This window comes from Orcinus orca, chromosome 21 (assembly GCF_937001465.1).
Source record: "Orcinus orca chromosome 21, mOrcOrc1.1, whole genome shotgun sequence".
Lineage (NCBI taxonomy): Eukaryota > Metazoa > Chordata > Mammalia > Artiodactyla > Delphinidae > Orcinus > Orcinus orca.
The window spans coordinates 31,261,640-31,405,818 of NC_064579.1; the positions used below are offsets into that span (position 1 = coordinate 31,261,640).

General features: G+C 36.3%; 1 long non-coding RNA gene across 2 annotated transcripts; it reads right to left on the bottom strand.

Annotated features, from left to right (window-relative positions):
* Positions 1-29,528: 29,528 nt before the first annotated feature.
* On the bottom strand, positions 29,529-65,959 carry LOC125962814 (uncharacterized). Of its 2 annotated transcripts, none has more exons than XR_007474564.1 (6): positions 65,786-65,959; positions 57,321-57,473; positions 45,017-45,124; positions 39,658-39,719; positions 39,237-39,349; positions 29,529-29,679 (listed from the first exon to the last, which is right to left on the bottom strand). It is a non-coding gene; the product is annotated as an uncharacterized LOC125962814 (long non-coding RNA). The 2 variants fall into 2 exon arrangements; XR_007474563.1 differs by having other exon boundaries at positions 57,321-57,490.
* Between the last annotated feature and the right edge of the window lie 78,220 nt (positions 65,960-144,179).

The window sequence follows — 144,179 nt, forward strand, 5'->3', positions numbered from 1 at the left end:
ACTTATCTGATAAAGAAATTGATTCCAGAATATATAAAGAATGCTCAAAACTCAGTAATAAAAAAAACTAATAGAAAGGTACACAAAATATGTGAAAGTCATTTCACCAAAAAAAATATGGATGGCAAAGAAACACAAGATACTCAACATAATTAGTCATTAGGCAAATTAAATCCAAATTCTATGCCACAGCTCACTTTCTAGATTTCCTAAGATTTTTTAAATTGAAATATAGTTGATTTACAATGTTATGTTAGTTTCAGATATACAGCAAAGTGTTTCAGTTACACATATATAAAAAAATATGTATTCTTTTTTCACATTTTCTTCCATCATAGGTTCCTACAGGATATTGAGTATAGTTCCCTGTGCTATACATTAGGTCCTTGTTGGTTATCTACTTGATATATAGTACTGTGTATATTTTAGTCCCAAACTCCTGATTTATCCCTCCCTCCCCTTTTCCCTTTTAGTAACAGTAAGTTTATTGTCTGTGACTCTATTTCTGTTTTGTAAATAAGTTCATTTGTATCGTTTTTATAGATTCCACAAATAAACACTATCATATACTGTTTGTCTTTGTCTGGCTTGATTCACTTAGTATAACGATCCCTATGTCCATCTGTGTTGGCATTACTTCAAATGGCATTATTTCATTCTTTTTTATGGCTGAGTAATATTCCATTGTATCTTGGCTACTGTAAATCGTGCTGCTATGAACATTGGGGTGCGTGTATCTTTTCAAATTATGGTTTTCTCCAGATATACGGTCAGGAGTAAAATTACAGGATCATATAGTAGCTCTATTTTTAGTTTTTTTAAGGAACCTCCATACTGTACTCAATAGTGCTGCACCAACTGACATTCCCACCAACAGTGTAGGGCATTCCTTTTTCTCCACATTCTCTCCAGCATTTAGTATTTGTAGACTTTTTGATAATGGTCATTCTGAATGGTGTGAGGTGATACTTCATTTAAGTTTTGATTTGCATTTCTCTAATAGTGATGTTGAGCATCTTTTCATGGGCCTATTGGCTATCTGTAGGTCTTCAAAGAAACGTCTCTTTAGAGCTTCTGCCCATTTTTTGATTGGGCTGTTTTTCTGATATTGAACTGTATGAGCCGTTCGTATATTTTGGAGATTAATCCCTCATCAGTTGCAACATTTGCAAATACTTTCTCCCATTCTGTAGGTTGTATTTGTTTTGTTTATGGTTTCTTTTGCCGTGCAAAAGCTTTTAAGTTTAATTTAATCATTTTGAGTTATATTTTTGCTTGGTATAAAATTCTATACTGGCATGTTTTCAGTAAATTAATGTCATTACCTTGTGCTTTTCCTTAGATAGTTTCTGACAAGCAGTCTGCTGTCACTCATCTTTGCTCCTCTGTATATACAGTAATGTACATTTTTCTACCTGCTTTAAAGAATGTATCTTTAGCACTTTCTTTGCCTTGAAGAGGTTCTCTATTATTTGGTATTGATTCAGTTTTGGGGTCTGTGGATTTATAAATAAATCCTCTTATTTAGTAGATTTTTAGCCATTAATTATTCTACTATTTTCTGTCTCCTCCTGTGCTCTGAGAAAATTCACACATTTTAGAAAATTGTTGCAATTTCCAAGTAAGAAATTATAGTACCTTGTAATAAGGTAGAAGCTGATGTGATGAAAAGTGATTTAACATTAAGAGTCTGGATTTCAGGGCAAGAGTTTGTCCTGGAGTTAAATATTTAGGGTCATCAGTTTAGCCTGTATGTAGTATAGAAAATGGGAATGATAAGATCACCTAGAAGAGTCTAGGTAAAGGTCAAGACAAGCATGGGGAAAGCCTTTTAAGTAAGGCAAAAGTTTGAGTTCAAGAAGAGGTAAAACTGGAAAGAGAACAGAGGTTTCTGAAAAAAAGTATGATGCCTTGGAAAATAAGTAGTATAATTTCAAAACGGAGGCAGCAGTCAGCTGTGTTACATGCTGGTGGAAAAATCAGGAAATTCATGGACTATGCCAAGACCAATGTATTTAACAAGATAAAGGTCACAGACATTGGCAGAGTGATTTTAACTGAGGTAGAAACATGGCCTTACAGGATAAGAAAATAAACATATGAAGTACAAACAACTTGTTCAAGTTTTGTTACTAAGGGGAACAGAAAGTTAATACTTAAGGGGAATGTAGTCAATTAATATGTGTAAGTAAATATATAAATTTGTTGATATGCTGTTTTATTTATATAATTATAATACCATAAACTGCATCTTGCTTTTACTCAGTATATTTTGTTCTACTTTGATAAAAGTAGATTTAATGAATTCTTTTAACTGAATAGTATTTTATGACTGTACGGCATACCTATTGTATTTTGCATAATCATTTAACAGTTTTCCACTTATTCATTACATACACTTGTAATGAACACCTTTCTACAACTTTTTATTGACAAGTTTTATGTACAGAAATGAAGTAGCTGAATCATGTGTTACATGTTTTTGACTAGATATTGCCAGCTTCCTCTAAAGCATCCATGATAATTTTCACCTCCACCAGTAATAGGACAGTAAATTTTCTCCCTTTATCCTTACTAACTGTTGTTATTGTCAGACTTGGAACTTTGCCAATACACTGTATTTTTACTGTTACATTTTTTTGAATTTCAGTTTCTAGATATGAAACAATCCTCAAGCACATATGAACTGGCCATTTTTATTTTCTTCGTGAATTCCTGTTCAGACCCTTTACCCACCTCTTAGACACGTTCTTACATTTCTTATACCTCCTCTTGGGCTGGAATGGGAAGCGCCCCAGCAGGAAGCCCCAGTCCCCCATGTGCTGAGCTTGGCAAAACCTGCCGCTTGGAGGAGCACCGTCCTGCCTCTGTGTTCAGGACTGCTCCCACTTTTTTTTTTTTTTTTTTTTGCGGTACGCAAGCCTCCCACTGTTGTGGCCTCTCCCGCTGCGGAGCACAGGCTCCGGACGTGCAGGCTCAGCGGCCATGGCTCACGGGCCTAGCCGCTCCGCGGCATGTGGGATCCTCCCCGACCGGGGCACGAACCCGTGTCCCCTGAATCGGCAGGCAGACTCCCAACCACTGCGCCACCAGGGAAGCCCTGCTCCCACTTTTGTTAGATGCCCCGTCTCACGCCCTGGCTCACAGGGAGGAAGGGAACACAAAAGGATCAAGCAGCCTGACCGGTTCCTCTGCAGTACCTGAATGCCTCTCCCTGCCAGGCGCTCCGACGCCTGGACCCCTGCCGGGGTCCACCACCTCTAGGCAGTGGAGTGTCCCCATCACTGTGAGCCTCTCCCCAGCAGATGCTCAATATTCCCATGTGCAGCCATTTCACTCTTCAGTATCATCTTCCCTACTTTAAGAGTTTCCCACAATTCCTGCTCCTCTGAGAAATCCTTTTATTCTTTTTGATCACACTGTATTTATGTGTTTTCTATCATTACATAGTTTATATTGTTTGAGGGAGGAGAAAGGACTGATGCTTACAACCACTGTCCCAGCTCTGACAATTTCAGAGCGTCCTGGGAGGAACAAAGAGCCTCAACAGTTTAACATTTTACCTTCAAAACTCTTAAGGCATCACACACACTATTCAGCCACTAAGAAATGAGCCTGACCCAGGATAAGACAACAAAGCTTTCCATGTACATCCCTTTATATCACTGAACTTTCAGGTTAGTAAAGCCCAAGCCACACACTAGAAAACGGATTACTGGCATTAATTCATTACATTTAACAAGTAATGATATTTATGTTAATAGATTACTGAATTTTTTTTTACAATAAATAAGGCTGTAAAATTTAAAAGGGAAAAAGTACTTTCAATTAAAGCAGGAAAACCTTTAATGGCCACACATCTGCAAAATGTATTTCGCATTACCTTTCCTTCTCAGCTGAGTTACAGTAATTTAAAATATTAAAGGTCTGTTAAAATATTTTTATATTTTAAAATATAAAATGTTGGAGACCAGTAAAAATAAGAGACATGTAACGAAGGAGGATTTCTCAGGATGCAGGATGGGATTCACAGAACTAAGACGCTCCTCCCAGGAAGAGCTGTTCACCTTGCACTCTCCCACCCACTCACTAATGGATCCCAGTTGTATTTTTTTTTTATGGGAAGATAAAATGGGTGGCGGGAGTCTTAGATGTTTTGACAATATTTAGTTTATAAAATCATCAGGCTGAGTCATTACTTATCTTTCATGGAGGAAATAAGGCCATGTTGAAACCTTCTAAGGCTCAGCCAACCAAAAGTTGTGTTTTTCTTTGTTTTTTTGCGGTACGCGGGCCTCCCACTGCTGTGGCCTCTCCCGCTGCGGAGCACAGGCTCCGGACGCGCAGGCTCAGCGGCCATGGCTCACGGGCCCAGCCACTCCGCGGCATGTGGGATCCTCCCGGACCGGGGCACGAACCCGTGTCCCCTGCATCGGCAGGCGGACGCTCAACCACTGTGCCACCAGGTAAGCCCTTTTTTTTTTTTTTTTTAAAAAAAACTAAGAGGGTGAGGTTGGTTCCCAGCAGTGTCACAGATCCCAGGAAGAGACGCAGGGGGGGCGGTCGCAGACCTGGCTGAACACTCCAAACACCGAGGCAGAAAGAGGCTTTAATAACCCATCAGGCCACACCCCAAGTCAATTAAGCCCATGTCTCTGGGGCTGGGATCTGGTGTCAGATACTGAAAGCCCCTCAGGTGATTCCTCTGAACCCTCAACCAGAGTTGAGAAACTATCACGGAGCTTCTGAGACAGTGACTTAAACCTTCGTAGTTTCGTCCATCCAGAGAGTAGTCCTTTCCATTGGATTTTACCCTGTTTTGCAAGGTTCTGACTCCTTATGCCCTCCCACTGGTATTTACCACGATTGAATCTTCTTCCAGAGAAAGTTACCAAATTCAGAGTACCCTGAAACAGGTATTTAAGAATTTCCATCTACATTCACTTGAAAACAAAGGGACATTTAGAGTGACTGCTTCCTCCACACTTCTTCTTACATTTAGAATCACAAGAAACTCAAAATAGATTTTTAAAATATAGCTTTTTTTTCTCTGTAACACATTCCTTTGTAATTATAGCCATTAAACAAGCATTTTTATTTTAATTGAATGTTTCATTATCTCTAAAGTGATTCAACCTGCAGTGCCCACCACACAATCATGTCTGAAGAAAAGAGCTCTCTCCCAGGAACTTTGCAAGGCAGCAAAATATATATATATCTACACACACACATATATATATACACACACAATCCACTGGACAGTTCTTCCAAAAAGGTAGTTGCTACTGTAAATAACTTTCACTTCCAAGAATGATGTGGAATGTTTTTATCTTAAATCGCACTTTTCTAAACAGAAACCATCCTACCTTCTCCTGAAGTCCGAAGTGACCTGAATGTATAAGTGTGCTCAGGAGACTGGAGAAAAGAGATGCATTCCCTTGCTCTCTATTTCTAACTGCGGTTAAACATACAGAACTTTCTGGTTATCCCATTAGCAGTGATGAGTTCGCCCTGGGTCATTCCTTGGCCAGCTCAGCAAAAGCCTTGTAACCAATAGCACATATTTCAAAAATGAATAGCTAGAGACAGCGTGGTTATTTGCCACGTTCAACAGCAGAGAAGAGAGACTCTCTCCCCCTCCCCGCTCCGAAGCTATGGGGTGGGAAGGTGGTGGGATGTAGGGGCCTTGACTCTCAGAGAAACCTAGGAACAAGGGGCCGTAAGCAGCCTCAGGGGAGTTGGACCAGGAACACGGTCTCAGAGTTGAGGTGACTCGAGTCCAGGGGCGTCTGCAGAGAGCATATGTGGAGCTTCTCATGGGTTACCCAACACGCCTGCATGAGTTTCCCACCGCTGCTGCAACAACTGCTGCAAACAGAGCGCCTTAACACAACAAAAGCATGTTCTTACCTTCAGACGTGTAAAACCAAGGTGTTGGGCAGGGCTGCTTTCCTCCCGGAGGCTCTAGGGAAGAATCCCGTGTCTCTTTCAGCGACTCGAGGGGGCCGTGTTCCTGAGCTCACGACCCCTTCTTCACATCACCCGCCATCTTGCTTCCAGCAGCACACCTCCAACTATGGCTGGGAGCTGCACGCCTCCCTCTTATAAGGTCAGGGTTACATTGACCACCTGGATAATCTAATCTCCCACCTGAAGACCCTTAACTAATCCTGCCATGCAAGGGAGTGTATTCACAGGTGCCAGGAATTAAGGTGTGCACGTCTCTGAGGGGGGAATTGACAGCCCACCGGGATTCCCATCATGAGGATACACTTCACGTGTGATTTTTCTCCTGAAAACAATTTAGGGATCATACAAGAAAGATGTGGCACAAAGACCTTTGGGTAACTCTTAACACCAGCTAAGATGAGAGGAGTGGAAGAGCCTATTTGAATTGTAAGTTTTCTCACAAAACGTAAATGAGAGAGAACAGTAATTAAGCAGAAGGGAACCGTGAAGCTTGGTTTCTATTACTGCAGCTTAGTAAGAGCTACTGTTAAAACATCAAGCTTCCTATGTGCCAGCCGCTGCAGCTGGTACTTGGTATGTGCGACCCCATTTAGTCCTGCATGGATATTTCTCATTCACCAATGAATAAACGGAACCAAACAGAATTTAAGTAATTTGGCCAAAGTCACACAGCTAGTAGGTGGCAAGACGAGGATTCTCGTCCTTGGCTCTGGGCACCAAAGCCCGTGGGTATTCCTGCTGCACGAGATGCCTTGACTGCTGAGGGTGCAGGAGGCACGGTGGACAGTGGCAGCAGCCCTGCAGCAGGACTCAGAAAGCTGCTTCCTGCTCCAGTCCAGCTGCTGTGCAGGCTGTGGGGAAACGCAGTCGCTTGGGAAAGGAAAGATCTCGTTCCACCTGTCTCTTCCTTCTTTATTTCTCTGAGTCTCAAATGAGAACCTTATTTGCTTCTTCCAGAAGACCTGAGGATAACAACCTTCCAGGTCAACGTCTCACACTCAGGTGCATCTCCTAAGAGAGGGTTTCCCTGAGGCACTGCGTAATCTTGCCTCCGACCCCTGATGACTTTGACCTTTCAGTTACCTTCACATCTTTCTCCAGGAAACCGACTTCTGCTTCCTCATGCCAATCTGACAGTTCTTCCTGTTGTTTGTTGGCTTTTCTTGTTTATTTTAACATACTTCGTTGACGTGTAATTTATATAAAGTGTACCCATTGAGATGCACATTTCAATGAGCCTTGATAAACGTACACACCCATGTCACCACCTCCCAAATCAAGATACAGGATGTTTCCGACACTTCAAAACTTCTTTCCTGCACCTTCTCACTCCGTCCTCTCTTCAGCTCTAGTCCTAGGCAGCCGTTCATCTGGTTTCTGTCACAGCAGATTATACTGGTCTTTCCTGGAGCTTAATGTGAATAGAATCATACAGTAATACTCTCTATGCCTGGCTTCCTTCACTCAGTGTGGTGTTTGTTGAGATCCCTGCTGTTGCACCATCAGTAACTAATTCATTGTATCCCTAGGTGTTATTCACCCAGAGCTGTATCTCTAAGAACTTAGAGCACAGTGATGTGAAGGGTGTATTGGACTTCACAGCACTGACTCTGAAGAGAAAAAAAAACTTGCTATAAAATTACAATATTTTACCCACAGAATCTAGCAAAATAATTGCCATGTTTACAATAAAGCATTTTATAATCCCTTTAATGATTTCATTAAAAATGCACAGTCAGTGACAGGTAATAAGTTAACAGAATTCCATACACTAGTATGACTCCTGTCATGCAAAGGCTACTTTCAACCATTGCTTAGCACAAGTTTCCTTTGCATTTGGTATTATTAAAATAAAAATGGTTTCTCGTGTGATATTTGCAGTGCCATTACAGCATACTCTAAATATAATTTAGGGATTATAAAACATGTAACATTTATCCAAAAGATCAGTTACAGAAATGCATATTCAGAGATTTAATCGTTTGCTTATACTGGAAATTACAATTTAATGGGTTGAGATGTGCCAGATGCTCCCTGTGAATACCCAGCGTATTTCACACCATTCTAAACTCTCTGCTGTATGCAGTCGTCAATCCTGAACACTTCGCTTGCAAGTATGTTTTGCCAGGGAGGTTATAGATAGACACTGCCAAGTCCGTGGCTTTAGGAAGGTGAAAGAGATTATCCTCAAGTGGCAACTGCAATTAGATGCATGGGTGTCTGCAACTTGCTGACGTGGGATGCCGCCTGTGGGCTTCGGACGCCCTATTGAGAATCATCTACTTTAGTACAATCACGGTTAAGGCTATTGGGAGTAGCTTCCCTACAATCCCTGAGCTTCCATATTTTTTCACTTCTCACACTTGCCAATGATTTTGTTAGCTTCTCATTTCATGTATTAAACGTATTACTGGTAGTAGAAAACAGCAAAGTCATACCATCTTAACATCTAAAGGGGGAAAAAAAAAGATAATCTGCAAAGGTTTAGTGTTCCTTTAACTCATCAGAGAGCTGAAGGTCATAATGCAACCAAGAAAACTGAATACCAAGGAGCGACAGGTCTCTAGAGAAGAGGCTGAAAAACAGTTTCCTACCTGTGGCCGAGCAGGAGAGGAAGAGATGGCTGCCATGGAGGCGGGTAAGAAGAAATCAGCCAAAATTTTAAGGCTGAGTGTCATTAGTGCATTAGTTTAGAAAATAACCGGGAGTCCTACGTGAAAGAAGGATTCCTCATGGTCCGGCATCATTTGTTGACTTAAGAGACTGGGGATAGGACAGAGGACCGGAGACAGCCCGATGCAATCAGCTGCCCCTGAGGAGAGGCATGAAGCCCGTCCCCAAGCCCATGTCTTATATGACTGGCCGAACCCCGATATAGGCTTCCTAACCCACAGAACTTACGGTTGTGATTTAAAGGTTCAGGGAAACCCAGTGGAACTTCCCCTGTCTGTCAAAAGTCAACTAAATTCAATACCACGTTTCTCAGGGAATTTCAAATTTAAAGTCATGTTCAAAGACACGAAAAAAACAGTGATGAGATCTATGATGCCTCTACTTAGTTTTCCTATTAGCCTTTGCATAAGGCAAATGTATCTTAAAGAATGGCAGTGCAATGTCATTACGTAACCAGGGAGCACTCCAATTGCACCTGTGTCTCATCTTTGCAGGTGCAAATTAACACCAACTCTGGCACCTGCAATAAAACTATTTATTTGAAAAACGCTTCATTATCTATACCAAGCAACAGAGATGCTAGATGTGGTTTTCCTTCCTTTGGTAGCAATATAAGTGTAATTTCTCAGTCTTACCTCAGAGTTGTGTCATCCCCATCACTGTCGAAGTCTAGTCTGAAAGTACCTTGATCACTTGATATCAGTTTGGACATGATACTATATTGCTGTATTGGTCACATGATGATCAGACTTATTGATCAGGAAGTAATGACTATTTTATACTATTTGGTAAGAAATGGTCTTATCACAGAGTGAAAAATCGAAAGAAGGCCAAGGGCCAATCTACTTATGGAAGGTCCTATGGATCTAGTTATCTGGAGTACGTTAAAATTGTCTCTCTAAAGATAAAAACAAACAATTTAAAAAGCGTTTTGCAATTTTCAACTTTTAATTCTACGAAAGAGACACAATTCTTTGTGTCTGTGCCGCAAATAACACAGTGGAATGGGAGGCCTCTGATTACAGTAGTAATGAATTAGAAATAAATGTTTATTCAAAACAAAAAAAGAAATAAATATTCAAAACTGAATAAAGAAATACATCTTTATTCAAAACAAAAAAATAAATTTGAATGCAGTAACTAAAATAGTTCCTAAAAAGGTCCAGGAGATTGGTTCAAGAGGGCCAAGTAGAAGGACATGCTCTCACTCCCTCTTTCGAGAACACTGGAATCACAACTAACTGCTGAACAATCGAGAGGAAGACACTGGAACTCACCAAAAAAGATACCCCACATGCAAAGACAAAGGAGAAGCTGCAATGAGATGGTAGGGGGGCGCTATCACAATAAAATCAAATCCCATAACTGCTGGGTGGGTGACTCACAGACTGGAGAACACTTACACCACAGAAGTCCACCCACTGGAGTGGAGGTTCTGAGCCCCACGTCAGGTTTCCCAACCTGGGGGTCCGGCAACAGGAGGTGGAATTCCTAGAGAATCAGACTTTGAAGGCTAGCAGTATTTGATTGCAGGACTTTGGCAGGACTGGGGGAAACAGAGACTCCACTCTTGGAGGGCACACACAAATTAGTGTGCACATGGGGACCCAGGGGAAGGAGCAGTGACCCCATAGGAGACTGAACTAGACCTACCTGCTAGTGTTGGAGGGTCTCCTGCAGAGGCAGGCTGTGGCTGTGGCTCACCAAGGGACAAGGACACTGGCAGCAGAAGTTCTGGGAAGTACTCCTTGGTGTGAGCCCTCCAGGAGTCTGCCATTAGCCCCACCAAAGAAACAGGTAGGCTCCAGTGTTGGGTCACCTCAGGCCAAACAACCAACAGGGAGGGAACCCAGCCCCACCCATCAGCAGGCAAGCAGATTAAAGTTTTACTGAGCTCTGCCCACCAGGGCAACAGCCAGCTCTATCCACCACCAGTCCCTCCCATCAGGAAACATCCACAAGCCTCTTAGAAAGCCTCATCCACCAGAGGGCAGACAGCAGAAGCAGGAAGAACTACAATCCTGCAGCCTGTGGAACAAAAACCACATTCACAGAAAGACAGACAAGATGAAAAGGCAGAGGGCTATGTACCAGATGAAGGAACAAGATAAAACCTCAGAAAAACAACTAAATGAAGTGGAGATAGGCAACCTTCCGGAAAATGAATTCAGAATAATGATAGTGAAGATGATCCACATCCTCAGAAAAAGAATGGAAGCAAAGATCATGAAGATGCAAGAAATGTTTAACAAAGATCTAGAAGAATTAAAGAACAAACAAACAGAGATGAACAATACAATAACTGAAAGGAAAATACACTAGAAGGAATCAATAGCAGAATAACTGAGGCAGAAGAATGGATAAGGGACCTGGAAGACAGAATGGTGGAATTCACTGCTGCAGCACAGAATAAAAAAAATGAAAAGAAATGAAGGCAGCCTAAGAGACCTCTGGGACAACATTAAATTCAACAACATTCGCATTATAGGGGTCCCAGAAGGAGAAGAGAGAGAGAAAGGACCTGAGAAAATATTTGAAGAGATTATAGTCAAAAACTTCCCTAACGTGGGAAAGGAAATAGCCACCCAAGTCCAGGAAGTGCAGAGAGTCCATACAGGATAAACCCAAGGAGAAACACACTGAGACATGTAGTAATCAAATTGGCAAAAATTAAAGACAAAGAAAAATTATTCAAAGCAGCAAGGGAAAAACAACTAATAACATACAAGGGAACTCCCATAAGGTTAACAGCTGATTTCTTAGCAGAAACTCTACAAGCCAGAAGAGAGTGGCATGGTATAGTTAAAGTGATGAAAGGGAAGAACCTAAAACCAAGAGTACTCTACCTGGCAAGGATCTCATTCAGATTTGATGGAGAAATCACAAGCTGTACAGACAAGCAAAAGCTAAGAGAATTCACCACCATCAAACCAGCTCTACAACAAATGCTAAAGGAACTTCTCTAAGTGGGAAATACAAGAAAAGGACCTACAAAAACAAACCCATAACAATTAAGAAAATGGTAATAGGAACATGCATATCAATAATTACCTTAAACATGAATGGATTAAATGCTCCAACCAAAAGACACAGGCTTGCTGAATGGATACAAAAGCAAGACCCATATATATACTGTCTACAAGAGACCCACTTCAGATATAGGGGCACACACACACTGAAAGTGAGGGGGTGGAAAAAGATATTCCATGCAAATGGAAATCAAAAGAAAGCTGGAGTAGCAATTCTCATATCACACAAAATAGACTTTAAAAGAAAGAATGTTACAAGAGACAAGGAAGGACACTACGTAATGATCAAGGGATCAATCCAAGAAGCAGATATAACAATTATAAATACATATGAACCCAACATAGGAGCACCTCAATACATAAGGCTCTGTGAACAGCTATAAAAGAGGAAATCGACAGTAACATAAAAATAGTGCAGGATTTTAACACCTCACTTACACCAATGGATAGATCACCCAAACAGAAAATTAATAAGGAAACACAAGCTTTAAATGACACAATAGACCAGATAGATTTAATTGATATTTATAGGACATTCCATCCAAAAACTGCAGATTACACTTTCTTCTCAAGTACACACGGAACATTCTCCAGAATAGATCATATCTTGGATCACAACTCAAGCCTCAGTAAATTTAAGAAAATGGAAATCATATCAAGTATCTTTTCTGACCACAATGCTCTGAGATTAGAAATCAATTACAGGGAAGAAAAAGTAAGAAACACAAACACATGGAGGCTAAAAAATACATTACTAAATAACCAAGAGATCACTGAAGGAATCAAAGAGGAAATCAGAAAATACCTAGAGACAAATGACAATGAAAACACGACAATCCAAAACCTATGGGATGCAGCAAAAGCAGTTCTAAGAGGGAAGTTTATAGCTATACAAGCTTACCTCAAGAAATAAGAAAAATCTCAAATAAATAATCTAACGTTACACCTAAAGGAACTAGAGAAAGAAGAACAAACAAAACCCTGTTAGCAGAAGAAAAGAAATCATAAATATCAGAGCAGAAATAAATGAAATAGAAACAAAGAACACAATAGCAAAGATCAATAATGAAATAAATGAAATAGAAACAAAGAACACAATAGCAAAGATCAATAAAACTAAAAGCTGATAAACAAAATTGATAAACCATTAGCCAGACTCATCAAGAAAAAAAGGGAGAGGACTCAAATCAATAAATTTAGAAATGAAAAAGGAGAAGTTACAACAGACATGGCAGAAATACAAAGCATCCTAAGAGACTACTACAAGGAACTCTATGCCAATAAAATGGACAACCTGGAAGAATGGACAAATGCTTAGAAAGGTATAACCTTCCAAGACTGAACCAGGAAGAAATAGAAAATATAAACAGATGAATCACAAGCACTGAAATTGAAAATGTGATTAAAAATCTTCCAACAAACAAAAGTCCAAGACCAGACGGCTTCACAGGTGAATTCTATCACACATTTAGAGAAGAGCTAACACCATCCTCCTCAAACTCTTCCAAAAAATTGCAGAGGAAGGAAAACTCCCAAACTCATTCTATGAGGCCACCATCACCCTGATAGCAAAAGCAGACAAAGATACTACAAGAAAAGAAAATTATAGACCAATATCACTGATGAATATAGATGCAAAAATCCTCAACAAAATACTAGCAAACAGGATCCAACAACACGTTAAAAGGATCATACACCATGATCAAGTGGGATTTATCCCAGAGATGCAAGCATTCTTCAATATACGCAAAACAATCAATGTCATACACCATATTAACAAATGGAATAAAAACCATATGATCATCTCAATAGATGCAGAAAACGCTTTTGACAAAATTCAATACCCATTAATGATAAAAACTCTCCAGAAAGTGGGCATAGAGGGAACCTACTTCAACATAATGAAGGCCATATACAACAAGCCCACAGCAAACATCATTCTCAATGGTGAAAAACTGAAAGCATTTCCTCTAAGATCAGTAACGAGACAAGGATGTCCACTCTCACCAGTATTATTCAACATAGTTTTGGAAGTCCTAGCCATGGCAATCAGAGAAGAAAAAGAAATAAAAGAATACAAATTGCAAAAGAAGAAGTAAAACTGTCACTGTTTGTAGACGACATGATACTCTACGTAGAGAATCCTAAAGATGCCACCAGAAAACTACTAGAGCTACTCAATGAATTTGGTAAAGTTGCAGGATACAAAATTAATGCACAGAAATCTCTTGCATTCCTATACACTAATGATGAAAAATCTGAAAGTGAAATTAAGGAAAGACTTCCATTTACCATTGCAACAAAAATAACAAAATGCCTAGGAATAAACCTACTGAGGGAGACAAAAGACCTGTATGCAGAAAATTAGAAGACACTGATGAAGGTAATTAAAGATGATACCAACAGATGGAAAGATATACCATGTTCTTGGATTGGAAGAATCAATGCTGTGAAAATGACTCTACTACCCAAAGCAATCTACAGATTCAATGCAATCCCTATCAAATTACCAATGGCATTTTTTTACAGAACTAGAAAAAATAATCTTAAAATTTGTATGGAGACACAAAAGACCCCGAATAGCCAAAGCAGTCTTGAGGGAAAAACACGGAGCTGAAGGAATCAGACTCTCTGACTTCAGACTATACTACAAAGCTACAGTAATCAAGAGAATATGGTATTGGCACAAAAACAGAAATATAGATCAATGGAACAGGATAGAAAGCCCAGAGATAAACCCATGCACTTATGGCCATCTAATGTATGATAAAAGAGGTGGGGATATACAATGGAGAAAAGACAGTCTCTTCAATAAGTGGTGCTGGGAAAACTGGACAGCTAAATGTAAAAGAATGAAATTAGAACACTCCCTAACACCATATACAAAAAGAAACTCAAAATTGATTAGAGACCTAAATGTAAGACCAGGCACTATAAAACTCTTAGAGGAAAACGTAGGAAGAACACTCTTTGACATAAATGACAGCAAGATATTTTTTGATCCACCTCCTAGAGTAATGGAAATAAAAACAAAAATAAACAAATGGGACCTAATGAAACTTAAAAGATTTTGCACAGCAAGGAAACCATAAAGAAGACGAAAAGACACCCTCAAAATGGGAGAAAATATTTGCAAATGAATCATCAGAGAAAGGATTAATCTCCAAAATATATAAACAGCTCATGAAGCTCAATATTAAAAAAACAAACAACCCAATCCAAAAATGGGCAGAAGACCTAAATAGACATTTCTCCAAAGAAGACATACAGATGGCCAGGAAAGCTGCTCAACATCACTAATTATTAGAGAAATGCAAATCAAAACTACAATGAGGTGTCACCTCACACCAGTTAGAATGGGCATCATCAGAAAATCTACAAACAACAAATGCTGGAGAAAGTGTGGAGAAAAGGGAACACTCTTGCACTGTTGGTGGGAATGTAAATTGATACAGCTACTATGGAGAACAGTATGGAGGTTCCTTAAAAACCAAAAATAGAATTACCATATGACTCAGCAATCCCACTACTGGGCATATACCCAGAGAAAACCATAATTCAAAATGACACATACACCCCAATATTCATTGCAGCACTATTTACAATAGCCAGGTCATGGAAGCAACCTAAATGCCCATCGACAGATGAATGGATAAAGAAGATGTGGTACATATTGTACAATGGAATATTACTCAACCATAAAAAGGAACGAAATTGGGTCATTTGTAGAGGCGTGGATGGATCTAGAGTCTGTCATACAAAGTGAAGTAAGTCAGAAAGAGAAAAACTAATATCGTATATTAACGCATATATGTGGAATCTAGAAAAATGGTAGAGAAGAACTGGTTTGCAGCGCAGAAGTTGAGACACAGATGTAGAGAACAAACGTATGGTCACCAAGGGGGGGAAAGCAGCGGGTGGTGGTGGTGGTGGTGTGATGAATTGGGCAATTGGGATTGACATGTATACACTGATGTGTATAAAACTGATGACTAATAAGAAAAATAAAAAATAATAAACATTAAAAAAAATTAAACAAAAATAAATAAATAAAATTGGTTCCTAAAAGAATCAACTAGGTAATAGTGTAATAAGAAATTACAAGGCTAAGGTATACACTGGAATACACTGGATGTCAGTGAGAAGGGCCCAGCATTTGGGATCATTCTGCCCCGTATTAAAACAAGACAAACAGCTGAGGGAATGAGCAGGAAACCTTCATCCTCGTGGAACTAGCAGGACGGGAGCTGGAATACAGAGCATGCTAACTCTGCAGCACTGTCAACCACCTTTATTTAAATTTGAGGATTTAATGTGCTGTATCCTAAGGGTAAATAGCAATGGAAGCAAACAAGCCCTTACATACACTATAGCACTCCTGTGCGTTATATCAGTGATCAAAAAAAAACCCCTCATACCCTGATACTGGGCTGGGTTAATCAGGTATTTCTAATGTCCTCAGGTACCTGAAAGAGGTTAACAGATTCTCTCTGGAAGAATATGACCTCATCCAATACTCTGACAATTATTTTTAAAAAATAATATTTCAACTAAAATGTTTAGCACACAATCAATGATGTCTAGGGACATAAGAAAACATGCCATCTAAATGGAGACCAATACACACAAAATATTAAGCAAAAACTGGTTCTCAGTAACTCCTGATAGTATAATCAATAGATATAGTTTATAAATAACTATGCTTACTATGGAGATAAAAGGAAAGCATTAGCATTTCAGCAAAGACACTGCTAATATATAGGTCTTAGATCCCAAATATGTTTCCACCAGGAATCACAACAATGGTCGCTCTGAATCACAAGTTGAGGCTGACACATTGTCACTTATGGCTCATCAATCAGCAACAAATGGGATCACAGTTGACTGATCCTGTTTATCAAGGGAGAAATGGAATTGCTACTCTAAAACTGGCTCAAGAAAAATGTCTGGAATTCAGGTAGTTCTCTGGTAGTACTGTTTAGTGATGTGCCTGTCCAGTACTACAAGTTAATGAAAGACCACAACACCACCAAATAAGTAAGATCACTAATGACTCAGAATTTTTCATAATGATTTGGTTCATTCTATAAAATTAAGAACCATGATTGGATAAGGCTCTAGCTGAGGGCAAAGAGAAGAAATTGGTATTAGAAAAAAGAAATTATAAATATCAACTACAGCCTTGTAACAATTAGCAGAAACTTTGGCAGAATCTCATCCCCATATACTAATATTGTATATAAGATGAGTTGGTGATGGTGGTCATTAAGTTATATGATATCTAAAGGGGATGATGATTGGTCTAGCAGATGAAAATACATCACAGAAAAACACAGAGACTTTTAAGAAGGTTTGGTCTCTTATTTTAGGGTTCATAATGGATACAGCTTCCTAGCACCATTTTTGTTTGGCAAAATATGATGCTACCACCAATGAGTGCAGAAGTTTAAATGAGTAGAAGATGTACATAAAGAAGATGTACATAATTGTCCAAGGGGGTGGATGTACTAGATACAGTTTGTTGATTTTCAGAAATATTCTCACTCTTCTAAGTGCTCACTGAATTTCTTGGATTCTTTTCACAACAGGGTTCAGTTGTATTCTTCCACGGAGAGGCACTGTGTACGATTTGGAAGGCAGAACCAAAGAGAGGTCATCCTGATTTGGTGGTGACCACTGGGGACAAGCACGTGGGCACCGTCTTGGCGGATGTGTGGTTTTGCTCATGACTCGGGGTCTTATCTTTTGACAAGTACTAACCACAGCACTACAGGCAAGTCGGATCATTCATGACTGAGACCAGCAGCCACGGAGTCAGGAACACCTTCCTGAACCCACTTTAGAAGGTTAGGATATTTGCGATCAAGTTTAGTTATTTGCTATCATGAGACTAGAATTTTCATATCCGTATCAAGTGTGGCTGACACTGGAAGTAGGAAATGACCTTTTAAAGGTATCAGAATTTAAATATCAAAAACAAATTACACATATATATGTGTGTGTGTGTACATTTTTTTTCTCTTAGATCCTCCTTTCTGAACAATTGCAAATATGGATAGCAGCATGTAGATTAAAGGAAGAGCAGTGTGTAGCAGAGTTGTTACCTGTGGAAAAGAAGCAGAAACGGTAAGAAGGAAGGACACCAGAGGAGGAGTCTTCTACATGTTGATATGGGTCCACTCTGTCACTGCTTTAAAAGGACCTGAGGACAGTGGTAAAGAGGAAATGACTCTACAACCTGGACTTCAGATGTACTCCTGGTCAGCTCTGTATGACAACAGGTCATTTCTAGTTAAGAATTTTACTTATGTGTTTTTCTGATCATTATGGGTTAAATTAGCAATGCAACATATGCAAGGATACTTAGGAATATGGAAAAACTATTTGCTGTTAAGTATAACAGGCAGGACACAAAATGTAATGTACCATTACAGTGTACGTTGTGTTTATGATTCTAATTTACATGTAAAAATACATATTTGATGGCTATTCATGATATGTTAACAATGGTTAATTCTGGTGTGGGAATCATGAAATCATGGTCGTTTTTCTCCCTGAAAAGTTTTCCAACATTTTCAATTAATATGTATTATCAAAAAATAATTACTCAAGGAAAGGAATTTTTATCTCAGTGCAGACTGTGCAGTTCTAGTTAGTGAATGCTTGTTTGAATAAGCTATTTTCCGTTTGTGCTACACATTATAATATGCCAAAATTAGTAATTTCAACAAATCACAAAATTCAGAGTTATACCTCAACTGTTTCAATTACACAGTACAACGCAGGATGAGAATTTGAACCATAGTAAATACTATAAATGCAGAGGGATACACAATTCACGCCTGACTTATACCAACATTTGCAGCGACATTATGAAGGGACAGTAAGGTGCAGGTTTGTAATCTGATCTTCAAATAATAGGAGAGTTCAGAGATCTCCTTATTTTAAATGGTCCTCATTTTTAGGTTCACTCCAAGAAAGAAAGCAGTTTGGGAAACTGGATGTGACACAATGAACTCTCAAAACAAAGCGGAGTTTTCACCTTACCATGTAAACCACACACAAAGATGCATGAAGAATTAATCTAACAAGTGTAGGAGTTTAAAATAGGGGCAAAAACTCACTGAGTTTCAGGAGTGAATTCCACCAAACATTTAAAGAATTAATGCCAATCCTTCCTAATTTCCAAAAAACTGAAGAGGAGAGAGCATTCCTACATTTATTTTACGAGGCCACTATAACCCTGATACCAAAGCTAGGTGAGGACACTGAAGAATAGAAAACTAAAGGTTAATATCCCTGATAACACAGATGCAAGAATTCTCAACACAATACTAACAAACAATTCAACAGAACAATAAAAGAATCATACATCATAATCAAGTGGAATTTGTACATGAGATAATGTACTATATTATCACTATATAAGATAATATATTTACGCACTATAAGATAATATATTTACTAGCAGGGAACCAAGAGTGAAAAACAAAATACTGAAAACATTTAACATAAAAATCTGTGCTAGACCTAAGTACAGAATTAGAGTTGAGAAGGGAATGTTTAAAACAAGTGTCAATCCCAAACTGGACACTTCTAAGAGTTGATGGGAGTTCAAAAACTAATTAACTCTATTCTATATACTTTTATGAAATATTTATTGAACAGAATGTTGGGTTTATTATACTATTTATTTAAAAATATTTCTATTCAAAATATCACTGAAAATAAATTCCTCCTATAAATTGACATCTATCTACATTTATTAAACTGAAATTGCATGAACATTTTATTGATTATATGAGCTTTAAAAACAGCATACATAAAATTATTATTCTGTATTATATTTCTATATTTTAAAATTTATATTATCTGATCTAATATTCAATATTCTGTAACTAGCATTTTTTGAAAAGTTTGTTTCTAAATCGTCTTATTATTCTTTTCTTATAAAGTTGCCAACAATAGTCTTCAAAGTTGCATTTTATGATTAACAAATTTTAAATATCTTACGCCTTTGTTTATTCTTTGTTGTAGACCATAATTTTTTAAATTTAGGAGATACTTTCTCTACAGCTTACCTGGTAAAGTCAGAGGGAATTTTTAATTATATGTATTTGGTTTTGAAATGTGTACATATTATCCTAAATATTTTCATAAGTATAATCTGTTTTGCCTTCATTAGATTACATTTTTTTACAAATAGTATTTAAATGAAAGAAACTTGCTAAATTGGATAACTCTTTATATGCTTTGTCAAATTTAGATGCTACAAAATGTTTAGGACTCAATGTAATTCCTTTATGCTATGAAATATAATTTTATTCAGTTACAAGTAGGAGCTCCTTTGAAAAAAAATATCTCCAATTATAACATTTAAAAATTGATTCTGGTACACAATTTAAAACCCACCATTTAATATTTTTACTTGTGTCCTTGACAGTAAAGTGATACATTTTAATGTTTTTTTCTATTCCAAATCTTTTTTTTCAATAATTGTATTTCAATGCAATCTTAAAAACTGAAAAATTTTGGAGGTATCATTATTAACTAATTAATTTAAAGAGCTTACAAAAGTTATAAGCAAAAAAGACAAAATCAGAGAAGTCATTAAAATAAAAATCAAAACATTTGTAAGACACTTAGATGGATTTATAAATTCTTATGTTTTAAAATTCCAACTGATAATAGGCAGGACAGAATAAAATATATGCTGAAGTATCTTCTTGTCTTCAGTAGCATCTTCCTTACTAAAATTAGTTACAGTAAACTATATAGAGAATATATTTATACATTTTGAAAACTGGCTTCTGATTCAATGACTAAATAGTATAGTTGATTTGGAAGTATTTGAGAAATATGTCTGCAACAGAATCGATTCCAAGTACATTTCATTTATAGGTTTTTTTCCTGTGCACCTTTGCAGAAAATCAATTAACCGTGTATATGTGAGTATCCTTGTACTTTGCAGCAGAGAGCTCTTGCATGTATTTTGTAGGATTTCCACCTATGTATTTAATTTTTGTGGTGTAGTTGTGAATGGTACTATTAAAATTCAACTTTCAAGTTTTCATTTCTAAAATATAGAAATAGTATTGCTTTTTGTATATTTAACTTGTGTTCTGGAGACCTTGTTAAACTCATTTATTTGTTGAGGTAGCTTCTTAACAGATTGTGTGCAGTTCTATATGTTGATAATTATGTCTGAGAACAGGGTTTTTAAATCTCTTCTTTTCCAGTCTTTTAATTTGACTTGTTTGCTTAACGAAGGTTTTTAATAATAAGATTTTAATAATTAAGTGAGAATCCTTTTTGCTATAATGCTATATGTATCATAGAAAATTGTCTTTGTGTTATCACCTCAAAATAAACAGTTTTATCATCATTATTTAATTTTTAACTGAATTTAAGTAGCATTCATAAAGTACCAGATCTTCCACCTTTAATTTCACCCTGTAAATTAGCTGTTCCTCCCAACCCCATCCCCATTCTGAGCTTCCTCTGGTCATGCCCCTCCCCACGGGACAAGGTGTCTACAGGGACAATTGGAAATAACCACACCAAATACCACTCCTCAGATACCGGAGGAGTATACACACAGAATCTTTACAGAATATATACAGAATCTTTTAAAGCTGTTCTTGTGATTATGTTGCATAGTTAGTGAAAAGTAATGAGAACATAATCACAAAACCAATTTCAAGAGATTCACATTATTGTTATTATATTTCTCTCAAGAAAGTTTATCATATTCAGTGTTTATAGTATTTTTTCTTTTGATGTATGTATATGTCTATCTTTTCTCAGTGGTTGACTGCAAACTCATTGAGAGGAGAATTGTGAATCACTCATCTAGGTATCATCTAAACCATACTGCAGGTTAAATGTTTATTGAATATATGTTTTTCCCATAAAAGCTAGGAAATGTGAAATTGAGATTTTCAAAAGCCAAAGAGCTACAATATATGTTATATGAAGTTGAGAGTTTCCTTTCATTTATCTTAAGACATATTCTTTAGTGATGCCAGATACTGGAAAGGCAAGCTACAGCCTCTCCACACCTGATTGTAGTTTTATTCATAACCAATATGAATTTAATCAGCATTCAGTAATTCCTTGTTTTAGAAATCCAGAACTTGTTAGCATGTTTTCTTGTGGTGAACTATTTCGTATTCTTTAAGCCTCCAAATTAAGTGCATTTTAAGATGTAGACAGTGACATGGAAATACACCTAAGACTATAATTGGTAGTAAAATAACACAGTTGTATCTGTTTGCATGTAAATTACTGCTATTATGAGTTATGGTGCTTCCTGAAATTGTAAAATAATAGTTGGGTTATAATTTTAGTAGACAGTAACTATTGCTGCCCCTGAGTATTCATTACAGATACCAACTACTTATTCGAAGGGTATGGCTTCTTACTTAAAAGTGTACCAACCTGACAAGCACATCTGACAGCATGTAAGTATTTATTAGAAAACTAGGCACCAGATCTACATGCTTCACTCTGTTAGGACAAATCTATAGCATTTCAGTTTGTTTAAAATTCATTTTAAAAGTGGCATAGACATTAAAAGTGTCTTTGGATCACCATACATAGCATAATGAGAATTATTAAATCAACCATCCCTGACCTTCTCCCTGAAAATAATATTGTATTTTTTGTATACCAATATTTTGAAAATGGTGAATTTTGTTTTATAGCAGTATCAATAGTACATCTTGGTTCCAAATATAATTAGGGTTATAAAAAGTGCTAATTGGCATATACTCACGCCAAGAAATCATCATTTGGGCTTGGTTATATTTGTTTTGAAGTTCTCATGCCTTGATGACCTCCAGGGCATTAAAACATCATTTCTGGTGCCTATTTAAAGAAATAATGATTTCAGTAATTTTTGTCATATTAATATGCAAATTAATCAAAAACATTGTAACGAAATCACTTAAGGTACTGTTAGTTTATTATTTCTTTGTGGAATTTCCATTTACATTTTGCCTTAAACTATAGAAAAATTATTATGACAAATAATGGTTTTAAATTTTATATCTTATTTGGTTTATATATAATATGCAGTGGAAGTACAGATTCTGTAATGGTCTTGCTTTCAGAAATGGATAAAGTTAACTATTTTAAGATTAAAGGATGGATAATTTAGAAGAGAAAAATAAGTGGTATAAAAAAACAGATTTGCTAAAAACTCTCCAGAAAAAGAATATTCTTCAAAAGTATGATTTTATTAAGGCTATCCTTCTAATCAAATAAGATGGAGACACATACTACGCCAAATAATGAAGCTGCTTAAGATTAAGTAGAAAGTTGCTCAGAAAAATCTCAAGGTGACACTCAGCTCTTATTTCTTTTCCAAGGACTGCCTGAGCGGGACCTGCAGCCCGTGCTGACTGCAATACAGGCCTCATGACCATGATTGATTGAAGGAGGAGGGTGCTCTTTATCCAAATGGGGCCAGTGGATGACTTTTTCAATGGAATTTTTAAATGGGGTCAGTTTATGACAAATATTAGATTATGGGGTGTTGACTTGAGGCAATGGGAGTCCTGTAGGAGCAGCTGTGATTATTCATGAATAACCAAAGCAGAGGAACTGCAGAGAAAGAGGGGAAGACTCCTGAAGATTCCTGAAATAAGAGGGTTGAGGTCCCAGATTGTGACAGTCCCAGGTGTGGTTCATTTAGACTTAAATTTTATGATACCTTTAAATATTCCTAAGAAGTATACTTTTTTTTCCCCCCAGTTTAAACTTGTTCAAGTGGCTTCTTTTCCTTGAAACCAAGGATTATTGATTAAGACTTTTCTTCACTCAGTTTAATCATCCTCCTACCATAGATTCAGCAAATATTTCATTTTGGCATATATCTTACAAATGCATTGTAATTGAGATAGTGTTGTAGTTGATAAGAAAATTAATACGTTACATAATATTAGAAATGCATCTATTCTAGGGCTTCCCTGGTGGCGCAGTGGTTGAGAGTCCGCCTGCCGATGTAGGGGACACGGGTTCGTGCCCCGGTCCGGGAAGATCCCACATGCCGCGGAGCGCCTGGGCCCGTGAGCCATGGCCGCTGAGCCTGCGCGTCCGGAGCCTGTGCTCCGCAACGGGAGAGGCCACAACAGTGAGAGGCCCGCGTACCGCAAAAAAAAAGAAAAAAGAAATGCATCTATTCTAGTAACTTAATTTTACAGATGAATATAAAAACAAAAAAATGTTTAAAACATTGTACCAAATCATACAGATGGGTGGCAAAAATAACTGGAATTAAACATGAAATGGTAGTGAGTATCAGGAAATCTGGGTTTAACTCCAAGCTTTACAGAAAGTTATTTAGAAAAATTTATTAACAGAATACTGATTTAGAAAATATAAACCCTTGTGAATATTCTTCAATTGTATTATTCTATGACTTAACGGGCAAGTGCTCTCAATCATGTAATTTTTTTTCGGTTGATACCTATGTAGTCTTATTGGTGGTGAACCAGTAAACGTACAAGAACTGGTTCTCTCTAAAAAAATGTGTGCATATACATACATATTTTTAGTGTAAATTGTATTAATATAAAGCTTTTTAATACATGATTCAAATAATATAATATGCAGTATTCTTTACTGCCATTTTCGTATAGCCAGCTGATTCTCACAGAATGCTCTTATTGATTTTGCTGAATTTTTGCATCACCAGCCCACCACCTATAGTTGCAATTGATGAAAAACTGTCATTCCAAAATGAAAGTTATTTGATACTTTCATTTAAATTAATGAGTGAGAAAAAAGAAACGACGAAGACGTTGAAAATACGAACTCAACAATGAAATGAATAGCTTCTTTTCTGATTTGGAAAACAAGTTTTCAGAAAATGAAGGAATATTTCCTCAAATTTTTAAACTGTTCTCCATGCAATGGCTACAGACGCAATACACTTTTACACCTAAATTGCCTTATTAATATTTTCTACATCACTTTCTGAAGTTTAGACAATTTCTGTTTTGTTTGGTTGAAACAATAACTCAAGGCCTGATCTGTAAAGCTTTCTGACTGCTGTGATATAAATATTTCCATTATCTGATTTCAAGCTGTGCAGCATTACTGAAGGCGACGTTTAGAAGAGATGCACGGTAGCATATTACACAGTATTCCCACACTAGACATAAATAACCTCATAACGTATACTAGCAAACTGATTATGAAATAGTGAGTTTTGAGTATTTATTACTTCTATTTTTAAGATAATAATTTTATATAATTTAACTTTCAAGTAATGTCAGTATTTAACAACTTTTTCACACAAATTCCTGAAGATTTAACAATGGGCTCCCATGAGCCATTAGGAACTCGCTCCAACACACCTCCAGGACTCATGTATGATAAATAATAACTGTAAGGTCAGACACAGATGTTCTAAGAAAGTTACATCTAATTTGATACGGATAGGATTGCCTATCAGAATATTTAACTGGTGTGTGTTTGGTACCAGCCTACATTCATGTAACAGCCCTGCTGTATAACCAGCCAGCTACCAGCTCTGGATAAGACTGTTCAAAGGAGGAGGAGATTATGCTGTATAATGAAGAGGACCTACAGCTTAGGAGCAACTTGAACATAAGTAAAAACTCAGAGGCAGGAATAAGAAGGTATCTTGAGCTGATATGAGTGGGAAGTATGCACTGGGGACTATGCCACAGAGGTCTGAGAACGTGGGTTCAGGCACTGCTTGGAAGGCGGTGCAGTCAGTGAAGATTTTAATCAGCTCATTTGAAGTACTCAGAGCTGAAGAAGCAAATGGGAATCAACAGTTCCTATGTCCTCAAAGAACTCAGAGCTTCAGTGAGCCAGGGGAACTCTCTGCCGCAGATCAAATCCAACACATCCTGGCTGAGGGCAGAAATGTCCATGAACGATGTACTATGGGAGGACGGGATGTCAGGTAATTAAATTTTCAGGGGGATTATGGAAGATATTGCCTGATGAACAGCTATCTAAATTGGGTGACAGATAAGTTTGATAAAAGAAGAGGGTTCAGTGTCATTAAAAGCAAAGTGCAAAAGAAGAAAATGTGCGAAGGGAGAGAGTTTCAAAGCAATTCAATGGGGCAGAAACGGAGAAGGGTTACAAGGTTAGTGGCTGGATATTTAGGTGGAAATGGGAGTCAAACTGTGAAAGGCTGAGGAGTTTGGATTTTATCCTGTGGGAAAGAGGATTTGAGCTTTTAAAAACTGAAGCAGTTTCGCTTCTTAAAATAGTAAATTTGATGGCTAGGTGTGGGAAGATCCTAATGTCGACGAGGCTATTGTAATAATGTAAATGAGATGCCGAGGTGCAGGACGCAGGCAGTAACAGGTGAGGAGGCGCCACTGGGGAGCGATGCTCTAAGGAACTGAACCTGAACTGATGGCTAACTTTTGCAGGGAATGAGAAAGAGTGACACTGAGCCTAGAATGGCTAGTTTTAAAGAGTAGGTAGATGGTCATGCCATTTAGAAAATACAGGAGGGCAGAGGGGGTTTGTGAGAGAGCAGTAATATTTTGTGCTTTCATTGGTGGAGCTCTAGGTGCTGGCTGGACAGAAGATGGACCTGTTCAGAGAGGTGCATTTCGGGTCCAGATGTGTGTAAATAGCTGAGGTGCTGGCACAGATGCGAGGGCCATTTCAGTTAAAGCCAAGAAGAAGATGTCGGATACAATGAACTGTGCCTTTCAACTTATCAACCAGATCCTAGATGACCACTGATGAGAGTCCCAAGAGCAGAGTGTGAAACTGGGGATTAATAATTTAAAATATGAGTGGGAGCTGAGGAAGTGGAAACACAGCCTCTTTCAAGCAGCTTGGTGGGGAAATAATGGAAGAAGACAGAGACAGCTTGAGGAAAAGAGCGCTGCATGGCTGGGTGAGGCCAATGTTTCTATGTCTTCGGGACTTGGTGGATCCACCTGTGACAATATTTTTGTACAGGAACTGTCACCTCAAGTTGTACTTTATGCGACAATTATGACAGCCCTTTGTAAGATGAACATGACAACTGTACATTAAAACAAATATATTCAGAGATGATAAAATGTTAACCTATGATTTCTTTTTAGCACCTTACTTCACTGATGGTGAAGTGTGGAGTGTTATTCTTTTCATTACGTAAGTCTATGCCAGTCCTGTAGGAGAGATCTATCAGTTAAGTGGGGGCAACTAAGAAGGACTCATCTGTAAGAAATCCCAGGTGAGGGAGAGAAAAGACATGAACTACTAACACCAAGGTTAAATGGTTCTAATCTAAACAATGACCCTTTCATCTGTGCAGCAGCATGGAAATCACAGAAAAACAAAGAGACACGGCTTCATCACCAAACCTCTCAGACTTAGCAGTTTGAGAAAAAGGCAGGCTCAGGATCCACCAGAACACATAAAATACATGTTGGAGGAACTAAAAATTTGCTAAATGATAGATTATAGTTTTAACTTTCTCTCTATATATACACAGACATATATATGTGTTTATGTGTATATATGTGTATATATATATATGTCTCTGTGTGTGTATATACACATATAAACACAATTTGAATGTTGGAAATATAACAAGAGTAAAGCATTCAGGCCAAATCCTTTGCATTTTTGACTATTACAAGAATGTATATTTGGCTTTAAGACTTTTGGTAGAGAACTAAACATACATAAACCTCCTGAATAATGCCATGCAAATTGCCTCACAGCTACCTTTAGAGACTTTTTTATTGCCGTTGTGTGTTCCTTTGTTGACCAGAGTCTTTTAAACTTCTAGTACTGTGGTGAGAACTGATTCAATTAACATTCAAAAGACGCTAAGGTTTTGTGAGGAAAGTACACTTCAAATATTTGCAGTTCTCCAAATTTTAAGTGTGGAAATAGTTATTTTATTTTACTTATTTTATTTCTAAATAATACCTCTATTGAGATCCATGTGTTTCCTCTGTACATCTTTATACAAAACCATGTCGGGGAATTCCCAGGTGGTCCAGTGGTTAGAACTCTGTGCTCTCACTGCTTCCTGAGGGCCCAGGTTTGATCCCTGGTCGGGAACTAAAATCCCACAAGCCAGGCAGTACAGCCAAAAGAAAAAAAAAAGACAAAAAAAAACCCGTGTCTCTTTGATGTCCATGTTTACCTGAAAATTAAATTTTCAACCAATTCATAAGAAGTATTTATGGTGACTAGAGAGCCCTGGAGGTTTGATAATATGATTTTCGCATGCCTATGAAAACACAGTGATCATATGGATATATAAGTAAGCAATTCTGGCCTTTAGTTTGGCCTATGATTTTTAAGATGCCAAATCATCAATTACATAATATCAAGAATGGTTATTACACTCTCACCAGCTCTATAACTTACAAACATACAATTTGTGCTTTGACAAAATTATAGCTTGTTAGTTGTCAAATAATTATTGAAACCACTTGGACAGGGGTGGGTGCTTCCCTGGTGGCGCAGTGGTTAAGAATCCGCCTGCCAGTGCAGGGGACACGGGTTCGAGCCCTGGTCCGGGAAGATCCCACATGCCGCGGAGCAACTAAGCCCGTGCACCACAACTACTGAGCCTGCGCTCTAGAGCCCGCGAACCACAACTACTGAGCCCGCGAGCCACAACTACTGAAGCCTGAGTGCCTAGAGCCCGTGCTCCGCAACAAGAGAAGCCACTGTAATGAGAAGCCCGTGCACTACAATGAAGGCCCAATGCAGCCAAAATAAATAGATAAATTAATTAATTTAGAAAAAAGAACAAACACTAGGGCTCTAATTGATACCCACAATTTTGTATTTCATCCACTATGGGGTCCCCTTATGAATTTTTCAGAACTGTGGTCAGCTAACATTAGTTCTTTAAAATTATGGTAGTAAAAGGAAAACAAACTGTTTCTATCATGTAGATAGCTATTTTTTTGTAGTCATTTATTGAAAACTAAATATTTTATCAAGTATTCCACCAACAGTAGGTTGTCAGACTCAAATCAAATACACGTACGTTTTATGCCAAAGTTTAAAACCTATGTAGCTTTGGCTAAAGCAAATGCTAAATGAGATAACAGGAAGATCAGAGTAAAGGGGGAATATGCTGTTCTAAAGTGAAGCTTGCCTTTATTGGGCTGATCATAGTTTAAGTTGCAATGTTCGACTGGAATAGAAAACCTAGTCTTACTTTAGTCTCTGTTCTCTAAAATATTCAGATGAGGATAAGCTGGAGGGGTCTCAGGAAAGGACTTTACAGAGATCTCAGTATATATTTGTGTAGTGTTGATGCCGGAAACTAAGACACCCACAAGGGAAAAGAATAGGACCAACCCTCCAGGGAGAGGGACGGCAATTGCCAGACAGGAAATCAGAACCTTAGCTAAACCTCCTGGATTTCAAGAGCAGGTTTCATTTTCACCAGAAGGACTGCAACTCACTTATACTATATATATGAGACTTAGGGCAGAGAGCCAATTTCAGATGAAATTTACTTTTGTAAATTTGGTTCCTGGTGTGTTGCCAGGCTAAACTAATTAGGCGAAGCTGAGCCCATAGAAAGCTGGAAGGACATACAATTGGGAGGAGGTGAAGAAGTCAAGGACAAACACAAAGCTAACTACCTAAACTGTGATAGAGTTTGGGCGCAGAAAACTGTAAGAAATTAATGAGCTTTTTACAGAGAGCGTTGAGGGATAAACAGGTATCAGACCATTTGTGACACCATGATTATAATTATTCCCAATTATTTACTACCCCATTCCCTGAAGAGGATTATTTATCAATTGCGTGGCCTGGATCAGCAGTGCCTTCCAGCAGGGGGTGGGAAGAGTGCATTTACTTAAGCCACGGACCTGGCCATGTGCTTTCTCTTGGTGAGTGATGTGACAGGATGTCAATTCCAAACAAAAGCATTGAGAGCCACTGTAGGTTTTATCCAACTCTGTTGTTTTGTTTTTTGTTTTTAATCTGCCACAAGGCAGCATGTCACAATATGGAGTAATTCCTTTTCATCCTGAAATGAAGAAAAAAGTGGAGTATAAGCAGATCTGTCAACAACTTCAGCCAACGTTAGAGGAATAAATATGTGCTGGTGTCAGTCACTGATACTTTGGGGTGGTTTATTAACACAGCAAGGCTGAGTAGTTCAGAAATTGTCCATGAAGTGAAGCACTGCTACGTAGAAAAAACAACGTATGTGCTATTGGCTCCGGGGCTGTGCTATGGGCATGAAGTAAACTATAATTGAAGGATGGAAAATGGCAACTCATTTTGTGTATTGATGAAATTTTATGTATTAATGAAATTGGTAACAGTGTTTTCTACAATAACATTTAAGCCATTTAAGGTACGTAATTAACTTGTGACTCTTGGCAAAAGGGATAAGACACAGAACTTTATGAAGAGTTCTTTTGTTATTGGCTGGATTTAAGAAAACAAAGATGAAAACAGAAGAGAACTCACTAGTTAGCAAGGAGTAAAAGAGGAATAAGACAATGTAGACAACTAAGGACTTGCAGGGTTGAAAAGCTCAACTGTTTCTAATAGGCTACCAATAAGTGATAAAACTTGGAAGTACTCTAACCAGTTAAGACTAATTAACCCAGAGCAAAGACCAAATTAAGACACAGATTCACCTTCCCATGGGAAAGTAGAGAGTTCCTATGAAAATTTTCATAAGCCAAAATAGTATAAAGTGAAGAAGCAATTACGTTAGAACACATGTTTGCTAATGGATGCACAGAATAAACTATGACAAAGCACAGATGCTCATGGACAGTTCAAGGCTCTGGCAGCTTGATGCTGAGATGCTAAGCGTGGTTCCCTGGGAAGAAGCTCGCCGGGGCCGTGCTGGCTGCTCTGGGTGTGCACTGTCTCTGGAACAGCTCACTGCAAAACACAGATGAAAAGCTGTTTTCCCTTTTCCCCTTTTTTTGTAAAAGCTAAAATCCTCTTCAGATTTTTCTGTTAGTGAAAACACGTACCAATATAAAAAAACAAGTCTTTTGTAAAAGCAAAGTGGCCTACGGCAAACTTTCCAGAAGCAGGGGATACCTATAATTGTCATCTTGCTCTTGTTTAAAAAGTCTGAATAGATTATGGTAGCTACAGATAAATCATTTCAGTTGAACAAAATATGTCTCAGAAAACATACCAAGGGTGGCTTCAGAGTGAAGTCTGATAAACTCAACGTGGCTTTAAGTAAAGACAAGGCAGAAGAAGAGCGTCAGGGGCTGCCTCAGAAAACACCGTGAACCTACACAGGAAATGATTGGAAAAAGAATGGATATTTGTATATGTATAACGGAATCACTTTGCTCAATACCTGCAACTAACACAACATTGTAAATCAACTATACTCCGATATAAAATAAAAATTAAATTAAAAAAAGGCACTGTGAGTATGCCGGTTTGCACATGGAAATGACTGGAATCAAACAGATGAAAAGTCAAGTTATAAAGAGGGATGCACTGTCAAAAGAACCGCCAACATGAATTAAACGAGACTGTGACCATTTGAGGTGTGTAACAGCTTTGTAGAGATGTGTAGCTTCCGAAAGTGGTAAGCGAGCTGTTCAAGCACAGACGAAGGTGTGCTCTTCAATGCCCTCTTCAGAGATAACCAAGTTTAATTGTATAATAAATAAAAATTGTCCAGGAAGTAGAGCTGAGAGCCACTGAGAAGAACAGATTGGAGGGCTTCCAGGAAGCAAGATTAGGTCATAATCAAGAAATATTTTATGTTCCTTGAAAAACCTGGCCAACAGAATTCCAGAATTACTATGGGCCACTGATCACCATATGCCACTCATTTGTCCCATTTCTGAGTAACACTGTTAATTGTGGGTATCTGACCCTTATTCCTCTATCATCATTGAGTAGATAGAAATCAGAATGCAGAGCGAGTATGTGTGTCTGTGTGTGCGCGCACGCGTGTGTGCGTGTGTGTGCGTGTGTTCACGTACCACCAAAATTTAACAAGCCAGGTTTGGACCTGCAATAGTGATTATCAACACGTTTTGAAATTTGAATCTGATTGTCATGACTGCATTGGATTTTGTCATATCTTCCTTGGGAAGGGGTTGGCAATATTTAGCACCTGGAAAAAAGAGAAGCGAATGTTTGTGACTAAGATGATAGACATTGATCTTTGCACTATTGTTTTCTTTGTTTTCCTCTTCCTTTTAAGTGGATAATGCATCACTGTGTTGTTCTACAACCACCATGCCTTCTGGGGGAAGGAATATACTTCTCTACCCGTGAACATGAACCTGGCCACTTGGCTTACTTGGCTCATAAATGTGTGAGCAGAACGACCAATACAGCAGTTCTTCAAGGAGCTTTAGCTTTAAGTCATGGTGTACTGGCTTCAGGATCTCTTGCTTTTTTTTCCTCTTCCAGCAGAAGACCATACCCCATATGGGGGGCAGCTTCTCCAGTCTAGATCATGAAATGAAAGAGAAATGGGGAACTACCACTGACTCAAAACTCGTATGGAATGACAGCAAGAAATAAACCTTTGAAGATATTCTGGTCATTTGTTACTGCAGCAAAAATGACAAATAAGACAGTATAATAAGATACATTGTTAGCTTTTGAGAACACTGTTGATTAAATGAGGTATAAAAGAATTTTCCAGGGGCTTCCCTGGTGGCACAGTGGTTGAGGGTCTGCCTGCCGATGCAGGGGACGCGAGTTCGTGCCTCGCTCCGGGAAGATCCCACATGCCGCGGAGCGGCTGGGCCCGTGAGCCACGGCCGCTGAGCCTGCGCGTCCGGAGCCTGTGCTCCGCAACGGGAGAGGCCACAACAGTGAGAGGCCCGTGTACCGCAAAAAAAAAAAAAAAAAGAAGAATTTTCCTTGAAATACTAAGGGAATTCACACATTAGTTTTTTATTTTGAATTTGTAGGCTTCCAGATAGCCCCAGAAATTAAAAAAAAGAAAGTATTTGAGATGGTGAGTTTGAACAAATAGAATATTCCACACAAATAAAGCCTCAAGTTATCCTAGATTTGTGATACAAAAACTGCACATGAAAAATAAGCATGCTAATGCTCTATAGGTAAAACTACTGGCCAAGGCTTTCATCTTATAATTAATGAATACATTTCTGAAATAATTGTTTGGAAGCCCAGATAATAAACTAACAATGCTGAATAGAGAAGAAATGGAGGGATATGGTAGGTATAAGCAAAAGCAGCTAGGTACTAAAGCACTCTTCCTGGAAAATGTTCTGTAATTGCCCAAAGTACTTGCTTAAGAACACAAAAAAAGCATATTTAATTACAGAATACTTACGACTTCCATTTAAGACTACTTTTAATTAGAAAATCACTCGTTCTTTAAAAATTTTACAGATATGCTATGTATAAGTTAACTTTTTATATTTATCTAGTCATTTAAAAATCTTTGATATGTTTTGAAATAATAAGACCCTGTAGCTGTTCTGTACTTTAAAATTATGAAGCACATAAACAAATATCACTAAATGTGACACCTGTTGCACCCTGGAGTAGAAGGATGAATGTACGTTGTTATTTCAGCTTTCCAGAATGAGAACCTAAGGCTCATTAAGATGACAGTACTTGCCTAAGCTCCCATGACGAACAAGAGTTGGAAATGAAGACACTTACCCATATGCAGACTTTAAGACCGGCGTTTTTTCCTTAATATTAGTATTCTTTTCTCATACTAAAGTTAAGTTTCTTCTTGGAAGAAAGTTTTTTTTTTCCCTTACTATACGTCATTATTTTCATTACTTCCTTCCTACCTCTCCCTCTTTTTTTCCCTCCCTCTCTCCTTCCCTTCCTCCTTTCATCAAGGGATTAGCTTCCACCATGGCCTCGGCACCAGGGTGGTTGCTAAAGAAACATAGATGGATAAAAGCTTTCTTTGTCTTCAGGAATCATAAAGTTATAAGGATGGACTTAAAGTAACTACTAGAGTGTCAGACTCTATGAAACAAGCATGCATACATAACTATGGCAGCACACAAAACGTATAACCCAGTTACAGTTGGTATTTGAGGAAGGCTTTCAGAAGGCAATGTCAGCTAAACCATAATTTAATAGGATCATGAAAGAAATGGGACAAGAGTAAATGCGGTGCAAGTCAAAAGGGCAGCAGGTGAAAAGACAAGAAATCCAAAAGATGTGCACGTACTGTGTTTTGCAAGCAGGTGTATGACCTAAATTACATTGGAAAAATAGGCATGGTGAGAGGTTAGAATGTAAATGTAGATGGGATCAGATTATGACATTTAGATTTTGTTTTGACGGCAATGGGGCACATTTACATGATTACATGACTGAAAGATTAATGACATGTGCCGTTTTTGGAAGGAGTGTAACTCTTATATAGTTTCTATCTCAGAAATATAGTCTCCTTAACCTGCAGTGACCCCCTGTCTTCCAATACAACTAGTTCATAACCCAGTTGTGTGTGGGTGTGTATCCTCAATACAAGATTTTGTTAATTCATAATAGACATATTTCACACTACAGATTGTTCACCAGTAAGAAATTAAAAATATCTAAAGTAAATGCCAAGTCAATCTTAAAAGGTACTTTTAATGACTTCCATTATCCTTCCATAATGACGCTGAATGTCATCATTTCATCTTATATTTTATCCATAGTTTATTCTCCTATTTTCCTAGTTGTTTTTCTACCCATCATCATTTTTTTCAAAATAGATAACCCCAGCTGAGCCAAACCCCCATGGTTACTTGAGAATAGTATCCCTCTAGAAACCAAAAAAATATCCTAAATTTTTAAGTGGTATCTCCTGTGCCTAACACTTTTATTCTGCCTCTATCTTAGGATGTGATGAGCAGTGTTTCTTCAACTTGGAGTCAACTAGTATTTCCTGGGGAAAACAGACAGCCATCCATTCACACACATTAAATATTAGTATTTCTCACTGTAATACAAACACACACCCCAATGTGTACCACATGTAAACCTGGACATGGGTATTTGCCACAAAGTGGCAGTTTAAAGAGAGGGGAAACAATACGCCATTTTACTATTCTACTTGGTATCCTAGGGAGGAAAGTAGAGCGATAACATGCTATGCCCTGCACCTGGTAAAAGCATTCTGAAAGCTATAGTGGAGTTTTGGTTAAAGATATTCAGCAAATATGTGGGTATATGCAAATTAGTGATCCTAATAATAAATGATGAAATGTATACTTCCAAGTAGCTTAGATTCCAAAAGAAACAATCATATGAAGAGTGTAGTATGGGATAGAAGCAAAAACCTCTGTTTTAAGAAGATCATGACGGGGGCAGGGGGGTAAAGTCCTAGGACCGGAATGAACCATATTTTTAAAAATATTTCCTCTACATGAACTACGTAGAGGCACCTCCGTAATTCTGATAAACATAAATAAGTGCTATATTTGTTATAGTTTTAGTAGCAGCATATTCATGCATCACATGAATAAAGACCCTGAAATGCTTTATTTAATCAATAGGAAGAACCTGATAAAAGTCTACTAATTGCAGTGTCTCCTCACACCGGTGGTAGAGCTCTGTTTTAACTGTAATTCACTGTCATAATAGAACCTTCATGAAAACCTAGCAACTTTTCAGGGAAGCAGTTTGAAAGACTAAAGAGCTCCTAAAACTCATGATTTCTTTTTCTTCTTTTTATAAATTTATTTATTTATTTATTTTTGGCTGTGTTGGGTCTTCGTTGCTGCGCACAGGCTTTCTCTAGTTGCAGCGAGCAGGGGCTGCTCTTTGTTGAGGTGCGCGGGCTTCTCACTACGGTGGCCTCTCTTGTTGCGGAGCACGGGCTCTAGGTGCGCGGGCTCAGTAGTTGTGGCTCGCGGGCTTAGTTGCTCCGAGGCATGTGGGATCTTCCCGGACCAGGGCTCGAACCCGTGTCCCCTGCATTGGCAGGCGGATTCTTAACCACTGCGCCCCCAGGGAAGTCCCAACCCATGGTTTCTTAGGAGAAGAGAACATTACTCTAAGAAAACCATTTCCAAATTATTTGATATGCACCTGAAGTCTAGCAGCTGCCACCCAGCTCTCTGTGCCTGACAGCTTTTTGCAGTCAGCCTTGCATACAGAAACAAATAGTAGCAAGATATATCTCCTTATAAAATTTGATAGTTTCTTTTCCATAATATTTACTTTTCAAGCCAATGTAACTGACTGAAAAATTTACTTGCAATTCAGTCACATATTTCTGAGGAATGGAAAATATACTGACTGGCATGACATGCAATAAATCACAAACTATAACAAAATAGATGAAACTAAACAAAATGCTGTGAAGATGAACTACAGATCTCCCTGAAATATATAATCACATTTGTCCACAAAGTTTTTTATTCTATCCATGAGCTGGGAAGATATATGTAAAAATAAAACCTAATGGTGACCTTTACATAAATAAAATGCATTCCTCTTTAATATTTCCTGCATTCAAAAGAACCTACAAATCATAAAAGACGCTTGGTAGTTTTTATTTATTCATTTTTTATGTATTTTGCAACACTGCAGTCCTTCTCACAGCTTAAAAATTCCTGTGTTTTATACCACTTATGTGCCTGGTCACTCAAATTGACAGACATATCCCAAAGCAGATTTTTTGCAGTGAGCGGAATAAGGATGGAAATAAAAATCTATCTACCAGAAGAATTGATTCCTAATGGAAAGAAAAAATCCTCTCTGTCCTTAGTGCTGTCCATTGACTGATAAATCATAGATCAAAATCCTACCTATAAAATATTGAAGGAAAACCTCTTCAGACCCAGACTAGTGCTTTAATGACTTGTGCATACTAAAGACAATTTGAATCGAAGATAAATTCAGAAAGATATCCCAGGATCCAATTTTCTCCAAGCCAAAGGCCATCTGCTCAGTCTATAATCCTGATTGAGTTGTGTGTGTATGTGTGTGTGTGTGTGTGTGTGCATGTGCATTCACGTGTAGAGGAAGAAAAAGAGAAAGAGACGTGCTCATGCCATGTTGCATATCAATTTCTCTAGGAAAATAAGTATCGGTGTTATACGGAATACATTTGTGTATTTTTCAATAGATAAAACATTAAGGGAGTAAATTAATAGATTTCAGAATGTAAACCAAATATAAAAGTCATTAGTTTTTAACAGGTCCTCTGTTTTATAATACTAAGCTAAATCAGCATACAAAAACTATTTTAACATAATGCCCATTAATCTATGAAGAGCTGAAAAATACTGGCAAGTGAGCTCTTTCATATGTATTAGGTTTCCAAAAGCCATTCTTCTGATTTGGGTATGTCTGGTTTTTTTTTTCCCCATTCATTTTCCATTTTTTCTTCATTTATTCACTGACAAATTAACCAAATGGATAAATAACACCTAATAGATAGCCTGGATAATTTGAAAATACAGATCAAACGCTACACATAATACACACTAAACTCAACTTGTTACAAATTGATTGCATTATCTATTCTCTGAACCACCTATGCATATAATAGCCTAATCCACGTTTAAACTTCCTCTTCTTTTTTCTAAAAGAAAAATCCACTATCCTTCTCAGATTTACTGTTACTTCCTCTAAGCTACTTGTTGAAATCAACAGATGTGCCTAGGGAAGAAATGGTCACAAATACCATGTCATACCTGTGGGTTAACCTCCTCTGGACCTTGATATCACAATTCTTCACTTCCTGGTTAGCTCTTGAGTCTCTTCGAAAAAAATGTTTTATAATATTTTTCAACTCTTCTAAATGACATCAGCAGAAAGATGGGACCAAATTGCCCAATCTGCCATTCTGGGAGGAATAGCCAAATCCGGCCCTGGTTCACATACCTGGTGGTACTTCAAGGCTCCAGGAGCCCTGCGGGGAGTTCACGTCCAGCTCCTACAGTTCCTGCTATGTCTCCAGTCTTTTCTGGAGCCAGGGTGCATTCTTCCAGTTACCAGCCCCAAAGCACATACAAGCCCCATCACTAACTGATGTGGCATCAGTTCACACTTAATGGCTTTGATTTCTCTCTTTCTTTCTATTCCAGGATAGAATTTCCCATTCCTTTCGAAGCCTGACCATGTACATGTGTCACTGTGTACTGAGAGGGGGACTGCACGTGTCAGCTCAGGCTGTCATCAAGACTGAGCTTTGAAATTTGATTTCCACAGTATAAAGTCTGCCTTTTACTACTTCTACTATAGAAATGTATTCTGACATTAGACTTAAATTCTTCTGAAGTCCTGCCATAGATCATTTATTTCTCTTAATTTAAAGAAATTACTTTTTCTTCATGTTCTGTTAAATTTTAATTGGATCCTGCTGAATTTTCAACTCCACTTGGTTTTCTCAGGAGGATCTTGGGGCTCTTATAGTAGAGGCCATGTCATCTAGCATAACATTAAAAATGACAAATACATTGAAATTGTCTCCTGGACTCTGAGACAGATAATTTCTAGGAATAGATTCTGTTTCTGAGGATTCATATAATACTTCTTTATCTGGTTCTGTCTTGTATTTACCAATAACACTATTATTTTATTTTTTCTTTAAATTTTTACCTTGACCAGCTAAGATTCCTCTCAAAGATTTAGTATCTCATAGCCTTGTCTACACAGTACACTTGGGGGGTGCCCCAAATCCTTCCTCAGTTTGGTAAATTCTGAGTTGTATAAAGTACACAGCTTCTATCAAGTTCTCACCTACTTAGAGAACTATGTGTGCTACTGTAACTCCAACTTAAGAGATGTAGTCTTTCCTTCATGGCCTAGTTTTCACATATTTTAAATATATAAAGAGTTAAATATTAATTCCCGTATGAACTGTAATTATGGTAGCCACCTCCACTGCAACCTTCCCTCTTTTACTTGGAATCAGTTCTGCACTTCCCAGAATGCTATTAAGTCCTCACAATCCTTGCAATTTCCTTCTCTACCTCCACATTCTCATTTCCCATCCAGTAGATTTTTAATTTACGGGATGTCCAATATCTGAGGGAATGCAGAAAAGTGGAGAGTTTGGGGCAATGCTCTAGTTATAACAAAGACCAGGCCTTTGGTTTCTGACTGATACCAACCATGGGTCTCTAAACGGAGGATTGGAAACTACTAAAGTAGGAACAAAGAGCCTTTAACCTCTTTTCAGGGAGTGTCTTTTGTAAGAAATAAAGCCTACATGAGCCATTGACTAAACAGTGTGTGTGTACTGAAGGAGGGCAGAATTTGCCACCCCAAAATATACCTCCTTGGCATAAGGATTATTATAGGCTGATTACTTTTAAGAAGCAGCAGACCTAGGAAAAGCTCTGAAAACTGAGTAGAAGTTACCCTTTTGTAAGAGACATTTACATGTATATGGGAAATCTCCATTCGAAAGGGTGTCTCCCTCTTTGTTACCACGAAGAGGATGACCGAATCTCCAGAAACTCTTATCCATGGAGAAGACAATGCCCTAAATCTGCGTCATAACCTTACTCTTATTCACTGTGCTCTTCCTGACCGCCGCCCACAGCTGGCTTCCCCATGCCCCAACACCTTCTTTGGTTGAAGTGGACACAGTATTTAAGGTGGTGGCTTGGGTCATTTTGGGGAGTTACTCACTTTCCTGGGTCTCTCCCATGAACACAGGAGGTATACATGTTATTAAACTTCTGTTTGTTTTTCTCCTGTTAATCTTTTATTACAATGGGGAGGGGTGGTGTCTCACCCGAGCCCTAGAAGAGTAGAGGGAAAATTATTTTTCATAACGTGTGGTATAAATTAAGTTCATCTGTATTATAGTGTGCAGCACTCTCTAAAAAATCTGACATTATATAGGTTTCCAGGGAAACTTTTTAATGGTTCATGAGTTTTTATCTTTTTTGATCATCTTTCAAATTATCTAAATGACAATGCTGCAACAAGGACATCTGAACTTAATCCATTTTAAACCAGACCCTCCCAGTAAAAACACTAAGACTTGTGGAGTGCTCACTACGTGCTAATCACCAAAGTAAATGCTTTAGGAGCATTTTCTCATTACCTTTGCAAAAGAGTCTTTTTTGGGTAGGTGGTCTTCCTAACCTCTTTTTCCCTGTAGGTAAGCTGAGAAATAGAGGAGTTAGAAAATTAGTAGTAAGTTAGGAAAAAGGAGTGGTAAATTCAGCCTTTTGGCTTCAGAAACTAAACTCTTAACCATGGTGCTAAAGTCCTTCAAAGAGGGTAGTATGAAGTTCTATGAATTTCTAGTGAATATAATTAACAAATGTAGCAGTTGAATTATAGAAGGTGTTCTTAGATGTCAAGACTATTACGAAATATTTGCTCAGCTGCAAATAACTGATATTTACTCACAAATACACATGGACGCTTATATTTTAATAGTAAATATATATTTCTCCTTTCTGGTTAACATTTACTCTAATTGCTGTTTTGAAAATATTGGTTTTTCTAATGTTATCTTTTCAATAACAAAGGGTTAAAATGGCAAGTGATTTAAGCTCTTGTGGTTTGCGCCCATTGTGAAACATGTCTGGAAAATTCTTTGACGCTCCTCTCATTGAAAGGTGAGGTCTATGTCAGCCCGCCTTGGATATGGACTCTGACTGTTTGGCCAACAGAATACAGTGGAAATTACACTTTATGGTGTACAGGATCAACCCTTAATAAACTGGCAGATTCCAGTGAAGTCATTTGTGAGCCGTTCATTCTTGAATCCTAGGCACCATTCCTAAGGGCACTCAAGCGGGTCGCGCAGATGCCTGTGTGGAGGGTGGAGGGACTCCAGGGACGTTGCCCCCCTGCCTCCCTGAGCTGCCACCTGTCAGTCATCATCACCCTGTCCGTCATGTGAACCAGCTCTCTTAAGAGTGGACCAGTTCAGAGCTGAGCCAACCTAGCCGGTGCCACTTGGGGAAGAGGTAGCTGTCCCCACCAAGCTCTGCCCAAACTGCAGATTTTGTACAGAATAAATGATGGTTGTAGGGGGAAGTAACAAATTTGGGGGCAATCTATAATAAGGCAATAGCTACCTGACCTGAAGGCTCTGAGACGCATCTATTTTCAATGTACTCACAAATAGACAATCTCTGCTCCCGAGATGTGGAACTTGCATTTAGATCTCTTCTTATCTGGAACAGTTTTAAGTTATGAGGAAATAATGATAACGTTTAAGTGGCACTATGGAATACTTTACTATGTACTTTCAGGTACCAGACGAAAGAGTAAAGGCTAAAGGGCACTCAGTTTTCGGATCATCCCTGCAAATCGCTCACATCTCACGCTGGAACCCAGACTCTCAGGGTCAGCTTTCTGACATCATAGGAGCTGAAGCTGGGTCCATCTCCAGAGCCGTATAAAACCAACGCAGATGTTTCCTCATCAGAGGCTCTTTTATTGATGAGGCATTTTCTCACATATATTATCAGCATTTTCCTTTCTGGGGGGCTCTTCTCATTAGCATTTGAACATGACCCAGTCAATCACAGTCAACAGGAGCCTTCCATCAACTTTCTCTCCCATCACCTCAAGCCTTATTTCTATCTCTGTCCCATAGCGCCTTCCCTTTTTGTCATAACAAACATCCTGTTCACTCCTCTTCCCCTTGTAATCTGACTTCCACTTCCAGCCCTACAACTGCTTCGACCTAGGTTACAGAGTAAATAGAAATACTTCTTTCTGAAGCAACTGGACCTTTTGATTCTTAGTTTACATGAATTTTCTATGGTATGCGGTTCTTCTTCTCAAGCTCCTCCCCACACGCTCCAGAACTGGTCGCATCTGAATTAGTCTGCTTGGGCTATCGTAGGAGAGCATCACGGGCTGGGTGGCGTAAACAACAGACATTTCTTTTCTCTCAGTTCTGGAAGGGAAGGTGGAGACTGAGGTGCCAGGAGCTCGGCTTCTCTCTGGCTCGCACATGGCTGCCTTCCCGCCCAGTCCTAGCACGACCCTTCCCTGGGGCCGACACAGAGAGCACTGGGTGCCTTGTCTCCTTGTAAGGACATCAGTCCCACTGGACTAGGGTTCCATCCTTAGGACTTCATTTAACCTTAATGACCTCCCCGAAGGCCCCGGCTCTCTTACTGCGGGTAAGGGCTTCAACACAGGAATTTGGTGAGAACACAATTTGGTCCACAACAACACTTCTCAGCTTACCTGAGGTCAAATTACTTAACCTCTTCTAACCATTCTGACCCTTCAGTGTATTTATTGTTAGTGCACTCTCTCAATACCCTTTCCTTCTTATGACATAAATTACTACTTATATTTCACACAGCCTTGAGTCTCCAGCCCAGCTCTCTCCCCAGAGTGTCTGATTCACTCAGCTGTATATTAGACAATCTAACTCTATGCCCCACAAATATCTTACATCAAATAATCCAAAGTATTTCGCATCTCATACACATGAACCAAGTTATCAGCAAGTTATCCAAGCCAGGACTCTGGGTTTTGTCTTTTTATCCTCAACACACTCACACACTTCACAAAATTCAACAATTCCCTTTGTCTTACTTTCAGAGTCTGTTTCAAATGTCTCTGGATCATGAACTCTCTTGTCTCTGTGCTTTTTCCAATATACTTATTTCACCAAGAACATTCTGGCCCCGTGACCTGGGTAATCCCACTCCATTCTTCGCGTCTCACCTACGGTGCAACCGTCTCTGGAAACAAGGCCCTGAATCTCTAGACTGAACCTAGTGATGGTAACTGGTTTCATCACTTATTCTTCCTAGTATAGTCTGTGGCAGCCACTCTTCAAAAAGAGGATGCACCCCTACCCAAACTTTGGCTTAGATAGTAAGACTGATAATCATACGTACATAAAAGACTGTGAATAATGCTATCATTTACATAACGAGACTCCTGGAGAGTGCAGGGCAACCTCCCTAAAAAAGTCCTAAGATGGAAAAAGCAAGGAAAGGGGTTTAACTGTGGTTAGCAGGCAGGGCTGGGATGAAGGCTGTCGCACACAGAGTAAGGTCTGAGCGCTCTGAATCTCCCGCTGGAGTGAAGGAGTCACCGTCCGGGTTTCTCATCAGCTGGACAAGATGTGAGGCAGAGGATGGAGAGGAGTGATGCTGAAAAGCTGTCAGCGGTGAGACATCAAAAAAGAAAAACCTCAGGCTCCTTACTACGTGGTGTTAGGAGCTCAGCTGAGCAGGGAAAGCAGGAACCGGGCCGCCAGGCATCAGAGTTGCCCATTAAAGCAACAAGCCAACAATGAAGGAGTCAAGCCTTTAGTCACTGCAGCGGGAGGCAGGAGGCTAACACGGAACGCGGCCCCCTGTCCTATTTTCCTCACGGGAAGGCTTACTCTTGGAGGGTCAGGCAGGTGTGCACATGTCGGGGTCATCTCACTGCTGAGGGAGCCCTGACCCAGAGGCTCCGCAGTTGAACGAGCCTGGGGTGGAGGACAGCATCAGGGGGAAGGGCTAGCGGTGGAGAGGTGGAGGGTACAGGGTCAGAGTGGGGAAAAGTGTCTGTAAGGACTTCTCCTCCTTCCCACGAGGAGCTATCAGCACGCCTAAAGAAGAAGACCGCTGCCCCAGGCCTCACACAAATGACCTGGAATGAAGGCATCAGGGCTAGGAATGTAGATACCTGAGGAGGGCCCGGGTCCTTGACGGCAACTCCCTTCAGAGACTGCATTGCAAAGGCTGTGCAGGGCGTCTGGTGTGGGAGGAGCACCGCGACCCCGAGACCTGTCAGATAAAGCCTCTGGCCGATGGTCAGCAGGAAAAATTACGTAAAGAGGTTGAGCCGGGAGTCAGCCTCCTAACATGGTCCTGAACATATGGAATTACGGTCACATGCAAGGCCAAGGGGGAGAAGACACACCTGATCAGATTATCCTTTCACTGAGCATATTTTAATGTGCATGAGTTATCTTATTTTTGAAATATTCTGGCATTATTCATTTTAGCTGAGTCTCTCTTCCTGATATTATAGATCAACATGCTACTTCCATTGCAAAATTTAGCCACTTTTTAATAATCTATACTTATAAATATGTTTTGAAAGCAGATGGAAATTTTTTAACACACTGGCAAAAAACATATTTTTAGCACAACAATCAATAATGAGGAATAGTCATCAAGAGCTGTCCTTTAAGAAAGGAGTACAGAGGATTTTTTAGAACACAGGCTTTCAAATTGTACAGACTTGAGAAAATTCTATAAGCCTCAATTTTATCATCCATAAATACAGTTCCTAAAATTGTTATGAAGATGAAATAAGGCAAAACGTACAAATAACATACTCTGGCATATATATGGCCCAATAAATGATTAACTGATGGGTCAGTTAGAATGCGTACCATCCATTCATGGCTCTTAAGTGATTTAACACTATGTGTACAGATACTGACTTGAGAAGATGAGCGACGGGTAAAAGGGGATGTGAGATCTCCTTGAGGTTCAGTTTTTCTGTTAAAAAAATGAAGACTTTCCTTTCTCTTGACTGATTTTTGGGCTTATTTTCATGCCTTCTAGTTGTCTAAAAAGCTCAAAATTATTACAAGAAGCCTGGTGAATTTTGGGGGTGTCTAAGAAGAAGTCTTTCTATGCATTGCTCTGTCAAGAAGGGGCTCAAATTTAGAATATATTGTATTTTTGGTAAAATATAGTTCTCCCAAATCATTCGTATTCTTGACATTATTTCTGCACCTATCGTCTAATCTGTCCTGCTCACATTGTGTCCCCATGAGATGTGGACATGAGTCTTGAAGACATATAAACAGGGTCCTAAATGCAATGTGGATTATCTTCTTCAACTTTTACACTTATGTTACTATGGACTGATTAAAATGGTGAGCATGGTATTTAAACTGAATTATATTTATGTCAGATACTTTATCAATTCTTACTTGTTATCAGGAACTAATGATTTAAAAATTAATAAGATATATCCTCTGCCCTTGAAAAACTGATAATTAGCTTAGAGTATAGGTACATATTTAACCTACCATAATCAATGCAATAAGGACTAGAACAAATACAACAGTAGTATGTCTTGAAAACAAAGTAAAAGGGGTTATTAAAGTGCCTTCAAGTATTAGGGAACACTACTTATGAGGTCACAACTGACTTGTCTTGAAGAACAGATAAACATGTCCAGGAAGAGAAAATTAGAGAATGCCAGGTAGAGCAGAAGCAAGAGTATGAGAAAAGACATGGAGTTCTCAAAACTGCAAAATGAAGCTGAAATTAGGCCAGCTATATGCATCCCTTCAATAAAATGTCCTTCCAAGTTTCAAAAATATTTTCCAGGTTTGAAACTTCAAGAACACCCAATTGACAGAAGTATAGATAGGAATTATTATACATTGAATGAAAACTGGCTTTAATCATAAAGCCCACAGCACCTAATAAAGTAATAATTATGATGATGAGGTCACTTACCATGGGCTGAGATCATACAGTCTGTTAGTGGCATATCTGTCTGGGAACGAAAGTATCCCTTAATCTAAGAGCATGGTCTGTCAACTGCATGTTGGAGCTTCTTCTTAGCTGTTCACAAGAAAAAATAATGAAAATAAAAATTAGTTATTCATAAAAATCACACTGGTTTCTTTTCCATTTGAAAAAATATGGATAGGAAATTTTAATAAATTAAAAAAAAATTTTCTGATAACATATTTGTATCCAGCCAGGCATTGAGTATAAGTGTATTCCTTGAAAAACTCTCCTACCGTAAGGTTTACACATATTTTTGTGTTACATTAATATACATTCTGTTAGGAGAAACCATCCATGAAATCACAAAGGATTGTATATTTTCTATATAAGTGTGCTGTATGGCTGTTCTCTGAAGAAATGAACTCTCACATGTCTAAAATATAGCATGTACCATGAGAGCTAAATCAGAAATTTCAGTGAAATGCTAAACTGTGTTTACGTCTTCCTTTTTTCTTACACGTTTCATTCCAACTACTCCTGAATGTACTATTTCAACTTAAGTTGATGCTGTCACAAACAAACTCATATTGTTTACATTTTATGGCAGTTGGCATCTTGGTTCTCTTGGACTGAATAGTCAGAACTTTATAAATGTGCTGTGATTGTACCATGGGTTGGACCGGCCATGCTGGGCAGTGATGGGGCACCAGCTAGATGCTATGCCAACTTGAAGCCACGCTGAAGCTGACAACTGATTTAGCACAGTGAGCTGTTTCAACTGAGATCGACTGTTTGTGTTCTCTAACTTCAAGAGACAGTTATTTTGAAAGATGTATTTCTTTTGTAGGGCTAAAAAGAATACTTTGTCTTAATTATACTTGACATTTCAAAGCTCATACCAAGAGCTTTCTCTGGGGACAGAAACAAACCACTTGTCTCCCCTAGAATAGGAGAGTGAAATGAATAAACACAACCCTTGTTCTTCTCATTTGAGAGTGCAATTTCTCTGGTATTTGTTTGTTTTTTGTTTCATTTATTTTTTTCTTTTGAAGAGCACTGGATGGGCTGTAGCTTAATATTCTCTAGGACACTCAAAGTATTGATGGGAGAAATATTTTGGAAAATTAAGAATAAAATTGCTAGTGTACAAAGCAATATACTGTGTGCCCTTGGTTGTTCTGTGTGTTCATTCAGAGCAGTTAATTTTCTCTGAAGGGGTAAAATAAAATGGGTACTAATATACCAAGAATCTGACATTTTTATGCTTGTATTTCTTTAAATCACTGCAAATTAACAGACTACAATTTTCTTCAATTTTAATTTAAGTTGTCATTTCCTTTGCAAGTATACAATTTTTGTGGTTTCTCTACATCTTGAAATGTTTCATGATCTATGTTTTATCTCTTATGATATGATCTATATAAATCTTTATTATATAAAATTATTCAAATCACTTTTTCCATGAAGGTGCATAGGAGATACTGTAGTCTAGCAAAACTGAAGTAATTTAATTAAAATGAAAGTAATTTTATAAAATATATGATGCATTTTCTGAGAGAATAAAATTAATTTAGTCTTATTTGTACTTCTAGAAAGTAGGAAGTTGAAGTAATCAATGGCATTAAATAGCAAAAAATATGAATAATAGATATCTGCAAATTTTTTCCAAATTATATGGCATAAATACAGTATCCATTAAACACAAGACTAAATTTTAGTATATAAGTGTGAAATTATGTAAAATTCTTTGAAATATATAGATAGAAGCAGATTTTTCCTTTAGATATAATTGTAAGATATCAGAAATATTCAAAGAATTGCTTTATTTTACCAATAAGAATACACAGATATCAGCTACTTTTGTATGAGTCAGTAGAATATATATGAGAAGTTTTCAGGAGGGAAGTTCAAGTAGGCACTTAGAACCAGAAAGAGGTGTCTAAGCATACTATTCACATGAATTGAAATCTTTGCTTCAAATAACACTGAGAGAAACTGAAGAACATATTATGAAGTTGTTATTTTGTATATGTACTTTATTTTACAATGTATTTTATATGTCCTCTCTATAATCTCATACATCTCAAAATTTTCTCAACAGCATCACATATCCTTTTGTAGAAACTGTTTCTATTTTTTTGGATTTAATTCACAGATTATGTTAGTATTATTAATATGTTATCCCAAAGGCAAGGACATTATTTCAAGGGGAAATTCAGAAACATAGTGAGATAACAAATCCTAACTGGTTAACCTAGTTATTTAATTACTAATATTAATTTAATCAATTGTGGCAAATTGCAATGTCTTCGTACTTCAGATTTTGCTTGTGCTGGACAAGCAAAGAGACAACAGTCCTTGCCCTTGATGAATAATCACATATTTTATGATGAGATCTACATTTTAGATAAGAGGCTTCTTAATAGTTTTATAATAAATAACAAATGTAATCTCCATTATATTGTTGTAAATATTTATATTTAAAATAAAATTGTACATTTCTCTTTGAAATGAACCATTTCAATACCAAAGCAATTTGACAACTCACATTTATCTATGAAGAAAAAAATACATAAATAAACCCATCTTTAATAGTCAAATTGTTGACCATGTCACCTTTCCCTCTTAAGTCATATTTTCATTTCACATTTCTCATAGACTATTACCCTTATATATTATAAATTTTAAACTGGAAAGTCTTCTATTAATCATCATGTAATAATTTGTATCTATAAAATCACATATGTGTATTGAACTCTATGTTTAATTCTTTAGGCCATAAGCCTGTATGTTTTAAAAGATTTTTTCAGGATTGAGTTAAGACTTCAATTATTTTAGAACATACCTGGTCAAAACAATAAAAATGTATTGCAAATTTTAAAAAAAGGCATAAAATGGAAGTTATACTGAAAATGTCTCTTACTATACAAACAGCTCATGCAGCTCAAAAGCAAAAAAAAAAACCCAATCAAAAAATGGGCAGAAGACCTAAATAGACATTTCTCCAAAGAAGACATACAGATGGCCAACAAACACATGAAAAGATGCTCAACATCATTAATTATTAGAGAAATGCAAATCAAAACTACAATGAGGTATTACCTCACATCGGCTAGAATGGGCATGATCAGAAAATCTACAAACAACAAATGCTGGAGAGAGTGTGGAGAAAAGGGAACCCTCCTGCACTGTTGGTGGGAATGTAAATTGATACAGCCACTATGGAGAACATTATGGAGGTTCCTTAAAAAAACAAAAATAGAACTATCATATGACCCAGCAATCCCACTACTGGGCATATACCCAGAGAAAACCATAATTCAAAAAGACACATGCACCCCAATGTTCATTGCAGCACTATATACAATAGCCAGGACATGGAAGCAACCTAAATGCCCATCGACAGATGAATGGATGAAGAAGATGTGATACATATATACAATGGAATATTACTCAGCTGTAAAAAGGAACAAAATTGGGTCATTTGTAGAGACATGGATGGACCTAGAGACTGTCATACAGAGTAAAGTATGTCAGAAAGAGAAAAACAAATACCGTATATTAACTCATATATGTGGAATCTAGAAAAATGGTATAGATGATCTTATTTGCAAAGCAGAAACAGACACACAGATGTAGAGAACAAACGTATGGACACCAAGCGAGGAAGGAGGGGGCGGAATGAACTGGGAGACTGGGATTGACATATATACACTATTGAATACTATGTATAAAATAGATAACTAATGAGAACCTACTGTATAGCTCAGGGAACTCTACTCAACATTCTGTGGTGACCTAAATGGGAAGGAAATCCAAAAAAGAGGGGATATATGTATACGTATAGCTGATTCATTTTGCTGTACAGTAGAAACTAACACAACATTGTAAAGCAACTATACTCCAATAAAAATAAATTTTAAAAAAGGTTCTTAATATTATATCTACCTACATTTAATGTTTTATTAAATAGTTCATATATTTATGAATGAGTATTACTTGGTGCAAGAATTAGAGTGAGTTCAGCATCAATTTTATTCTATAGTATATTTTTAGAAATGAAACCAATGAGAAAACAGTGTATCTGAAAGTAAGTCAATGGAAATGGAAGGTGTTTTGTACAGCAACGTTATCTGACTTTTAAAGTGTTTCTAAGTTATGAGATAAAATTCACAAGTGTTGTCTATCAAAAAGAATTATCTTGGCGATATATTATGTATCTATATGATCAAATCTTTCTACAAATTTGTTAAAAGCAACAAATTAGAATTCAAATAATTTGTAAAATCATTCACCTGTTAGTCATGTAATCATTCTCTTTCTAAACCAAATTTCTACTCAATTTGGGTATTGAAAAGCATATGCAAATTGGTTTTACCCAGACCTTCTCAATGACTTAATTTTATTTGCTATTCTTTTACTCAAAGATATTTAAAAATGGAGATTCAATCAGATGAGATGGGATAGAATATTTGCAAGTTATACATCTGACAAACAGATTGTATCCAGAATATTTAAAGAGCTCTCAGAATGAAACAGCAAGAAAACAACCAATCAAATGAGGAACTGTGCAAAAGACTTGAACAGACATCTGTGTCATCTATGAAGATGAAGAAGAACATGAAAGAGATGCTCATTATCATTAGCCGTTAGGGATATAAGACTTAGAGTCATGATGAGATTTTACACTCATCTTTCAGAACAGCTGTAATAATATCGACAATACTAAGTGTTAGTGAGGATAAGGGACAACTGAATCTTTCATACTTTGTTGTTGGGAATGTAAATGGTACAGCAACTCTGCAAAATAGTTTGACAGTTTTGTAAAAACTGTATACTTCCAATACGAATCAACAATTAGACTTCTAAAGAAGTGAACACATGTGTTTACACAGAAAGCTATACACAAACGTTCATAGAAGTTTTAACTTTAGAAGCCAAAAAATGAAAACAACTTAGACGTCCTTCAGTGAGTGAAAGGATAAATAATCTGTGGGTCATTTACACCACGAAGGATACACAACATTAAAAAGGAACACACTATTGATACACTCAACTTATATGTATCTCAATAGCATTATATTGAGTGAAAAATGCTCATCTCAAAAGGTTACATATTTATGATTCCATTTATGTAACATTCTCAGAATGACAAAAATTACAGTGCTTAAGAACAGATCAGTGGGGGTCAAGGTTTAGAGTTGGGCGTGGGTGAGCCTGTAAAGGGGTATCATGAAGTTTCTTTGGGGAGAGAGAATAATACTGTATCCTGATTGCGATGGTGGTTACACATAACTATGCATGTGATAAAATTTTATAGAAGTAGACACCAAAAATGAGTAGTGCATGCAAAAATTGATAAATCTAAATAAGGTCTATAACTGAGTTAATAGTATTGTACCAATGTCAGTTTCCTCTTGTTTGGTAATGTACTATGGTTATTCAAAATGTTATCATTGGGTGAAAGTCATACGGGTATCCTCTTCATGATGTTTGCTGATTCCTATGAGTCTAAGCATATTTCAAAATAAAAAGTTAAGAATATATTTAAAATATTAAGCATAACTCTTTCATATTCTATGAATAACTCTAGTATCTAAAGTCTTTGCTGATATGATTTTGCTGACAGTTGTTCTTGTTTTCTCTTGCTCATGGTTTAGTTGCCTTGTTGAGAATTTTGACTGCACGCATATCAAATAAAATTCAAAGAATTTTTTGAGGCCTCTTTTGAAGATGATTCTCTACCTTACCTGAAGTTTTTATAATACTTAGGTAGTGCTGTTTAGAATGAAAATCTTTGTTAGGGCAAGCTTATGATTGCAAATTTTTAGAGATGACTTTTTTTTCCCACCTTGCTCCAAAACTGGAGACAGTCTATTTTCCTTATTTTCACTTGGGTTTATTTCCACTTCATTCTCCCTGAAAATAATGCTATTTTAGTGCCAGATATCTGGCGAAGACATACTATTAAATTAGTGACCATGAATAATTTCTAGGTTTTATCTCCTCTCCTTTATGAGGCTGTGAATATTAAAGCTCCAATGTTCAGTCTTTGTTCTGAGGGTAGAATTGGTGTCAACGTTTTACTAAATCTCTGGAGTCATGCTTCTGCTAAATTGACTATAGCTTTCTTGATACTTCAAATACAATTTTAACAGATACTTATTTAACTACGTAAAATATTTTTAGCTGTGTCCTTTATAGCATCTTTCAGGATACCTTATTTGCCATTTCACTAGATATGGAGTTTGCTACTAGATTTTTAAAATAGTTTCGAGTTATCAATTTTTTTTCATATTTTGTTTGTAAGAAAATGACATTGGCATGAAGCAACAGGAGTAATTTAACTCTGTAGGTAATAAAAGAAAAAGCAAAAAATAAAATGCAATTTTATTAACCTGAAAAATAAATCAGTTTATCCAATATAATTGGATGACAGATATTTAATGGTTGTATTTTCTTACCTTTCATATTCGGCAACTCAGATCTTTTCTATAGCATTCAACGAGTCACTCTTATGAACAAAGCCTAATAGATGTGGTTTTAAAAAATCTATAAATAAATATGTGGGGGGAAAAGCTGGGAAACACCTTTACTTTGCATGTATCTAATACAGGAAAATTTGGTTGAATTCAAATAATAGGTATTGTATGTAAATATGTGTTGGAAGTCAGGAATGTACATTTGAATTCCACCCTCTTGGGAGTGTTCAAGTTCTCTTAACATTAAGTAATAAGAGATATCAGATTCAGTTGGTGTGAAATGAATAAAATGTAAAGTGGCATCTCCAGCTTTGAAAAGTTCTTGCTTGAAGACAATCTGAAGGTATTTGTCAATATGATAGATTCAAGCTATTATTTTATAAATACAAATAAAAACAGAGGCCAATTTAAGATCCTCTTCTTTGGCAAAAATTCTTAGCGCATTGAGTCATGATAGCAAGTATTTCAGATTTTTATCTTTCTAAGATAATTTGCATCTCTCTGAATCTTAGTAGGCATTTAATTAACATTATTATTGCCTATAAAAATCATACACACAATAAATTCCAATTCTCTGTACATGTACATGTACGTTCACACACTCATATGTTCTCAAATGGAAATTTTACAGTTCAGATACCATCAGTAGTCTCATGAATTAAAATGTAATTATTCTAAGCTTGATTTCTGGACTTCCATGTTATGTAACCAGAGCATAAATTGTCTCTGAGTGTAACATATAAGCCCACATTACACCTTCGAGGAAAAAACAGTTTCTCTTGAGAAACAAGTGATTCACAAAGGATCATCCATGAGGAATTTTAAAAATCATACAGTTTATCTCACACAATTACAGGTTAGTATTTTATCCTTCAGTGCATATATGAGGTTCATCTAGATTAAAATATGAAGGAAGCAAACTCTGGCTTCAATATCACCAGCCTGCTCACTGTAGGTCTTTTAGTTTACTTGTCATCTCACACTTTCTATTAACCTCAGATGTCCAGTGGGTTTATTTTCCCATTTTTTAAAACTTTCCACGTAATCATTAGTGAATGATGTATTTAAATATCACATTACCATTTTTCTTGGAACCACCAGTGATTTTTGAATATTAATCAGCCTTCAGCTAGTCATTCATATGTCTACATAGATATCAATATAAAATTAAGGGAAAAATGGAAGTCACTTTGGCCAGTTAGTCATGACTGATTTAGGTTTTAAGAGTCAGCCCAGAAGGAAATTCTAACGTAATCAGGGACATAATTAATACTAAAGAAATGAGAAAATAACTTGCATTTGCCAGTAGTGTAAACATTCTGATTTTAAGATACTATTTTTGTTTAAGTTTCAATGACAATCTTGAAGTTAGTTTTATAATTCATTCTTTAAAAATAGAGAACACACAAATTTTTCTCAAGAATGAATGTTAAAAAAATTTGAATTGCCATTATTCACATTTGATCATATGTTCAGAAAACATACACATGTATGTGTATACATGTATGTATATATACAGAGAGATATACATATATATATATAACTGACATCATATATATGTGTATATATATATATCAAATAAAAAGGAGAATAATGAATTTCCAGTGGTTATACACAATGTAGAAAAACACCATAACTGAAAGAAATCACAGAAGTACAACAATTCTATTTTCATGATAGACATTGTTTTCCTTTAGTTTTCTGTTAGTATATTTCAAAGCTTATATAGTAAATATTGAAAATAGAATTATTTCTAATACATAAATCAACTTATTTTTATAAAATAAAAGAATTACCAATGATAAAATTTGAAAAATTTAAGGATGTATGAATAAAGAACAACAATGCATGCCCATGCCATGTAGATATAAGCAATTTATATTTTAAAACTTTGCATGCTAATCTTTATTTCATAAATTTACATATTTGAAATTATAATATATATGCAATAACTTATCATGTAATAATCTACTATGAGCATGTCCATATATCATTAAGATGTTTCTTAGACACACAGAAGTGCATTAAATTCATTATTGCTCCTATATTTCCTCTATTCCACCATGTCATTTTTTGGTCCACACTCAAATTCTGCATTTAAATCTATCTCCACCAAGCTTTCTGTGTATTAACTGAATGTTTAATTTTATTGTTTAAATTTCCTTTAAAGCGTTTATTGACATTAGTATCTATATTAAGTTTTCCATTTCTAGAAGAAAGAATGTGCTTAGGGTAGATTTTGTGGCAGTTGTATGCTTGGCAGGATGATCTCTGGGTAAACAGCAATTGCTGTTGAAAAACACCCTAAATAATTACTAGCAGAAGTATGAAAAAAAATTTTGGTATGTTCTCTGGGATGTTTTGATATACATGTGAAAGCGCACTTTTAGTATAAAATCTGCACTCCTTATTATCTACACATTTTCTTGAAATGTAACACAATTATTCTCAGAATCTTTAAAAGAGAATTCTTGAAATGATGACATGCAATTGTCTTTAATATAATCATTGAGGTCTTTGAAAGCCACAGTACCAAAGTGCTGATATCATAGCAATTGCCACTGTCATTCAGTAAAGCATACTGTGTTTTTGCAGCAACATAGAAAGGAGAGGTGAGACTTTGTGTCTCTGTCTATTACAGTCATTGGTCTTTTTTCAGTCCTTAATACTAGAACCCTGCTATTCTTCAACATCTGAATATGAATAAATATCATTTGCTATTTTCTTGTTTTTTAACTATGTTAAAACTCAACAAATATTACCACTGAAAATTATGTTAATCCATACATGTATTATGGAAGCCATAAACCCATTTCAATACAGTGAGATGGATGAATTCTATAACAATGAGAAAGCAGACACAGTACGGCAACAACTGAGAATATTAACATTTTTTGTCTGCCAGTTCCCACTGAGTTGACTTAGGTTGAAGTTGAAGCCAGAGTTATGCGAATGGCTGGATTGAAATATTTTACTTTTCAAAGTAAATAGAGTTTTACAGTCTCTGCCTGTATTACAAATCTTAAGGCTATAAGAAGATGTCTGCAAGAGCAATCTGGGAAGGCAGTTCCTTTAGATTAGAAGCAAATTGTATTGCTGAACTTGAAGAATTTTGTATTTTCACAAACCACAGATGGATAGGACATTCATAAACAGAAGTTTTTTGTGACCATACCGCTCCTTAATTCTTTCTTTCTCTAGTGTTATTTTTGTAGTGTTATTTTATAGTTTTATAACTCAAAACTATTTCAAAGTCAATATGTGCATGTGTATGTGTTTGTGTGTGTTTATGTGTGTATCTCCCCCTACTTTATTTCCTACTAATATTTTGTGCTTCTTTCATGTCCTTACCCAGGTACCCAAATTTTAATGGTACAGTGAAAAGAGCTTGGACCATGGAGTTAAAGAATATAGGTCACTTATTTAAGCACTCTGAGCCTGAATACCTAGGAAAAATGGACTCAATAAGAGTATGAACTGGTTTGAAAGTGCCCAAAGCTAAGTGTTTAGAAGATAGAGAGGATTACATAAATATCATTTACTATATTTTATAATATAATTTTTATAATTTTGATGGAAAACCAAACAGTGTCTTCCTGTTAACTATTACCTAAGGTGGCAGTCCATGAAGAGTGTGTGTCATGTTGGCAAACTTTACAAATAATGTTTTTTTGCTTTGTTTTCAAGAATTTTAGTACTTTAGACATATTTCCCAGTACCTTACATGAGATCAGAAACAATGTAGTAAATATTATCTTATTTCTCACAGTGTTTATTATGGAATAGTTAAGTTATTATTTAGTAACATGCATATACGTTTCCCAGGTAACCTCAAAATAAGAAGTAAATATCAGTTCTATTAAATTACATAAGTATATATTTCATAATTTATTTCAATTGAAATCCTTAAATGTCTAATCTTCTTGAATGTAATGTATGTACAGAATATATATTATTAAATAAGAGTAATCAAACAAAAGTAATCTGTTTTCTGTTAAGATTTTAAAAAGTATTTTAGAAGATAAGGTTTGTATGGGATATATAATGTTTTTAAAGAAAAAACCAATTGAAATTATAAATTGAGGATTTTGAGTTTGCAAGATATAATGATGTATAATGCAGAAACATATGGTCTGAGAATAAACAATAATAAAAAAACTTTAAAGATTATTATGTTTAATTTTCAACTCTGTTTTGGATTATATAGTTTCCTCTTATTTATGCCAATGTAACGCATGAGCTAACTGAATTTGACATCAAAATAAAAAGCTTCTGCAAAGCAAAGAAACAACAAAATGAAAGGCAACCTATGGAATGGGAGAAAATATTTGCAAATCATACATCTGATAAGGGGTTAGTATACAAAATATATAAAGAACTCATACAACTCAATAGCAAAACAAACAATTCAATTTAAAAATGGACAGAGGGGGCTTCCCTGGTGGCGCAGTGGTTGAGAGTCCGCCTGCCGATGCAGGGGACATGGGTTCGTGCCCCAGTCGGGGAAGATACCATATGCCGCGGAGTGGCTAGGCCCGTGAGCCACGGCCGCTGAGCCTGCGCGTCCGGAGCCCACAAAAGGAGAGGCCACAACAGCGAGAGGCCCACGTACAGCAAAAAAAAAAAAAAAAATGGACAGAGGATCTGAATAGACATTTTTCCAAAGAAAACATACAAATGACCAAGAGGTACATGAAAAGATGCTCAACCTAACTAATCATCAGAGAAGTGCAAATCAATATCACAGTGAGATACCACCTCACGCCTCTTAGAATGGCTAACATCAAATATATGAGATAACAAGTGTTACTGAAGATGTAGAGGAAAAGGAATCCTTTGTGCACTGTTAGTGGGAATGTCAATTGGTGCAACCACTATGGTAAACAGTATGAAGATTTCTCAAAAAATTAAAAACTAGAACTACCATGCGATCCAGCAATTCCACTTCTGTGTATATTACCAAAGGGAATGAAACTAGGATCTGCACCCCATGTTCACTGCAGCATTATTCACAATAGCCGAGTTACGGAAACAACCAGAGAGTCTGCTGACGGATGAACAGATAAAAAAGATGCAGCATGTATATGCAGTGGAATGAAATTCAGCCATGAGAAATCCTGCCATCTGCAGCAATATGGATGGAACTTGAGGGCATTATGCTAAGTGGAATAAGTTAGACAGAGGAAGACAAATAACATATAGTACACTTGTATTTAGAATATGAAAAAGCAGAACTCATAGAATCAGAGTAGAACAGGGGTTACCAGGGGCTGGGGAGGGGGCTGGGAGAGAATGGGGAGATGTTGGTCAAAGAGCACGAACTTCCAGTTATAAGATGAATAAGTTCTGAGGCTTTAATATACAGCATGGTGACTGTAGTTAATAGTAAGGTTTTCTCAGGTCTCTCCTGAGCATGTGTTTTGCCTGGGTCTGAGGGTGGCTTTTTTGATTCTCCCTTCCACATGCACTGCTTTTAAATGTCTTGATTTTCAAGAGTCTCACCCTAGCTTCCCCAGGCCTTTGATGGTCTACTGTTTGCCTCACCTGTACTCTCTCACTCCAGGTGTCTGCCGGTGCACTCTCCCTACAGCCTTCCCAAGAGGCGTCCACTGCTTTCCCTGCCTGAGATCTACGTTAGGTGAAACAAACACTGGTCCTTCAGGCAGCCCCCACTCAGGTTAGAATGTTTCAAGCAAGTCTTCTCTGCTTCCTCCACTTCAAGCGAGAGAACTGGGGACTGGCTGCCACCTCCTACAGACAAATACCAGGTTGAGCTGGTGAGGGGATGAGGCAAGCACAAGTGAAAATGGCCCCAAATCTCATACCTTTATGACGTGGCTTTTTCTTGATGGGCTGTTCACTTAGTTGGTGTAAGCCTTCTATCCAGAGTTCTTGTAAGGTTAATTTAGCCCCGTTTTTATTTGTTTGATGTCTCCCTGGGGGGAACAAGAGCTTGGAGCTTCCTGTTCTGTCATTTTCTGGAACAAAAGTAAACCTATTTTAAATTATTTATTTAGATGATTTATCCTAATCTGTTATAAAGCAACAATCCCTCAGATTGAGATAAAATTAACTATGTAATGATTATAAAATATATAATTAAATAAGAAATCATGCTAATTTTCTTTTTGTTAAACCAAGGAAACCTAAGGAAACATTTAATTCTCTATGTCTCACTTTTGTTATCTGTATGATGAGGCTAATGCCCCCTCACAGGGTGGCCTGAGTGTTAAAATATTTCACACATGGACAGTGTATGGAAGAATGTCTAGCACATCATTAGTTCTCAGGTAAAATTTAACTAGTTTTATTTTTATTATAATTTTTTCATAATTAGCATCATAATACATAAAGCAAATCTTAAACATAACAGAATAGATCAATAGAAATAATTTTGTTAGAATGAACACATAATTTATAATACAAATTGATATTCTGAGGATGAAAGTATCATTATTTATAATTATACTGGAGAAAACAGCAATAAATCAGGACTCTTCTGGGTAGACCTGTACATAATTACGGTGAATAATTTAACATTTCTCTGACAGAAAAAATTACTATAACAAAAACGCCATTCATGCAATTAATAAACATGGAATAATATGTGTTTGAACTTTTTAATCTTATAAATATATGTAATAAATGATGGTCTTTAATGTAAAATAATGGTCTTTAATACAAAATTATGAAAATAAATGAGCTAAACTATGTCTCAAGTTGTTAATCAAACATATTAAACAAGACAGGAAGGCAAAAGAAAGTTATCAAAATGAAAACAGAAATAAAACAAATAAATAAAATAGACAGCACTGGAAATAAATAAAAAAGAAAATAATTCTTAAATACAAAGACATTGGAAATTTTTAATTAATTAAAACTCATAAAAATGAATAAAATTAATCTCTAAGAGGCTAAAGAGTTTGTAAAAATAGTACATTGCATTCTTACATTTAGAGCAGATGATTTTACCTGAGGTTTCTTTTATGTTATATTAACTAATCCAGAACATGATAAAGGATAAAATTTCATCAGAAACTAATGCTGAAATTCACAAAGATTGCACACTTACACACATATTTTTACTTCTACCCAGATACATATACACTAGAGAAATCTTACAAATATGAATGCATTTGGCATCACTTAATCCAATTTAACACACACCCATATATACACATATACATACACACACACACACACACACACACACACACACACACGTACATCTTTCAATCCAGTGATTCTGTTCCTGGGTTTATATTTCACAGAAATTCTTGCACAGACATAGAAGGACATAATGTAGATGTGAGCTGTTTGTCAATTCAAACTCATGACCACTGGTGCTGGTGCAAAATATAGTCCATACCAGTCAATAAATATTCCATTAAATGCTCTAATCAATCAAATGGCAAAGCCATGGCCAAAAAATTCACAAAGGGACAAAGAAAAAATTACTAATGACCAAATAAAATATTGGAAATGCACAAGTAGAATTTTAAAAAGGAAATCAAAGTATCATAAGAATAATATATAATTTTGTTTGTTAAGTTGTAACAAGTTTGTCATGTTATGTTGCGGACATGTCAAAACATTCAAGTTATATCTACAATTCTCTCTTTATATGCATATGTATACCTATGTGCATATATGTGTAGTTATATATTGATAGAGCAGGTAAACAGAGATATATAGATAAATATGAATGAAATGTAATAAAATTTCAACAGTAGTAATGCCCATAAAACATATGGTTGGGTCTTACTATTTATTCTTAAATTTAAATGGTTCACTATAACTTTAAAATTATGCAATTAAAATATATGGTTCTTATAAGAAAATGACAATATTCTAAATTGTTTATATAAGAATTTATTCTGGCCCTTATAGCAACATTGGTCTGTTAATTGGTCTGTGAAAGTATATTAATAACATATTTCTGAAAGAAATCAGTGGATAAAACTACCACTATTATGAATTAATGCTAAAAGATTTTGTTTTAAAACAATAAAAAGGACTGCTGCACTTGACGAAGAAAAGGTAACAGTTAAAGACATTTCTAAGTTCAATTTCTAAAATTCTCCATATACTTTCTTATATAATTTCTAAACACACCTCCTAATATCATATTTGCATACCTTTGAGATTTCATCTATACTAATACCAATTTGCACTTTATATCCTAATAATAATTTTATTCAAGATACTTTGTCATTTCCATTTTAAAGACAATAAAGATTTATTTCCTGCCAGTGAGTATGAGTGTCTAACAGTATCATTTATCTCATTGTATGACAGTCTTTTTTTTTTTTCCTAAATTTTCAGATACAAAAGCAATTGATAAGCCAACAGTTCTTCAGAGAGCATCAAGTAACTACTGAAAAGATGCATGATACTCTGGGGAATATAATCAACTATAATACACATCTGCTGCCTTAAATTCCTTTAAATGTATTTGGGAAGAGCAGAGAAATAGAGATAACTGAAGATCTCACAATGACTTATAAAGAAGGGGCAAAGCTTTGTGTTCTAGAAATCTCAGAGAATTCTTCATGGTGGGGGGCCTGAACTTGACCTAAAACACTGAGAAAATATTTGGAAAGATGAGGCTCTAGGCAATCTAGAGAATGTATGGGAAAAAATCCCAAATCTGGGTTATCTAGTATGGGAGTTGAATGCAAGACAATCAAGGACTTACATGTTATTTTTCATTTAATTATAAGCTTCTAAAACAGGGCATTGGTCACTTTCTTTTAAATATCCAGGGATAAATATGTGTGTGGTACTCAGTTTGATTTGTATGAAAAAAAAGAGAAAGAAAAGAAACAAAGAAATGGTTGGAAGGTCAAAGGGCAGGGAAAGAAAGGAAGGACAAAAGGGAGAAGAAATAGAGACATAAGGAAAAAGTATTCTAGTGTCACATGCAGAATATGAGAAAGATCAGACTGGAGATGCTTTTCTAGTGACCTTTTTGTTATTACAATAATAAATTTGATTTTTTTCTGATTATGCGTACATGATTAAGATGTAAAATTATTCTTAAAATTTTAAATATGGGTAAAAAATTAAATTCATACTAATGACACTACCTAAACCATCAATACACAAAGTGTGGTTCAAGAATGCCTGGGGGTTCCCAAGATCCTTTCTGGGGTCAGTTAGGTTGAAACTGTTTTCATAATAATATTAAACCTATATTTGCCTTGTTCACGCTCATTCTTTCATGAGTACTCTGTTGCAGAGGCTGCATTACATGGATGTCATTACTCTGTGTGTCACTGTTTTTGTTTAAAAAGTTATCAGTTTAAATTTATAATACAATAAATATGAGCAGTTATGTTCAACATAAATAAAATCTTTCCGGGATCCTCAATACTTTTTAAGAGCATACAATGCAAAGTTTGATAACCAATGACTAAAAATTTCTTACATTCTGACACAATCCATTCTAGTCTTTTTTTTTCTGTGTATAGATGTCATTTAAAAATAGCTGACATTTAAAAAATATGTGTCATTTGAAATATATATACCATATATTATGTGTCGATATATGTTTGAATATACATATATGTATTTGCAACCTGCCTTTTCCAACCAAATTTATAATATATATATATATATATATACACATCTTAGAACTATATATATATATGTACTTATCTATAAAATTTTCACTAATTATTTAATAGACGTATAGATGTAGCATCTATTAATAACCAGTCACCTTATTTTGATATAGAGGAGTTTGTTGTTGTTGCTATAAGAAAGTTAAACATCTACTTGTAGTGTTTTTACTCATGTAAAAATATGTGTATATATACAAATTTTGTATAAGTTTGTACAAATTTAGACTATTTGTACTGAATGTACAAATGGATTTTTAAAGATGAACATGCCCCTTAGATTCATTGCTTGGAAAGTAATTACTGGGTCTAAAACATGCTCCGTATCATCAAACATTATTAGAGACTATTATACTCATTCATATTCCTAACAGCCTCCTTCTACAAATAGAATAAAAGTCATTAAATGTGGGAAATGGGTTCTCCTTATTGTCTGAATTTACCTCTGAAGTGCTAAAAATACTGTAATATATTCATATTTTGTGTCTCTTATTTATGAACTTTGTCCATTTTGATGATTATATTCCACAATAAGGGCTCTCTGTGTGTTACAGATAAAACTCCATCATATATTATATTTGCTACAATTCTCATTTCTTAATTTTTTATAATATGGTTAAGTGTACGTTTAACCATATTTTTTATGTAGTCAGATTCTGTTATTTTGATATTGTCACAATAATGCTCTGTAAGGAACAGCCATAAGTCTTAACGTCACGCATGTCTTATCAATGTCACATGAGCATTTTTTTTCTCAGTTTTACACTTGTGGGTAGTTGGGGTTCAAATGAGGACTGGATGAAGCAGATTTGGGATCCAACTAAACAGGGAAAAGGTCTTCTTCATAGGGTCACGTCCTCCTAGAACTGTGACTGGACATATTCTCTGCGTGACTCGAGGGAGGCACAGCGGAGAACAACCACCACCACACAAGCATTATTTCCTGCCTTCATGCCTTGCCTTTTCCATATTGTCCTATAAATGGAATCATACAATGCGTAACCTTTCGGTTCGGGCATTTTTCACTTATCAAAGCATATTTAAGATTCAGTCGTGTTGTTATAGGAATCAATAGCTCTTTTTATTTCTGAGCATTATTCCATTTCCTTGATGTTTGTCCATTCATTCACCTATTGAAGGGCACCTTTGTTGTATGTAATACTTTTAATTAGTATCAGTTTAAGAAATATCAGTAATATCTTTCCATGTAGGCTGGTATTCTTCTATGATATTTTCAATGTTTGCAAGGCCATTGAAGTCCATTCTCTGGATATACAACAATTTGTTTACATAATTCCTTATTGATTGTTGACAATTCCCTAGATTAAAAATAATAATAACAATGATAATAATGATGATGGTAATAAAGAACTTTGAAACAAAATTTAGCTCTCTCCATAATTGTGTTCTTATTCTAACTTTCTTGGAGTCAAAAGAGACTCAAAATTTTAGGGCATTTGGACTCAAAATTTATGAGATTGATAATTTTCACTATACTGATCATCTCATGATTTTGTTTTTTGAGGAAGAAGCATTAGGCTAAGGGAATGACAGAAGGACGTAAAAAGGAGAGAGGAAAGAAAAGATTACATTTCTTAAATTTACATGAGAACAAACTGTGTGACTGGAATTAATGCCAAAATAATACATTAGGCCAATTTTACCAAGTGTTCAATTCATAGGGATAAAGTTATTCACATTGTTATGATTAGTTCCATGTAGAAAAACCTGAGTTTTTTTCACACATATTCTCATAAGACCACTTGTAATCAATCTACTCCTTCCCAAAATCTGCAGGTAGGATCTTTCATAATACAATTATTAGGTGGAAATTAATCAGCATAAACAGACAAAACAATGTAGATAATCTGTCAATTCAGTGAAAACATTCATCAAATTTATAATTTTAATAAAAATAAGAAAAGTGTCTGATTCCCCGAATTACATTTTTTTCAAAGGAGTTATTGCTGTCTTATAGACACTGTCTTAATATTCATATATTGTTTCCTCCCCAGTCAGCCAAGTAAAGTGCATAGCTGGATTCATACATTATCATCGATAGTTTTTTTCCTTTGGAAAGTATGAAACCAATAGAACATTTTATGGTCACTTTCAACTTTCATTTAAAGCTCCAAATCCATGGTGAAGAAAAGTTAATCTATGATTTTTTGTTTTACTATCTTGCACGCAAGTCATAAAAATTTTTCATTTTAAAGAGGTACGTAAAGTTAAATACTCTACTGAGCTTTATTTCTTAGCTCTTAAATGTATATGTATTATTTTCCTTTGAACTAAGAGGTGGCATATTGTCAAGAGTAAATAAATCTTGAAATTTATAAACTTCAGAATTTTGGGTCTTCAAATTTTCAGGGAAACTTGACCTTGGATAAAGGCAGTCACTGAGCCCTATCATAAAAATTATATTCTTTATGTAGGCTTCCAGAATCTTCCTACAAACAGATCATCCATGCAAGAAATAAGGACAGCCATTTATGAGGAAAACATTTGTTAATTTTCTATGGTAATTTTATCAACTTTCTTTCTTGGATCAATTTAACTGTAAGAAGATAAGTGGATTATATTTTTCATTCCATTTATATTTTAAATATTTATGATCCTATGTCACTATTAAAATACAAAGGACACTACTCCATGTATTAAGCTACCTCAACTATGGAAGGTCATGTTAAACTTGTAAGTAAGATTAAAAATCAGTCTCTACGATATTGAAGTAAAATAAATTATCTCAAAACTTTGATAATTTAAACTTCAGAATGTATTAAACTTACAAAGGTATCAAGCTTGATAAGTTAACTCAAAAATATAGTATCTTAAAATACCTTTTTTGGATCTTATGTTATTTGTATGAGTGGGTTTTATTATCAACAAGTTCCACTGGGTAAAACGATTATAAATATATATAGATATATTTATATATATATACATATGTGTGTGTGTGTGTGTATGACACTGTTTTTAACAATGTTAGTGTAAATAATGCTTTAGGGAAATTACATTCACTCCGTTGATAAACATTAATGGCATATGACGACTGCCATCTCCTTTTATGTATAAAGGAATGGGCCATAGATGGATACACTGCTGTGTTATTAAAAAAGCATTAGGGTTTCCCTGGTGGCGCAGTGGTTGAGAGTCCGCCTGCCGATGCAGGGGACACGGGTTCGTGCCCCAGTCCGGGAAGATCCCACATGCCGCGGAGCGGCTGGGCCCGTGAGCCATGGCCGCTGAGCCTGCGCGTCCGGAGCCTGTGCTCCGCAACGGGAGAGGCCACAGCAGGGAGAGGGCCGCATACCACAAAAAAAAAAAAAAAAAAAAAAATGCATTAGACTGCAAAACCCATGTCATGTTGTAGGCAGAATTAAGAAATTTTCTAATATCATTAAACAGAACTGTACTAAAGCCAATATCAAGAATTTCAACACACTTAATAGTGTAAAAACATATAAATCATTACTTATTTTTGTGAATATTAACAAAATGCTGAAAAAATAGTATAAATAGTTAAAGTTTGGAATTGATTCTACATTAGACATAGTAATATATTTGTCCACATAACCAAGAATTACTTAAGGCTTTACACGTATATTTATACAAAATATATATAACACAAAAATGTATATAAACACAAAATGCTTATACATTTTTTGTGTTTAGGCTTTTATATTAATGATATCATTTTGCATGTATCCTTTTGCAACTTGCTTAATTTCCTAAATGTTATTTTTAAATTTACAATATGAAACATTATTCTTTAATTTGCATACACTTTTACCTCAAAGTATTCAATTTCATGGAGAATCCAGACCCCTGAACATGTCTCCTTGTACACATGAACGAATGCTTCTCCCACTGATTCTTCTAACATGCCATGTAGCAATGCCCTTCTTCAATTTAGATGTCATCTTGGGTAGAACCCACAATTTTGTTATGAATTTCAGTTCTGTCTTTTAGAGACTTACTATTCACTTTCAAGTGTGATAGAAGAGATTTTCACATACTGAGGTATACAGAAATCATTCTAGCTTGAACTTTATGTTAATGAGAGTGGCCTGTCTCCTGGCCTGTTTATCACACACTGTCCGACAGCTTTAACCATTAAAGAAAAGAATGCATTTAGAAATCAAAATGGAGTAACTGTGATTCAGGGATTCAAAATGGAGCCTGGCGGCCATTGTGGATGTGGTTTCAGACGCATTCCCGCATCCCTGGGAACTTGAATTTTCTGAACTGTATCAAACTAAAGGATACCCTCAGCCATTTTCAAAACAATATCTACTAGCAGGTGCCAGCTGCAACCTTATGGTCACAAGGTCTCCCCTTGTAACTATGCAACCATTTCAGACCCCAACCAGTTCTTGCTTAACGAACACCCTTACTTCTTGCCAGTCCCAAACCTGATTTTTGACACGATTTATGTAACTTTGCTGCTTTTGCCTATATAAGCCTTCCCTATTTTGCAGCCCTGCAGAACGCAATTACAGTGTTTCTTGAATCTGTGTCCCCTAGTCCCCAGTCTGGCTCAAATGAAACTCTTCTATTTCTATTACAGATTGTTTATTGATGATTTGCATCTACTAGTATTAAAATTTCAGCCACTCTAAATTAAAACTTTGATCCCACGTCAAACCCAATCATTCTCCACTCACCTGCCCCAGACGCCTGTGATGGGAGGGAGATTTAATATATTCAGCGTCCCTTTCTTGTCTTCCTCCTTCTCCTCTGTCTCGTGACTCCTTCAAATCAAGGCACACGAAGATGGCATGAGAAGTAAAGACTTACCCAGAGGATCTGCACTTCTTCTTTGACTGGAAGTGCCTCTATCATGGCACTTTTATGGGAAGGTTGCAGGACCTTTCCTCTGCCATAAGCATTGCTCTCTCTGACGTCACGTGCAAGCAAGAGCTCTTCCTGTGTCAGCGGAGGGGGAGTGTGTGTGAAACAGCTCCTGCCTCAGCACCTTCCTGTGGGGAAGCCATGAGTAAGCCCAGTGAATTTCCCCACAGGGAACACTGCTGCCAGCCATGACAAATGCCTCAAGGGCAGCCTCCACACTGTATTGTCCCATTCAATATCCTGTTCTTAAAAGATAATTGGCTTAATAATAAAATTCACTGCTGATCCTATTTCTATCCTCCTTAAAATACTGCAAAGGCGTTTGTATGCTCTGACATCTATTACCCTGTCCCCATTTCTGGCATGTTACTCTTCTATAGTACTTTGTAATCATCTTGTTTTTATGTCCCCCTAAATGACTCACTATTAATATAGAGGTGGTGTTTATATAGCCTTTTCTTATTAGATCTGCCGGCAAATGTATCACTTTCTCTACTCACAATTGCTTCTTGAATTCAATCTTTTTTTTCTGGATTCAGTTTCCCTGTTTCTAAAATATATTTTAATTAATAGTTCTTTGATGAGGCTCTGTTAATAGCAAATTCTTTAAGTCTTTTCTTTTTTAAATCCTTTCACTTGAATTTTAGTTTATACGGGTTTATAGAATTCTATGTTAAATGATGTTTTGCCTCAGAATTTCCTCAGCATGCCTTATTAAGGAAGGAGTCTGCTGTCAGTGCAATTATACTACTCATAACATTGTTTTCTGTGTTATTTTATAATGCTGTTATGTTTTACCTAGGTGTTTATGCTTTTTTCTTTTTGCTAAGGATACACTGAGCTAATTTGAATCTGAGAAATTATTTATTTCAACATACCAGACAAAAATCAGCCACTACATGAGATATTTTTGTCCAACTCTTGTCTATATGTCTGGAAATCCAGTAAGACGTACAGTAGTTCCCTCTTATCCATGGGGGATACTTTCCAAGACTCCCAGTGGATGCTGGAAGCCATGGATATACCAAACCATGAATGCCTGAAGCTGTGGATATATATGTATGTATGTATTATATATATGTGTGTGTGTGTATATATATATGTAATGTTTTTCCTATACATGCATACCTATGATAAAGTTCATAAATTAGGCACAGTAATAGATTAACAATAATAATAAAACAGAGCAATTATAACAATATACTGAAATAAAAGTTTTATGAATGTGGTCTCTCTCTCTCAAAATATCTTATTGTACAAATTTAATGCCTTTTCCATCTTAACTAAGCACTTATCACACAACACTGTGGTGCAACAAACAACAGCAAAACTAGCACAAATTTCTTTATCCTTCTTCACAATTTCATGCCTAAAAGATACATCCTTACTGTAGATCTCAGCAACCTCAACATACAATTTCTTTTCTTTCCTCATTAAGTCGAGAACTTTCACCTTTCTACTGAAAGGAAGCACTTTATGGCTTCTCTTTGGCATATCCAAATCGCCAGCATCACTCCTCTTGTGCTTTGAGGCCACTGTTAAGTAAAACAAGGGTCACTTGAACACGAGCACTGTGATACTGACAGGCAATCTGATAACCCAGTGGCTACTAAGTGACTAATGGACATAGACTGGGCAAAGGGATAATTCACATCCCCAGCAGGACTGAGTGAAATGCACAAAATTTCATTATGCCATGCAAAAAGTGTACAGCTTACAAATTGCTTATTTTCATAATTTTCCATTTAACATTTTCAGACTGCAATTGACCACAGATATCTGAAACTGCAGAAAGCGAAACTGTAGACAAGGGATACTATGGACAAGGGGAGACTACTGTATTGAACTATCTTCTTTTCTTACACATCTCAATCATTATGCAACATTCTTAGCTATTTCCTCTCTCTTTCTACAAATTCCAAATTCACTAATTGGCTCATTAAATGTGTCTCATCCACTACTTAGCTAATTTATTTTTCTTTTTGCTTCGGTGGCTATTTTATTCTATTTGTGCAACTTAGTCCATTTTTCAAAGCTGCCTGTTCTTTTTGCCTAGTGTCTTGACCTTAAATTTCATAAGAATGTAAACCATACTATGATCATAATTGTGCTGCTTATAATGCCTGATGATTCTTGGTCTAATTGTGCTGCTTATAACGCTTGATGATTCTTGCTTATGGAAGTTCATTCCTGCATATGATTTGTAATTGTTTTATGTGTAGCCTGAAATCTGCATAATGCACACTAATTATTATTATTTATAATTTTATTATTTTTTAACTTTTTTGGTTTTTTATACAGCAGGTTCTTATTAGTTATCCACTTTATAAATATCAGTGTATATATGTCAATCTATTTCTTTAACATCTTTATTGGAGTATAATTGCTTTACAATGGTGTGTTAGTTTCTGCTGTATAACAAAGTGAATCAGCTATATGTATACATATATCCCCATATCCCCTCTCTCTTGCGTCTCCCTCCCTCCCACCCTCCCTATCCCACCCCTCTAGGTGGTCACAAAGCACCGAGCTGATCTCCCTGTGTTATGCAGCTGCTTCCCGTTAGCTATGTATTTTACGTTTGGTAGTGTATATATGTCCATGCCACTCTCTCACTTTGTCCCAGCTTACCCTTTCCCTCCGCATATCCTCAAGTCCATTCTCTACGTCTGCCTCTTTATTCCTGTCCTGGCCCTAGGTTCTTCAGAACCTTTTTTTTTTTTTTTTAGATTCCATATATGTGTGTTAGCATATGGTGTTTGTTTTTCTCTTTCTGACTTACTTCACTCTGTATGACAGACTCTAGGTCCATCCACCTCACTACAAATAATTCAATTTCGTTTCCTTTTATGGCTGAGTAATATTCCTTGTATATATGTGCCACATCTTCTTTATCCATTCATCTGTCAATGGACACTTAGGTTGCTTCCATGTCCTGGCTATTGTAAATAGAGCTGCTATGAACATTGTGGTACATGACTCTTTTTGAATTCTGGTTTTCTCAGGGTCTATGCCCAGTAGTGGGATTTCTCGGTCATAACGGTAGTTCTATTTTTAGTGTTTTAAGGAACCTCCATACTGTTCTCTATAATGGCTGTATCAATTTACATTCCCACCAACAGTGCAAGAGGGTTCCCTTTTCTCCACACCCTCTCCAGCATTTATTGTTTGTAGATTTTTTGATGATGGCCATTCTGACTGTTGTGAGGTGATACCTCATTGTAGTTTTGATTTGCATTTCTCTAATGATTAGTAATGTTGAGCACCCTTTCATGTGTTTGTTGGCAATCTGTATATCTTCTCTGGAGAAATGTCTATTTGGGTTTTCTGCCCATTTTTGGATTGGGTTGTTCTTTTTGACATTGAGCTAATGCACAGTAATTGTTATCATTTTTCCCCATGAGAATCCCTCCTCTCCTGCTTGGTGAGGGTATCCCACCCGAGCCATTTGCCTTTGTTTCTTTGTAGCTGCAGAAGCTCCATCAACCTGTTTTAAGTTGGGTAACTTTTGCACCTTGAGATTTCTCAGCACACAAATATGGTATAAATTTCTAATTTCCATATAAGCGCAAGTTTAAGCTTTCATATATTTATGAGAAACTTTTTGGTTGGTCAGATTTGAGGCAGAGAAAGACATTTATTCTTCCTGTGCCAAAAGCTGATTTTTTTCCCCTGGTCCAGTGAGATTTACTCCTTTAAGATTCTGGCTCTGGAGGCATCTCTCAGTTCACACCCTCTCATGTGGGGACCAAGGTCCTCACCACTCCTCCTGTGTGGGCACCAACCCCAAAGACCCCTCGTGACCAATCACATCTACACGGCAGTGACAACATCTGCTTATGGCCTCAGTTTGTTTATTAAGAGTTTCTTCTTTATTTCTAGTATTTGATGATTTTCCTTTCTTGTAAGCTCAGCTATGCATTTAAAACAATGTTTACTACATATCTTGCTTCTTTTCTAGGAATTTGTAGTAAGAGGAATTTCAATTTATATTAGTATATATTTTTTTACGAGACCTGGAGCTTTACTTTAACTGATTTCAATAACAATAGTTTTTATAATAGATAGGAAGACTGCCTTTAAAGCTAATCCTTGGATACAATTTCTCCACAAAACAGGAGCGGAGCAATTCTCACAGATAAAAACTATAACAATAGCTGTATATTATGAAAATTTTAAGCTACACATTATAAAATTACAAATCACATGCTGGAATGAACTCCCATGAGCAAGAATCAGCAGTCATAATAAACAGCAAGATTAGACCAGGCAGCACTCACGGCATGTTTCACGTTGATAATTTTTTTCTTAACCACACTATATCTTAATTTCCTCAAATGTAACATGAAGAAATGATTGTTCCTACCTGTTAGGGATTTCTAATGTATTGCATGTGTTAATGTACTTATTAGTCAGTCAAGGTTATGCTGGAATAACATACCAACCGAAATCCCAGTGACTTGGCAGGAAAACATATTTCTTGTTCACATTAAGTCTGACATGTATCACTGGAAATCTCTTCTACCTGTTAACTTAAGAAACAAGACTATCTTCCCCGTGTAATGCTTCTTTGTCATCACAAGCATATGTTCACATGGCTTCGAAGGTGCTCTTAGCAGAGGACGAGAAGGGTGGACAAAGTACACTGGCTTGTAACTGCCTCAGCCCAGAAGCAACACACTTCAGGTCCGGGCAGTCTATTGACCAAAACAGCCACTTGGGCTCAATGGAAGTGGTGTAAAGGCTGGAAAACATGGAGAAACACCTGAAATATTTGATGAACACTAACTGTCTTTATCACAAATATATAAAGGTTTTATAGTAGGATCTTGCCCATATTAAACACTCAGTATATATTAGCTTTTATTATTATTACAAATAGCACTGTGATCAATATGTTTACATGTAAATCTCTGTCACAGGTTATTTCATAAAGATTCCTGGAAAAACATATATTATGTTAAAGGGTATAGGTATTTGTGGGCTTTTTATAAAGGTTGTCAGATTCATTTTAAAAATGAGGTTGTTAAAAATTTTCACAAGCATTTGTATGTCGATTTCATCAGCTAAATGACTATAATAAAGATGTTTCTGCAACTTGCCGGTGGATTTTCAAATCAACTCTCTAATCTTCCTTTATTTCATTAGCTTAACAAATTACATTTTCTCTTAATTTGCATTTATTTAATTACGTTTGTGAGGTTGAATATTCTTCTGTATTTATACGGGTCATTAGATACTGATCTAGAGAAAATTAGCTGCTTGTAACCTACGCCCATGTATCTAGTCACGGTTTCAGTTTTTCTCTCACCAATTTGTAATGGCTTTTTTTTTTTAAACACCTTTATTGGAGTATAATTGCTTTACAATGGTGTGTTAGTTTTTGCTGTATAACAAAGTGAATCAGCTATACGTGTTCATATATCCCCATATCCCCTCTCTCTTGCGTCTCCCTCCCACCCTCCTTATCCCACCCCTCTAGGTGGTCACAAAGCACCAAGTTGATGTCCCTGTGCTATGCGGCTGCTTCCCACTAGCTATCTGTTTTATGTTTGGTAGTGTATATATGTCCATGCCACTCTCTCACTTCGTCCCAGCTTACCCTTCCCCCTAAATCCGTTCTCTACTTCTGCATCTTTATTCCTGTAATGCACCTAGGTTGTGCAGAACAATTTTTTTTTTTTTTTTTTAGATTCCATATATATGTGTTAGCATGCAGTATTTGTTTTTCTCTTTCTGACTTACTTCACTCTGTATGACAGTCCCTAGGTCCATCCATCTCACTACAAATAACTCAATTTCATTTGCATTTATGGCTGAGTAATATTCCATTGTATATATGTGCCACATCTTTATCCATTCACCTGTCAATGGACACTTAGGTTGCTTCCATGTCCAGGCTATTGTAAATAGAGCTGCAATGAACATTGTGGTGCATGACTCTTTTTGAATTATGGTTTTCTCAGGGTATATGCCCAGTAGTGGAATTGCTGGGTTGTATGGTAGTTCTATTTTTAATTATTTAAGGAACCTCCATACTGTTCTCCATAGTGGCTGTATCAGTTTACATTCCCACCAACAGTGCAAGAGGGTTCCCTTTTCTCCACACACCCTCCAGCATTTATTGTTTGTAGATTTTTTTAATGATGGCTATTCTGACTGGTGTGAGGTGATACCTCATTGTAGTTTTGATTTGCATTTCTTTAATGATTAGGGATGTTGAACATCCTTTCATGTGTTTGTTGGCAATCTGTATATCTTCTGTGGGGAAATGCCTATTTATGTCTTCTGCCCATTTTTGGATTGGGTTGTTTGTTTTTGTGATATTGAGCTGCATGTGCTTCTTGTAAATTTTGGAGATTAATCCTTTGTCAGTTGCTTCATTTGCAAATATTTTCTCCCATACTGAGGGTTGTCTTTTCGTCTTGTTTATGGTTTCCTTTGCTGTGGAAAAGCTTTTAAGTTTCATTAGGTCCCATTTGTTTATTTCTGTTTTTATTTCCATCTCTATGGGAGGTGGGTCAAAAAGCATTTTGCTGTGATTTATGTCATAGAGTGTTCTGCTTATGTTTTCCTCAAAGAGTTTTATAGTGTCTGGCCTTACATTTAGGTCTTTAATCCATTTTGAGTTTACTTTTTTTGTACAGTGTTAGGGAGTGTTCTAATTTCATTCTTTTACATGCAGCTGTCCAGTTTTCCCAGCACCACTTATTAGAGATGCTGTCTTTTCTCCATTGTATATTCTTGCCTCCTGTATCAAAGATAAAGTGACCATTTGTGCGTGGGTTTATCTCTGGGCTTTCTATCCTGTTCCATTGATCTATATTTCTGTTTTTGTGACAGTATCATAGTGTCTTGATTACTGTAGCTTTGTAGTATAGTCTGAAGTCCAGGAGCCTGATTCCTCTGGCTCCGTTTTTCTTTCTCGAGATTGATTTGGCTCTTCAGGGTCTTTTGTGTTTACATACAAATTGTGCATTTTTTTGTTCTAGTTCTGTGAAAAATGCCAGTGGTAGTTTGATAGGGATTGCATTGAATCTTTGGTTGCTTTGGGTAGTATAGTCATTTTCACAATGTTGATTCTTCCAATCCAAGAACATGGTATATCTCTCCATCTGTTTGTAACACCTTTAATTTCTTTCATCAGTGTCTTCTATTTTTCTGCATACAGCTCTTTTGTCTCCTTAGGTAGGCTTATCCCTAGGTATTTTATTCTTTTTTTGCAATGGTAAATGGGTGTGTTTCCTTAATTTCTCTTTCAGATTGTTCATCATTAGTGTATAGGAATGCAAGAGATTTCTGTGCATTAATTATGCATCCTGCTACTTTACCAAATTCATGGATTAGCTCTAGCAGTTTTCTGGTAGCATCTTTAGGATTCTCTATGTATAGTGACACGTCATCTGCAAACAGTGACAGCTTTAATTCTTCTCTTCTGATTTGGATTCCTTTTATTTCTTTTTCTTCTCTGATTGCTGTGGCTAAAAGTTCCAAAACTATGTTGAATACTAGTGGTGAGAGTAGACAACTTTGTCTTGTCCCTGATCTTAGAGGAAATGGTTTCAGTTTTTCACCACTGAGAATGATGTTGGCTGTGGGTTTGTCATATATGGCCTTTATTAGGTTGAGGTAAGTTCCCTCTATGCCTTCTTTCTGTAGGGTTTTTTTAATCATTAATGGGTGTTGAATTTTGTCAAAAGCTTTCTCTGCATCTATTGAGATGATCATATGGTTTTTCTCCTTCAATTTGTTAACATGGTGTATCACATTGATTTTGCATATATTGAAGAATCCTTGCATTCCTGGGATAAACCCCACTTGATCATGGTGTCTGATACTTTTCATGTGCCCTTTGATTCTGTTTGCTAGTATTTTGTTGAGGATTTGTGCATCTATGTTCATCAGTGATATAGGCCTGTAGTTTTCTTTTTTTGTGATATCTTTCTCTGGTTTTGGTATCAGGGTGATGGTGGCCTTGAAGAATGAGTTTGGGAGAGTTCCTCCCTCTGCTATATTTTGGAAGAGTTTGAGAAGGATAGGTGTTAGCTCTCTTGTAAATGTTTGATAGAATTCGCCTGTGAAGCCATCTGGTCCTGGGCTTTTGTTTGTTGGAAGATTTTTAATCACAGTCTCAATTTCAATGCTTGTGATTGGTCTGTTTATATTTTCTATTTCTTCCTGGTTCTGTAATGGAAGGTTGTGCTTTTGTTAGAATTTGTCTATTTCTTCCAGGTTGTCCATTTTATTGGCATAGAGTTGCTTGTAGTAATCTCTCATGGTCCTTTTATTTCTGCAGTGTCAGTTGTTACTTCTCCTTATTCATTTCTAATTCTATTAATTTGAGTCTTGTCCCTTTTTTTCTTGATGAGTCTGGCTAATAGTTTATCAATTTTATTTATCTTCTCAAAGAACCAGCTTTTAGTTTTATCGATCTTTGTTATCATTTCCTTCATTTCTTTTTCATTTATTTCTGATCTGATCTTTATGATTTCTTCTGCTAACTTTGCGGGTTTTTTGTTCTACTTTCTGTAATTGCTTTAGGTGTAAGGTTACGTTGTTTATTTGAGATGTTTCTTGAGGTAGGATTGTACTGCTATAAACTTCCCTCTTATAATTGTTTTTGCTGTGTCCCATAGATTTTGGGTCATCCTATTTTCATTGTCATTTGCTTCTGGGTATTTTTTGATTTCCTCTTTGATTTCTTCAGTGATCTCTTGGTTATTTAGTAGTGTTTGGTTAGCCTCCATGTGTTTCAGTATTTTACAGAATTTTTTTCCTGTAATTGATACCTAGTCTCATAGCATTGTGGTCAGAAAAGATACTTGATACAATTTCAATTTTCTAAAATTTACCACAGCTTGATTTGTGACCCAAGATATGATCTATCCTGGAGAATGTTCCATGAGCACGTTAGAAGAAAGGGTATACTGTTGTTTTTGGATGGAATGTCTTATAAATATCAATTAAGTCCATCTTGTCTAATGTGTCATTTAAAGCTGTGTTTCCTTATTTATTTTCATTTTGGATGATCTGTCCATTGGTGAAAGTGGGGTGTTAAAGTCCCCTACTATGATTGTGTTACTGTCGATTTTCCCTTTTATGGCTGTTAGCATTTGCCTTATGTATTGATGTGCTCCTATGTTGGGTGCATAAAGATTTACATTTGTTATATCTTCTTCTTGAGTTGATCCCTTGATCATTATGTGGTGTCCCTTTGGCTCTTGTAATAGTCTTTATTTTAAAGTCTGTCTTGTCTGATATGAGAATTGCTACTCCAGCCTTCTTTTAATTTCCATTTGCATGGAATATCATTTTCCATCCCCTCACTTTCAGTATGCATGTGTCCCAAGGTCTGTAATGGGTCTCTTGTAGACAGCATATATATAGGTCTTATTTTTGCATCCATCAGCCAGTCTATGTCTTTTGGTTGGAATATTTAATCCATTTACATTTAAGGTAGTTATCAATATGTATGTTCCTATTACCAGTTTCTTAATTGTTTTGGGTTTTTTATTGTAAGACTTTTCCTTCTCTTGTGTTTCTTGCCTAGAGAAGTTCCTTTAGCATTTGTTGTGAAGCTGGTTTGGTGGTGCTGAACTCTCTCAGCTTTTGCTTGTCTGTAAAGGTTTTAATTTCTCTGTCAAACCTGAATGAGATCCTTACTGGGTAGAGTAATCTTAGTTGTAGGTTTTACCCTTTCATCACTTTAAATATGTCCTGCCACCCCCTTCTGGCTTGTGGAGTTACTGCTGGACTATCAGCTGTTAACCTTATGGGGATTCCCTTGTATGTTATTTCTTGCTTTTCCTTTGCTGCTTTTAATATATTTTCTTTGTATTTAATTTTTGATAGTTTGATTAATATCTGTCTTGGTGTGTTTCTCCTTGGATTTATCCTGTATGGGACTCTCTGTGCTTCCTGGAATTGATCTCCTTTCCCATATTAGGGAAGTTTTCAACTATAATCTCTTCAAATATTTTTTCAGTCCCTTTCTTTTTCTCTTCTTCTTCTGGGACCCCTATACTTTGAATGTTGGTGCATTTAATGTTGTCCCAGAAGTCTCTGAGACTGTCCTCAATTCTCTTCATTCTCTTTTCTTTATTCTGCTCTGCAGTAGTTTTTTCTACGATTTTATCTTCCAGGTCCTTATCTGTTCTTCTGCCTCAGTTTTTCTGCTATTGATTCCTTCTAGAAAACTTTTAATTTCATTTATTGTGTAGTTCATGGATGTTTCTTGTATTCTCTCCATTCTATTTCCACGATTTTGTATCATCTTTACTGTCATTACTCTGTATTCTTTTTCAGGTAGACTGCCTATTTCCTCTTCATTTGTTTGGTCTGGTGGGTTTTTCCTTGCTCCTTCATCTGCTGTGTATTTCTCTGTCTTCTCATTTTGCTTAACTTATTGCATTTGGGGTCTCCTTTTTGCAGGCTGCAGGTTCGTAGTTTCCGTTGTTTTGGGGGTCTTCCCCCAGTGGGTAAGGTTGGTTTAGTGGGTTGCGTAGGCTTCCTGGTGGAGGGGACTAGTGCCTGTGTTCTGGTGGTTGGGGCTGGATCTTATCTTTCTGGTTTGGGCATGACTGCATTCAGTGGTGTGTTTTGGGGTGTCTGTGAACTTTTTATTATTTTAGGCAGCCTCTCTGCTAATGGGTGGGGATGTGTTCCTGTCTTGCTAGTGGTTTGGCATGGGTTGTCCAGCACTGTAGTTTGCTGGTCGTTGAGTGTAGCTGTGTCTTAGTGTTGAGATGAATATCTGTGGGAGAGATTTGCCATTTGATATTACATGCGGCTGGGAGATCTCTGGTGGACCAATGTCCTGAACTCAGCTCTCCCACCTCAGGCCTGACTCCCAGAAAGAGCACCAAGACCCTGTCAGCCACACGGCTCAGAATAAAAGGGAGAAAAAAAAAAGAATGAAAATAGTTAAATAAAATAAATTTATTAAGATAAAAATAATTTTAAATTATTAAAAATGAAAAAGTAACTTTAAAAAAATCAGAAAGAAAGAAAGAGGAGAACAACCAAACCAAAAAACAAATCCACCAATGATAAAAAGTACTAAAAACTATACTTAAAGAAAAAAAAATACAGATAGAACTCTAGGACAAATGTTAAAAGCAAAGCTATACATTAAAAAACACACAAAGAAGCATACACACTCACAAAAAGAGAAAAAGGAAAATAAAAAATATATGTATATAAAAAGAAGAGAGCAGCCAAATCAATAAACAAATCTACCAATGATAATAAACTCAAAATACTAAACTAAGATAAACATAAAACCAGAAACTAATTAGATGCAGAAAGCAAACCCCAAGTCTACAGTTGCTCCCAAAGTTCCCCTCCTCAATTTGGGATGATTCATTGTCTATTCAGGTATTCCACAGATGCAGGTACTTCAAGTTGATTGTGGAGCTTTAATCTGCTGCTTCTGAGGCTGCTGGGAGAGATTTCCCTTTCTCTTCTTAGTTTGCACAGCTCCCAGGGGCTCAGCTTTGGATTCGGCCCCGCCTCTGCGTGTAGGTCGCTGGAGGGCATCTGTTCTTCGCTCAGACAGGACAGGGTTAAAGGAGCAGCTGATTCGGAGGCTCTGGCTCACTCAGGCTGGGGGGAGGGAGGGGTATGGATGCGGGGCCAGCCTGCATTGGCAGAGGCCGGCATGACGTTGCAGCAGCCTGAGGCGCACCGTGTGTTCTCCCAGGGAAGTTGTCCCTGGATCACTGGACCCTGGCAATGGCGGGCTGCACAGGCTCCCAGGAGGGGAGGTGTGGATAGTGACCTGTGCTCGCACACAGGCTTTTAGGTGGCGGCAGCAGCCTTAGAATTTCATGCCTGTCTCTGAGGTCCGTGCAGATAGCCGTGGCTTGCACCTGTCTCTGGAGATCCTTTAAGCAGCGCTCTGAATCCCTTCTCCTCGTGTGCCCCAAAACAATGATCTCTTGCCTCTTTGGCAGCTCCAGACTTTTCCCCAGACTCTCTCCTGGCCAGCCGTGGTGCACTAGCCCCCTGCAGGCTGTGTTCATGCCACCAACCCCAGTCCTCTCCCTGCGCTCCGACTGAAGCCCGAGCCTTAGCTCCCAGCCCTGCCCACCCCGGAGGGTGAGCAGACAAGCCTCTCGGGCTGGTGAGTGCTGGTTGGCACCGATCCTCCATGTGGGATTCTCTCCACTTTTCCCTCCGCACCCCTGTTACTGTGCTCTCCTCCGTGGCTCTGAAGCTTCCCCCCTCCGCCACCCGCAGTCTCTGCCCGCGAAGGGGCTCCTAGTGTGTGGAAACCTTTCCTCCTTCATGGCTCCCTCCCACTGATGCAGGTCCCGTCCTTATTCTTTTGTCTGTTTTTTCTTTTTTCTTTTGCCCTACCCAGGTATGTGGGGAGTTTCTTGCCTCTTGGGAAGTCTGAGGTCTTCTGCCAGTGTTCAGTAGGTGTTCTGTAGGAGTTGTTCCACATGTAGATGTATTTCTGATGTATTTGTGGGGAGGAAGATGATCTCCACGTCTTACTCCTCCGCCATCTTGAAGGTCCCCCCTCCCAATTTGTAATGATTTTTTTTTTTTTTTTTTTGCGGTACGCGGGCCTCTCACCGCTGTGGCCTCTCCCATTGCAGAGCACAGGCTCCAGACGCGCAGGCTCAGTGGCCATGGATCACGGGCCCAGCCGCTCCGTGGCATGTGGGATCTTCCCAGACCGGGGCATGAACCCATGTCCCCTGCATCGGCAGGCGGACTCTCAACCACTGCACCACCAGGGAAGCCCTGTAATGTTTTTTTTTATTATCAAAAGTTAATCCTTTCTGCAGATAGGAGTTGAAAATGTTTGTCTTCATGTTACATAGCTCTTTAAACTTTAGTATCTTTGGATATGAAAATGTTCCTATAAATATTTTAAAGAAATATGTCTTTTTATTGTATCAATCCTTTATCATTATATAATGACCCCTGCTTACTCTGGTAAATTTCTTTGCTGGAAAGTCTATGTAATATTTATTAAATTGTGGCTTTTTTAATATTAACATAGCCATGCCTGTTGTTCTTTTATTAAAATTTTTATGATGTATATTTTTCCATCCTTCTACTGTAAACCTGTCTACATCATTATAGTTAAAGTGAGTTTCTTGTACACAGAGTATAGTGGAAGCATGTTTACTAATCCACTCTGCCAGCCACTGATTTAGAAATTATGTAATTATTGATTTGTTAGAGCTTAAGTCTGATATTTTAATTTTTCTCTTGTTCTTCTCTTTCATTTATTTCTTTTTCTTGCCTTTCTGTGTTACTCGAACATTTTAAAATCTTATTTTCATTTATCTGTACTGTGTTTGATTGTAATTCTTTGCATAGCTTTTTAATTGTTTGCTCTAAGTATTGTATGATATCCACATAACTTATCCCTGTCTACTGGTGTCCTCATTTCACTGGTTTAATGAAACAGAGACATTTTTCCTCCTCTTAAATTTCTTTACTTTCTTTCATTTACAATATAATTGCTTTAAAACTTTCCTCTGTATACATTTAAAAACATATCAGACATTTTCACAATTTTCACTTCAATTGTCAAACAGAATTTAAATGCTCAGGTGGAGAGTAAAAGCCAAACGTATATTCCCATATTTTTGCTTACTGTGTTCTGTCTTTCTTTTTGAAGCATCAAAGTTTGTTTTTTAAATTATTTCTTTTTTGTTTAGAGAATTTCCTTTAGCCATTCTTTAGAATAGGTATGCCTGTGACAAACTGTCTTCGTTTTTCTTTATCTGAGAATGTCTTCAGTGACCTGTCACACCTAATTAATATTTTGACTGACTTTAAGTTTCTGAATTTACATTAATTTTTCTTTCAGCACTTGAAAAATATTGTACTACTTCTTTCTGACTTCCATGGTTTCTGATAAGAAGTTTACTGTCATTCAAATTGGATTTTTCCCAATAAGTTGCCTGCTGTTTTTCTCTGGATATCTTACAAAGCTTTTTTGTGTATTTGACCATTTCAATTCATTAATAAAACAACATTTAATGTTTACCTTCCCATCAGAAGTTAGGTACTATAATAAAAACTGGGTTTTTTTGTTTTGTTTTGTTTTTCTTTGCTACTGGGTGAAATTTGTTGTGAAACCTTCGGGAGTTAGGATGGGATGGGGCAAGTGAGAGCAGGGAAGGAATCTGTTTGCAAACACCTTAAAATGTATTTAGATAAAATAAATAACTCAAAAGTCATCCAAGATTTATTTCAAGTGTTTATGCTCATTTATTTTAGGGAACTCAAACTGGGAGCTAACCTTCACTCTTAGTAGTTTGTATTTCAGTAGATTTTTTCCTCTCTACTTCTCAACACCTAATTCTTACAACTCTTATTAAATATTTAATGCAGAGACTATAGTCACAAACATCCAAATATCTTTTACCCATTATTACACTTTATAAACTTAACAGAGTGTCCATGGACCTAAATCAGGAAACTGTGCCAACTTGGTTTATTGGATATCACACGGGCTATTTAATTGAACACACCTAGATTCTAATTTCAGCTCTGACACTGACTGAACTAAACAAGCTGATGACAATCGTTCATTTTCTGCTTCCTCATCTTGAAAATAAATGACCATTCTTTAAAAACTGTGGTAAAATAGGGTGCTGTAAGGCATAATGAAGTCACATGTATAGTATCTAGCAGAATTACTAGTTGCTGGGTACTGAATTCCCTTTTTTCCATGATGGAATATATAAAGTTTGCCAGCCCTCTAGCTCAGGTACCCTACTTATGGATGTATGTGGTCCTGTTTATGCATATCTTTCTCAGCCTGAAACACACACACACACACACACACACACACACACACACACACATACACACACTTTGAAACTTTAAGTTTTATGGATCTCTTTTTTTGCCTTTAAGAATATTCTAACAATTTTGAATTTTACAAAATGGCCTTCTCAATTTAGAATGTGTAAGTTTTTTTGTTTTGTTTTGTTTTGTTTTTTTGCAGTACGCAGGCTTCTCACTGCTGTGGCCTCTCCCATCGCAGAGCACAGGCTCCGGATGCGCAGGCTCAGTGGCCGTGGCTCACGGGCCCAGCCGCTCCGCGGCATGTGGGATCCTCCCAGACTGGGGCACGAACCCGCATCCCCTGCATCGGCGGGGGGACCCCCAACCACTGCGCCACCAGGGAAGCCCTAGAATGTGTAAGTTTTTCACATTCAGATATATCATGGTGCCAATAAAATTTGTATTTTACCCATAATAGCTACTTAACATTTTCTAAATATGTAATATAATTTTACCAATTCTCTACCCATTTATCTGTGTTATACTACCACAGTACACTTATTATGTTTATTCAACTACCTTGATTTTAGAAGATAGATTCTTCTCTTATTTATCTGTGTTCTGAAGACAGTTGTAAAAAGAAGGAACCATCCAGTGCTCAATCAGTGTCAGGAAAGCCATGAGTTAGAGAACCATATCTGAGTATAAGAACTTCACCCTCATCAAGGAACATTCCCTCTCTTTAAAGTAGGGGGATCTAGCAACAGGTGTCTAACTGGGTTTCAGAGCTGCCACCAGTTCACTGCCCTCATGGAATGCAGTGCTGCCTTGTGAGGATCTCAGCTGAACACCCAGGGGAATGACAGCACAAGGAACAGAAACAAACAGACTCAGCTTAGGTCCTTAGAGCAACCAGTAGAGCCACAGCTATAGCACACTTATTTCCTACTTCCTTGAACTGTACCTTTCTTTTTTCCTATCAGTAACCCTTTAAAATGTAATAGTTATTTAATACTTCAAGCAATCCTTCATGCTCAGTGTCATACTTAGAATTTCCTATATTTTCCTGTCCTATCATCCAAAGACTATTATTCAAATGTAGTTAAATGTCACATCATCTACAAATCTCTGACTTCATAACCCACCCATACATTGAAAGAGATCTAACATGTTGATAATCACTTTTGCTTGTCTGGTAAAATATATAATAACCATATGAGAAATACAAATATCCAGTTTGTTGAATTTATAACCTTTGCACTAGTGTCAGTAAAATATCTACTCTTGAATAGGAGGTTAAAGGAATTCTTTTGAGCTAAACCTGCTACATTCTTCTTGTAACATAACTACATTCTCTTAAATTACCTTTTGGCTATGTGCTGAATAAGGTTCTTTCTCTCATCATGCAATTAGCTTCACTTTCGATTCAGCTTTGACATTGGTAAAAGAGTCATGATTTGGGATTTCAAATTCTCAGTCTTTTACCATGCTGCATATATTGAGAGGATTTTTATGTCATCAGTTCTCTTAGCTCCCTTTATGTTTGATGATATTTAAACACTGAAGAAATAGTTAAGAAAGCACTAGTTTTAGAATCTTTGCTGTATAAAATTACTATCTACTGCAGTGTCCATTGCCTTCCATAAAGAAAAAACTTCCTTTAATAAGAACAATAAGTAACTTGCAAGCTGGTAAGGCCATTTTTCAACTAAGTAAATCAGGACAATGGAAATAAATTCTTATATGGTTGGTGAAGTATATTGTTTAGAGTAAGACAGATGCTTTTTCAACTTATTAAAAAAAGAGAGAGAGGCAACCGTTTTTTGTTCCTATTGATGGGTTTGTCCAACCATAAAAGATAAATTTCCTTGTACTTACCATTTCATTCTGCTGATTATTACGAACACAGTGAAGTGGTAAAAGCAAATTCTACTTTGAATATTTTTGAGAGCAAATTAAAAACAAAGTTTGAGAGTTTTTTAGGTCATTAAAATAAAAGGCAAAATACAGCTTGCAAAAAAACGTCATTAACCAAAACATATAAAAATATCATATACAGGTTAAGACCTTCAAGATGGCAGAGGAGTAAGACGTGGAGATCACCTTCCTCCCCACGAACACATCAAAAATACATCTCCATGTGGAACAACCCCTACAGAACACCTACTGAACACTGGCAGAAGACCTCAGACCTCCCAAAAGGCAAGAAACTCACCAGGTACCTGGGTAGGGCAAAAGAAAAAAGAAAAAAACAGACTAAAGAATAGGGACAGAACCTGCCCCTCTGGGAGGGAGCTGTGGAGGAGGAAAGGTTTCCACACACTAGGAAACCCCTTCACTGGTGGAGACAGGGGGTGAGCGAGGGGCAGGCTTCGGAGCCACAGAGGAAAGCACAGCCACAGGGGTGCAGAGGGCAAAGCACAGAGATTCCTGCACAGAGGATCGGTGCCGACCAGCACTCACCAGCCCGAGAGGCTTGTCTGCTCACCCGCCAGGGCAGGTGGGGGCTGGGAGCTGTGGCTCGGCCTTCGGAGGTCAGAACCCAGGGAGAGGACTGGGGTTGGCTGCGTGAACACAGCCTGAAGGGGGCTAGTGTGCCACAGCTAGCCTGGAGGAACTCCAGAACAAAGTCTGGACCTGCCTAAGAGGCAAGAGACAATTGTTTCAGGGTGCGCAAGGAGAGGGGATTCAGAGCACCACCTAAATGAGCTTCAGAGACGGGCGTGAGATGCGGCTATCAGCGCAGACACCAGAGATGGCCATGAAACACTAAGGCTGCTGCTACGGCCACTAAGAAGCCTGTGTGCAAGCCCAGGTCACTGTCCACACCTCCCCTGCCAGGAGCCTGTGCAGCCCGCCACTTCCAGGGTCCCGTGATCCAGGGACACCTTCCCCAGGAGAATACACGGTGTGCCTCAGGCTGTTGCAGTGTCCTACCGGCCTCTGCCGCCACAGGCTCAGCCCTGCATTCCGTACCCCTCCCTCCCCGCCGACCTGAGTGAGCCAGAGCCCACTATCAGCCGCTACTTTAACCCCCTCCTCTCTGGGCGGGGAATAGAGGCCCTCAGTTGACTGACATGCAGAGGTGGGTTCAACTCCAAAGCTGAACCCCAGGAGCTGTGCAAACAAAGAAGAGAAAGGGAAATCTCTCCCAGCAGTCTCAGGAGCAGCAGATTAAATCTCCACAATCAACTTGATATACCCTGCATCTGTGGAATACCTCAGTAGACAATGAATCATCCCAAAATTGAGGCAGTGGACTTTTGGAGCAACTGTAGACTTGGGGTTTGGTTTCTGCATCTAATTTGTTTCTGGTTTTATGTTTATCTTACTTTAGTATTTAGAGTTTACCCTCATTGGTAGATTATTGATTTGGTTGCTCTCCTTTTTTTTTTAAATATATCGATATATGCATTTTTTCCTTTTACTCTTTTTCTGAGTGTGTATCTGTATGATTTTTGTGTAATTTTTTCTCTATAGCTTTGCCTTTATATTTGTCCTAGGGTTGTGTGTGCCTGTATTTTTTTTTTAGTACAGGTTATAGTGCTTTTATCATTGGTGGATTTGTTTTTTGGTTTGGTTGCTCTCTTGTTTCTTTATTTCTTTTTTTATTACTTATTAATTTAAAAAAATTTTAATAATAATTTTTTATTTTAATAACTTTATTTTATTTTCTTTCTTTTTTCTTTCTTTTTTTCTCCCTTTTATTCTGAGCCGTGTGGATGACAGGATCTTGGTGCTCCGGCCAGGTGTCAGACCAGTGCCTCTGAGGTGGGAGAGCCAAGTTCAGGACATTGGTCCACCAGAGACCTCTCAGCTCCACATAACATCAAAAGGCAAAAATCTCCCAGAAAACTCCATGTCAACGTCAAGACACAGCTCTACTCAATGACCAGCAAGCTACGGGGCTGGACACAATATGCCAAACCACTAGCAAGACAGGAACACAACATGACCCAGTAGCAGAAAGGCTGCCTAAAATCATAATAAGGTCACAGACACCACTGGACGGGGACCTGCTCAACAGAAAGACAATATCCAGTCTCATCCATCAGAACACAGGCACTAGTCCCCTCCACCAGGAAGCCTACACAACCCACTGAACCCACCTTAGCCATTGGGAGCAGACCCCAAAAACAACAGGAACTACGAACCTGCAGCCTATGAAAAGGAGCCCCCAAACGCAGTAAGTTAAGCAAAATGATAAGACAGAGAAACACACAGCAGATGAAGGAGCAAGGTAAAAACCCACCAGACCAAACAAATGAAGAAGAAATAGGCAGTCTACTTGAAAAAGAATTCAGAGTAATGACAGTAAAGATGATCCAAAATCATGGCAATAGAATGGGGAAAATACAAGAAACGTTTAACAAGGACCTAGAAGAAAAGAGCAAACAAACAATAATGAACAACACAATAAATGAAATTAAAAATTCTCTAGAAGGAATCAATAGCAGAATAACTGAGGCAGAAGAAGGGATAAGTGACCTTGAAGATAAAATAGTGGAAAAAGCTACTGCACAGCAGAATAAAGATAAAAGAATGAAGAGGATTGAGGACAGTCTCAGAGACCTCTGGGACAACATTAAACACAACAACATTCGAATTACAGGGGTCCCAAAAGAAGAATAGAAAAAGAAAGGGACTGAGAAAATATTTGAAGAGATTGTAGTTGAAAACTTCCCTAATATGGGAAAGGAAATAGTCAAGTCCAGGAAGCACAGAGAGTCCCATACAGGATAAATCCAAGGAGAAACATGCCAAGACACATACTAATCAAACTAACAAAAATTAAATACAAACAAGAAATATTAAAAGCAGCAAGGGAAAGACAACAAATAACATACAAGGGAATCCCCATAAGGTTAACAGCTGATCTTTCAGCAGAAACTCTGCAAGCCAGAAGGGAGTGGCAGGACATATTTAAAGTTATGAAAGGGGAAAACTTACAACCAAGATTACTCTACCCAGCAAGGATCTCATTCAGATTCAATGGCGAAATTAAATCTTTTTCAGACAAGCAAAAGCTAAGAGAATTCAGCACCACGAAACCAGCTCTACAATAAATGCTAAAGGAATTTCTTTAGGTAGGAAACACAACAGAAGGAAAAGAACTACAATAACAAACCCAAAACAATTAAGAAACTGGTAAGAGGAACATACAAACCGATAACTACCTTAATTGTAAATGGATTAAATGCTCTAACCAAAAGACATAGACTGGTGAATGGATACAAGAACAAGACCCGTATATATGCTGTGTACAAGAGACACACTTTAGACCTAGGGACACATACATACTGCAAGTGAGGGGATGCAAAAAAGATATTCCATGCAAATGGAAATCAACAGAAAGCTGGAGTAGTAATTCTCATATCAGACAAGATAGACTTAAAGACTCTTACATGAGACAAAGAGGGACACTACATAATGATCAAGGGATCAATCCAAGAAGAAGATACAACTATTGTAAATGTTTATGCTCCCAAAATAGGAGCAGCTCAACACATAAAGAAAATGCTAACAGCCATAAAAGGGGGAAATCGACAGGAACAGAATAATAGTAGGGGACTTTAACACCTCACTTTCACCAATGTACAGATCATCCAAAATGAAAATAAATAAGGAAACACAAGCTTTAAATGATACATTAAACAAGATGGACTTAATTCACATTTATAGGGCATGCCATCCAAAAACAACACAATACACTTTCTTCTCAAGTGCTCATGGAACATTCTCCAGGATAGATCATATCTTGGGTCAAAAATCAAGTCTTGGTAAATTTCAGAAAATTGAAATCATATCAAGTATCTTTTCTGACCACAATGCAATGAGACTAGATATCAATTACAGGAACAAATCTGTAAAAAATACAAACACATGGAGGCTGAACATACACTACTAAATAACCAGGAGATCACTGAAGAAATCAAAGAGGAAATCAAAAACTACCTAGAAACAAATGATAATGAAAACAGGAAGACACAAAACCTATGGGATGCAGGAAGTGCAGTTCTAAGAGGGAAGATTATAGCAATACAATCCTACCTCAAGAAACAGGAAACATCTCAAATCAACAACGTAAATTTACACATAAAGTAACTAGAGAATGAAGAAGAAAAAAAAAACCCCAAAGTTAGCAGAAGGAAAGAAATCATAAAGATTAGAAGAGAAATAAATGAAAAAGAAATGAAGGGAACCATAGCAAAGATCAATAAAACTAAAAGCTGGTTCTTTGAGAAGATAAACAAAATTGATAAACCATTAGCCAGACTCATCAGGAAAAAAAGGAAGAAGACTCAAATCAATAGAAATGAAAAAGGAGAAGTAACAACTGACACTGCAGGAATACAAAGGATCATGAGAGATTACTACAAGGAACTATCTGCCAATAAAACGGGCAACCTGGAAGAAATGGACAAATTCTTAGAAATGCACAAGCTTCCATGACTGAATGAGGAAGGAATAGAAAATATAAACAGACCAATCACAAGCACTGAAATTGAAAGTGTGATTAAAAATTTTTCAACAAACAAAAACCAAGCACCAGATAGCTTCACAGGTGAATACTATCAAACATTTAGAGAAGAGCTAACGCCTATCCTTCTCAAACTCCTCCAAAATATAGCAGAGGGAGGAAAACTCCCAAACTCACTCTACAATGCCACCATCACCCTGATAGCAAAACCAGATAAAGATGTCACTATGAAAGAAAACTACAGGCCAATATCACTAATGAACATAGATACAAAAATGTTCAACAAAATACTCGCGAACAGAATCCAACAGCACATGAAAAGTATCAGACACCATAATCAAGTGGGGTTTATCCCAGGAATGCAAGGATTCTTCAATACACGCAAATCAAGCAATATGATAAACCATATTAACAAACTGAGAGAGAAAAACCACATGATTATCTCAACAGATGCTGAAAAAGCTTTCATCAAAATTCAACACCCATTTATGATAAAAACCCTCCAGAAAGTAGACATAGATGGAACTTACCTCAACATAATAAAGGACATATATGACAAACCCACAGCCAACATTGTTCTCAATGGTGAAAAACTGAAACCATTTCCTCTAAGATCAGGAACAAGACAAAGTTGTCCACTCTCACCACTATTATTCAACATAGTTTTGGAAGTGTTAGCCACAGCAATCAGAGAAGAAAAAGAAATAAAAGGAATCGAAATCGGAAAAGAAGTAAAGCTGTCACTGTTTGCAGAAGACATGACACTATATAGAGAATCCTAAAGATTCAAGCAGAAAACTAATAGACCTAATCAATGAATTTGGTAAAGTAGCAGGATGCAAAGTTAACGCACAGAAATCTCTTGCATTCCTATACACTAATGATGAAAAATCTGAAAGAGAAATCAAGGGAACACTCCCTTTAACCACTGCAACAAAAAGAATAAAATACCTAGGAATAAGCCTACTTAAGAAGACAAAAGTCCTGTATGCAGAAAGCTAGAAGATACTGATGAAAGTAATTAAATATGATAGAAACAGATGGAGAGATATACCATGTTCTTGGATTGGAAGAATCAACATTGTGAAAATGACTATACTACCCAAAGCAACCAAAGATTCAATGCAATCCCTATCAAACTACCACTGGCATTTTTCACAGAACTAGAACAAAAAATTTCACAATTTGTATGGAAACACAAAAGAGCCCGAATAGCCAAAGCAATCTTGAGAAAGAAAAATGGAGCTGGAGGAATCAGGCTCCCAGACTTCAGACTATACTACAAAGCTACAGTAATCAAGACAGTATGGTACTGGCACAAAAATAGAAATATAGGTCAATGGACAGGATAGAAAGCCCCAAGATAAACCCACGCACATATGGTCACCTTATCTTTCATAAAGGAGGCAAAAATATACAATGGAGAATGACAGCGTCTTCAATAAGTGGTGCTGGGAAAATTGGACAGCTAGATGTAAATGAATGAAATTAGAACACTCCCTAACACTATACACAAAAATAAACTCAAAATGGATTAAAGACCTAAATGTAAGGGCAGACACTATACAACTCTTAGAGGAAAACATAGGCAGAACACTGTATGACATAAATCAGGGCAAGTTGCTTTTTGACCCCCCTCCTAGAGAAATGGAAATAAAAACAAAAGTAAACAAATGGGACCTAATGAAACAAAAACTTTTGCACAGCAAAGGAAACCATAAAGGAGATGAAAAGGCAACCTGCAGAATGGAGAAAATATTTGCAAATGAAGCAACTGACAAAGGATTAATCTCCAAAATTTACCAGCAGCTTATGCAGCTCAATATCAAAAAACAAAAAACCCAATCCAAAAATGGGCAGAAGAGCTACATAGACATTTCTCCAAAGAAGATATACAGATTGCCAACAAACATATGAAAAGATGTTCAACATTACTAATCATTAGAAAAAGGCGAATCAAAAGTACAATGAGGTAACACCTCACAACAGTCAGAATGGCCATCATCAAAAAATCTACAAACAATAAATGCTGGAGAGGGTGTGGAGAAAAGGGAACCCTCTTGCACTGTTGGTGGGAATGTAAATTGATAAAGCCACTATGGAGAACAGTATGGAGGTTCCTTAAAACACTAAAAATAGAACTACCATATGACCCAGCAATCCCACTACTGGACATATATCCTGAGAAAACCATAATTCAAAAAGAGTCATGTACCACAATGTTCATTGCAGCACTATTTACAATAGCCAGGACATGAAAGCAACCTAAGTGTCCATTGACAGATTAACATATAAAGAGTATCTGGCACATATATACAATGGAATACTACTCAGCCATAAAAAGAATTGAAATTGTGTTATTTGTAGTGAGATGGATGGACCTAGAGACAGTCATACAGGGTGAAGTAAGTCAGAAAGAGAAAAAGAAATACTGCATGCTAACACATATATATGGAATCTAAAAAAAAAAAAAAAAGTTTCTGAAGAACCTAGTGGCAGGACAGGAATAAAGATGTAGAGAATGGACTTGAGGACACAGGGAGGGGGAAGCATAATCTGGGATGAAGTGACAGAGCGGCATGGAGCTATATACACTATCAAATGTAAAACAGATAGCTAGTGGGAAGCAGCCACATAGTACAGGGAGATCAGCTCGGTGCTTTGTGACCACCTAGCAGGGGTGGGATAAGGAGTGTGGGAGTGAGGGAGATGCAAGAGGGAGGATATATAGGGATATATGAATATGTATAGCTGATTCACTTTGTTATAAAGCAGAAACTAACACACTATTGTAAAGGAATTGTACTCCAATAAAGATGTTAAAAATATATATATCATATGCAAAGAGGCACTGGAAATGGAAGGTTGAGAGACTATATTACACAAAAGTAAATGAAATAACTGTAGCTTTTCAGTCTAATAATGGGTAGCCAGAAGACAGCTACCGAAATGTTGGGGTGTTAAGAACAGACTGAAAGTATGGCTTCCACCAACAGGCATTTTTTTTTTTGCGGTACGCGGGCCTGTCACTGTTGTGGTCTCTCCCGTTGCGGAGCACAGGCTCCGGACACGTAGGCTCAGTGGCCATGGCTCACGGGCCTAGCCGTTCCGTGGCATGTGGGATCTTCCCAGACCAGGGCACGAACCCGTGTCCCCTGCATTGGCAGGTGGACTCTCAACCACCGCGCACCAGGGAAACCCCACCAACAGGCATTTTTATCTAATGCCTTTGAATTGTTGTATTCTAACAATCAAATATTTTGAAGATTATTATTCAAGTGTAAAATATAAACATCTAAGAAAAGAAGTCAGCAGAAAATTCAAATATCAATTGAAATTTCTTTTTTTCTGGTAAAATCTTTAGATTATAAAAATGGCATGTTTTATGATTGGAATTCCCCTCTCACAAATTTTCAGATAACATGTTATAGAGTTGACCCTTGAACAACACACGTTTGAAATACACAGGTCCACTTATACATTTTGTTGTTTTTTTTAAACAGTAAATGCCACAGTACTACATGATCTTTAGATGTGCAACCAAAGATACAGAGGAATCAGATAGCCAGGGCTGGCTATAAAGTTAAACTTGGATTTCAACTGTGCTGAGGGTCAGCAGCCCTAATACCTTTGTTGTTCAAGGGTCAACTGTATTTCAAATAGAAACCATCAGGTATAATCAGAGAGGAAACAATGTATCAATATTTCCTTCTAACTCCCAATTAAGATTTGTAACAACAAAATTTAATTTATTTATAGTAATGAATGTGGGTATGGGGAGAGAGTCCACAGATAACTTGATTTAGGAAACCAGTCTTAATCATTCAAAATAATTTGTGTAACTACTACGTACAAATTGCACACTAGATTAATAGGATTTTTGCCTTGCATTTAGAGGGTAGTCTTTAGCTGCTGAAATGCAAATAATGTTTTCTTTACAAAGTGGAAGGATATAACGTCATTAATTTATACTGAGATGCACATGTCCCAGAGTCAGTACACCCCTCTTAGGAAAACCAAGTTCATACTTAGAAAGTTGGTGAGCATGTCTCTCCAAAGTAGACTTGTATTTTATAGGCACTATGGGAGAACCTAGAGAATTAATACTCTTGTGTATCACTTTCTAGGGATCTGAATATTCTTAGAAGCCCAGAAATATTGTCTCACTCGTAGACAATTCTGAATATTTAACATTTGTGGATGAAATGTAGTTTTTGAATGTCTATCACCAACAATTAAAGATATTTTACAAGTAATGAAGTAGTACAGGCATACCTAAAAGATATTGTGGGTTCAGTTTCAGACCACCACAGGAAAGTGAATATCATAATAAAGCAAGTAATACAAATTTTTTGGTTTCCCAGGGCTTATAAAAGTTATGGTTACACTATACTGTAGTCTCTTCAATAGTATTATATCTAAAAAAATCAATGCACATACCTTAGTTTAAAAATAATGCTGTTGGGAAATGGCACCAATAGATTTGCTCGATACAGGTTTGCCACAAACTTTCAACTTGCAAAAAACACAGTATCTGTGAAGCACAATGAAGAGAAGCACAATAAAATGAGGTATGCTTGTAATTGCAGTATATAAGTAAAGTACAATGCTCTATTTTCCAGGAGTTGCTACCAACAATGATTAAATATAGTATTCACAGTGATATTTTACTTAAAAGTGAGATATGGTTATCATTTCAGCAACATTCCAGACCAAATAAGAAAGCTCTGTGGTCCGGAATGACCCTTTGTCCACTGGAGTCTCTAGGAAGGATTACTAGGGAATGAGATCCTGGTCAAAATAAACTAACTTAGAGTTAAAAGGAGTGAAGCTCTAAAATAGAGGGTAGTGATGGAATCTAGCCGAGGGGAAGGAAGTCAGCCAAGGAAGGTCTGAGAATTAGAGTTGCTGTCCCTGCTCCTGTTCTCCCCACTCTATTCCTCTTATCACATTTCAAAATCTTATTTTATTTTCCATCTCTCTTCTCCCTCCACCCATCCTAAGTCTTCTAGGAGTAACAGCGGGAGCCAAACAGAACCTGGTAAAATGCAAATAATTAATAAATATAAAAACGATGTTTAACTTCATTAGCAAACTTGAATAAGTTAATTGCAAGAAAACATCTTTAGAGAATTTTTTAAAAGAAAATAAGATTATAACACAGTTCAAAAGATTGCACTTATGTCTCATTCTGATTTTCAAGGTGGAATAAAACTTCCTAGTAAGTATGAAAATATAGGTGACTCAGATTTCAAATTTATTAACGAAAAAAATTTTTATCACACTGAAAACATACCTGTATTTTACTCTTTTAAACGTCACCATAGTAAAAAAACAGAAAACAAAACAAGATTAAAGAAACCCAAAAATATACAGGGGAAACTTTGAGAAGCGTTGGATATGTCCATTCTCTTGATCCTGGTGATGGTATCACTGGTTATTGCATATGTCCAAACTTATCAAAATGTACACATTAAATATTTGTATTTCTTTGTATATTGGAGGAAAAACTATGCTATAAACTGGTATCTATTACATAATCCCATTTCTAAAACAAAAAACACTGAACATTTATATGTATATGTGTAAAAATACTACATAAATATACTCCATAAGGTTATTTTGGAGTACTGACATTACGGGTGCATTTTGTCTTTTTTGCTACATGAACTTCTTGATTATTCTACAATGAACATAAATGGTTCACTCAATATATACATAAATCTTAAGAGAATTACATAATTTTTATATGTCAGCAAATAAGAAGTATAGAGAAGTGATACTGAAGCAGGTCTTAAAGTAGAAGAGCATGCCATTTTGATAAAGAAAATTAACATAAGGAAATTATGTCTCTAAGATCACTCTATAGCATTGATATGAATTCTTGAGGTAGGTTTAGAGATCTCTTTATGAAAATTTAATGGCTTTATTACATTATGCCAACTAGCTTTCTGGAAAGTTCTTCCCCTTTCACTGTCCAAATTAACTTCATGCCATCAAAAATATTATTTAAATTTCCTGTGACTCAGTTTTCTTAGGTTTCAAATGTGAGTAAAATACCAAAACCTCTTCATAGATTTGCAGTGAAGTTAGAATGTAATAATAGTTATAAATTATATAGATTCCTTATGGTGTGTAGCTACTTCCTTCTCAAAATGCACTCCTTTCCTGGCAACAAAGTTGCCTGTCTGGAGAAACTAAAACATCTGGTAATATCTATTCTGTGCATTACAATCTTGAAGAATGCTAGGGTCTTTCAATAACTTCATCAATATTCTTCCTCAGTAGTGAGACAATTTCTTTACTAGTTATTGCTTTAACACAAGTGAATTAAGTCTAGCTCTGAAACCACTTTATGAACAATTAAAGCACTTGGTTTCATTTGCTTGGTAATTATTACAGGCACACACCAGGCAGAAAACATAAACATACTTTGCTGGTTTGGTGTTCAGACATCCGTATCATAAAGGAGGGGCAAATGAAGGCACTGAGTCTCAGTTTAAACCTTCTAATTGAAGCAAGGGTGAAAAAAAACGTTCAACATAAACTCAGATCTGAAAACTAGAAGCAATGTCTTAGTGTTCAGAACAAGTAGGGATTCCCTGCATAACCAAAGACTAAGGAATGTGCGTTGATTCTTAAAGAGGAAGTCTCTATTTTATTAAGTTTTAATATGAGCACATAAAAATAAGTCTTTAAGGTATGAAGCGATTAGAACTATCAAGTACACCTCAATCCACAGATACTGTAGCTGTAGAGCTGTAGAGGACCAAAGTGTTCTTGCAGTATTATCCCTTTAGCATTTCTCAAATCAGTCTTCTGCTACTGCCTTATTCTAAGGTATCACAATCTCTCATCTAAGCACATATAATAGATTTCTATCTGGGCTCTCTTATTCCATTTTTTATCCCAACCTCAATGTATTTTCTACACTGCAGTTGGTATCCTAAAATATGCCATCTGTTATCTTGTTGCTGTCCTCTTTAAATCTCTCTAGTAAATTACCGTAGCTTAAAAGATGAAGGTCTACAAAGACCTGCTCTATTGGTTGTTTGCTTACCACTCCAGCCTAACCCCTGGCTGCTCTCTGGGATTTCTACAACCCAGCCCTCCCAGCCCCTCTGGGCTGTTATTCACCCTCTAAATGCCCCAGATTTGCTCCTCCCTAGAGCCTTGAAACATCCCATTCCCTCCTCTAAAGATAATCCTGCTCCCTGATTAGTGCCACTAACTCTTTAGATTTTGATTGAAAAGAGTATTTTGTAAGGCAAGACTTCTCTGAGCACTCCTGACCCCCACAGTCATGTTGAAACCTCTAGTATCCACTAGTACTCCAGAGAGCCCACCGAGTGCTAAAAGATTTAAGTGTAGGTGGGTTGATAGTTGCTTGGTGTTCTGAACATAAAACAACGAGCTACTGCTTACCTTTCAACTTCAAAGAACTGGACACAGCCTATTCCAAAAAAAAAAAAAAAAAAAAAAAAAACAGATGGGGAGCATGGTAATGTGCACAGGCTGGAGACATCTTAGCCAACTTGTGTCAAAGGATGCTTTCATTGCACAAATATAAAATTTTGGCCAAAGTTGTTTTTTCTGCTAATTAGAATATTTTATGTGTACATATATTTGAAATGCAAAATACAAAAAAATGTTGATTAATATAGACACATTTCAAATACCTGAATTCCATAATTTCTATTCTGATTTAATGGATACAAAACTGAGAAAATGGACAAGTGGATTTGAATAAAAAAGATAGCCGCAACTAAGATATTAGCTAAGGGTAATTTCTACTGCTTAATCATATCATATTAAAATGAGTTTTTGATATACTTCCTCATTTTAATTTTGTACCCCCTTTTGTGTATATTTTTTTAAACATATTTCTGTCATCAACTGTTTCCTCTTTTGGGCAAAAAGTTTATTTCACTTAATTTTCCTTCTTGCTCCTATGTTTTCTCACTTAAATAGTTCTGTGAGTTGCATTTGCTGGGATTATACTTCTTTGTTTTATTTTATTTTTCTTAATCCCAGGGCTAATAAAATTAAGGGTGTGTTGAAACTGAAGTACAAGGGCTACACAGAAAATAATTTTGTTTCCACTTTCTATACCAAGTTAAATCAGCATTCCCAGAAAATCATATCAGATATTAATATGTCACCTATGTTTTACTATTTGTGAAATTGAGAAGGCTATCTAAAAATCCAGTAACATGACTGAAAGATCATGATTCAATTTCATAGTTGACTGAAAAATGTAGTGATTCCTCTATAAAATCTGCTAAAAGAAACATCTGATAATGATTGGTTTGACAAAATATTTGATTATTAAAATTGGCATTAGTTTCACCCTTTATTTTTCTTAATCTTGTGCAAAATATACAAATCATATGTGCTTATATCACAAAATTCCTGTATATTTTAGAAATACTTTCCTGGCTAAATGAAGCTACCGCACTGAAGCTTGACAGGACAATATCAAAACCAATTCATAAGAGCATCCTTCAGAGATGCAATATCCCTGTTTGTGTTTTTATTATAAAACCTTTTTTCTGTCTATACTCTACACAAATATTTTCACAAAAAAATTGTAAGGGAAGTTGATGCTTTGGAATCCAACATTTAAAAATAGGACATACTGATAATAACTGAAATTAGAATTCTGCTGTCTTCTTATTTATTAGTATCCTCAATTGGGGAAAAAAAACACTTCAGAGATTTGCAATTTAATCTATTTTAGTGAAGGATGCACTTCCCCTAGTATTACATGGGTTAAATAAATGAGGCAAGTGCCAGGAGGAAGTTAGAAAGACATTTTTACGATTTGCAAATAGAATAACCTACAGGCATGCTTTGTCAAACTGCTGAACAATCAAGAATTTTACCATCTTGTTGTATTATCTACTGATTAAAAAGAATTTCTCCACAAAGCCAATCATTTGTATCTGTAGCCTTGGGCAAGGTCTTTCTATACCTTTCAAGCTGTACTTTAAACTTCCTGCCAAAGTTGGGTAGAACACATCAAGCCTTGTCTATGTCTTCCTGTTTATGAAATAACCTACTACCGGGTCTTCCTTGAATATTTATTGGAATGTTTTGTGGTTTCAAGAGACAAATGATTGATTGGCTTAGCAGGAAAGGAGACACTGATCAATTAAAACATCCTTTGTTCCTCATTTAAATTCACTGTAGCAACTTCAACAAAGCCCAGTTATGATAACATTTGTAAAAATCATTTATTGCTAATCAGTAAAAATTCCTGACTTTGGTTCATTGCTTATTAACAGTTAATATTGAAGATACAAATCAAACAGAACACTGCACAATTAAGGCATTGTTTTTAAAAACTCCTTAGAAAGGAAAATAATCACAATTTAGATGGGGCTTAAGGAGTTTTTGAGGATTTATTAAGGTTCCAACAGAGTCCTAAAAACCAAAGAAGAAAAGTACATCTTGGATTTAAGGGTATTATCCTGAATAAACAGACCATTTTCCTCATCTGCTAAATTATATAGTTAGACACACTGATGTGCAAGTACATCTGTGCAAGACCTTTCTCTCCTCCCTTCCACTCCCTCCTCTCTTTCACAAAACTCTCTCTCTCTCTCATCATTTATTCAGCAAACACAAATAAAGCACTTCCTATATTCTAGGCAACACACAGGCACAAAATAGTGAAAAACAACTTGAGCTCTGAAGGATTTATAGAACAAAGAGAAGAGAGACATGGAAACAATCTTTGTAAATAAAGTAATGAGTGCTACAGTGGACACGTATCCAGGTGGTGTAGTGGTAGAAGGAGGGGTTTGTTATCTGTTAATAGAAAAAAGTCACAAGATGGTGAGTTTTAAAAGAAATAATGTTAGACATTAGAACCAAGAAGAACTACAGTCCTGCAGCCTGTGGAACGAAAACCACATTCACAGAAAGACAAATAAAATGAAAAGGCAGACAGCTATGTACCAGATGAAGGAGCAAGATAAAACCCAGAAAAACAATTAAATGAAGTGGAGATAGGCAACCTTCCAGAAAAAGAACTCAGAATAATGATAGTGAAGATGATCCAGGACCTCGGAAAGAAAATGGAGGCAAAGATCAAAGGATGCAAGAAATGTTTAACAAACACCTAGAAGAATTAAAGAACAAACACCTAGAAGAATGGAAGAACAAATAAACAGAGATGAACAATACAATAACTAAAATGAAAAATACACTAGAAGGATTCAATAACAGAATAACTGAGGAAGAATAATGTATAACTGACCTGGAGGACAGAATGGTGGAATTCACTGCTATGGAACAATATTAAGAGACTTCTGGGACAATATTAAATGCAACTACATTCACATTATAGGGGTCCCAGAAGGAGAAGAGAGAAAGGACCCAAGAAAATATTTGAAGAGATTATAGTCGAAAACTTCCCTAACATGGGAAAGGAAATAGCCACCCAAATTCAGGAAGTGCCGAGTCCCAGGCAGGATAAACCCAAGGAGAAACACAACGAGAAACATAGTAATCAAACAAAAATTAAAGACAGAGAAAAATTATTAAAAGCAATAAGGGAAAAATGACAACATGCAAGGGAACTCCCATAAGGTTAACAGCTGATTTCTCAGCAGAATCTCTACAAGCCAGAAGGGAGTGGCACAATATATTTAAAGTGATGAAAGGGAAGAACCTAAAACCAAGACTACTCTACCTAGCAAGGATCTCATTCAGATTTGACAGAGAAATCAAAAGCTTTACAGACAAGCAAAAGCTAAGTGAATTCAGCACCACCAAACCAGCTCTACAATAAATGCTAAAGGAACTTCTCTAAGTGGGAAACACAAGAGAAGGAAAGGACCTACAAAAGCAAATTCAAAACACTTAAGAAAATGGTAATAGGAACACACATATGGATAATTACTTTAAATGTAAATGGATTAAATGCTCCATCCAAAAGACACAGACTGGCTGAATGGATACAAAAACAAGACCCATATATATGTTGTCTACAAGAGACCAATGTCAGATCCAGGGACACACACAGACTGAAAGTAAGGGGATGCAAAAAGATATTCCATTCAAATAGAAATCAAAAGGATGCTGGAGTACCAATACTCATATCAGATGAAATAGACTTTAAAATAAAGAATGTTACAAGAGACAAGGAAGGACACTACATAATGATTAAGGGACCAATCCAAGAAGAAGATATAACAGTTATAAATATATATGCACCCAACATAGGAGCACCTAAAAACATAAGACAAATGCTAACAGCTATAAAAGAGGAAATCGACAGTAACACAATAATAGTGGGGGACTTTAACACCTCACTTACACCAATGGACAGATCATCCAGACAGAAAATTAATAAGGAAACACAAGCTTTAAATGACACAACAGACCAGATAGATTTAATTGATATTTATAGGACATTCCATCCAAAAACAGCAGATTACACTTTCTTCTCAAGTACACACGGAACATTCTCCAGAATAGATCATATCTTGGATCACAACTCAAGCCTCAGTAAATTTAAGAAAATTGAAATCATATCAAGCATCTTTTCTGACCACAATATATAAGATTACAAATAAATTACACGGAAAAACACATAAAAAAAAGAAACACATGGAGGCTAAACAATACGTTACTAAATAACCAAGAGATCACTGAAGAAATCAAAGAGGAAATCAAAAAATACCTAGAGACAAATGACAATGAAAACATGATGATCCAAAACCTGGGGGATACAGCAAAACCAGTTCTAAGAAGGAAGTTTATAGCAATACAATACTACCTCAAGAAACAAGAAAAAGCTCAAACAATCTAACCTTACACCTAAAGAAACTAGAGAAAGAAGAACAAACAAAACCCAAAGTTAGTAGAAGGAAAGAAATCACAAAAAGCAGAGCAGAAATAAATGAAATAGAAACAAAGAAAAAAAAGCAAAGATAAATAAAGCTAAAACTCAGTTTTCTGAGAAGATAAACAAAATTGATAAACCTTTAGCCAGACTCATCAAGAAAGGAGGGAGAGGACTCAAATCAACAAAATTAAAAATGAAAATGGAGAAGTTACAATGGACACAGAAGAAATACAAAGCATCATAAGAGACTACTACAAGCAACTCTTTGCCAATAAAATGGACAACCTTGAAGAAATGGACAAAGTTTTAGAAAAGTATAACCTTCCAAGACTGAACCAGGAAGAAACAGAAAATATGAACAGACCAATCACAAGTAATGAAATTGAAATTGTGATTAAAAATCTTCCAACAAACAAAAGTCCCGGACCATAAGCCTTCACAGGCGAACTCTATCAAACCTTTACAGAAGAGCTAACATCCAACCTCTCAAACTCTTCCAAAAAATTGCAGAGGAAGGAACACTCCCCAACTCATTCTACAAGGCCACTGTCACCCTGATACCAAAACCAAAGATACTACAATAAAAGAAAATTACACACCAATATCACTGATGAATATAGATGCAAAAATCCTCAACAAAATACTAGCAAACAATATCCAACAACACATTAAAAGGATCATAAAAAAAAGAAATAAATGTTAATATATGTCTTTAAGTAAGGAGAAATATAAAGTCATTCTAAATCAAACATTTTGGGGGAAAGGGCATTTGTGGATGTCAGGTCAGAAAAGTTTTCAATGGAGATAGACTAGTGGTCAATATTGCGAGTAGAGATCTAGATAATTTGAAAACATTTGTTAAATTAACTTACTTGTGTGAATTCTAAAGTAGTCTATACGGCCTAAAGGGAAAAACAATTCAGGTTTTGAAAAAGTCAGTTCTACTATTTTCATGGTTTTAAATAAATCAACTGTTACCTTTATTATTTTCTAGTTTCTTATTTTGGTTCGATACTTCTTTAAAATAGCCTCTTAGCTGCAAAGAATGTCACTCTTTCTTAAATTAAAATCCCTCCATATGTATTTCTTTTGTCCCATGCGTTTTTACAATTGACTTGTAACAATTTTGCCTGTTTTAGAATAACTTGTGATTGTAATATTTATTCTTACATATATTTTAGCCTAGGAATTCTATGATACTTTTCTTATTTTGAATTTTTATATACCCAGTCAGAAATAAAGCAAGACATTTTCATGGGTATATTTTGTGTGTGTGTGTGTGTGTGCATGCCCGTGTGCACATGTATCTTTTACTCTCTCAATGTCTCCTCCTTTTCTCTCTCTTTCTATGTATAGATGTGTATGCATTTATATCAAAGAGAAGGAAAAATTCCTTTGCTACATTTCATTTTTCTTAATGGAACTTTTGTGCATATATTTTTACTATATTACCACAAATATATTTTTAACTCTGTACCACATGTCCAAAGTATAAACACGTTTTTATAACTCACTTGTTAAAATGAAAATAAAAAAAAAATGATTCAATGAAATATACACAGCAACAGATATTTTGAGGGACACTACAAATTTTTAAAGAATAAAAACAAACGGCAAATGGTTGTCACTTAACATGATAGAACTTATTAAGTTAATGTTAGTATAATCTAAGTTAATTATAGTTGGACTATAGAGAAATATGAGTTTTTCATGCTGATTATTACAGGCTATTTTCTAATGCCTTAAGATCTTGTAGCGATCATCTGTTGTTCTGGTCAGTGAAGTATCACCTTTTCCCTTTGGGAAATTAAACCCTCCGCTCTTTCTAATTTGGCACTTGAGGTGGGGCTGCCCTTGCCCCTACCCTACCATGCAGTGCTAGAGGCACACTGATGCCTTGGCCAGGCTGTATATTTCCCTTTCTACTAACTCCACCTAATTTACTACAGGTATGGGCATGTAACTAAAACAAGGCTCTTCAGGGGACATGCCAAGGCTTTAGTGGAAAGTTCTGGGAGATGAAATCTGTCCTCCTGCTGAAGATGCTGAGTTAGTAGGAATCGGGCCTGAAGCTGCTGGTGGTGGTTCTGCCAAAACAAAGAGTGGGACCTGCTTCCGGGTAAAGCTACTAACGCAGGAGAAAGCAAATGCCAGAGATGTTTACAGAGGACCAAACTTTGTGCACATCTGGATATATCAGTGCCTGAAGTCAGCTTTTCCACCAAATATTTCTGTAGTGAAGTCCTTATTTTAACATTTCTTAGCTGACTATGCTGTGTCAGGTAATATGCAAGATAATTGGAACGAAATAAATAAGATGCACAGATCTCTTTGATATGTTTTCTAATAGTGAGCAACATCCACAAGCAAGTAAGTTCATTAGAGTTTGGGAATGCTACATGACAAGTATGAAGAGAGACACTGCAAGGAAAGAGATAGTCAAAACAAAGTAAAGAGAGTAAAGAAAACTATATCATCCTTAAACTTTACTGGATTTTCAATGGGCAATCATAAAGCAAATACATTTAGAGGATGCATCCTCTGTGAAAGGAGGTGTTTAAAAAATAGACTGAACCATGAACAGCAGAGTTCACGCAGAAAGAATCCACAAGTGTTTAATTTTTTTCACGTTACTATAAGTCTAGAACAATTTTTTGTGTTATAACCTTTAGATTTATTTCCTTGACTAAAAAGAAACTGGACATTCAGAATGCCTAAACACTTCCTAGATCAAAAAACTTTATCACACTCTTAATAATCATTGTAAAATAGAGAGCTCCAAAGTCTGCTTATATAAAAGCTATATTCAGAAACAAGATTTGTGGAAAACAGTACATTTGTTTTTTAATACATCTTTATTGGAGTATAATTGCTTCACAATGCTGTGTTAGTTTCTGTTGTACAACAAAGTGAATCAGCTATACATATACATATATCCCCATATCCCCTCCCTCTTGAGCCTCCCTCCAATCCTCCCTAACCCACCCCTCTAGGTGGACACAAAGCAGTGAGCTCATCTCCCTGTGCTATGTGGTTGCTTCCCACTAGCTAACTATTTTACATTTGGTAGTGTATATATGTCCATGCTACTCTCTCACTTCAACCCATCCTACCCTTCCCCCTCCCCGTGTTCTCAAGTCTATTCTCTACGTCTGCGTCTTTATTCCTGTCCTGCCCCTAGGTTCTTCATGACCTTTTTTTTTTTTTTTAGATTCCATATATATGTGTTAACATACGGTATTTGTTTTTCTCTTTCTGATTTACTTCACTCTGTATGACTGTCTCTAGGTCCATGCACCTCACTACAAATAAGTCAATTTCATTTCTTTTTATGGCTGAGTAATATTCCATTGTATATATGTGCCACATCTTCTTTATCCATTCATCTGTCGATGAACACTTAGGTTGATTCCATGTCCTGGCTACTGTAAACAGTGCTGCAATGAACACTGTGGTACATGACTCTTTTTGAATTATGGTTTTCTCAGGGTATATGCCCAGTAGTGGGATTGCTGGGTCATATGGTAGTTTTATTTTTAGTTTTTTAAGGAACCTCCATACTGTTCTCCATAGTGGTTGTATAAATTTACATTCCCACCATTAGTTTTTCTAGTGACTTTCACAAGTAGAATTTATACATTTGGATATAAAATGAAATTTTTCTTACCAACAACAATTGAAAATGTCAACATTGATTCCTACAATAGACGACTTGAAACATGTTTGAAGAATAGCTGTAAATAGTTACACTAATGCTATTTTGTGGACTGAGAAAAACATAGGTTCAGAAAACAAAATTGTTGCAAAGGTGTCTACAATATTTTGTTGAAAAAACTGTAATTAATAGAAGATGTTACAGCTAAATTAATGAACTAGTAAATATATACTGATCTTCCTCCACTTACAATAGGGTTACGTCCAATAAATCCATTGTGAACTGAAAAGTTGTAAATTGAAAATGCATTTAATATACCTAACCTACTGAACATCATAGCTTAGCCTAGTTGACCGTAAACATGCTCAGAATCCTTAAATTAGCTTACAATTGGGAAAAATCATCTAACACAAAGCCTATTTTATAACAAAATGTTGAATTCTCATGTAATTTATTGAATACTATACTGAAAGTGAAAAACAGAATGGTTGTATGGGTACAGAACTGTTGTAATTATATTGGTTGTTTACCCTCATGACCAAGTTAGAAATTCCAGAAAGGTTTAAAATTATCATACATACATTCTACTAACTTTGGGGGATCTAAAAATCAGGATTTCTAAAATAGGTATTTGTTACAACAATTCGACTGTAAAATATGATAAACAAAGAACCCAAATACACAACTAATAGTAGTCTAAGTCTCATATGGGACAATTAGGTCCATTTTTATCATTAAGTATTCATTGTATGTAAGTAAAATATGAAATTCAGAAGTATGTTATATTACTATATATAAAAAAATTTAGTATAAAGGTGAATAAGAATATATGAGATAATTTACAAGGATTAGCAAGTGACTCTACAAATATCATGCTAGTTTACAACCAAATAGATAACTTGCTGAGAATCATGTATTATAATCTTTAGTATTTTAGGGGAATCAAGAAAAAGGACTGCACTCTTTTTCTGGAGTTGGAAGACCTTCTTAATATGAGATTGTTTTTCTTATTTCTGTAAGGTTTTTAAATCTGTATATATGAAACATTTTCATGTAGTACTTTGTTCTATTTTAATTTGTTCAATCTGGGCTACTGTTCTGAAAAAATCAGTAAGGTAAGTTATACATGAAGATTGACCCCTTTTTATGGATCATTAATTGCCTCTGATTGCAACTACTGGTTGGATCCAAAGGTTCTTTCAACTGTTTTGTGGTCAAATGAAGTGTGAGATATACTTGTAGGGTTAGGAGGTGGCATTTAGCATATCATTCTATGGTCACAATTTCTAAAGCACATCTTAGTAAATCTAACATCACTGGTTTTCAACCAACTAATTGACTTATTCTACTAATGTTTCAATTTTACAATATGCATTAAGATTAATACTACTTAATTTTGTTCTAATTTATTTATGTGTATAATTGCAGGTTATGAAGTCATCATCTACCCACTAAATTATCTTTTCCTGCTGACAACCTCCAAAAAAAAAAAACCTTTGATTACATATGCTGAAAAACTTCAATAAATAAAAGAGAAAAAGTGTGTTTTTTCTTATTTGTAAACTTCTAATGAAGAAGAATCTTTGATTAAGTTGACAAGCTGGTGACAAGACAAATAGACTATATTTTAATATATAAATATTTAAAAATAAGTTGATCAGTTTTTTGACATTGTGGATAAAGAGTGATCTTGGAAACAAGTATAGTTATTATTCTTCCCATTATTAATAATAATGACATGATGGTAATATCTCTTTCAGTAATAAAAAGTATGTTGATATATCAGTTAACCAGATAATATAAATTATATCTTATGAGAAAGATAAAACAATGATGAGCACATAAAAATGTTTAGAAATGTGAATTATACATGCATGACTAGAATTGTTCCACAGCTTTAACAATCAAAACTTAAAGGAGAAATCCTTCTAGTAATACAAATTACTACATGCATAATATAAAAGAAGAATATATCTCATAGAAAAAGGAAAAATAATTTATTCTCAACTTTACTACATGCATAATATAAAAGAAGAATATATCTCATAGAAAAAGGAAAAATAATTTATTCTCAACTTTCTCCCACCAAAAGATATTTTTGATGAAATAAACAATATTCTTATAATATTAAAGAAAATAAAATATGTGTTCATAGGACCATTGCTAGAGGATAATTTCCAGATCGTTTTTAGATTATATTCTAGAAAATGGTCAAAAAACTAGCATAGTAATTGGAATTAAAATTTTATTTCCTTTATAATAAATGATCTATATTGGAACACTATTACTAAAAATTAATTTCATACAATAAATATTCATTGTGACCCAATTAAATGAGATGAAAATAATAAACAAATGTATACTTTTTCAACTATATTTTAGACATGTAAATCCAGCCTCCCTAACCCAAAAGTTCATTGAATAGTTCCCAGTCGGTACTTCTGAAAAGTCTGAAGCAGTTGAGGTTTTATAAAACACAAGTTTGATTAAGTTTGAACTAAAAACAACTATATTTTTCTTTGTATTATGTAAGACTGAAAAAAAGTCTTCAAATCTGGCCTGAGAACTTAACTAGACCATGTGAAATTGTTTCTCTTTGCAAAAAGAAATGTGACTATTAGACCAGAACCATTGTTTGTAAGATCTGCTACATTCTGGTGTCCCATTATAGAACATAGCCAAGATCTATCTTTTTTGAGGTCAAAAAAGAAATATCTGCAAATCCCTGCTTAAAGTCCCTTTGTTTGAAAATAATTCAATTTCTCACAATTTGTATATGTTTTCTTCACTTACAAATTAGGAACAAACCAAAAATGACATTTTCCCTTTGTTTCTAAAGAATGTGAGAGAAATTTGTGACTAAATTTCATAATCAGCCCACAGTTTCTATTTTGCAGAAAGTAATTAAAGTGATTATAAATACCATGTGGTACTCCCAATGGGGTACTGGCTTTGGGACAAAACCCACCAGACATCCGGTATTCAACAACAAAAATCCAGGGTTAAGTATCATTACAGTGGTCAGCTGCCCCTTCCTTCATTCAGAGGACTGGACACAGTGTGAGTAATAACTAGACAGTATTTGACAAAGCATTTAATATGTAAAGTAACTCAGGTGGTCTCTGACTCAGCATGTCAAGAGTTTCCTAGTCAATGCAGTAAAAATAACTGGAATATAGCCTCTTAACAGAGGAAAAATAATCCTTAATTTTGAGAGACCATAGAATTAGTACAAAACTCTCTGTGTAAGTATCATCATCTTTTTTGCTCAAAGTAGTTTTGAATTGCCTTTCCAGTAATATCATTAATATACATAAAGTTATCTTTTTTGGTACTTCAACAGAAGACCAAGAAAACTACAAATATTCATCAATCAGAGAATGTTGAACAAGCCACGATGCAATCATTTAATGGATACCAGGCAAATCTGAAAAGGAAGGATGTGCATTTTTATATACAATGTATGAAGTTATCTTCAAGATACTTATAATTAAAAAGGCATATAAAGTGTGTAAAATATGCTACCACTTCCCATATATTTAAGAAATTCATATACAGACATTAATTTATATGCATATAGAATTTATATATTTATGTATATTACATTTATATATATGCCTGTATTGAATTGATATATAATTTGAAAGGTGAACCAAACTATTTTTAAAAAATGGTTACACATGAGGGAGGGAATTCAAGCGCACAGTTTGGAAGTTACCAGGAAAGAAATTGAGCTTTATGTTTATTTTCTTCAGTACCTTTGATTTGAAACATGTAAATATTTTATATAAAAAAGCAAATATTAGTTTAAAATGTAATCCTTAAAAAATATTAAAAAAAGAAACCAATTAATATTAGTATAATGAGTGCTTACATAACACATGGTAAAAAAGTTTTTTTTAAAGAGAAGTTAAAATACCGTAATTTGAATATAACTCCCTTGTACAATATATCTTAAAGGGGGAATTGACAAAAATATATGAAACTATTTGATACTTCTTGGTGATAGGGTAGCTATCATTATTCTGAGACTGTCTTGAGATTATTGTGAATTAATGTAAATGGCTGTTGATGTCACAGCCAGTTTGGATTTTCTGTGTACAAAGGAGTTACAGAAATAAGATTAATGAGGGCAACTAAAAACCTATATTCCTGAATGTACCAGAATAAGCATATATTGTATATAATCTTTCATAAAACAAACATATTTCCTGTCTCTGTCTCCTGAAAAGACCACTCCATAGCAATGAGCATCACTAATGCCTAGACTGTATTCTCTATATGCCATTGCCTCCTTCTGTACCCCGCCTCCCAAAAGAAAAGGGAATATGGGCTCTATAGAGAAATTAATTGGCTGATATCATGTCTAGGGTAGGACAGGTCTAAAATGAACATGGAATATCTAGCCAAACTGGAATTCAAGCAAGCTATCAAAAATTATGGTGTTCCTGTTGAAAGTACAGAGGAGACAGCAAGAGGAATCAACCATTGACAACAGATGGAAAAATTTGAGCTTCAAAAAGAATAATAACCAAAATGAATTGAATCACATTCAATATTTTAAATCCATGAGTTCCTAATTGTCCCTTTTGTTATTACTAAAGAAACAACTCAACATTTTGAGAATCACCAAATAAAGGGAAACATCAGGCAACTATACTGCATTTCCTATACAAACTATACCTCAGAGAATCTAATTGTTTACTGGGGACATTTCCTTTTGAAGAAATATTCCACCAAAAATTATGAAGGTATGACAGAAGTTCACCACTTTTATGAAATAATGAGTCTAGAGAATGATCATTAATACCTGCAAACATCACAAGAGATAACCACTTGTTGGAACTATGGAATACCATCCAGGAAATATTCCTTCCCCCAAAATCAAACTTGAATCTAACAATGCTTCTATATCTGACAATAAATTTACAGGAAATGCAGAGGACAAAATAACATGTTCAACAACAAACAAGGATGCAATTGGCAAAATACAGGTTACAAAAAAATTTACAGGAGAGTCGACTTGCTTTCTTCAACAAAATACATTCTAAGGAGAAAATAAAAAGAAAGAGCAGAATCTACAGATTAAAAGATACTTAAGAGAAGGATAACTGTATAATTGGTCATCCAAATAAGAGACATTGAGAGAAGAATGTGACTGCGATTATAAATTATGCATGGACAACGGGAGTAAGCAGGGACGGCATCCAGGCATCTAAGACATATGACACTCGTTTTAAAAAAAACAACAACCGGGCTTCCCTGGTGGCGCAGTGGTTGAGAGTCCGCCTGCCGATGCAGGGGACACGGGTTCGTGCCCCGGTCCGGGAAGATCCCACATGCCGCAGAGCGGCTGGGCCCGTGAGCCATGGCCGCTGAGCCTGCGCGTCCGGAGCCTGTGCTCCGCAACGGGAGAGGCCACAGCAGTAAGAGGCCCGCATACCGCAAAAAAAAAAAAAACAAAAAAACAAAAAAAACAACAACTTTTGTTTGTTGAATCTCTGGAGCTCATTTGTCTGGATTTTAAAATTTTTAAAAAGAGAGACAACAGGGCAAATATAATCACTGGCTGGATATTTAAAGAATTACTGTTAATCATTTAAGGTATGATAACATTGTTATAGTTATAATTTTTTAAAATTTCTCTTTAAGATAGCAGATATAGAAATATTTACATAATAAAACATACAGTATCTTGTTTGCTTCAAAATAATCAAGGTGGAGAAGTGGATGAGAGTACCAGAGTCACATAATTGGATAATTGGCCGTGAACTAATTAATTTAATTGATAGAGTTTATTATACTATAATTTCTACTTTGTATATGTTAGAGTATTTTAAGGAGTTATTTATTGAAGCATTCTCATTACCGACTGATGAGTATTGATTGTCATTTTGTTTGGACCTGAGCCTAAACCCATTAAGTCAATCTCTACCCAGTGGGAGTTTGGGCATTATTATTTTTAGAAAGCTTCTCTGTTGACTCAAATGCACGGTCTGGGTTGTGAGCCTACACCATCCAAAATTAGCCCTGCTTTAACAGAAATGTCATTATTACTGGAATAGTATTTATTGACCTCCTCGGGGAAAGGTAATTTTAAAAATCCTTAAATTTTGAAACAAAAATTGTTTGTCACAATTCCTTTTGCCATACAGCATAAAGATAACAAACATGTTAATATGTGAGTACAAATTATGAGAAATGATGCATCATACTTTCTTTTCGTTGCACAAGATATCTGAGATTCTGGCTTCTTGAAACAGTCTGTATTTGCAATTACTATGGATTTTTGATGTGTAATACAAAATATTATGCCATTGGTTAATATTGTGAATAGTTATTTTATGCTTTTTATTTCTTTTTATAATTTATCTGTTTCCTTTTTCTACATTCAAGGAGAGAGTTATATGTACTGTAAATTTTTGCAACCTCTCTTTTATATATCCTGTACCCTTTTCTCTATTGCCATTATAAATTTTGTTTGAGAATCTACATTTTGCTACTCTCAATTCTCAGGTTTTCATATATGACCATTCACTCTGCCCCAGGGGATAAAGCATATGACCCAGGCCTAAATTAATCATATTTAACCAAAAGAGCCCTAATTGATATGTTAACATGCTGCTAGTGTTAAGTAGGAGGGAAAAAAAAAAAAACTTGAAGAGATATTGTGGTTTTGTTCAGGGATACAAAAGTTAGATTTCAATTCACAGCATTCACATTGGCCAAAGAAAAATATTAACAAACTTTTCTGAGGTATGAGAAATTGCATCTATCAATCCTCTTGTTGGAGTTTATATTAGTGTATCCACTTTGGAGAGCAATTTGGCATCTAATAAAGATGAATATACAATTATGAATGTTCTTGCATTTTACTTCTAAATATATAACTCAGAAGTGATTTTGCCCATGTGCACAAGAAGATACATACAAGTACACCATTGATTTTGGGGGTAATATCCTTAGCTAAATATCCTTCATCAGAGGAGTGGATATATCCTACTATATTCATACACTGGGTTATCATGTAGTATTAGTTAGATTGGTATTAATGCAACTCATAATCCCTCAGGTGTTAGTCAGATTTTGGTATGCTGTGCTATAGAACAAACAGTCTACAAATCTCACTGGTTTACAACAAATGGTTATTTCTTACACAGGCCACATGTCTGCAAATATAGATATGCCTGTGGGACTCTGCGCCATGCTGCAAGCCCAGTTCAGTCAACTGTAAGAATGTTGGATGGATCCTACCTCCAGAGATATACCTTTTTTATATTTTAATCTGTTTAATTCCTGTCTTCCAATGCAAAATATTTTAAATATTTATTAAGATAGCCTACCTACAGACAAGTGTACATATCAATGAATTTTACAAAGGAAACAAATCTGTGTAACTAGAACTCAGATCAAGAAATTGAACATTTCTAACATACCCTAAGCCCCATTTTGCTCTCTTTTTCAATCATAATCCCTTGCCCCTTGCCACGCTGGGTAATTACCATACCACCATCTTTATTTTAAAATTACGGATATGCTTTGCCTGATTTAGAGTTTTATTTAAATAGAGTCATACTGTATGTACGGCTTCTTTTGCTCTGCCTTATTTTCAAACTCATCTGCGTTATAACTCATTGTCGTTTCTATGTGGTATTTCTTTAGGTAAATACTCATTCTACACAGTTCATGGGGATTTGGATGCTTCCAATTTTAAGCTATTATGAATAATGCTACCATGGACTTTCTAGTACATATTTTTGGGGGAACACATGGGTTTTGGGTGTACGTTTTACCCTAGTTATGCCTGTGTTCAGCTTTGGTAAATAGTACCAAATAGCTTTTCAGAGTGATTGTACCACTTTATTCACCAGCTGCATATGAGAGTTCCATGTGTTCCACATTTTGTCTTTACTGTATCTTTCTCTTTATCATTTTAGTGATTCTGTTGGGAATATAGTATTATCCTGTATCTCATTTATATTTGCCTTATTACTAACGGAGTTGGGCACATTTTTGTACATTTATTTGCCATCTGAATAACCTCTTTTGTGAATTTTTTTTGCAATTCCCCCCCCCTTTTTTTCTTTTGGGGCAAACTGTCATTTTAAGTGATATTAAGAGCCCTTTTTTATATTCTGCATTTAAGTTCTTCTTATAGTATACATATTATAAATGTTTCCTCCCATATTGTATATTGCCTTTTGATACACTTAATGATGTATTTTGATGAATACCTATTTCTAATCTTAATATACTCAATTCATCATTTTTTGACTTGAAATTAGTCCTTTCTGTAGCATCTTTGACAAACTCTTCTTATGCCAAACTTATGAATATGTTCGTCTATGTTTCCTTCTATAGCTTCATAGTTTTGTGTCTCATATTTAGGTCTGTGATCTATCTGAAATATATTTTGGGGTATGGTGTAGGATCAAAATGCATTTTCTGTTTATGAATGATATCCAGTTAAACTAGATACATTTACTGAAAAGTTTCTGTTTTCCCAGCAGCATTCTAGTACGGCCTTTTTCATGTATCAGGCAGCTCCACATGCTGAGTTTGTTTTCGGACTTCCTATTTTCTCTTGATGTCTGGTAATGTAAACCATCCAGTTTTGTTCATCTTCTTTATGAAAGCTATAACTGTTGCTGACCATTTGCTATTTCATGCAAATTTTATAAACTGATGGTCAATCATCAGCTCCTCTCTAAAAGTGGATGAAATTTAAATTGGAATTTCATTGAAAATATAAATTCAATTGGAAAGGTCTGATATTTTTATAGCTTTAAAATTTATATAAACATAGTATAATCTTCTATTTAAAATAGAGGTCTTTTAAAATTTCTCTCAAAATTGTTTTCTGGGTTTCAGGTTCCTGCATAGTCTTTATGAGATGTACCTAGGTATTTTATGTTAAACATATTGAAAATGATGTCTCCTTGACAAATTAATTTTATAGTTATAGTTGAGAAATAGAAATAAAATTGATTCAAATATTAACTCTTTTCCCAAAAACATTGCCAAATTAATTATTGACATTTAATAGTTTGGCTGAAGGTTTTTTAGATTTTCTAATTATACGATTCTGCCATCTGTAAATAATGGCAGTTTTAGTTTTTTCTTTCAAGTTTTCATAAATTAAAACAATTCTTTTTTTTTTTTTTTTACCTTAGTGCACTATCTTGGATGTCCAGTATAGAGCTGAATGCAATAGTGATAATGGATGCCCTTGATTATTTTCTGATCTGAAGGAAGAACTATTTTAATATTCAATCATTAAGATGATGCTTACTATAGGTTTTTGTACCAATTATTTATAATATTAAGAAGTTTTTATTGTATTCTTGGTCTGTGAATAATCTTTATCATGAATGGGTGTTAGGTTTTTACATTTTTTTCCATCTCTATTGAAATAATCATACATCTCACTTTTCCATGAATATGGTAGGTGTGTTATACTGATAACTTTTCAAATATTAAATTAGTGTTGTGTTTCTGAAATAAACCCCAAAATTGATAAAATAAATAGTATTTTGTTTAAGGCATGTACATGCATATTCACAAGAGAGATTGGTTGGTAATTTTCATTTCTTATAATGCCCCTGTTATTGGGTTATATATCATGCTAAAGACAACCTTACAAAATATTTGTGCTAGTACATTCTGTTTTTCTTTGAAGATTTTTTTAAGAATAGTACTTCTCATTTTCAAATTTTTGTGGGAAATTTATTAGTTATTAACAGCTTCAATTTCTTTAATACATAGCCAACCCTTCAGATTTCATATTTTGTGTGTGCATCAATATTGATAAGCTGTATTTTTAAAATTTTCCCCATTGTATTCAAACTTAAAAATTTAATGACTTAAAGTGGCTCTTCATATCCCTATATTTTCATGCCTATACAATATGTTGCAAACCATCATTTTAATTGTTTGCCTCATTTCACTCCATTTTTTTGTTATTGATATCGTATGTTTACATTTTTATGTCTTTTTGAGAGTTTATCAATCTTATTAATTTTTTCACTGAAGGAATATCAATCTTATTATCTTCTCAAAGAACCAACACTCTGTTGATTTGTTCTATTGTACTTTCTTTTCTATTTCATTAATTTCTGGTTTTCCTTTAGTATTTTCCCCTTCCTTCCTTCCTTCCTTCCTTCCTCCCTCCCTCCCTCCCTCCCTTCCTTCCTTGTTCCTTTTCTGTTGTTTTACTAGATTCTTGAGATGGGAGGTCTGCTTTTAGATTTTCAGCTTTCTTTCATTGCTAATATATGCATATAAGATCAAGAAATATCTTAGAAACACTGTATTAGCTGTATTACCCAATTTTAACAGATCCTCCCTTCATTATTTTCTTTAAAACATTTGTAATATGCATTGTCATTTCTTCCTGACTCCTGGGTTATTTGGAAGTCTATGGTTTAATTTCTAGGCTACTGGAGATTTTCCAGATATCATTATTTGTTAGTTTTCACATTCATTACACTCTTTTCAAAGACCACTCCTTGTAAGATTTCAATTCTTATAAAATTTTTAAACTTACTTTATGGCCCATATACAGCCCCCCTCCAACAATTAGAATCATAAAACTCATCCCAGTTTTATTTATTTATGTATTTCTGTTTCCAATATGTTGGAAAAGGTCATTCATTTGAATTTTAAAATGGCAGACTGCCCTTTCATAAAAGAAGCAATAGCCTCACTTTGACACTTCAGATGGTTCCATCTTTCTTTGTTGTTTGTTTGCTCATCTCCCTACTGATGACTTCTTCCACAGAGGCTCCCAACAAAATGTTGATTAAATGATGCCTGTAAGCTGATTCTAGACCATCAAATTCATTTTTATTATAATCTCATTATTCTATATCAAACACTTAGAATTTGTGAGGAGTAAAAGTGTCTTTACAATTTGTTTTATTGGAATCACACAAATCAGCAGAGGATTGAGACTTCTTTATTCTCTTGATATTTAAGTATTTCTACATTAATAATATCAGTGGGTCTTATTTTCGCTATAATGTCTTCCCCTTAATAAATTATTCCACTTGCAAATGGTCCAAGGCAGAGCCTTGTCATATGAAATTCTGTACTCTAGTCAGCCATGGCATGAAGATTCTCCACAATGCCACAATGCTTCCAATTTTCTTTCTACTTTTAATGCTGATACTCTGTATTTACTAAAATACATGGTCAGTGACTCTAGAATCATTAAAGAATGATATTCCCTTAATGATCATTTAAGTAAAAGGTTTTTTAATATAGTAACCAAATGTTTCTAAGTGACACCAAAATCAATTAGATTAACTTAATTGTTGGTCATTTATTTTCTGGTGTCAAGTCATGTTTTTACCCATTAGTCACATATAGGAATGGAAAGCTACTGGGATCCGGCCTTCAGACTGATTTGTGTTTTCTTGGTGTTTCTGTATGTGCTGTTTTTAATTAATCGAATGCAATTGTCAGAGCGTTCTCCATTTCACCATCACTCCCCTGCCTCCCCCTTTTTTTAACAGAGTTCTATTCCCCATTAGCCCTTGCAGGCATGTGAAAGTGAAATCCCGCATAATTGTTTTCCCTACACAAAATGGTCAAGATTAAAAGAGAAGTATCAGACATCTTTTTTTTCAATATCTCTATTTCAGCAGATACCCATTGTGAAGCCAGAGCTGTGTAACTATCTGATTAATTCGAATTGATGGGAACCGTCAAAGTGATTTTTAAATTAAGCTGAATTATCTACTTAGGTCTTAGTATGGTATTCATCACAAATTTGTGCATTCTCAGTTTTGCTATATCTTTGTATCTTAAACAGTACACGATAGTGAGAAGGGCTATATTTATAATAACAGTCAGAAATCCCATTTATTGTATGAACAGATAACTCGATGTTCTGAAAATATCGATAATTTGAGCAATTATGAAATCTTATGTTTATTTATTTTACCATACTCTAGAAAATTCAATTCAGTTCAGGTCAACCTAGATTTCCTGCTAAATAAATTATGATTTTAACTTTTCTTCAGTAACATAAAGATAATTTTATTCATTTAATTGGTTATTCATTCATTTCAAGATCCAAGCAAAACGTGCAGTGATGATAAACACAAAAGTTGAAAAGATAACTTGTATACAGTGCGGACTAAGAATGCCGCCTGCCATATCAATAAACAGGATGGATGTCACAGCCATCAGCGATTGCAACAACTCCTGATGGTGAGCCCTGAGGGAAGTCAGGAAGGAAACAAGGAATGCCCGCCATCTAGCAGCCACCAGACTGCAGTCACCCCTGAGGGTGCAGCTTGAGGAAACTGAGGATGAGAAAACACAGGATACTACTGGCCCCAGTTAGCTGAGGTGCAAAGCAAAGATTCCAGTGAGCCCAGACTCTTACATCTTCCCATACATAGAAAAGTGCTAAATTCCCTAACTTGAGATATCTGGTTTTCTTTAATTAGCAAGAATCTTTTGGTGTTCCGACTACCCGCCCTTTGTTGCAAAAAAACAAAGCCTGCCCTCCTCAGAGCAGTTTTCTTAGCGCTATCTGAGAGGCTGGCTCCTGGGCTTGAAGTCCTAAGAATGTCCACCGGATATAACGTAACTCTTAACTTTTAGGTTGTGCATTTTTTTCAGTGGACTAAAGTAGGTTAAATCATTAAGTTAAAATATGAATCAATTTTTTTTTAGGAATATAGAGGTCATTGAGTCTGACAGGTTTATTTACTTTGATATGGGGCAGATGTTATAGAGTAACTTTATAATAAGTTAAGAAGATAGATAACCATTATGTTGAAACATTTATAGAATCTGTTATTAAAAGCCATGTTTGCTTTTCAAATATACTTGCATGCTGATGATACAGTGTCTTCAATATCCCCATCTTATCATAAAAATGTTTACATCAATTAGGATAAAAATAATATTTCTAAGAATATGAGAATATTAAGAATTTTATATTCTTAAATAAGTTATACAAGAGATATCAGCTATAAGCGTGCAAGTAAATTCTGGTAAAATTGATTTCTATCCTTTTATCCCTGGCCTTTATATTGTAGCAAAAAATGTATTGTCTTTGAATTAATTGAATCTTTGCAAATACAAAGAAATGAAAATTATCTTAGAAAATTATTTAACATCTGATAGCAGCAAAGCATTATGATTTTCATGAAACGGTAGCAGAAAGGTAAATGTGCCAATATAAAGGACAGTAAGACTCACTGCTTAGAACCTTAAAGTGCAGTAACAAAATTAACATTTTTATTGGAGTCAGAGAAGAGCAGAATTTATTTTGTAGAAAACTGTATCCGTAATGTGGAAGATAAATTTGAGAAACTCTTCCAAAAAGCATATTCAAAAGACAAGGACAAAACAACATAAATGAAGAGAAATGTGAAAATATTAGACCAGAAATACAAAATAAGAATTCCAGATGCCCTTTTCCAAAAAAACAGAATTAACACATCTGAAGAAAATTGCTTTGCTTTGCTTTGTTTTGCTTTGCTTAGTAGAGATTTGAGGAATTCCACATATTCCCAGAGGTCTTTGGCTCTGTCCTTAGATTGTGTTAAAAGTGTTTAAGGGGCTTCCCTGGTGGCGCAGTGGTTGGGAGTCCGCCTGCCGATGCAGGGGACACGGGTTCGTGCCCCGGTCCGGGAAGATCCCACATGCCGCGGAGCGGCTGGGCCCGTGAGCCATGTCCGCTGAGCCTGCGCGTCCGGAGCCTGTGCTCCGCAACGGGAGAGGCCACAGCAGTGAGAGGCCCGCATACCGCAAAAAAAAAAAAAAAAAAAAAAGGACTTGGCATCATGCCTGACACACAGTGAGGACCTAACAAATAGTGGCGAGTGTCACTAATCACAATTCCACAGAAACCCAGAGCTAGAAGGAACCTCTGAGATCACCTGACTCAGTTCTTTGTGTAGATGAGGAAGCCGAGACCCGGAGGTCAGAGGGAATACCGGAATCAGGGTTTCCTTCAGTCTATCCCAAAGACCTTCCAGCCCACACTATGTACTTAGTACTATCACTCTCCTCTGACAGAGCTGAGGGTCAGTTTGGCCCGCTGAATCCTTCTGCACCCCCCCCTTTCCCCATTCTGATGCCGGCTGCAAAGCCCTGGTGATTCCTCGTTGGGGTAGATTTCTATCCCTCGGAGGTGGCCTCCCCTTAGGGAGGATCATGGCAGACAGCAGCGGGCTCAGCATGCGGGCTGCCTCTCCGTGCAGCTCTGAACTCGGGGAGCCACAGCGAGAGCCAGCGCTCCTGGCTTCGGTGCTGCCCTCGGGGCTGAAAAAGGCTTGTTGTGTTTTTTCTCATGAAGATCAAATGGCCCTTTTATGATAACAGGAAGAGTACTGTCTTGTTTGCTTCAAGAGTTAACACAAGGACATGAGGAAGTCAAGAACGGTATTTTCACAATATGTAACCAGAGAGATGCCACCTCTGTGTATTTAACAGAATTGTTAAAAATACTGATACGCATAGTGTCTGTGTACTCATTTTTATATTAGTAGAGAATAAAACCTTCCATGTTTATAAAAATGTATCATATGGCACTTTTTAAAATAAAAAATATATTAGTTTACTCACTAAAAACACATGTATTAGGCTCTTACTATATACATTAGAAATGGAAAAATGAATAAGGTATAATTGGGGGAATAGATTACTTCCTAGTATGGGAAAATGTATCTTAGGGAAAAAAACCTAGCTAAAATTATCATGTAATAGCAGGTATAATATATTGTTTGTCATACAACTTTTAACCACTGTCACAAATTATGAACAACACTCTTACTAATTCTCTTAATATTCATCTTTCCCATTAGTTTCTTCATCATTGCATGAACCACTTTTCAATAAGCAAAATATTGCGCTGGCCAAAAATTTCGTTCGGGACTTTCTGTAAGAGGGTGCAAAAAACCCGAACAAACTTTTTGGCCAACCCAATAGTCTCACTAATACATGTTTTCCTCCATTAGAAATATTTGATACGCAATGGTTTTTAAATCCATGCATTATGCTATTACTTGAAATTTTATCCAAAGCCACGAGTACTTGATCACATATCTTTCATACAGTTACGTTTATTCATTTTGTATACATATGTCTGTACATAGAGATATATATGTGTGTGTATGGGTATATATATTCTCCACAGAATAACCACCGAATGTACGTAATGTATTGATTTTTAAAATGAGATGTTAAAAGGTTTGTGTACTATAATGTAGAATCCTTAGGAAGAAATATTGGTTGTTTTGACTTCTATATTTAAATACATTTCATCGAAATACATTTATAAGCATTTGAAACTAGCATTAATTGGATACTTTTCTAACATTAATGGTTGACCATTAACAAAGCTTTGACTTCTACCCTATAGTAATAACACATTGAGGCAAGGAAGGTGGGGCTCATTAATCTGGTGGAGACAGAAGTTTCACTCCCCCCTCAACCTTCTCTGACACCACATGGGGGAGGGTGTGGGATGCAGAGGACAGGAGCATCTCATTACCCTCGTTACTTCAGGACCAAGGTGGGAATCTATGCCTTTGCCTGCAGAGGGAGGGGAAGAGTGTTTAGACCCTGTGTGTGTAGTGTGTGGCTGGAATAGAGTTGCATAAATATTTTTTCAAGACTGGTCCTTTGAGTAAAGAAGGTAGGTTTGTGTACTTGGTTGTTTTTTTTTCTTTCTTCACCCATTGTGTTTACTGGTTGGCTGATTTCTCCACCAAACACCGAGTCTGTGATAAATGAGGTAAAGAGAAAAACCAAGGAACTCACCACCATGCCGTTCCTGTTCCCTGGGTCCCTAGGTACCTAGTCAGTTCATCTTCTTCTCTCCTTTCAGAGTCTGCTTGTGTTTTGTTTATGTATAACATCCAGGTATTTCAGCTGTACTGGGGGAGGAATAGGGAAAAATATGTCTAACCTTTCTTTCCCACAAAAGGGCTTTTTGAACAACTCAAATATAAGGGGGACCCCCTGTATTCTAAATTTTGTTCATCTAATAACATTCACAAGAAAATCTCTCCTAGTCTGTTTGGGTTGCTACAACAAAAATACCGTACACTGGGTGGCTTATAAACAACAGAAATTTATTTCTTACGGTTCTGGAGGCTGGAAGTTTGAGATCAGGGTGCCAGCATGGTCTGGTTCTGGTGCAAGCTCTCTTCCAGGCTGCAAATGGATGACTTCTCCTTGTAGCCTCACTTGGAAAAGATCAGAGAAAGGAATTGGGTTCTCTCGTGACTCTTATAGGGGCACTAGCCACATCATGGGGGATCCACCCTCATGACCCTTATTATGTCCCAAAGTCCCCACCTCTTAATACCTTCACATGGAGGATAGGGTTTCAACGTATGGATTTTTGAGGGACACATTCTGTCTTTAACACTCTCTAAACCATACTTTTCTCTTTTGTAAAATAGGGGTGTTAACTATACTGACCTGATGAGGTTGAGGCATGAAAAAGATAATTCCTACGAGATGCTAAATTTTCTGGCACATAGTAAGTCCTTAATCCATTCCAACTGCCAATTTTATCATCACATTTTTTTGTTTGCTTTATAGTTAATGTTTAGCGTATCACATGCACTTATTTATAAGGGCCTCTCTTTTTCTATGAGCTGTTAATAACTTTTGCTATTTTTTCAATCAGATTCTTGGACTTTTTTGAACTTTTTAAAGGCTTTTATATTTTAAGGATGTGACCAAAAATGTTCCCGTATGTAATTTGCCTTTGACGTCTTCGTGTGTTTGCTTCTTTGACATATAAACTCTTACTTAATTTTATGTAGTAAAATTTAGAACATTTCTTTTATGGCTTCTGGATTTCACATCGCTGTGATGCTCCAATTTTGTTATGTTATGTAGCCAACCAAAATAAATCCAGAAGGCCTTGGCCATGAAATCGTAACAGTGAATTCCTTTTTCTACTTCTTTTTGAGATGTCCTAAATTACTTCTGCTAATAATTTCCTTCTTTCCCACGTCCATTCTTTCCTTTCTTCCTCCCTTTCATTTATTTCCTTTCTTCTTTTTTGTGATTTATAATTCTACTATAACAGTACACTTTCCTGTGTGGTTGCAGAATGTCTCATTTTATGATCAATGTATAAAGTCATTGTAGTCACAATCCAAAAATTTTGTGGAGTTCAGAAGGCAAGGAAAAGTCTAAACACAGTGTCACTTTGTCCCATATTTATTAGAAATCAGTAGACTTTCTTTTCCATGATAATAGTTAATCTTGGATTATAAGAAAATGTGCCAGCACTACTCTTGGAGGGGGTCAACTTCCCTGATCCAGTTTCCAAATAAACAACGTTGAAGGAACGCTCATATAAACTCAACAGTTAATCTAATCGTTTCCTCTGTTAGTAGAACATCTGCACATAGAGAGATCTTCCGTTTTCCACCACTTCAAAAGATAATTTAGGAACACTGTTTAGAAAGTTGCCACATCACGTATATCTTGATGTGACTTACGAGCCCAGAAAGTGACTGGTTTAAGCATTCTTCTGGACCTCCCCAAAAGGAATTAAGCTCTAGGCTAAAGTTATATGCTCAGTAAGTACTTGTCACATTACTTTGAGGCCAGGGAACCCCTTCGCAGCTCTTCCTTAATTAGGTGGGCTGACACCCTGATTGCTTGGAAGTCCTTCCATACAAACATCTCCCACTCAGAAGCTCTCAGGGTGGTTTTCAGATTGTTCTTCATTCAGTTAAAATGTGATTACCGTATAATACAAGAGGTTTAATTTTAAAATTGAAGAGGAAAAACACACCCAAAATTCAAATTTCCTGTCCTCTGGCATGAGCTCTGACACATGAGGTCACAGAAACTCTCTAAATACTGTCAAGTGAGCACACTGAAAAGTAAATCAGTAAGTCTGATCTGGTGATTTAGCTTTCGAATATGGGGAGTACATCAAATCTGTAAAATATTTATTTTGAAATATATTTTCTGACACAGAGAGAAATGTTTCATTACAAAATAACCTTCCTGTTTAAATGGCAGTAAGTACTTTTCTGGTACTTAGAGAATTTTTTCAGACAAAAATTATGACCTTTGAAAGCATATGCTACATGTGGACAACAGACGAATCTTTTATAAGCATAACTAAATTAAAAGAAATTGAAAAATTTAGAAGGCCTGAATCTTTGGGCTAATTTTGTTTTGTGAGAGTATCATAAATAGTCCTTCCATGTTGATAAATATAGCAAACTTACGAGCATGAATACTCAGTCATTAGAAAAACATTCATACTTGATTCAGCAAATTTTTCACAGGTTATTATCCGTGATCCGGATTTAAAAGGATAATAAAGATGAAAAGATATAATATCAATGCTGTTTGAACTTATAGCCCTTATATAATACTTTTTTGAGTTGCACTATTTTTAATATCAATTTGTCCTCAAATTTTTTTTTGACAGCTGCCTCTCAAACATGTTACACAAACACAGTGGAAAATAAACTTGATTTACAACCTAAAATATTCCAGAATTTATTAGCTGTCTCATTTTAGAAATTACTAGAATCAATAGAAAATAGGATACTGTATTACTTTTCAACATTCATATTTACTTTTACCATCTAAAAGATCACATAAAAAATATCATGAAAACTCAAAAGCTTCTTAGAAACTTTGCAGCACAGAAGCACTTGAAGCATAACAATCTTTCCCTTTGATTATTAAGTTGGCTTGTATCACACAGATTTACGGTATTATGTATCTTATGTTTAAAGCAACAGACTTCAGAGTACTCCTACTCAATACTCTTTTATATCATGTATTTTTTACTAGAAAATACATTTAAGTGTTTGGACATTTGCAAACCTCCTCATAATAAACATAGAAAATGCAGTTTATAAAAATGCTTTCAGCTTAAGTGTAAAAATCATGCCTCTTGTTCTGATTTTTTATAAGTAAAAAGATGAACACATTCTGAATTTTATATTTTTATGTATAACAAAGAAATTTTCAAGCAGAATGATCTGTCCAATTATACGACTTTATAAATCTCCATGCCTGTGTTCACTTTACAGTTTTTTTTCCAAATCCGAAATGTACCTTTAGAAAAGATCTTAATAAAATAAAGTTAGAGTATCTCACAAATATATTTGTACCAAAACTTTTCTATTATTAGATTATTTATAAAAACAGTTGAGTGACAATGGAGACACAACGACCCAAAACCTATGGGATGCAGCAAAAGCAGTTCTAAGGGGGAAGTTTATAGCAATACAAGCCCACCTTAAGAAGCAGGAAACATCTCGAATAAACAACCTAACCTTGCACCTCAAGCAATTAGAGAAAGAAGAACAAAAAAACCCCAAAGCTAGCAGAAGGAAAGAAATCATAAAAATCAGATCAGAAATAAATGAAAAAGAAATGAAGGAAACAATAGCAAAGATCAATAAAACTAAAAGCTGGTTCTTTGAGAAGATAAACAAAATAGATAAACCACTAGCCAGACTCATCAAGAAAAAAAGGGAGAAGACTCAAATCAATAGAATTAGAAATGAAAAAGGAAAGATAACAACTGACACTGCAGAAATAAAAAAGATCATGAGAGATTACTACAAGCAACTCTATGCCAATAAAATGGACAATCTGGAAGAAATGGACAAATTCTTACAAATGCACAACCTGCCAAGACTGAATCAGGAAGAAATAGAAAATATGAACAGACCAATCACAAGCACTGAAATTGAAACTGTGATTTAAAATCTTCCAACAAACAAAAGCCCAGGACCAGATGGCTTCACAGGCGAATTCTATCAAACATTTAGAGAAGAGCTAACACTTATCCTTCTCAAACTCTTCCAAAATATAGCAGAGGGAGGAACACTCCCAAACTCCTTCTACGAGACCACTATCACCTTGATACCAAAACCAGACAAGGATGTCACAAAGAAAGAAAACTACAGGCCAATATCACTGATGAACATAGATGCAAAAATCCTCAACAAAATACCAGCAAACAGAATCCAACAGCACATTAAAAGGATCATACACCATGATCAAGTGGGGTTTATTCCAGGAATGCAAGGATTCTTCAATATATGCAAATCTATCAATGTGATAAACCATACTAACAAATTGAAGGAGAAAAACCATATGATCATCTCAATAGATGCAGAGAAAGCTTTTGACAAAATTCAACACCCATTTATGATAAAAACCCTGCAGAAAGTAGGCATAGAGGGAACTTTCCTCAACATTATAAAGGCCATATATGACAAGCCCACAGCAAACATCATCCTCAATGGTGAAAAACTGAAAGCATTTCCACTAAGATCACGAACAAGACAAGGTTGCCCACTCTCACCACTCTTATTCAACATACTTTTGGAAGTTTTAGCCACAGCAATCAGAGAAGAAAAGGAAATAAAAGGAATCCAAATCGGAAAAGAAGAAGTAAAACTGTCACTGTTTGCAGATGACATGATCGTATACATAGAGAATCCTAAAGATGCTACCAGAAAACTACTAGAGCTAATCAATGAATTTGGTTAAGTGGCAGGATACAAAATTAATGCACAGAAATCTCTGGCATTCCTATATACTAATGATGAACAATCCGAAAGTGAAATCAAGAAAACACTCCCATTTACCATTGCAACAAAAAGAAAAAAATATCTAGGAATAAACCTACCTAAGGAGACAAAAGACCTGTATGCAGAAAATTATAAGACACTGATGAAAGAAATTAAAGATGATACAAATAGATGGAGAGATATACCATGTTCTTGGATTGGAAGAATCAACATTGTGAAAACGACTCTACTACCCAAAGCAATCTATAGATTCAATGCAATCCCTATCAAACTACCACTGGCATTTTTCACAGAACTAGAACAAAAAATTTTGCAATTTGTATGGAAACACAAAAGACCCCGAATAGCCAAAGCAATCTTGAGAACGAAAAAAGGAACTGGAGGAATCAGGCTCCCTGACTTCAGACTATACTACAAAGCTACAGTTATCAAGATGGTATGGTACTGGCACAAAAACAGAAAGATAGATCAATGGAACAGGATAGAAAGCCCAGAGATAAACCCACGCACATATGGACACCTTATCTTTGATAAAGGTGGCAGGAATGTACAGTGGAGAAAGGACAGCCTCTTCAATAAGTGGTGCTGGGAAAACTGGACAGCTACATGTAGAAGTATGAGATTAGATCACTCCCTAACACCATACACAAAAATAAGCTCAAAATGGATTAAAGACCTAAATGTAAGGCCAGAAACTATCAAACTCTTAGAGGAAAACATAGGCAGAACACTCTATGACATAAATCACAGCAAGATCCTTTCTGACCCACCTCCTAGAGTAATGGAAATACAAACAAAAATAAACAAATGGGACCTAATGAAACTTCAAAGCTTTTACACAGCAAAGGAAACCATAAACAAGACCAAAAGACAACCCTCAGAATGGGAGAAAATATTTGCAAATGAAGCAACCGACAAAGGATTAATCTCCAAAATTTACAAGCAGCTCATGCAGCTCAATAACAAGAAAACAAACAACCCAATCCAAAAATGTGCAGAAGACCTAAATAGATATTTCTCCAAAGAAGATATACAGACTGCCAACAAACACATGAAAGAATGCTAAACATCATTAATCATTGGAGAAATGCAAATCCAAACTACAATGAGATATCATCTCACACCAGTCAGAATGGCCATCATCAAAAAATCTAGAAACAATAAATGCTGGAGAGGGTGTGGAGAAAAGGGAACACTCTTGCACTGCTGGTGGGAATGTGAATTGGTTCAGCCACTATGGAGAACAGTATGGAGGTTCCTTAAAAAACTACAAATAGCACTACCATATGACCCAGCAATCCCACTACTGGGCATATACCCTGAGAAAACCGAAATTCAAAAAGAATCATGTACCAAAATGTTCATTGCAGCTCTATTTACAATAGCCTGGAGATGGAAACAACCTAAGTGCCCATCATCGGATGAATGGATAAAGAAGATGTGGCACATATATACAATGGAATATTACTCAGCCATAAAAAGAAACGAAATTGAGCTATTTGTAATGAGGTGGATAGACCTAGAGTCTGTCATACAGAGTGAAGTAAGTCAGAAAGAAAAAGACAAATACCGTATGCTAACACATATATATGGAATTTAAGGAAAAAAAATGTCATGAAGAACCTAGGGGTAAGGCAGGAATAAAGATGCAGACCTCCTAGAGAACGGACTTGAGGTTATGGGGAGGGGGAAGGGTGAGCTGTGACAGGGCAAGAGAGAGTCATGGACATATACACACTAACAAACGTAGTAAGGTAGATAGCTAGTGGGAAGCAGCCGCATGGCACAGGGATATTGGCTCGGTGCTTTGTGGCAGTCTGGAGGGGTGGGATGGGGAGGGTGGGAGGGAGGGAGACGCAAGAGGGAAGACATATGGGAACATATGTTTATGTATGACTGATTCACTTTGTTATAAAGCAGAAACTAACACACCATTGTAAAGCAATTATACCCCAATAAAGATGTTAAAAAAAAAAAAAAGAGTTGAGTGAAAAGTTTCTGTTTCCGATTAAACTATTTACAACTGCTAACATGATTTGTACTTATATATTTATGTTCATTTTCCTCTATCAATAATTATTGGTTAAAAAATAATGTTTTAAGTATCAAGAGATTTTACTTTTTTATAAATTTATTTATTTATATATTTTTGGCCATGTCGGGTCTTTGTTGCTGCGCGCGGGCTTTCTCTAGTTGTGGCGAGCGGAGGCTACTCTTCATTGTGGTGCAGGGGCTTCTCATTGTGGTGGCTTCTCTTGTTGTGGAGTATGGGCTGTAGGCATGGGGGCTCAGTAGTTGTGGCTCGCGGGCTCTAGAGCACAGGCTCAGTAGCTGTGGCACACGGGCTTAGTTGCTCCGCGGCATGTGGAATCTTCCTGGGCCAGGGTTCGACCCCGTGTCCCCTGCACTGGCAGGCGGATTCTTAACCACTGTGCCACCAGGGAAGTCCCTACCAATAGATTTTAAAGTTCAGCAAAATACATTTTCTCAACTTCTTAATATTTTTGAAGAGTAGTTTACACTACAAGTATGTTAAATAATTTCTATATTATAATATGATTAATCACATAATAATGTTATAAATATATAAACATGTAATTAATAATATATAATTTTAGATGATCACTATATTATAAAGATAAATCACAAATATCATTTTTAAAGAAACATTATCTTTTGGGGCTGATACAACCTTAGCATATTGTGTCACAGAAGTCGTAACTCAAAAGGAAGGGAAGGAAACAACTATTTGCAGAATTTTAATAGGTGCTTCTGGCTTTTAGCAATCCCTAGTATTCACAGACATTATACTCTCTAACTTATAAAAACCATAAACCCAAAATACAAAATTAAATACACTTGGAAAATAATATAAAAAATGGGAAATGCACAATGAGTCTGCAAGCTAACGAAGGCACTAATGCGAAGAAACAGGTGGCAGATCGGCAAGTGGTCCTAGGTGGTTTTAGCTTAGTGAATTTTTCATGCCCTGGGTCTCCCACTCCCACATCCCTGCATGATCCTAAAGTTGATTTTGCCAGTGCACTTATAGATACATACAGAGTATAAATAGGAGAAATAACTTCCATGTATTTTGCAAGAGCAGTGTCTTATCATTTAAGCACTTAAAAGAGTCCTTAAGAAAGCGCTCAGCCTGTAATTTATTGACGGCTAAGGAGATTGGCATGCTATCTGAGAAGGTCAGGTCATGCTAAAATGAATGAAAAAATAAAGTGAATGAAAAAATAATAAGTTGAGTGCTTGGCTTAATGTAAACTTATGATATAATTAAAAGATAGGTTTCATTTAATAGTTTTTGTTGGCATCACTTAAGATGTATTAATTTGTAAATATTCCTAATTGCCTAAGACAAGGTGGTATCATATTGTGAGAAAAAAAATAATGATGATGAAACTAGGAAATAAAGGCCTGCTTCCTCCTAGCTATGATATTAGATATCCTTTTGAACTTTTTGAATTACCATTTTTTGGCCTCAATTTCCTTATCTATAAAATAAGTATTAGACTGAAAAAAAGTCACTTGGATTTTTTTAGCAACTATTATGTGCAAAATTCTGTGCAAGCCACTTGCACCTCTAGGAATTAGTCTATGGTTCTAAACATAGCATGAGCTCATGTGCAGTCTATGTTTATAGCTGGAAGGACCTTAGAGACGGTCTAATATGGAGATAAACACTTTGTTCATACACAGTATTAATGAGACCTATTGAGAACAGTAAATAGAGAACACATTAACTTACATTCCCATTTTGCATAATTATAACTAATTATAGTTATTAGACTAATGATCTTAGTCATCAAGAACAATGTAATTGTAATAAAGCTTAAGAAACATGACAAATTGACACCATTCTATTATGGTTCTTTCATAACTCCCTGGATATCCGTTTTTAATTTCTTTCATGGGCTATTCTTTTTCCACATATCCTTTAAACGTCAATAGGAGGTACTCTGACCTCAACTTCCCTGATGCAACATTCTCGGTCTTTTCACTTCTGATACTTCAGATTTCATTTAAATTAGCCCATGAACACCAAAAAATCTAATTACAAGACAGATAGTGACCATTTCTACATCCACGTCTCAGTCCCAAACCTTTGGATATCTCCTTTTGGACTTCTACGAGGAACTTCTAGAATATGTCCAAAAGAGTAACACTCATCAATTTACCACCAAAGCTCTTTGCCACTTTCCCTGTCTCAGTTAATATGGACAGAGCTGCTCAAGTCTGTAAATCTGGATTCCAAGTTTTTTCTCACATCCCATTCCGAATCACCATGCATTTAATCATCAACACTTCTCAATCTTCATCTTTACTATAATTTACATTTTATCTTTCTCTCTCTTGCATGTATCAGATGTACTTTTTTGTCTGTGATTCTACATTAGCCTTATAATCTGATTCCTATTTCTGACCTGCCCCTCCACCCAGCTTTGAAGTTTTGGTGTCACCCCTAGGTGTGAACTTTGCAAGATGACATTCTTTTTTTTTTAATTTAATTTTATTTATTTTTTTATACAGCAGGTTCTTATTAGTCATCCATTTTATACATATTAGTGTATACATGTCAATCCCAATCTCCCAATTCATCGCACCACCACCTCCACCCCACTCTCCCCCCTTGGTGTCCATACATTTGTTCTCTACATAGGTGTCTCTATTTCTGCCCTGCAAACTGGTTAATCTGTACCGTTTATCTAGATTCCACATATATGCATTAATATACAATATTTGTTTCTCTCTTTCTGACTTACTTCATTCTGTATGACAGTCTCTAGATCCATCCACGTCTCAACAAATGACCCAATTTCATTCCTTTTTATGGCTGAATAATATTCCATTGTATATATGTACCACATCTTCTTTATCCATTCGTCTGTTGATGTGCCCTTAGGTTGCATCCATGACCTGGCTATTGTAAACAGAGCTGCAATGAACATTGGGGTGCATGTGTCCTTCTGAATTACGGTTATCACTGGGTATATGCCCAGTAGTGGGATTGCTGGGTCATATGGTAGTTCTATTTTTAGTTTTATAAGGAACCTCCATACTGTTCTCCCTAGTGGCTGCATCAATTGTCACTCCCACCAACAGTGCAAGAGGGTTCCCTTTTCTCCACAACCTCTCCAGCATTTATTGTTTGTAGATTTTCTGATGATGCCCATTCTAACTGGTGTGAGGTGATACCTCATTGTAGTTTTGATTTGCATTTCTGAAATAATTAGTGATGTTGAGCATCCTTTCATGTGTTTGTTGGCAATCTGTATATCTTCTTTGGAGATATGTCTATTTAGGTCTTCTGCCCATTTTTGGATTGGGTTTTCTGTTTTTTTATATTGAGCTGCATGAGCTATTTATATATTTTGGAGATTAACCCTTTGTTGATTTGTTTGCAAATATTTTCTCCCATTCTGAGGGTTGTCTTTTCATCTTGTTTATAGTTTCCATTGCTGTGCAAAAGCTTTTAAGTATCATTAGGTCCCATTTGTTTATTTTTGTTTTTATTTCCATTACTCTAGGAGGTGGGTCAAAAAAGATCTTGCTGCGATTTATGTCAAAGACTGTTCTGCCAATGTTTTCCTCTAAGAGTTTTACAGTGTCCAGTCTTACATTCAGGTATTTAATCCATTTTGAGTTTATTTTTGTGTACGGTGTTACGGAGTGTTCTAATTTCATTCATTTACATGTAGCTGTCCAGTTTTCCCAGCACCACTTATTGAAGAGACTGTCTTTTCTCCATCGTTTATCCTTGCCTCCTTTGCCATAGATTAGATGACCATAGATGCATGGATTTATCTGTGGGATTTCTATCCTGTTCCATTGATCTGTATTTCTGTTTTTGGTCAGAACCATATTGTCTTGGTTACAGTAGCTTTGTAGGATAGTCTAAAGTCAGGGAGTCTGATTCCTCCAGCTTCCTGTTTTTCCCTCAAGATTGCTTTGGCTATTTGGGGTCTTTTGTGTCTCCATACAAATTTTAAGATTTTTTGTTCTAGTTCTGTAAAAAATGTCATTGGTAATTTGATAGGGATTGCATTGAATCGGTAGATTGCTTTGGGTAGTAGAGTCATTTTCACAATATTCATTCTTCCAAACCAAGAACATGGTGTATCTCTCCATCTGTTTGTGTCATCTTTGATTTCTTTCATCAGTGTCTTATAGTTTCCCGAGTACAGGTCTTTTTCCTCCTTAGGTAGGTTTATTCCTAGGTATTTTATTCTTTTTGTTGCAATGGTGAATGGGATTGTTTCCTTAATTTCTCTTTCTGATCTTTCATTGTTAGTGTATAGGAATGCAAGAGATTTCTGTGCATTAATTTTTTTTTTTTTCCCTGTATGCGGGCCTCTCACTGTTGTGGCCTATCCCGTTGTGGAGCACAGGCTCCGGACGCAAAGGCTCAGCGGCCATGGCTCACGGGTCTAGCCACTCCACGGCATGTGGGAATCTTCCCAGACCAGGGCGTGAACCCATGTCCTCTGCATCGGCAGGCAGACTCTCAACCACCACGCCACCAGGGAAGCCCATGTGCATTAATTTTGTATCCTGCAACTTTACCAAATTCATTGTTTAGCTCTAGTAGTTTTCTGGTGGCATCTTTAGGATTTTCTATGTATAGTATCATGCCATCTGAAAGTGACAGTTTTATTTCTTCTTTTCCAATTTGTATTCCATTTATTTCTTTTTCTTCTCTGATTGCTGTGTCTAGGACTTCCAAAACTGTGCTGAATAATAGTGGCAAGAGTGGACATCCTTATCTTCTTCCTGATCTTACAGGAAATGCTTTCAGTTTTTCACCATTGAGAATGATGTTTGATGTGGGTTTGTTGTATATGGCCTTTATTATGTTGAGGTAGATTCCCTCTAGGCACACTTTCTGGAGAGTTTTTATTATAAATGGGTGTTGAATTTTGTCAACAGCTTTTTCTGCATCTATTGAGATGATCATATGGTTTTTATTCTTCTATTTGTTAATATAGTATCACATTGCTTGATTTGCATATATTGAAGCATCCTTGCATCCCTGGGATAAATCCCACTTGATCATGGTGTATGATCCTTTTATTGCGTTGTTGGATTCTGTTTTCTGGTATTTTGTTGAGCATTTTTGCATCTATATTCATCAGTGATTTGGTCTGTAATTTTCTTTTTTTGTAGTATCTTTTTCTGGTTTTGGTATCAGGGTGATGGTAGCCTCGTAGAATGAGTTTGGGAGTGTTCCTTCGTCTGCAATTTTTTGGAAGAGTTTGACAAGGATGGGTGCTAACTCTTCTCTAAATGGTTGATAGAATTCACCTGTGAAGCCATGTAGTCCTGGACTTCTGTTTCTTGGAAGATGTTTAATCACAGTTTCAATTTCATTACTTGTGATTGGTCTGTTCATATTTTCTATTTCTTACTGGTTGTTTTGGAAGGTTATACCGTTCTAAGAATTTGTCCATTTCTTCCAGGTTGTTCATTTTATTGGCATAGAGTTGCTTATAGTAGTCTCTTATGATGCTTTGTATTTCTGCAGTATCCACTGTAACTTCTCCTTTTTCATTTCTGATTTTATTGATTTGGTCCTCTCCCTTTTTTTCTTGATTGGTCTGGCTAAAGGTTTATCAAGTTTGTTTGTCTTCTTAAAGAAGCAGCTTTAGTTTTATTGATATTTGCTATTGTTTTCTTTGTTTCTATTTCATTCATTTCTGCTCTCATCCTTATGATTTCTTTCCTTCTGCTAACTTTGGATTTTGTTTGTTCTTTCTCTAGTTTCTTTAGGTGTAAGGTTAGATTGTTTACTTGAGATTTTTCTTGTTTCTTAAGGTAGGCTTGTATAGCTATACACTTCCTTATTAGAAATGCATTTGCTGCATCCCATAGGTTTTTGATCATCATGTTTTAGTTGTCATTTGTCTATAGGCATTTTTTGAAAGCCTCTTTGATTTCTTCAGTGACCTCTTGGTTGTTTACTAACGTATTGTTTAGCCTCCATGTGTTTGTGTTTTTCACGTTTTTTCCCCTTGTCATTTATTGCTAATCTTATACTGCTTTTGTCAGAAAAGATGCTTGATATGATTTCAATTTTCTTAAATTTACCAAGGCTTGATTTATGACCCAAGATGTGATCTTTCCTAGAGAATGTTCCATGTGCACTTGAGAAGAAAGTGTAACCTGCTGTTTTCGGATGGAATGTCCTATAAATATCAATTAAATCTATCTGGTCTATTGTGTCAGTTAAAGCTTGTGTTTCCTAATTAATTTTTTGTCTGGGTGATCTGTACATTGGTGTAAGTGAGGTGTTAAATTGACCCACCATTATTGTGTTACTGTTGATTTCCTCTTTTACAGCTGTTAGCAGTTGCCTTATGTATTGGGCTGCTCCTATGTTGGGTGCATATATATTTATAATTGTTATATCTTCTTCTTGGTTTGACCCCTTGATCATTATGTAGCGTCCTTCTTTGTCTCTTGTAGCATTCTTTATTTTAAACTCTATTTTATCTGATATAAGTATTGCTACTCCAGCTTTCTTTGGATTTCCATTTGCATGGAATATCTTTTTCCATCCCCTCACTCTCAGTCTGTATGTGTCCCTAGGTCTGAAGTGGGTCTCTTGAAGAGAGCATATATATGGGTCTTGTTTTTGTATTCATTCAGCGAGCCTGTGTCTTTTGGTTGGAGCACTTAATCCATTCACATTTAAGGTAACTATCGATATGTATGTTCCTATTACCATTTTCTTAATTGTTTTGGGTTTGTTTTTGTAGGTCCTTTTCTTCTCTTGTGTTTCCCACTTAGAGAAGTTCCTTTAGCATTTGTTGAGGAGCAGGTTTGTTGGTGCTGAATTCTTTTAGCTTTTGCTTGGCTGTAAAGCTTTTGACTTCTCCGTGAAATCTGAATGAGATCTTTGCCGGGTAGAATAATCTTGGTTGTAGGCTCTTCCCTTTCATCACTTTAAATATATCATGCCACTCCCTTCTTCCTTGTAGAGTTTCTGCTGAGAAAATCAGCTGTTAACCTTATGAGAGTTCCCTTGTATGTTGTTTGTCATTTTTCTCTTGTTGCTTTTAATAATTTTCCTTTGTCTTTAAGTTTTTATTTATTTTTGTGGTATGCGGGACTCTCACTGTGCTCCGGACGTGCAGGCTCAGCGGCCATGGCTCATGGACCCAGCCGCTCCACAGCATGTGGGATCCTCCCAGACCGCGGCATGAACCCATGTCCCCTGCATCGACAGGCAGACTCTCAACCACTGCGCCACCAGGGAAGCCCCTGTCTTTAATTTTTGTCAGTTTGATTACTATGTGTCCTGGTGTGTTTCTCCTTGGGTTTATTCTGCCTGAGACTTTCAGCACTTCCTGGACTTGGGTGGCTATTTCCTTTCCCATTTTATAGTTTTTGACTATAATCTCTTCAAATATCTTCTCGGGGCCTTTCTCTCTCTCTTCTCCTTCTGAGACTCCTATAATGCAAATGCTGGTGTGTTCAATGTTGTCCCAGAGGTCTCTTAGTCTGTCTTCATTTCTTTTCATTCTTTTTTTCTTTATTCTGTTCCATGGCAGTGAATTCCACCATTTTGTCTTCCAGGTCCCTAATCCGTTCTTCTGCCTCAGTTATTCTGCTATTGATTCCTTCTACTGTATTTTTCATTTCAGTTAGTGTATTGTTCATGTCTGTTTGTTTGCTCTTTAATTCTTCTAGGTGTTTGTTCTTTAATTCTTCTAGGTGTTTGTTAAACATTTCCTGCATCTTCTCGATCTTTACCTCCATTCTTTTTCTGAGGTTCTGGATCATCTTCACTATAATTATTCTGAATTCTTTTTCTGGAAGGTTGCCTCTCTCCATTTCATTTAGTTGTTTTTCTGGGGTTTTATCTTGTTCCTTCATCTGATACATATCCCTCTGCCTTTTCATCTTGTCTATCTTTCTGTGAATGTGGTTTTCATTCCACAGGCCACAGGATTGTAGTTCTTCTTGCTTCTGCTGTCTGCCCTCTGGTGGATGAGGCCATCTAAGAGGCTTGTGAAAGCTTCCTGATGGGAGGGACTGGTGATGGGTAGAGCTGGGTGTTGCTCTATGGGCAGAGGTCAGGAAAACCTTAATCCAGTTGTCTGCTAATGGGTGGGGCTGGGTGCCCTGTTGGTTGTTTTGCCTGAGGCGACCCAGCACTGGATCCTACAGGCCCTTTGGTGGGGCTAATGGCGGACTCTGGGAGGGCTCATGCCAAGGAGTACTTCCTAGAACTTCTGCTGCCAGTGTCCTTGTCCCCGTGGTGAGCCACAGTTGCCCCCTGCCTCCACAGGAGACCCTTGAACACCAGCAGGTAGGTCTGCCTCAGTCTCCTATGGGGTCACTGCTCTTTCCCCCTGGGTCCTGATGTGCACACTACTTTGTGTGTGGCCTTCAAGAATGGAGTCTCTGTTTCCTCCAGACCTGTCAAAGACCTGCGGTCAATCCCACTAGCCTTCAAAGTCTGATTCTCTAGGAATTCCTCCTCCCATTGCCAGACCCTCAGCTTTGGAAGCCTGACGTGGGGCTCAGAACCTTCACTCCAGTGGGTGGACTTCTGTGTTATAAGTGTTCTCCAGTTTGTGAGTCACCCACCCAGTGGTTATGGGATTTGATTTTATTGTGATTGGGCCCTTCCTGCTGTCTCACTGCAGCTTCTCCTTTGTCTTTCCATGTGGGGTACTTTTTTCGTGACCTCCAGTGTTTTCCTTTCAATTGTTGTTCAGCAGTTAGTTGTGATTCCAGTGCTCTCACAAGAGGGATTGAGCACACATCCTTCTACTCTGCCATCTTAACTGAATCCTCTATCAACATTTTTTAAATGGAACCAATCAACTTGGAAAATCTATGGAGATTTAAGTCCTTGTCCTTCCAGTGCTCGATGAATAAAGGCCCTTCTCATGAGATTTGTGTCTTCACCATCTAATGAATGAATGCTCATTTGGGTTTTTTTTAATGCATAATTTTAGCTACTTTCCTCCAACTTTAAACACTTTGATTATGCTATCTTCTGTCCAAATCATAGACAGTTATCAAGGATGGGCTGATTTCCAGCTTTTCCATGGCCTCTTCAACTAGCAGAGCCAATAATATTAATGCTTTCAGAACATGAGTTGACTGCTATATAATATATCTATGTTTATTTTGCTGTTCTTGTATATTCTTTAGCTCTTCAACAAGATCACAAACTCATTGAGGACAGATATTTCTCATCTATTCACACCAGTTTACCACATTCATAGGTTTATCAGTCAGGTTAGATCTAAATTTAATCTGCAGTGCTCATTCTCTTTGGGATTTAAGCTCAATTACTTAAGTTCTCTGTGTCTAAATTTCCTCATCTGTAAAATGGAGATGGTTATAAATGTCTACCTCCAAAGGAATTTGTGAGGAAGAAATTAAGGAACTTATACAGTAAAATTATTAAAGTGCATATAGATAATATATTGTCAATAAATGTAATTGCTAATTATAAGATATAAGGAAGTACAATAAACTGATCTACTTGCTTATTGTAAAATTCAGAGATCATACTGTACAATACAAATTGCTACTTTTAGGAAGGAACATTTTAATATTCTTTTTATAACAAATTTCTGCATAAAGAATATATATTTAAAAGATTTCATATTCAGAATTCTAACACCACTATTGTTATGCACTATTAAGCCCGGAAATTAACCCATGGCTTTGTAATAAATAAAAGACATTCAGTAAATATGCCTACAGTTGAGGGAATATGTATTTTTTTCATAATAAAAAATTACCTATTACAATTAACACTAAATATTTATAAATGTAGAGGAAAATCTAATTTGAATATATAAGTAAGTGATAGGATATTTATACAGTAAATATGGAATATAAATTTATTTATTAAGTTATTTTGAAAGCCTTAGGAAAGTGACAAATGCTAGTGATAAAAGGAATGAAGCTTGATTAATAAACAGGAGTTATAAAGAAACATCATTCCTTTATTTATTATCTTCAATTAATTTCATAGAAGCTTAAAGATATGTCATTATCATCCTTCACAAAACACTGAAATAAATATATTCAACAGCATTCACATGCTAAACCAGGCATCTAATTGCATCTTAATTTTATAGTATTTGGAGAGTTTGATTAATATTATCAATCAAAGTTGAACCAATTTATAGTTAAATTAGCTTGTTCTCTGGATGATTCCTAGGGGTAACACATTTGCTTGATTTAAAGACAAATATTCTAAAATGAGGTGAAGGTATTCATTTCTACAATACAACTTAGCACTGTAGGATTTAGTATAAATAAATTATTTCCTGTCTAACATGTTTTATTTAAGTAACACAAAATAAATCATGGTGCATAAGTATGACAGTAGAATAGGCACAATTTTTTTTTATATTTGTTTTGGTTTTTGCTTAATTGCTTAGCTTGCCTTAAGTTTTTGTCTAAATGTAAATGCTAAGTAAAAGAGGGTGCATTCGAACGTGAGCGATAGGACAGTGTGGTTTAGCTGCAGATGTGAGATTGAGTTGGATAGTGGTTAGTAATGAGACACATTTGGATCTCTCATTTTTCTTAATCTGTTCTCAATATGCCCAAGATTAAGCACCTCCTCATACATGGTAGAATTATATCTATGTACTAACTTTTCTAATTGTAAGACCAATGTTCTTTCCACAAATGTAATAAAGACAATTAATGTACTTAAACAGTCCCATAGTAGGATACATAGTCCTAATATGAGTGAGTTATTTTATAAGAGAAATAAGATTATTTTGCATTGAGCCAAATTTCATGATACTACCAAAATTCTTACCAGAGTTTTTCTGTTACATGAGTATAAATATTAGCCCTGGATGTTGGTGAAGGTTGTACAACAGTGTGAATGTACTTAATGCCACTGATCTGTACACTTAAAAATGGTTAAAATGGTAAATTTTATGTTATACATATTTTCTTACAATTAAAATATTACTACTATACTTAGTGACTCTATTTCTGATGTTTCTCATTATATAAGTTACAAATTTTAAATATTCTGAATTAGGCTTGATATTATTTGACTTTAATTTATTACTTTGCATTATGATATATGATAGGCTCAATGGAAGAATGAGGAAATTTGTTAAATCTACTAATACATTTATTGCAGATAAAAGCAAAATATCAGAGGGGCTTAACGTTAGACGTACATGCATCATTGGAATTAAATTAATACTATGGGATTTTGGACATTTTTTTTTTTTTTAAATAAGTTTTGCATTTTGTTCAATTTGGTTGTAATCTTAGCTCTTTTAAATGCCAAATTAGAAAGAAATAGATGCTGGGATTTCTATAAGAGCATTGTTCGAGATCTACCACTGGCAGGCATCTTCCAATAGAGATTGTTATCCTATTCCTATAGAAAACATTTAGCTGTTTTTTTTTTTAAATTATTATTATACAAGAGTGTTTCCTTTTGAAAAATTTTTCATGAAAGTGATATTTCACCATGAATTAGGAAACCTCATTTGGGGGTAAGTCTATACCTGGTTAAGTAGCAATGGACCAACTTTGGAGCAGTCCCTGACATGTTCCTCATTGGCATCATGTTAGCTGACAGGATGAACATACTCAGATCATACAGGCCTACCTTATTTTATTGTGCTTCCCTTTATTTCACTTCATCAGTATTGTGGTGGGGTTTTTTTTTGTTGTTGTTGTTTTAAATTGAAGGTCTGTGGCAACCCTGCCTCAACAAGTATATCGCACTATTTTTCCAACAGTATTTACTCACTTCATCTCTATGTGTCACATTTTGTTAATTCTTGCAATATTTCAAACTTTTTCATTATATTTGCCATGGTGATATGTGATCAGTGATTTCTGATGTTACTATTGTAATTGGGGGCATGAGGAACTGTGCCCAACGTAGATGGCAAATGTAATCGGTAAATGTTGTATGTGTTCAGACTGTTCCACCAACTGACCTTTTCCCCCTTCTCTCTCCTTTTCCTCAGACCTCCCTATTCCCTGAGACACACCAATTTGAACTCAGGCCAATTAGCAAACATACATCGGCCTCTAAGTGTTGAAGTAAGAGGAAGTGTTGCATGTCCCTCACTTTAAATCAAAAGCTAGAAATGGTTAAGCTTAGTGAGGGAGGCATGTCAAAAACCAAGGTAGGAGAAAGCTAAGCCTCTCATGCCAAACAGTTAGCCAAGTTGTGAGTGCAAAGGAAACGTTCTTGAAGAAAATCAAAACTGCTGCTCCAGTGAACACATGCATCATTAGAAAGCGAACCAGCCTTATCACTGATATGGGGAAAGTTTGAGTGGTCTGGATACATCAGACCAAACACAACATTCCCTTAAGCCAAAGCCTAATCCAGGGCAAGGCACTAAGTCTCCTCAGTTTTATGAAGGCTGAGAGAGGTGAGGAAGCTGCAGAAAAAAAAGTGTGAAGCCAGCAGAGGTTGGTTCATCAGGTTGAAGGAAAGAAGCCAACTTTGTAAAATCGAAGTATTATACAAGGCGAAGCAGCAAGTGGTGATGTAGAATCTTCACCAAGTTACCCAGAAGATCTAACTCAGATAAATAATGAAGGCGGCCACACTAAACCACAGATTTTCAATTTAAATACAACAGCCTTCTATTGGAAGAAGATGACATCTCGGCCTTTCGTAGCTAGAGAGTGGAAGTCAACACCAAGCTTCAAAGGACAGGCTGACTCTCTTCTTAGGGGCTAATGCAGCTGGTGACTAAAAGTTGAAGCCAATGCCCATTTGAAAATCCTAGGGCCCTTAAGAATTATGCTAAATTTACCCTGCCTGTGCTCTATAAATGGAACAACAAAGCATGGATAACAGCACATCTTTTTACAATATGGTTTACTGAATATTCTAGGCCCACTGTTTAGACCTACTGCTCAGACCAAAAGGTTCCTTTCAAAATATTACTGCTCACTGACAGTGCACCTGGACACCCAAGAGCTCTGATGGCGGTGCACAATGAGATGAATGTTGTTGTCATGCCTGCTAACACAACACCCATTCTGCAGCCCATGGATCGAGGAGTAATTTTGACTTTCAAGGCTTATTATTGAAGAAATGCATTTTCTAAGCCTATAGCTGCCAAAGGTAGTGATTATTCTGATGGATTTGGACAAATTCAATGGAAAACCTGGAAAGGGTTCACCATTCTAGACGCCATTAAGAACATTTGTGATTCACGGGAAGAGGTCAAAATGTTAACATACACAGGAGTTTGGAAGAAGTTGATTCCAAGCCGCATGGATTGAGGGGTTCAGTTCTTGAGGGGTTCAAGCCTTGAGTGGAGGAAGTAACTGCAGATGTGGTGGAAATAGCCAGAGAACTAGGATTAGAAATAGAGCCTGAAGAGGTGACTGAACTGCTGCCATCTCATGGTAAAACTTGAACGGATGAGGAGTTGCTTCTTATGGATGAGCAAAGAAAGTGGTTTCCTGAGACGAAATTTACTCCTGAAGATGCTGTGGAGATTACTGAAATAACAACAAAGGATTTAGAATTTTCCGTAAACTTAGTTGAGAAAGCGTCAGAAGGTTTTGAGAGGACTGACTGCAATTTTGAAAGGAGTTCTACTGTGGGTGAAATGCTATCAAACAGCATTGCCTGCTACTGAGAAACCTTTTGTGAAAGGAAGAGTCAACAGATGTCGCAAATTCATCGTTGTGTTTTTTAAGGAAATTGCCACAAATGCCCCACCCTTCAGCAACCATTACCCTGATCAGTCAGCAGCCATCTACATCATGGCAAGACCCGCCACCAACAAAAAATTAAGACTCTCTGAAGGCTTAGATGATGTTTAGCATTTTTTAGCTATAAAGTATTTTAAAATTAAGGTATGTTTATTTAGACCTAATGCTATTGCACATTTAATTAGACTACATTATAGTGTAAACATAACTTTTATATGCACCGGCAAACCAAAAAATACCTGTGGCTCTCTTTATTGTGATATTTGCTTTATTGCAGTGGTCTGGAACCAAACCCATAATATCTCTGAGGTATGCCTGTATAAGCAATCACCCATACCACCCGCAAGCCCTGAAAGAAATTTAGATAACAAAGACTTTAATTTTTATTTTATTTTATTTATTTTCAGTTGCGTTGGGTCTTCATTGCTGCACGCGGGTTTTCTCTAGTTGCGGTGAGTGGGGGCTACACTTCGTTGTGGTGCGTGGGCTTCTCATTGAGGTGGCTTCTCTTGTTGTGGAGCACAGGCTCTAGGCACACAGGCTTCAGTAGTTGTGGCATGCGGGCTCAGTAGCTGTGGCTCACAGGCTTCAGTAGTTGTGGCTTGTGGGCTCTAGAGCTCAGGCTCAGTAGTTGCAGTGCACAGGCTTAGCTGCTCCGCAGCATGTGGGATCTTCCCGGACCAGGGATTGAACTCGTGTCCCCTGCATTGGCAGGTGGATTCTTAACCACTGTGCCACCAGGGAAGTCCAAAGACTTTAATTTTGATAGGAAGGAAATTAGTGTTTTCTGTTGTTGCTTCATAATAAAATGGCATATTTTTTTCTTCTTCTTAGACTGTCTTTCTTGACACGTCTTTTTCTTTCCATCTTCTTTTTTCATCTTAGAGGCAGCTCAATTTATTTCATGTTAAGTTCTTTATTTTATATAGTGTAAAGTTATTTGGGAACTCAATACCCCAATGATACAATATGAAACGGCAGAATGTTTGGTAGCACAATATTTGATGTACTGAGAAGCCAGAAGAATTGACAGGATGTACTGGGACTCAATTGTGAATAGGATTAATTTTTTATCTCCTTGGATTATATTCCAATATCATGCTAAAATATCAACCTTGAATTAAACAGAAAAGTCATCTATACTGATACGGGAACTGAGGTGGGGAAAGGAAAGGAATACATTCTCATATGTCACTCATTATCAAGAAAATGAACAACCAAGGCACAGACAGAGAGGAAATATTTGCAAAAGATACCTTTGATAAAGTACTTTTATCCAAATATATATTGTACAAGGAACTCTTAAAATTCAACCATTAAGAAAACAATCCAATTAAAAAATGAGCAAAAGACCTTAACTGACACTTTACTGAAGATACACAGAGGGCAAATAAGCATATGAAAGGATGCTCCATATTACATGTCATTAAGGAATTGCAAATTAAAACAGTGAAATACTGCTAAACATATATCAGAAAGGCCAAATTCCAGAATACTGACAACAGCGATTGCTGGTATTGAAATGGAGCAACAGGAATCCTTATTCACTGCTGCTTGGAATGCAAAATTGTATAGCCATGTTGGAAGACAGTTTGTCAAGTTTTTTACAAAACTACACATATCCACAGCATAATATCCATAAACATCTCTTTCATATTTACCAAAGGAGTTGAAAATATATCCACACAAAAACCTGCACACGGATGTTTATAGCAGCTTTATTCATAATTGCCAAATCTTAGAAGCAACCAAAATGTCCTCCAGTCTGTGACTGGATAAATAAACTGTAGTATATCCAGATAATAGAATATCATTCAGCACTAAAGAGAAATGAGCTATCAAGCCAGGTAAAGGCATAGAGGAAACTCAAATGCATATTGCTAAGTGAAAGAAGCCAATCTGAAAAGGCTACAGACTGTATGATTCTAACTATATGGCATTCTGGAAAACACAAAACTATGGAGACAATAAAAATATCAGTGGTTGCCAGGGATAAGCGGGAGGAATGAATAGATGGTACAATGAAACTAATCGGTATACTACTATAAGGATGGGTACATGTCATTGTATGTTTTTCCAAACCCATAGAATGTTCAACACCAAGAGTGAAGTGTAATGTAAACTATGGGCTTGGGTGATTATGATGTGTCAATGTAGGTTCATCACCTGTAATACATGTGCCATGCTGGCGGGGGATGTTCATACTGGCAAAGATTATACACGTGCGGGGGCAGGAGGTACATGAGAAATCTGCATACTTTCTGCTCAATTTTGCTGTGAACTTAAAACTTCTCTAAAAAATAAAGTCTATTAAAAAATAACAGTATCGCAACTTCACAACTAGTTTATATGAAGCGTTTCACATTATTTAAGTTATTCTGATTGATTTTACATCTGTTGCTCTGGGAAAAATTATTTTAACAGGAAAATTTTTTGGATTAAGTACTTAATCATCAAAATTATATTTTGTAACAATGTGAAAGATCTGTGGACTTTAGGATCATCTAGAACAGTATTTGAGACTTTCTGTGCCATACGATTTTTAGCACCATGTCCAAATGTTTTAACCTTTGTGCCCCTCAATTTACCAACATATAGTATGGAGAACAGAACAGCTCCTCACATTTCTGAGAAGGATACGAGACAAAAAGGCAGCCAACATAGAGGCTGGCTCAAAACAGGCGTTAAGAAGTATCAATTACCTGCTAGCTTTGTCTCCAAAATCTACTAATTAGGCAGTGAAACTTTTCTTATTTCAAACTTTATTTTGACATTTGGGTTTCTAAATCTTTTCTCCTAGTTGGAAAGCTAGCAGAACCCTAGAGTTATCAATAAAACAAAAACCTTTACCCAGCACAGTTGAAGGGTAGAGTGTGTACTTCAGTAAAATTAATATTGTTATTTATGCAGTTAAACTTTTTAACCAATGATATTCCAGTAACTTACTGATTGCTCTGTCAGTTGCTTTTTAACTTTATTTTTTAACAGAACGTTCTGAAAGGGGTTTTAAATAAATATAAAATTATGTGTCTCTGAGGGTTTTTCAGAACACGTTGAGAGGCAAAACTAAATTATCCACATGTACGAGACTTTACAAATTCACTGAGAATTCCACAATGCTAGATGTTATTGAATTAAAGTTGGATTAGAAATGTAAAAAGAGAGAGGAAGTTGTGAAAATTATGTGTCAGTCTTACCTGGGAACTAACTGTTCAAGCAGTAAAAACAGGACGAATCTTAAGTTGCTCTTCAAGCTCTAAGGTAAATAAGAAAATCCTCCAAATCTGCTGAGTTACAAAGCAGAAAGTGCCAAGTGTCCCTGAGAAGTTAAATACAAATGAGTCAGCTAGGTGCCCACTAGAATGCATAGGCCACACCTCCTCACACAGAGTTTGTTACCTTGCAGGTGGCAAATTTCTTGTTTAGCTACTGTTACATCCAGATTGTGATTGGCCTTTTCCTGGAAAGTTCTTACATAGTTCATTTCACTTAATTCCTTTACTAGTATGTAATTAAAGACATTTGTATAACTGTTATATGAAAGTCTTTCACAGTGTCTTCCAAAACTGTTTGGTTTTATTTCCTGAAGACTATAGGTAACTAAATTTTGGATGTAGTCATGTATTTTAATTGCCTCACACTGTGTCTTCGGTGTCACTATGGTGCCGACGAAATACTCCATTATTTGAAAATTTTTCATCATTTAAAATCACTATTAATATTTCAAATAAGACTTCAGAAATATTTCTTTATAATGAGATAACATTAAAAGTATTGGAAATGCTACATAAAAATATTGTAACATATTTTCTACTTAATTTATATGGATTAAATCTAGTGGATAATTTGGAGACTGAAAACAAGAAATCATAACACTTTTGTATTATTTTGTTAACTTTTCTGCTTCTTCACATTTAAATTTGATTGCCAATTTTAATTTTGAAAATATGAATTTCTGTTTTAGAAGAGCTGCATATGACCATGAAAACCATAAATCATTTACATTTAAAAACAGAACGTGTCTTCTTCCAAACATAACTCTGAATTTCAAATTTCTATTAAAACATTTTCTTTAGTAGACCACTGGGTAATTTTAAAACATCTCATCTTTAAATTTCAGTTCACTACCTGCCAACTTTATTCTTTCTAAACTCATAACTTTCACGAATGCTGAAAACTTTACTGCCCACTATGAGTATATTATTTCTAGCATATTCACTTATTGCCATTTTATTTCTGTCAGAAAAATTCATACTCTCTACATCAATTTCTACTTGTTCCTTACCTTCACATTATAACAAAATATGTAACCCATATTTGATACTGTTTTGATTATTACCATTTAATGTAAAAACAATAAAACTGACCACTTTCTAAGTTTCTTACAGTGAAGTAGAGAAAGACAATCTCAATTAGAGTGAAGTGGGAACTTGGAGGAAGGATGATAGGAGTCAGTAGGACTTGAGAGAGGGTTAGAATATTTGTGGGAACTTGACATACACAGAAGGAGGAAGCAGTACTCCAATTATGTAAAGGGGCGAATCCAAAGGAATAGAAGCATAAACTAATATGGCAGGTTCAGAGAACAGCAAACCACCGTGTAGCTGCAATGGAGAGAAATACATTGGATACCAAGCTGGATAATAGGCGTAAAATGATATCAAGGAGAGTCTGTATGATATGCGCAGGCATTTAGATTCATCCTGATCAATGGGAAACTATCTGGAATTGGAATACGACCTGGTCAGAATGTCAGCTTGCTCACTCCCTCTTGCGAGAGCACAGGAATCACAACTAACTGCTGAACAACCATTGAAAGAAAGGCACTGGAACTCACCAAAAAAGATAGCCTACATCCAAAGACAAAGGAGAAGCCACAATGAGACGGTAGGAGGGGCGCAATCACAATAAAATCAAATCCCATAACCGCTGGGTGGGAGACTCACAAACTGGAGAACACTTATACCACAGAAGTCCACACACTGAAGGGAAGGTTCTGAGCCCCATGTCAGGCTTCCCAACCTGGGGGGTCCAGCAACAGGAGGAGGAATTCCCGGAGAATCAGACTTTGAAGGCTAGCGGGGTTTGATTGCAGGACTTCAACAGGTCTAGAGGAAAAAGAGATTACACTCTTGGAGGGCATGCACAAAGTAGTGTGCACGTCGGGACCCAG